This window comes from Lutra lutra, chromosome 5, assembly GCF_902655055.1.
Source record: "Lutra lutra chromosome 5, mLutLut1.2, whole genome shotgun sequence".
NCBI classification, from domain to species: domain Eukaryota; kingdom Metazoa; phylum Chordata; class Mammalia; order Carnivora; family Mustelidae; genus Lutra; species Lutra lutra.
In genome coordinates, this window is record NC_062282.1 from 91282110 (window position 1) to 91404005 (window position 121896).

General features: G+C 38.9%; 1 protein-coding gene across 1 annotated transcript; it reads right to left on the reverse strand.

Moving 5' to 3' along the window:
- Positions 1–34109: 34109 nt before the first annotated feature.
- On the reverse strand, positions 34110–121461 carry DEPDC1B (DEP domain containing 1B). Its single transcript, XM_047731184.1, has 11 exons — positions 121321–121461; positions 111815–112080; positions 84295–84430; positions 73627–73754; positions 72601–72731; positions 70633–70680; positions 66224–66364; positions 44527–44693; positions 42197–42373; positions 36573–36758; positions 34110–35107 (listed from the first exon to the last, which is right to left on the reverse strand). Exons 1-11 carry the CDS (start codon positions 121366–121368, stop codon positions 34946–34948), a joined length of 1590 nt encoding a protein of 529 aa, XP_047587140.1. The 5' UTR covers positions 121369–121461; the 3' UTR covers positions 34110–34945.
- Positions 121462–121896: the final 435 nt, after the last annotated feature.

The following is a 121896-nucleotide window of genomic DNA, read 5'->3' on the forward strand; positions in this document are numbered from 1 at the left end:
CCAACCACTATTTCATAACATGAGAGATCCTAATGGCCAGATTAAGTATTATTTAACTAACCATATGGCACCCAAAAGTCCAAAGATGTTTGCTTTCTCTAGGTTATTGTAGCCACAGGGGAGAAACTGCTAAAAATCAAACATAAAATCTAAGCACGGGTTGCTGAACTTTCAACAGGAGTTGAATTCACAATCTTGCCCAGTCTCTTATGTGAAAATGAAGGCAGTGATTTAGAAGAAATGAAGGCCTAAAATATGGAAAGACAACAACTGGTTATACTGAAATGAAAGTGAATTCTAAAAGGTCAAGTCACCCTGAGTCTTTCCTGTCCATGGGAGTAGTTTGCCCTCTTTTGTCTGAAGACATCAGCTTCTCTTGGCTTGAAAAGCCTATGATAACATCACCTGGGGAAGAGGACTTGTGTGGGGATGCTCATCCTCCTGAAGACTCACCAGAACTCCAACCACGTCTTGTAGACACTCTACTCAAAACTAGGGCTAATTCTCAGCATGCTCCAGGGAATCAGGCACACGGTCTAATATAGAAGGAAAGAGTTCACTCCCCAAAAGAATTTTAAGATTTTGTTAAATTATTGGCATACACCTGGGAAGTCTATGGGGGAGCAGATTTGAAGGGTATTAGAATAAGGAGGATGAAACACAACATTAGACTGGGCCACATTTGTTGATATGTGTGTATTTACTAGAGATTCTGAATTTAATGTGTTAGCCTAAAGAGCTACCAGTGGCTCTAACAATTTATGTGGTTGGTTGGCTGAAAGTTGGTCCCAACAGTGGTCTACATTTAATGAGGTGAAATGGCAGGGACTACAAAAGCATAGGGAGATAGGAACGTTAAAGAAGATTTATTACTTATGACCTGCACCACACCAATTATATTCTCCAAGGTTCAGAATATACTCCCTTCATTAAGCATTATAATAAATATATAATTGGGTGGGGCACCTGTATCCTTGAAAAGGGTCACGTGCAGACCAAGTATGACCATGAAGGGAGTTTCATTGATAGGAGACTCCTGATTTCAAGGGGATGACAGGATTCCAGAGGAATAGAAGTCATAAAGTGGCAATTGACCACCAACGACCATGGGGACACATTCACCATAAATGGCACAAAGGATGCAATGGTGACCTGAAAATAGGATTCAATAAGCAAAGCCCTAGGTCTAGTGGCCAAAGACTTGCTTGAGTTTCAACAAAGAAAGGGGAAAAGTATAGGCATAGACTTCTCAGAATGGGTTTAGCGTGAAGAAATTTGTGTCGCATGTCAGTTCTCATCCAAGGGCATCCACGACAGAAATTCTTTAAAATCACAGTGGATGATATCAGTCCTACTCTTTCCCCAGATATTTCAGGGTGACTCAAAGACACCATGAGCTTACTGGTTAATGTGTCAGGAATAGAGGCTCTAAAAAGGCTTAACAACACAGATCTCTCCTTGCTAAGGTTGACCCGGCTACCAATACTCCCAGTTTTCTAATCAGCCAACAGCAGAGATCAACCCCGAGCCCCTGATTTACCAGGGGAACCCATTTACCAGGGGAACCAGCCAGCCACCTGCTAGAAGTTTCCCTTGGACCTCTTCTGTTATGGAGGGGATGGAGATTTGTCTTCACTATACTAAACATATACTCTGGATATGGATTGATCTTCCTGCCCACAGCACCTCCATCAGAACCACCATTCATGAACCAACAACATGGTACTCCACACAACACTGCTTCTGATTTTATAGCAAATGAACTACACCAATGGACTTATGCCCAATTAATTATACGTATACATATATATACATATATACATATGCCATTGCCCAGAAGCAACTGGACTGACTGAAATGTTGAACAGCTTACTGACAACTCAGTTATAGCCCCAACTGGGAGACAATACTCTGAAAGAATCAAGTATATGCTCTCACTCTAAGATTTTATATGGTGCTATCTCCCCCAGAGCCATAAGACACAGATCTGGGAATTAAAGGGTGGAAATAAAAGCAGCTCTTCTCATGATATACATAACAATCCTCTTGCAAATTTTTTGCTTCCCTTCCCAGCAACTTGAGTACTGCTGATTTGGAAGTCTAAGTTCTCAAGAAGGCAAGGCTTCCCCCAAGGGACTTAAGAATTGTTCCAGTGAACTGTAGGGTGAGAAGGCCACTTTGAACTCCTTATGCCACTCAATCAAGAACAGGGGTGGTAATCCTACTGGCTAGAATGATTCTGTTTACCAAGGGAAAATTGGGGTGCTACAAACAGTGGAAGCAAGGAGGACTACATCTGGGATGCAAAGAATCCTCCAGAAGTAGCAACAGTGAAGGTTAAGGAAAAGTGCAAGAATCATTTTTTTTAAAGGCAGTATTATCAAGAATTCTGAATCATAGAAATGAAGGTTTGGTCACTCTACTGGGTAGACAACCCTGATCTTCTAAAGGCAATGAGAACATGCAACAGGCTGTAAAAGAAGGCAGCCAGAGGTATGACTGACAACCTCTTCATCAGTTACAGAAATGAGAACTGCATAGTTTCTCTTCTCTCTTTGTATGCTATGTGCGTGAATGTGTTCATGTATATTAAACATTTTTCTTTTTCTTCCCTTCACTATTTGGTATGTAAGCCATTTAATTTAGCCTTTAGGTAAGCGAACACCCAATGGGACTGTGACTGAATTTGGAAAATAAGGAATACAGTGAACTTGGGAAATAAATGACTGTTCAAATTGTGTGTCTCCTCATTTGGGGGCAGGGGTTGAGAACTTCTCCACATCTCTGAAAAACAGAGGTTTTTGGTTTTGTGATGTACAAAAGTTCCTATGTGTAGAAAAGGATGCATGTGGAAGTCATGAAGCCGAAGAGGTTGACTGCCAGTTACTGATTTATGGCCTCTCAACTCCAAATCCACACTTTGCCCTACTCTGGACTTCAGTACCACCTCTTCCTGGTCAGCGGGTGCTGTGTGATGTTTTGTTGGTAGAAAGCAGGACAGCAACAGCAAGGTTCAGCAGAAGGAACACATCTTCATTCTTTCTGGGTCTTCTGCCACCAGTTGTGTGTGGGACACTCAGTGGCACCCACCCTCCAGGGAGTTTCACCAGCAACCAGCGAGGGCTGCCAACTGAACTTCACTATCGTCCCAGTAGATGGGTTGTTTGCCAGCGGTAGGTAGGAGGCCCCGTAGAACCTACCTTCTGGCAAGTTTTGCCAAACCATAGTAGGAACTTCCCTGCTCATAGTCTTGGACCCATGGCACCCCAGAAGACAGTTCACTGCTGGTCTCTGCCACATCAAGGAACTTCACTAGCCTGTGGGCCACACATGCCTAGCCCTCTTCAACAAAGTCTGCATCTCAGCCTCAGGGGTGAGGGTAGGTGACCCACTTCCGAATCTATTCTTTCCTTGAGTACTATCTCTCAGCCCCAAATGGAATAGCTACATTTGCTATATTACGTGATAGTTAACATCTTCCTACACTTGCTATTCCTATGTTCTTTAATCTACCTGTTCTGAACTTAAATATGTTTTTCTAATTCGTAATTCCTTGTATTTAATTCTCCCTGTTCAGATGGCTGGGTGTGACTTTGGCCCCCTCTCTGGATGAGAACTAATATGGTCCCCTTTAGGAAAGAATCTCCTTTAAAAAAGTTCTAATTTTTTCCACAAATCAATCAATATCATAGACACATTACAGCACTTCAAAGAGGATGTTTCACATAGATGTTCAATATTTAATAATTTTTGACAGAATTTTAAAATTGGCCTTGTACAAGACACTAGTGCAACTTTAATGTAGTGCAATCACTTTGGAAAACAGTGTGACTGTTCCTCAAAATGGTCAACATCCAGTTACCATATAAGAACTCTACTTGTAGGTAACACACCCAAAAGATAACAAAGCATACACCATACAACTTGTTCACAAATGTTCATAGCAGCATTATCCATAATAGCTACAAAGTGAAAACCATCTAAATATCCATCAACTGATGAATGAACCAAACGTGCTCTATGCCTACAATGGAATATTATTTATTCCCATAAAAGGGAATGACATATTCACACATACTTTAATATGGATGCATCTTTAAAGTTTTATACTAACTGAAAGAAATCAGAGCCAGTCATCAGAGACCATACACTGTCACATATTGTATGATTCCATTTGTATGAAAGGTCTAGGACAGACAGACCCATATAGACAGAGAGTTAATTAGCCATTGCCTATGGCTAGGGGAAGAGGAGTGAGCAGGAATGGGGAATGACTTCTAACAGATATGGGATTTCTCTTGGGGGTACTGGAAAAGTTCTAACATTAGATTGTGATCATCTTTACACAATCCTGAAAAATATGCTAAAAACTGGGAACTGTATACTGTAAATAAATATAAATGTATGTGGGGTAGGTCTTAATGAAGTTGTTTTGAAAATTTGCCTTTTAAGAGTGGCTTTAGTTCTTCTGACAGTATAGCTCATGAAAACGTCCAAAGAAAACTAAAATAAAACCAAAAATTAAACCCAATAAATCACAAAATCTTTCATAATTTTTTTTCTTGGTTTCATTTTATTTGCTTTTAATAAAAATTGTTTTGAAAAATACCTGAGAGGAGAGTGGATGACTTTTCTCAGATGTTTTGTAATAGGCTCTTTCATCGGATTGCCTGAAGGGTGTGCTTTTAATGATTCTAAATCAATATTAAAGATCAGCAGCTCATAGGAGAGATTAAGCAGGGAAATGTGATGGAAAATGCCCAGGGTGTCCTTCTGGTTCGAGCTCTACAAGGAGAGTCTAGAGCTTTGAAGGGCACCCTCACCACCCTGACCTCTCTGCCATGCTACAAACTGAGGGTGTTGAGAGATGGTCTCTGAGGATCTCTGTGTCCCTACCATTCCGGGAGTCTGAGACTCTGTTCCGCAGACACTAATATTCTTTGATCAATGACAGGAGGCAAAGGTCAATGTGGGTGAGAAGTAAGCAAATTTTGCAAATGAAAGTGAATTCCTGTTGAATGCTGAAATATGATGGCCTCGACAAGCATCAAGTACACCTCGGGCCGTGGTCCCTCCGGGGTCACCAACGTTGCTCTTTATGGAACCAGACAGACAGTGATGAGAGGCTAGATGGGAATCAAAAAATAAATGGGCTCTTCAGAAGGAAGACCTTTGAATGAGGTCACAAAATTATTTATTACACTTACTTGCTGTATTTGTTGCCATTTTCCCTAAGTAAAGCAGCTAATTCTTTTCTTTTTTTAAATAGAAGCTTCTGTGGTTATTCCTTGTTTTAAAAAAAAAAATGGGCAATTCTGAAATAATTAAATCCTTTATATAGTTTTCTTTTATATTACTCGTCTATTCTTTTGCTCCCTGAGGATCCTGCAAAGCAATGCGCCACAGGAAAAGTACAGGAAAATACAATTCCTTTCTCTTCCTCCTATTTCTTTTCTGAGTGCAATAAAAGAGTCCCCACAAGAGCTTTTCATCTTAACTGCAAATGTACAAGCTAAATCTAATTCTAATTGCTACTTATATTAGCTAATCTCACATTTAAATCATGCTGATGACATTTTATCAGGGCCTTGAAAATTGCTTAAGCAATTTCTGTTTACTTCAATGAATTGTAAGCTCACTGTTGCTCAAGGACTTTAAATTTTAATTTTATTCCCTCAAATTTCACCTCATTTATTTTCCTAGGTATGCACAATGGTCAGATGCTCACTGAATGAAAATCTTCTACCCACAAGACAAAAAGGGAACTAGACAACCTGTATTGGATACAAAATATAAAAATGAATGAAATTATAAAATAGAGGGGTGCCTGGGTGTCTCAGTCAGTTAAGCATCCAGTTCTTGATTTCAGCTCAGGTCACGACCTCAGGATGGTGAGAGTGAGCCCTGAGTCAGGCTCTGCGCTCACAGAGGAGTCCACTTAATCCTCTCCCTCCTCTTCTCCCCCTGTTCACATGCATACTGTCTCTCTAAAATAAATAAATAAAATCTTAAAAAGAAATTATATAAATATGTATATAATATCCAGTCTTAGCATACTTTTATATGTAGAATATAGGTAGGATTTGTATGTACAATGTAAAAATATAGAGAGAATACAAGGGTATATATAGAATATTTAGTACAGTTATAGATCATTAATTCCATGAGATACAGATACACAATTAAATACAAAGTAAATACTTATTTTAAATAAGAAAATACAGCAAAGTACAAACTTATAAGAAACGATAAAGATCACAAGTGTTCTAAAATCTGGGAAAAAAATATTCTTATTAGCTGCCTGACACATTTCTAGAGTCCTTTTATTCCTGCGGTTTTAGCTGAATACTCACTGGGTGCTGTCATAGGATAACAGTTTTGTTTGTTTTACAAAATATTTCATTAAGATCCATCTTTTTTGTCCATTGTATGTTCTGTTTGGTTTTCTCTCAGTACAATGGGATCATGACTCTGGAAAAAAGTCATTAAACATTGTTGAATGAAATATTGCTTATCCTAATAAATCCTAACAAAAAAGGGCAGTATTTATCAAAATCAATGACCTGGTCATAATGCAGCTGCTGTTGACCTTCATGCCTTTTTGTTGACTATACAAAGCTAGTTTTTCTATCCTGTCATATTCATTTTCCTTCTGCTTTTTCACTTCCTGCCTGAGAAGGTCCTGGTTCTCATAAACATCTGTAGGTCTTCTCTTCATTTTCATTAACTGTAACTCTTGGTTATCTTGTTTCCTGACTCTGTCTTCATGATTTTGAGCCTCAGAGCTTTTAGTTTATATTGTGACATAGTAAGTTTTTATTTTGAAGCTTCTGCTCCCTTCTTTTGTCCAGTTTTTGGTTTTTGGTTTCCTCTAGGGATACTTCTTTCAGTCAATATTGGAATAAATTCTTTAATAACTTAAATAATACAGTATGTATCTTATATAACTTATACAACATAATTCCTCTGAAATGGAAACATAACAAGAATAGGAGTTAGCAAACTCTTTAACTAGTCAAGAGTCAGAGAGTAGGATCTGGTCCCCAGGCCAGAGTCTGCCAAAACTTCCCCAGGGGCAATTCAAATCCATTTTTATAGTGCTGCTCCATTCTCCTGACCTACACAATTACTCCCCCTACTTAATCTGCTCTCCCAATTTGTAGGTTGCATATTAGGGAATATTAGCAGCCTAGTCCCTTGAACACTTCTTTCCTCCGTTTTACCTCATGGCGGGCCATGGGTGAGCTATTTCCTGTGGAACCACTGGATTTTGGCAGCAGAGGAGACATGTGCAACACTAACATAACCCACTACATTAGGAAGCTCAAAACCTTGGAGCTCACATACACAGTATTTGTAGTATGGCCACAGGTTTCGGTCTCACTCAGAAACTCTGATAAACTCTATTTCACACATTTCCTGTCAAAGGAGAAGAAAACACGTGGTGTCCTGGAAACTAATAGGAGAGAAGCAATTGCTGGAAGGAGATAGTTTCTACTTGGACTAGAAATTAATGAAAACAATTTTACCAGTCTGGAAATTGGAATCATTTTCCAAGATTGACTTCTGGTTCTCTAACATTTTAAACTTTGCTACTGGGCATATATATTTCTTCCACTATAGTACATGTGATACATGTATCATGATAAAAACTGTATTTATATCATGATAAAAACTGTAATTTCATCCTTGCCTATCAATCTGCTGTGCGGATGGACCCAGTGGGCATCAGGGATATCACTGGAAGCCATTCCAACACCAGAGTAACTAACGATAACTTATGTTGCCATACGTATTTGTTTCATCTGCTGCTATAACAAGTAACCACATAGTTAGAAATTTAAAACAAGACATATTTATTCTCTTACACTGGGCCAAAATCAAGGTGTCAGCAGGGCCACACTCCCTCCAGAGGCTATAGGGGAGAATCTGTTTCCTGGCCTTTTCCAGCTTTCTGGGAATTGGCAGAACTTTCCTCTGTCTTCAGAGCCAGCTGTGTAGCATTTGCTTCAGGGGTCTCTTTTCCTTCCTTTGTGTATCTAATCCCCCTCTGCCTCCTGCTTATAGGAACACCTGTGATTGCACTTCTGGCCTACCCAGATAAACCAGGATTATCTTCCCATCTCAGGATGCCTGATTTAATCATATCTGCAGTCTCCTTTGCCATAAAAGGTAACATTCATAGTTTCCAGGGATGAGGACCTGGAGATCATTGGGGGATACTATACAACCTATCCCATTATCTAAGCACACTCTATCTATCTAAAACATGTCTCATAAATAACCCAAATTATATGTATGCTTCACTCAACCTTCCATCAGCTTGATTCCAAAAATGACAGTGACCACATTACTACCATAATCCAAAGGAAAATACAACTAGTAGTCAGAGTAAAAAGGTATTAAAGGACTACGTAAATTTGAGTGAAATCCTCTCACCAAAGTGTCAGTAGTTTCAAGTAAATCCTTTTCTAACCCATTATTTACCTCTTTAGGGGATTTTGGGGGGTTGTTTGCTCTTTTGGTAGTAAATTAGAGAGACTGTATTTGTCATCAAAGTCATCTCTATGGACATTTTCCAGTACTACCTTTATTTATTATTGTTTGCTTCATTTTTCTTCAGTTGAGGTCATATTCACACAACCTGAAATCAACCATTTTAATATGTACAATTCAGTCACTTTCAGTATATTCACAGCATTATGTCAACATCATCTCTACCTAGTTTCAAAACATTTTCATCCCCCTAAAGAAAATTCCATATTCATTAAGGGGGTACTCTGCATTCTCCCTCTTAGCCCCTGGCAACTACTCATCAGTTTTCAGTCTGTATGAGTTGACCTACTCTGGATATTCCTTTTAAAGGCAATCATATAGTATGTCAACTTTTATGTTTGGCTTCTTTCACTCAGTATAACGTTTTCAAAGTGCATCCATGTTGTACATCTATCTGTTACTTCATTCCTTTTCGTGGCTGAGTAATATTCCATTACATGCAAATACCACATTTTTTTTACCTAGTCATCAAACATTTGAGTTGTTTCCACCTTTTGGCTACTGTGGATAATACTGTTATTAACACTTACAAGGGTTCTGTACCCAATTCCACTGTGAACAGATTTTTTTCCCTCCATATCACCAAGCAAGACTCCAATACCAGCTGTGTCCTTCCAATTTAACTCCATTCTGACAAGATGTACCCTGCAGTATCTTCAGATTCCATAAGTTAATGGCTCAGTCCTCTGAAACGCCCCCTTCCCCCACTTTACATACCAATAGTACACATCCAGGTTAACACCTGTGCCTCAGACCAACTGCCTTCAGATTCCATGTTTCCACGACCACCCCCTTAGATTCAATGAATTTGCTAGCGAGGCTCATAGAAGTCACAGAAACATTTTACTCATTAGGATTTAACTCAACAACAGCCATATAGAAAAGATGCACAGGACAAGGCATGGAGAAAAGGCCCAGAGTTCCCATACCTTCTCCATGCATGCCACTTTCTCCAGATCGTCACATGTTCACCAACCTGGGAACTCTCTGAACCTGCTCCTTTGGGGTTTCTAACTAAGCTTCCTTACATAATGTGGTTGATTAAATCAATAGCCACTGGTGATTGATTTCTCTCCAGCCCCTTTCTCCACCCTAAAAGTCAGGAGAGTGGAACTGAAAGTTCTGATCCTCTCATCACAGGGTTGTTTTCCTGACAAGAAGCCCCTCATCCTCAGGTGCTTTCCAAAAGTCACCTCATTAACGTAACAGAAAACACCTTCATCTTTCTTTTCATCTAGGAAAATTCTGAAGATTTTAGGAGCTCTGTGCCATAAACAGAGAAGACTAAATATCATAAATCAAAATATCATATTCGTGTACAAGTTTTTGTTGGAACACCTATTTTCAATTTGTTTGGGTATATAACTAGCAAAAGAATTTCTGGTTCTTATGGTAATTTTATGTTTAACTTTTGGAGAACCCCCTAAGGGTGTTGGCAATTTAAGCCTTGTCTCTAAGTGTGGAATAAAAAGGAATTTCTCTTAACATGGTCATGCAGGATAGCTATTTTAAGTAAAGGCTGGCTAGGAAAGTCAGAGAAGGGAAAATGAAATTTCCTAGATTAACTTCACAGGGGCTCTGAACCCTGGCTACTCATTGAATCACCTGGGAAATTTTTTTTTTTTTTTTTTTCCAAAAGGCAAGTAAACATTTTTCGGAAACCTTAATTTAAAAACGAAACAGGGGCGCCTGGGTGGCTCAATGGGTTAAAGCCTCTGCCTTAGGCTCAGGTAGAGATCCCAGGGTTCTGGAATCAAGCCCCACATCGGGCTCTCTGCTCAGCAGGGAGCCTGCTTCCTCCTCTCTGTTCCTGCCTCTCTACCTACTTGTGATCTGTCAAGTAAATAAATAAATCTTAAAACACACACACACACACAAAATAAAACGGTTTATTCTACCAAACACATCTCCAAAATGTCTAAGTGAATAAAGTTGCACCGAAGTTCTCACAGTCGATGGTACAGGGACAGAGCCTTGCCCTCTGCTCTATGTAGTATCTCCTCCAGTTTTAGTACATGAGACAGTCCTGAAGAGAAGTGTTTGAAACCACTTAGAAATATGTGAATTTCTCACCATGTGAACATGCCATAAACCTTTGAATTAAAACTGTAATTACTGAATGACATCTAAGCTGGGGATCTTACAATAGTTGGGGGCACAAGCTGGAAGCAGGAGGTAGGAGAGCATTAGCAAAAGGAAAGCAGAGACCAAAGACAAGACACTTTTGCAAAATTGTGACTCTGGTGCTGGGACCCTGAAATAGACACCTAGTAACAATCTGTCTACCATCTTGGCTCACAGAACCCTACATAGTGAGCTGCCAGCCCCAGGAAATAAATTATGATATATATGTATACACACACACACACACACACATACATGCATTACGAAGTCAGCATTTTCTAAGTATAGAAACAGCAAATGTTAAAATACTAATATATCAAAGTTTTGTGAGTGAAAATTATGTGTTCATTAAATATACACAAAGAATCCAGATGCTTCAATTGTTTTAAAGTCAAAATGTAGTTTTTAGATTCTAGGATATAAAGTTCCTGAGATAAAGACTAGAATCAGAGTTTCTCATGGATGTTACTTATACAATAAAATCAGCAGGAAAGTGAGCCTTGAAAAATAGATTCATCAGTCAGAAAATCTCTATATAGCAAATCTGTCAAGTACAAATACTACGGGTGCTTCATAGATGTTATGGACAGAAATTGGGAGAAATTAAGGATTTTTTTCCAACCCAAACTATTTATAGGAAGGAAAGCCATGTAAGTTTCTACCTTAGATTGCTGGGGGCGGGCGGGGATGGGGCAGTAGCTAATACTTACTGAAAATGGACTTTGCCATTTTCAAATTGTACCAGCATTTTCATTACATTAGTGCACCGGGTCCTCCCAACAACTCCATTGTATTTTAAAGACAAAGAATTTTAGGCTCAAAGATGTTCAATAACTCCCTAGGTTTGCAAGGTAGCAAACAAACTTCTATATAACTCATAGACCCAAGAAATCACAAGAGAAATTAGAACACATTTCAAACTGACTTATGATAAAAATAAAATGTATCAAAACTCAGTGGAGGCTACTAAAGCTGTGTTTAAAGGAAAATGTATAGCCTTGCATGCATTTATTAGAAAAGACAAAATCTGCTGTATTAAGTTTATCTCACAAAGCTGAAAGCAGAGCAAATTAAACACAAAGAAACAGAGTAAAGAAAATAAAGCTAGACAAATAAATAAATAAATAAATCTTTAAAAAAAAAAAAAAAAGGGACGCCTGGGTGGCTCAGTTGGTTAAGCAGCTGCCTTCGGCTCAGGTCATGATCCCAGCGTCCTGGGATCGAGTCCCACATCGGGTTCCTTGCTCATCAGGGAGCCTGCTTCTCCCTCTGCCTCTGCCTGCCATTCTGTCTGACTGTGCTTGCTCTCTCTCCCTCTCTCTCTCTGACAAATAAATAAATAAAAAATCTTTAAGAAAATAAAGCTAGGAATACAAGGCAAAGAAATAGAAAACAAACATACAATAGGGAGGTAAGGAGCCCAAGGAATGTTACTGATAATTTACCTAAACAACCTAGCTGAGATACCAGCCCAGCCCAAAGCCAAGTTCTTGGGCCATGCTCTGAAGAGTTGCTCATAAGCTCCACAGGGTCCAAGGAGCAAGAGGTATGTAATTTTTTAAAAAGCAACTCTGACTTTTTATAGAAGATAGGACCAAAAAGGTAAGTCAAGTCTGCTTTTACAACTGGACTTCAAGAGTGAAATCACTGTTGTTTTTGGAATGCATTTGCAAAGATTTTTTGAAGCCCATACCTCTCTATGTTAAAATAACTCTCACGTTACTGTTAGGGGGGTAAAAACCCCTCAAAAGTAGTGCATTGCTGCTTATGTGAAACAATAAAATTCATTTTTATACTGAACAGGAAACTATTAGATTACTATTTTATACAAAAGAGAAAAGACTTCTGTTAACTAGCATCCTCTGTGGGATTCATACAACTATGTAGAAAACAGAAATGCCATCTTACTGTTAATTTCCGAGGTGAAAGGAATTGTATATGCTTACCTGAAGTGTTCCCCGCCCCCCACTCCTCACAGAATACTCTGCACTCCATGAAGTGTAGCAAATATTAATTCAGTAACTCAGTCACTGTACTGGCTTCTCCATTTTACTTAGGGGGGATCACAAGCCCAGAAGCCCACATGAGTCTCAGGGTGTGGTCCCCTACAGCAGCATCAGCATCACCTGGGACTTGTTAGATCTGCAAATTCTCAGGCTGCCTCCCAGACTCCAGGAGCAACCTCTCCAGAAGGAACCTGTCAGTCTGGCCTCTAACAAGCCTTCCAGGTGATTCTAATGGACACTGAAGTTTAAGAGCCACTGCTCCAAGTTAATTAAGAAAGACTTCCAGAAGCGTCTGAAAATGTCATCTGCCCTGGGAGCTCAAGGTAGCTCACAGAACTCCGCACATGCACAAGTGTTGGCAGTTTATCCAGAGTTCTTAACAGCTCTGACTAAAGCAGGAGACTAATTATCAAAGAAGGAGCTTTCACGGGTCTCACGGAAGACAGGTTCTACATTGCAAAAAAGCCCTGTAAACAGCACTTCTCAGCATCACAGAAGAAATGACAAGAATTTAATGAGCTTACAACAACATGATATACTTGCCTGAATATTTGATCATTAGCCAGGGTAGAGTTGCCCCGCCCCTAAAAAAGGACATTCGCAGGAAAATAGAAGTGAAGGAGAAAGCTGAAAAACCACCATTCCAGGGAGCCAATTAGTAAATGGTCTGATTGAAAGAAAGTAAGAGCTACCAGCATTTTATCACCAATTATCCTAAGGCGACAATGACAATATTTACTCATCTATATTTTCCCTGCCTTACTCCTGCCTCTTATTTTGAGAAGAAAATGAAGAAAAATGCTTCCCGAGGCTCACATTTTTCCAACTAACAATGGTCAGAATGGCCAGGAGAGGCCCCCTGGGAACTTAGAAACATCGCCTCTGAACAAAGTAGAGCAAAACACATGCCTTACCAGCCTTGTGTTCGTTGTTTTGTGTTGTTTGTTTTGTTTTTTTTTAAATATACTTTCTCCTGTCCAAATCAGACAAGAGAGTAAACTGAAGTTCTGAGTGGATTCCCACTGACACTTAGAAAGGGAAAAGGACCCTGTGCACATTTATCCACTATTTCTTTCCCTTCACCTGATTTCTTCCACTGTGCAAACCGCCCACTCGTTACTGGACCACTAAGCGCAATTTTCTGAAGGTCAAGGCTCTCTCTTTCCTTCAGAGAGACCTCGGAGCAATGAGCTGGGTATGTCACAGCCCTTCCTGTGTTTCCCCAGTTTCCCAGCCCAGGTACTATATCTGTGCCTTCAACCTGAAAGAAAAACATCTCTTTTTTGGCAACTATTCTGTATTCTACGTTTTTAATGGCAAAACTAATCCATGCCCACTATAACCAAAAAATAAATCCAAAGATACATCTATGATATCTCCAATATTGAAAACACATTTGTAAAGGACATTGGGGAAATATTTCACTGTGTGAAACTGGCTGGAAACAAGTTAAAGGGGGAAACAGGATTCTCTCCCCAAAGGACTCACACATTCCCACCAACTGGTGTCTGGTGCAAGACACCCTTAGCTTGCACCAACACTCCAACCTGAACTAATGCATCTAACAGACAGGAGCCAAGACTCCATGGTCAGTTGGTATCAGGAGGGATAAAAATCTCAGGGTGGCCATGCTATTTAGGGACATGCTAAACTATAGTGCTCTGTGGCGTGACCTCTATTATGTCCTCCACGCCCAGAGTCCCTGCCAAATTCCTGAGCCTAGTGTTTTAATCTTAATCTTCCAACTAGTTCGGTGACCCCATTTAGCAAATACTTTGGAATATTCTCAATAGTGGTGAATTTTTTTCCTTTAAGGGGAGATGGAGTTTTGAAACAGCCAAAAGGCATTTGGAAACAAGTGATGAGACTAATGAATACTATATATGGACACACACACTCACACAAAAACCATGAAGGAAACATAATTATTATGAAGTTAAAAGAAAATAGTGTCCAAAAAATGCCTTGAACAATGGAAACACTGTTAAAATGAATGCATTTTAACATTTTTTTAAGGTTTTATTTATTTATTTGACAGAGAGATCACAAGTAGGCAGAGAGGCGGGCAGAGAGAGAGGGGGAAGCAGGCTCCCCACTGAGCAGACAGCCCGATGCAGGGCTTGATCCCAGGACCCTGAGATCATGACCTGAGCCATTTCTTAGTGCCAATATTTCTTAATCTCACTCCTTAAAATAAGGATGGAATTAATGTGAATGTTTATTCCTGTATTTCTAAATTAAAATCAGCCTTATTATTATCTACCCTGTATGCAACTTAGATGAGCCCAGGCATAATTGGATCTCACGAAGGGCCTGGAAATTCTTTATATTTAATTTTTTAAAAAGGCTTCCAGGTCTATAATTTAATTACTTTAAACCTAGAAAATATAACTCTGTTTTGTTCTGCCTAATATTGTATTTTCTACACTTCGATAATAAAAACAAAATAGTTTTCTCCTGACAGTACACCTATATAAATAAAAGCACTATTTGGAATAGCCTTTTTATGACCTTCAACAAAGGCAAATGTTTGTATTATCTCAAGTTGCTATGCACTTTTGATACTCATATCAACCCATATGTAAGTTTCTAACACATAATGGGTACTGAAACATATTTTTATTTTTAGTTCTATTCCCTGAACTGGGGACTAAAAAGTTCTTTATTCTCTCCTGTGATTGTTTTTATACAGTTTTATTTAGATATGTTTCACATCCCATACCATTCACCCATTTAAGGGTAAAAGTCAATGATTTTTAGTATATTCACAGACTTCTTCAACCATCACAGCTGTGATTTAAGAGACATCAGCCAAAGGAAGAAGGGACAGAAAAGGAACTCTGCTTTCAAGTTACATACAAGCACAACTCAACATAAAAAAACAAACAAACAATTGGGGCACCTGGGTGGCTCAGTCATGATCTCAGTGTCCTGGGATCAAGCCCCATGTTGGGCAACCTGCTCAGCGGGAGGCTACTTTTCCTTCTTCCTCTGCTGCTCCCCTGTTTGTGCTCCCTCACTCTCTCTGTCAAATAAATAAATAAAATCTTTTTAAAAATCTGATTTAAAAATGGGCAGACCGACCCGAATAGACATTTTTCCCAAGAAGATATACAGATGGCTAACAGACATAGACACAAGCCCACATTGTGGTGATTTTGCCTGATGCATTGGATATAGCTGTGGGGCGGCAAATCCATTCACGCTATATGGAGATGGCAGGAGAGGGGAGGGAAGGGAAGGCAAATCAAAGCAATTTATTTATGGTGACTTGTTCAGTCTTTCAAACTAGACTCTATTGGGCAGTAAGAAAATCAAGATTTGCCAATTAATCAAATTTAAACATATCAGATACCTTGTTATCTGATGCGACCAAGATAATATTTGATTTAAAAGTTAAAATGAGGAATTATAAAATATTTTAAAAATACCTACCATAATCATTTCCATTTAAATCATAAATACATACATTTGATACATCCTTCTAACTTGTCAAGATGATACATGATTTTTCATAACATAGTTCTTCCACTTTTTTATTATAAGCCCATTATAAACTTTTGATTCAGGCTGGTACTTAATAAATGGTAACACTTAGGGCTTTATAGGACTATTTTAGTTCTGGATTTGATTCTCTCTTTGCTTCTCCTCTTTTCCAAATTGAGATCAATTATTTTAATTCAGATTTTATATAATTTCTGCATTGTTCATGTTATGTTCTAAGTGTTTGTGTTGCCCAATAAAATTCACATGTTGAAACCTTAATCCCAATGTGATTGTATTATGAGGTGGGACCTTTGGGAAGGCTCCACCCTCAAGACTGGGATTAACACCCTTAAAAGGAAAGACTAGAGGGCTAGCTAGGTCTTTTCTGGCCATATGAGGATATGACAAGGTGGCAGGCCTGAATGCAGGCCTACATCAGACACCAGATCTGCCAGTACTCTGATCTAGGATGTCCCAGCCTCCAGAACTATGAGAAATAATAGGTTGTTGTTTATGCCACCAGAGTCTGTGATAACTAGGCAAACCAAGCAATTCCTAATTTTATTCTCTAATAAATCATCAAATTATATAATCCATTATTTTATATCTTCCTATAATCATTAGCAACCTCAATTGCCTGAGATCAATACACTATGTTTATTATAGCCCTAAAATTCAGTATTTCCTATACTAGGAGTTGGCAACATTTTTCTGAAAAGGCTCAGTAAATATTTTAGGTCTCATGGGCCACATGATCATTGTGTCAACTACTCAGTTTGGCCTGTAATCAGGCAGTTCTGATGGAGGAACTGAAATCCTGACCTCTGTTCATGAAGGCTCTCACAATACAGTCTCTTCACTCTGATGAGGCCTGTTCTGGTCCACTGCATCATCTGAGGCTGTGAAAGTCTCCAGGCATGAGAGGACTGCATGGTCTCCTGCACAACAGGAGCACAGTCTGTCTTACTTTTCCAGCTTTCCCCACTACTTGATGCTATGCTGGTCATGGCTCAAAGCAAAGGCTTAAGTTGACCAAGAACTAGAGTCCTTGCCACCCTCACTCTCTGACAAGGAGCAGACCACTAGCTCTAATGTTCTCAGACAATTCCATGCCTTTTCTGATATTGCTAGACTCTCTCCATTTGAGGCACAGTCCTAAGAAGGAAAAAAACAAGGACCATAAGGAAAAAACCAAGAATCATTGTCCCATGCAACCAAAAGGGTCCGATGTGCCTTTATTTGATCCAAATCTTCTTCCTAGAGAATTCAAACCCTCTGGACTCTGAAAAAAATTCCACAAGTTAGGCCTACCAAATTTTTTCTCTTAATATGTTTTGGAGCTTAAAAAAATTTAGAATATCCTTCCTTCTCTTAACTAAGTCAAACTTTCCATGTTACCCATATATTAAAAAAAATGAACTACCCTCCCATCCAGCAATTGCACTGCTAGGTATTTACCCAAAGGATACAAAAATACTAATTCATGGAGTACCTGGGTGACACAGTCAGTTGAGTGTCTGACTCTTGATTTTGACTCAGGTCATGATCTCAGTGTCACAGGTTCGAACTCCGCACAGGGCCCTACACTGAGCAAAAAGTCTGCTTGAGATTCTTTCTCCTCCTCCTCCTCTTTCCCCTTTTGCTTCTTTCCGTAAATAAATAAATAAATAAAATCTTTTAAGAAATACTAATTCAAAAGGATACATGCATCTGATGTATATATCTACATAATCTATAATACCCAAATTATGGAAACAGCTCACGTGTCCACTGATTGATGAATGGATAAAAAAGAGGTGGTATATATGTATACCACGGACTACTACTCAGCCATAAAAATGAATGAAATCTTGCCATTTGCAACAACATGGATGGAGCTAGAGAATATAATGCTAAGCAAAATAAGTCAGTCCGAGAAAGACTAATACCATGTGATCTCATTCATGTGTGGAATTTAAGAAACAAAACAAATGAACAAAGGGGACAAAGAGAGAAAGGGAACAAACCAAGAAACGGACTTTTTTTTTTCCTAAAAATTTTATTTATTTATTTGTCAGTCAGAAATCACAAGTAGGCAGAGGCAGGCAGAAAAAGTGGGAGAAGCAGGCTCCCCGCTGATCAGGGAGCCTGATGTGGGGCTCAATCCCAGGACCCCGGGATCATGACCTGAGCCAAAGGCAGAGGCTTAAGCCCACTGAGCCACCCAGGCGCCCCAAGAAACAGGCTCTTAACTACAGAGAACAAACCGATGGTAACCAGTGGGTGGTGGGTGGGGGATGGATAAAATAGGTGATGGGGATTAACGAGGGCGCTTGTCACGATGAGCACTGGGTGTTGTACAGAAGTGTAGAATCACTATATGGTATACCAGAAACTAATATAACACTGTATGTTAACTAACCAGAATTTAAATTAAAATTTTTGAAAAACATTCTGTCATAATTAAAGCTGAACACTGACTCTTTCTCTTTGCATTCTTGTTATAAATTCCTTCTTTAATTTTGTTTAATTTTTATTTAATTTTTTTAATATTATAATTTTATTTTTTTCAGTGTTCCAAGATTCATTGTTTATGCACCACACCCAGTGCTCCATGCAATACGTGCCCTCCTTAATACCCACCACCAGGCTCACCCAAACCCCCAGGCCCCTCCTCTCCAAAACTCTCTGTTCGTTTCTCAGAGTCCACAGTCTCTCATGGTTTGTCTCCCTCTCTGATTTCCCCCAGCTCCCTTCTCCTCTCCTTCTCCCAATGTCCTCTGTGTTATTTCTTATGCTTCACAAGTAAGTGAGACCATATAATTGACTCTCTCTTCTTGACTTATTTCATTTAGCATAATTGTTACAAATTCCTAATCCCACTCTTAGTTCCATAATTTCTCACTCCCCAACCTTCATTGCAGAAAAATGGCTTGGCCTGACCAAGAATAGAGTCATATACACAGAAATTTGGGAGAGGAGAGTACATAGCACATTTCAGAAAAAAAAAAAAAATTACCTTCTGTTAAATACTTCTACTAATTGAAAAGAATGAATAAATACATGGACAAGTGAAGATAAACTTGCATAAGAACTATCAGAACAGGGGTGCTTGGGTGGCTCAGTGGGTTAAAGCCTCTACCTTCGGCACAGGTCATGATCTCAGGGTCCTAGGATCGAGCCCCGTGTTGGGCTCTCTGCTCTGCAGGGAGCCTGCTTCCTCCTCTCTCTCTGCCTGCCTCTCTGCTTACTTGTTATCTCTGTCAAAAAAATAAAATATTTAAAAAAAAAAAAGAACTATCAGAACAGAAAAGAATGTTTACTCCATACATAAACAAAATCACTGACAGCGTGAACCACCTCCAATTATCCAAAAGAAATTGAAAATGCAACCAAAAGAACTGAAATCAGGCTCAAAGAAATATCTGCACCCCCACATTCACTGCAGCATTATTCACAATAGCCAAGATATAGAAACAACCTCAATGTCCATTGACAGATGAATGCTTGAAGAAGATGTGGTATATACATACATTAGAATATTATCTAGCCTCAAGAAAAGAAGGAAATCCTGCCATTTGTGACAACATGGATTAACCTGGAGGACATGATGCTAAATGAAGTAAGGCAGACACGGAAGGACAAATACTACGAGAGACCATGAAATGAGAAATCTAAAGTCTCCAAACTCACAGAAGCAGGGAGTAGAATGATGGTTACCGGGATGGGAGGAGAGGTAATGGGGAGGTATTAGTCGAAGTGTATAAAGTTCAGTCATGCAAGACGAATAAGCCCTAGAGACCTACCAAACAGTATAGTGCCTGAAGGAACAATACTATTCTGCGCTTAAATAGTTGCTAAGAGGGTAGATCTTGCGTTAAGTGCTCACACACACACACACACACACAATTAAGAGGGCAGGTGACAGATGTTTATGGCATAAACAGTGGTGCTGGTTTTCATGAAAGTATACTTATCTCCAAACCCATAAAGTTGTATACAATAGAAAGGAATCTCTTTTTGTAGGGCAATCACCACGTGACAAAGTGGGTTAAAAAGAAGAGAGAGAGAAATAAAATGCCACATTTTATAAAATCTAGGACACCATCCATATTTCCACCCCTAAACATTTTTAAACACTGCCCATTCAACTGTGACACACCATCAACTGAAAGATGCTTCCTAGTTTCAGAGATGCTGAAACATGGAGGAAGAAAATATGTTTCTTGGCCAGAATATGGTAGTAGAGACAAATGAGTCCTAAAATCTTAAAAATCTACTGATCACTTCATTATATTAGAGACATACCAAAAAAGCTACAGAAGTAAAACATTGGAATGAGAACTAGAATGAACCACAATAAATAATTTCACCATTTCTAACATTCAAAATTTACTACAGAAAAATATAACAAGGTTCTAGTGTTTTGAAACAAATATTTAAGCACTCCCAAAATGCAGTTAGGAAATGAAAAGGCATCTAACAAGTGGAATCATGGAAAAGACTCTAGTATCTGAAGAACCTGCTGACCAGTCAGGATGGTTAGTGACAGGAGAGCACGGGGTCCGGTCCTCCAGCAGAATGACTGTTCCAGGAGGTTTTCAGAGGCACACGGGCATACTCTGAAAGCTGTTTTCTGAGAAAACTGCACAAGTTATAGAAGTTCCATGATCTCTAGACCCAGTTTGTTTCTGCCTAAAGAACACCAGTAAGAGCCCTGTTTATTACATCCTTTCTTACCATCTACAAACTAATGACATACATAGTGATAGAAAAAGCTTATATTATTAGTAGAAGTTTATACCTGAAGCAAATAATGAGTTTTCAAACTCTGTCATTCCTACTTTAAAAAATTTTGAGCTACCAGAAAGACATCGCATCTCAGTATGACTGATGTTAACTGCTTAAAACTCAATCCCCTACTAATATCTATGAGGGGCTATAAAAGGTTAAAAAATTGGGATTTTGCTTATGAAAATATTCAACCCTGTTAACTGGGAACACCTTGCATCTTTCCATGCACAAAAGGGCTATCAAGTCAAGAACATTTTAACGAAATGAGGAGAAACTTAGAGATGCTTATTTAATACTCTAATTTTATACTGAGTCAATTAAAAAAAAACTACATAAACTCTGGCTTTGACTTAATGATAAAATTTGAAACCAAGCATCGTGACATGAGTCATTTGATCTAACAGGACAACTTGCAGCTCTGTGCCAGTTCTAATAGCCAGCTTCCCAAGCTGCTAAAAACTGCCATGAACATTAATAATGATACAAAAAGGGAGTCTGGTTTATATAAATGCAAGTCAATACAAATAGGGAAAGGACCATTTATTGTGATGGATGTGTTCACTGAATGTAAAAAGAAAATTAGTGAAGATAGAGTGAAAGGAAGAAATCTATAAATATCCAGACTCCCTGCAGTAGAAGGGGATGAACCACATGGAAGTTAAAGAAAAGCTAAAGGAAAACACTGAGTTCACATGTGGAGAAAATATTAAAAGCATCGCACTGCAGGCAACAAGATTAAGGCAATGCATCTGTGGAGCCAGTTCTAACATTCATTAAATGTTATGAAATGGAACGGTATAGACCCGGAGGCATGGAATATATCAGGCTGTTGAGGGGAAAAATAGAAATGAGCAAATAAAAGGATCTCGCTTCTAAATAAAGCATAAGGAAGGTTGGTCGATACCGATTTTTTTCAACCCTTATAAATGCACCAGGACGAATGAACACAGGCGTGCCCTGCGAACACTTGAAAAGAGAGACCATGATGTTGCCACAACCTAAACCAGATTCATAAGCAAACTCCAAAGAGCACAGGGCCTGGGTGTACAGGGCTGGGGTAAGCAGAAGAGGAAGCCACTGGCAGATTTTTACTGGACTGAGGCCATTACAATCCTCACTTAAAATAACTTCCCTACCCTTTCCACTGCTATAGGTCATGGAATCCCCCTATCACCCACTCCCTGAAATAAAGCCATCCAAGACCCTTTATGCAAATACTAGTATTATATGGACGACAGGGAATGACAAATTACTTCTCACTGCTTCTACAGCTTTATTTCACACCAGACCCACTGAAGGAAATGTCTGGCCCCACCTTCCTTCTGGTGGACATATTCTTCAGGGCTCCTCAGTGGCATCTTCCCTGTGCCTCCCACTGCCCTGGAAAAATCATCTTCCTCTACTTTGTGCCCTGCACAGGGCTCCATGACACTGAGGTCATCGTCTGCACTGGCATATGGGAGGATGCCTCCCCACGCCCCCTACCCCTTCCACCTCTCCACCCACCAGGCTAGATGCCTTTGGAGTTTGAGCCAGGGGTCTTCCTCCATCGCTGCCCAGCCGAGGGCCTGCCATATTAAGGTTCTAAAAAAATCAAAGTAAAGCCAAACAAAGAATAACTGACAGAGCTCTAACTATTTGGATAGCTAACTAGTCTTTCTGAAGAAGCGACGTGTAGCCAGGATATGTTGAGGGCAAAGGTCAGCAACATGGAGGTGACCCTGAAGTGAGCATACAATACCAGACACTGGGCTGTTCAGCCAGCTCTTAACAGGCATCTCAGACGAAACCAATGCTCAAGAAAAAACAGGAGCACAGCCGAGGTAGGTGAGAAAAGGACCCCCGTGAGAATGAAGGGGAACTGATGGAGGATAAAGGGAACCCCCCCCGAAGCACCCTTTTGCAGAGATTGGCTTGGATCAAGCCCACACATGTCCCCTAACAGAGACAGGATTTAGTGAGGTGAAAGGGGAGACTACTGGGTCATCAAAGAGAGGAACAGAGTTGAAGTTTGGTGTTTGCCACCAAGGACCTCTCTGGACGTGGTGACCCGTCTGCACCTGGGTGCGCATGGGGATTTGAAAAGATTATGTCAGAAAATGTAGGTGCGAGCCCTGCACCAAGTGCTCCAGAAATGAAAAATATTGTTTGTTTTGTTTTCACCAACAAGACAACATAGGTAAGCCACCTGTTAGAGAAAATAAACATATGCCAGGAGACTGAAGGTGGGCTCTAGCCATTTAGGTTGGCACAAATACTCCCTGGAATTCTTGAATATTTCATCAACAACTGTGACGACAGGTGCAAACATATAACATGCAAGCATTGACACTAATGAAGAAATATGTTCTGTTCACTATTGTGGATGAAACCAACCAGCATAATATAAACAGGCAAACGGCTGTTTAAGTTAGACACATTTATAACAAGCCTAAGGATGACAATAGAATTTCTTTCGGAAAAAAGCAATTCATGATGCCTTAGCATTAACTTTAAACTTACCTTGACAGGTTTTCTTTATTTTCACATAGAACTGACTGTGCTGACACATGTTCCACTCAGAACAAAAGGAGAAGAATTCAAGACCGAGAGAGGAAAATAAGCCCAAGGCAAGAAGGGGCCAAGAGTGGGAAAAGGTTAAAAAAAAAAAAAAATCACCAAACACCAGGACCAGAAGCGACCTTACAACTCACCTAATGCAAAATTTGTCATCTCAGCACATAGCATTTTTTTTTTTAGCCAACAATGGCATTTGACATTTCATTTTTGTTTCAAATACTCTGGTGTAGGACTTGCACACTCCATCCCACCGCTGGCTCTTCCACTCCTAACAACTTCTAATATCTTCCTGTCCCCAGAAGGCACTGGAGTTTGTGACCTCTGAAATCCAGTCCCTTCACTTGACTACAGAGAGGGTGTGACTCGCCCAAGGTCACCTGCCCAATCTTTACTGGTAGTGCTATAATTTAAAAGCCAAATATTCTGATGTCTAACCAATACTGGTGCTACACACGCTAGTGGGAAGGACCTCTGGGCGCTAATTCAGTTAGAAAGAAGGGAGTGGGAGTCCTGCCCAGAGGTGGCATTTGCCCAACTAATACAGGGTTTCCTTAGTCATGTTTCTCTGGGGGCGGGAGAGGAAAGCTTCCCCATACGCTCCCCACTGTGGTTGCTAACACAGCATTCCCTTCGCGATCCTGTCCACCTCTGGGAAAGTCACTCATCTTCGCAGTGACCTCTAAGTTGTTTCCTGGGCTCTGCCTGAGGGACTGTTTATAGAACACTGGTGTCGTCAACTCCAAAAACATCGTTTGTAAACACATGTTTTGCCCCAGATGCTATTTCCGCACTTATTATAAAGGGCTTGGTCTAGAGATCAAAAAATGCATCTGAGGAATAAGAGTATAAAACACGATTTATTCTAAGGAAAGAGCAGGTGGTTCTTCCCACATTGCAGAAAAGGCAGCTGAGGCAAGGGGCTGACTGGCACAAAATTATCCTACTTCTGTGGGGTTTTTTTCTCAAAATGAATTTTGCACACAATTTTTTTCACTTTAAAATCTAACAGTCTGACATTTAACCCAAACTATCTGCTGTTGCATGTAGATAACTGTTCATTTTTACTATTTGTAGCCCACTTTTGGAGAGCACTTAACAAGCAATAGAGCCCTGTGGGGCTTTTGAGAAAAACATCCTCATTCAAGAGCCAAAATATTACCCATGGTTACTTCTGCCACAATAAAGATCAATTTTCAAACTTATTTTCACAATTAATGGCTTACTAATTATATAAAATATACAGAAATTTTATAAATAAAATCTCTAGTTTTTTCTTTATGGTTCAATCATCGCCAACACAAGACTGCCCCTCCTGGGGTCATCTGTCCTTGTTAGACGGGTCCTGACTTGGGAAGAGTTGGCCTAATCCAGACACCTCCTAGGGACTTAACAGATCACTGAATTCAATTCTCTGTGAAAAGAAGAGTGAGGAACTTCCAGAAACCAAAGCCTTCATCATCGTTAAGCAGTAATTGTGGCTAATTGTGCTTGGCATTTTGATGAGTAGAAAGTTTAAAGAAATTTACAAATGATGTCAGTGTATGTTTTAAATGTTAATTACTGCTTCAGGTAATTCTTAAGAGTTAAACACTGAAGCAGTATTATCAAATCAGATTTGACCACCTTATACATTCTATTTAGAAAAGTCTTAAATTTTTTTCTAAGTATCAGGAGGCTTTTTTAAGATTGGAATCTTTAGGACAAATTTGCATATGGGCAAAATCCTATGTTTAATAATAAAAAAAAAAGCAGAATCTGTAAGCAAGAAGTCTCATTTCTGCTGTTATTTTCCTTTATGCTTCATATTATGGTCTGTTTTAAGATCTCAAGAACATTTAACTTAAGATTTCAAGAAGAAGTATTCAGCCACATGCTTCTAATCTTCAAAACATTTTTTGCATGGTGTGTTTTGCTGAAAAACACCAATTTTTTTTTAAGATTTATTTATTTGATAGAGAGAGAGAGAGAGAGACCACAAGCAAGGGGAGTGGAAGAGGGAGAAGCAGACTCCCCGCTGAGCAGGGAGCTCAATGTGGGGCTTGATCTCAGGACCCTGGGATCATTACCTGTGCCAAAGGCAGATACTTAACCTACTGAGCCACAAAACACCCCTAAAACACAACTAATTTTTTAAGAAATATAGATAATGTATATATCAGTAAATAGAAATAAACTGGAATCATAGGCTCTCAAAAATCAGAGAATGCATTTCATCCTGGCATAACTATTTTTCACAGCAAACCATTCCACTATTTTGGTAAATTATCACTGAAATGTTTGTTGCCAAGACCCTTCCATAGGGTACAAATTCTTACTGGAAACCATGAGCAAAAGGCCTCTTCATGCCCATGTTGGGGTACCCCACACTGAGCAAAAGTACTTCAATTTTCAAATATCAATTATAGTTTACCTATTTCTTATGAAAATAAAGTGATTTTTAGTCCTCTGAGTTTTTTTTTAAATTAAGCTTTATTTGTCTTACTAGAATACTCAAGAAGACTACCTTATTACTATTAAAGAGATGTCAGCAGCAAGAAGGAAAATTTGTGGAGGTTGGAAGCAGGGAGAATAACTTCTGTTATATGCCCTAAAAAGGGTCTGGATACTGTTCTCAGTTTTGACAGAAGAGCTGCAACAGAAGTATTATACAGTGAATACACACAGCCAAATACATATATTATTTTTTGTTTTGAGACAGGGACAGTTTATGGAAAATATAATTTATTCTAGATACTCAAAGCAAACAATTCACTTAACAATTCTCCACAATGGAATTTGCAAAGACTGAACATGGTTTGTGAACTAAATCTTAGATGCACTGAATTATGAAAGTTACTGAGCAACACAGATATCCACTAAACATGTGGCATTTTTTATTTTTTAATGGGCTAGTGCCCTTTTGTGCCATTGTTTTTCCCATTTCATTTTCTCAAATTGCAAGTTAAAATACTGAGATTACATAGACACTAAAATATACACACACACAAAAAAAATCTATCAGAAGTTACTCATTATGTTCTTTTTAAAAAAGATTTTATTTATTTATATTAGAGAGAGTGAGAGCATGAGCAGGGGGAGGAGGAGGGGCAAAAGGAGAGGAAGAAGCAGACTTCCCACTGAGCAAGGAGACCAACCTCGACCATGACCTTGGGGCTCAATGCCAGGACCCCGGGATCATTACCTGAGTCAAAGGCAGATGCTTAACTGACTGAGCCACCCAGACAGCCTCATTATATTCTTAAATTAGTGAATATACCCTCAAGTTATCCCAGGGAGTATATTTGTTCTACCAAATTAAATAACAAATACATTTCCAAGTTGATACAAATAAGCAAATTCTTTGTTTATTAATGTGGTACCATATCCCAACTTTAAAATTACTTGGGTACCCAGGAGCAAATAATTTCTTTAAGTTTGAATAATCATGGTTTATATTTTATAGTAATTTGTTTGCCTGGAAGACCCACTATGTAATGATTCAAGATGTTATACTTTTTGTGAAGATTTTATTTATTTGAGAAGGAGAGAGAGAGCCCAAGGGGAGAGGCAGAGGGAGAGGGAGAAGCAGATACATTGCTAAGCCCAGTGCAGGGCTTGACCCCAGGATCCTGGGATCATGACCTGAACCAAAGGCAGCTGCCTAACCAAATGAGCCACACAGGCTCCCCAAGATGTTATACTTTTTTGCAGGTTATGTTGTCATTACCAAGAAAATGCAAATGCAAAATAATTCCAAATGTCACAAAAGTAGACCTTCTGTTGTCTCATTTTGAAGTAAACACTTCAAATTTGGGCAAATACTATGATAATGGATAGACAGACAATTGAATTACCTCTTAATGCTGATTTTAATAGATAAGAACACTTTTGCTTTACTCCAGACTTTAACATTTGTTGAGGTTTGTTCTTCAGAGTAAAGGTAAAAAATAATGAAGATTGAGGGGTGGCTGGGTGGCTCAGTTGTTAATCGTCTGACTTCGGCTCAGGTCATGATCCTAGGGTCCTGGGATCAAGCCCTGCATCGGGCTCCCTGCTTGGTGGGAAGCCTGCTTCTCCCTCTCCCACTCCCCCTGCTTGTGTTCCCTCTCTCACAGTCTCTCTTTATATCAAATAAATAAATAAGAATCTTTAAAAATAATAATAAAATGAAATAAAAATTCAGCCACACCCATATAGTAAAGAGCCATTTTAATTGATTTCTTTTTCAATCATGACAGAAGATTTTGTGACATTCTAAACATAGAAACATTCAGTTTCCTCTTCTTGACCATTAGTGGTTCACAAATACTGGCTCTTTCTAAGTTACATTTCCTGTGAAAATGTACAGAAACTCTCTTCTGGGTATGGGAATCAGAATCAAGTTCCTGGTTAATACAAAAGCTAAGTCATGACAGATACATCTACCATGTTTGTTAGAGCCCAGGTATGACTTCCCTGAAGGCAGATAGGGGAACACAAAGATGTGTGAAAAATCAGAATGAAGAATGGTTGAATTCCATTACCCTGTTCATACCTGAGATTTACTCAACCTTGAAAATGTGCTGTAAGTAGCCTCAAATTTCCTATATGTAACACTCATCTGATAAATTCTTTACCATAGTCTCTCAGATTAGTGAAAATCCCTAGGACATTTTTTACTTAGCAGACCTAAAAACAAAAGCAAATGCACTAATAATGCTTTAAAAGGCATACCTACAAAGAAAGAAATACCTGATTGCACCACAGAGTTCTAAGAAATTGGCTTCAGCACTGTTAATAGTATTTTTGAAAATATGCAGGAAATTCAGTGGAAAATCTTCAGCAGATATTCGTAGAAAGTGACCAGAGAAACAAGGGAAATAAATTTGGCAAAGCTAGGTTAGGACAATGAAAACACTACAAATCAAAAAGAAGTCTGAGCTCTTAAGTTTTAGAAAGTATAAACTGAAAAATAATGTGTGTGCTTCTACATAAACATCCACCCAGCACTCATAAACACGATAAAGCAGTGCTCAGTAGGAGCCAGTAAGACGTGGGAGTCTGGAGCCTGGGCCGTGAGGTCCAGCAGAGCTGGCTGTGGCCATCGACCAAGCCATTCACAAGCTGGGGTATCTTCAGGAAGTTCCTCAACCTGACTCTCAGACTCCTGAGTTGTAAATTGGATGTAAATTCCAAAATAATGAATACAGGAATTTAACAGGACACTAAACACACGTGAAGAGAAATGTGCTGAACAGGAAGAAAGACTAAAGAAATTTTCTAGAATGCAGCATAGGAAGACAAAAATATGGAAGGTACATGAGAGATTAAGAGACAGAGGATAGGGTGAGAAGATCTAAAATATATTTAATTAAAGAATCATAAGCAGAGAGATTATGACAAAGACATAAAAAAGAGAGGCACCTGGGTGGCTCAGTGGGTTAAGCTTCTTCTGACTCTTGATTTTGGCTCAGGTCTTGATCTCATGGTCATGATCTCAGGTCATGAGATCAAGCCACAGCTTGGGCTCCCTGCTCAGTGCGGAGTCTGCTTGAGATCCTCTCACTCTCTCACTCCCTCTGCCCCTCTCCCTGCACTCTTTCTCTCTAAAATAAATAAATAAATAACTCATTTAAAAAAATAAATGGTGAAAGACCTTGATCCTCTTATTTAAGAACCCCCACAAATACCAAGCAGAATGATCATTTAAAGAGTATATTATATAAACTAAGTATGTTACTATAAACTGCAGACCACCAAAGACAAAGACAAAATTTTAAAAAGAACTCTGCCAAAACATGACATTGTATCTACGAAGAGCAGCGATTGACTTTTCAGTAACAATGGAAGCCAGCTAACAAAGGAATAACTACAATGTACTGAAATACAACAACCCTCAACTTGGAGTTCTATAAATAGCAGAAATATCCTCAAAGAATGAGAGCATTCTTTATAATTATATACTCAAAAATGATTAAAATGCAAATTTTGTTACATATATTTAATCACAACTTAAAAAATTAAAATTATAACTTACCAAAACCCACTGAATTATACACTTTAAATAGGTTAATTGTATATCATGTGAATTACATTTCAATAAAGCTACTCAAAAAAAAGAGTAAGGGCAAAATTAAAAAGTTTTCAGACAAAAACAACATATACTGAAGATAAATTCTAAAGAATGTACTCTCAAAAGAAGGAAAAAGGTGGTAAAATAGGGTAAGTCTAAAACAAGGACTACATATAAAAACAACATAGTATGAGGTTTAAAAACAATAAAATTAAAATATATTACAGAATACTATCTGTTTTGGGAGGGTATTAGTGCTTTAAGACCCTGAACAGTCTGAGAGGAGGGTAAACAATATTAACTAACTTAAAGCTTTGATAAATTAGTATATAAGATGTAATTTTCAAGGACCCAACAAGATTAGAAAGTGTTTAGTTGCAAATTAGTAGGAGAAAGCATGAAATGATTTATAAAATTCAAAGTCAAGAAAGTGGAGACAAAGAGCTATAAAGCATCAATAAACATTGGTACCCAAATATAGAGTAATTATATTAAATACAATTTGTTTTTTTTTTTTTTTTTTTTTTTTTAAATTTTTTTTTGTTTTGTTTTTTTTTTTTTTTTTTTTTGTTTTTTTTTTTTAAAGATTTTATTTATTTATTTGTCAGAGAGAGAGGGAGAGAGAGCGAGCACAGGCAGACAGAATGGCAGGCAGAGGCAGAGGGAGAAGCAGGCTCCTTGACAAGCAAGGAGCCCGATGTGGGACTCGATCCCAGGATGCTGGGATCATGACCTGAGCCAAAGGCAGCTGCTCAACCAACTGAGCCACCCAGGCGTCCCTAAATACAATTTGTTTAAATGTTACAGTTAGAAACAAAAATTGTCACGCTGGGATCTTAAAAAAAAAAAATCCCACCATATGCTGTTTACAAGGGCTACAACTAATATATAAAAATATGAAAAGGCTGCAAACAAATGCATTACCAGAGATTGTGACATTTTATAATTTTAAAAAATGAAGGAGGGAAGGAAGAAAGGGACAAAGGGAAGGAGGAAGGAAGGAGGAAATCAGAATTAGGTGTATTGTATCTATCACATCACAACAAATTACCCCAAAATTAAGTGGTTAGAAACAACAAATATTTATTACCTCACAGTTTCTACGGGTCTGGAATCCAGGAAGAGCTTAGTAGAGTCCTTTAGCTCAGAGCCTGTCCCAGGGTGCCGTCAAGGTGTCAGCTAAGGTGGCCTTCACCTCAAGGCTTGTCTGAGAGAACGTTCTTCCAAGATCACTCACGTGGCTGTTGGCAAGCCTCAGAATATCCACTTTCAAGATCATTCATCCAGCTGTTGGTAGGCCTCATGTCCTCACTAGCTAGTGGGCAGAGACAGGAGTTCCTTGCCTGATGGGCCTCTCTGTAGGGCACCTCACACAGGGAGGCTGGCTTTCCTCAGAGCAGGCCTGGGAGAGATTAAGGGAGAGGGCAAGCAAGATGGAAACCAGAGCTTTTTTGTGATCTAATCTCAAAAGAGATATCCTATCACTTTTGCCATATTCTGTTTGTTACAAATATATCACTAGATCCAACTTACACTCAAGGAAAGATTATACATTGGGACAAATACCAAGAGGATTACAGGGGACATTTTAAATGATGTCAACCACAGTAATGAAAAACAAAAAACTGTCATTGTTTGCTTATTATGTAGTGAATGTAGTGAACATAGCAAATCCAAAAAGATCACACTAGATGCTTAGAATTAATAGAAAAGTCTATCACGGAGGTTGGATATAAAAATCAGTTTTATGCTATATATGAGCAAGAGTCTGATTCTTAATTTCAGCTCAGGCTATGATCTCAGGGTAGTGGGATCAGGCCCCACATCAGGCTCCTCACACAGCCAGGAGTCTGCTGGAGATTTTCTCTCTCCCTCTCCCTCTGTCCCTCCCCACCCCACGCTCTCTTTCTAAAATAAATAATCTTTTTTTTTTTTTTTAGTGTATCTTAAAAAAAATGGTCATATATTTCTAAAGAAATATATTCTTTAGAATATATTCATATATTCTATATATAGAATATATATAGGTCATATATTCAATAGGAGAGGAGATTCTGGAAAGCACACTCTACGTTAAAGGGCAAAGAGAGCAGTAGACTTATTCTTTCCTCTAAACATTATTCCAAAGTCTGAAAACAAATCTTGAGACACTAAACATCTCCTATTACTTTACATATTTGTAAGGAAAGGTGGCACCCATATCAATAGGAATACTTTTATCCATTTTTTTAACTTTCTTTTTTTTAAAGATTTCATTTATTTATTTGACAGAGAGAGATCACAAGTAGGCAGAGAGAGGGGGAAGCAGGCTCCCAACTGAGCAGAGAGCCCGAGGCAGGGCTCAATCCCAAAACCCTGGGATCATGACCTAAGCCGAAGGCAGAGGCTTTAACCCACTAAGCCACCCAGGTGCCCCACTTTTATCCATTTTTAAGTAAACAAAATCAGAGTCAAATATAGGAGGCATTCTGCTACAAAAGAACAGGGCCAGATCAGAAAGGCAAGGAAAATTCAGTCCAAAGGGCAGAACAAGGAGGAGCAAGATGGCAGAAGAGTAGGAGACAGAGAAACCATCAGGTCCCAGGAGTTCAGCTAGATAGTTATCAAACCATTCTGGACACCTACAAACTCAAGAGCAGAGAGAAGAAGAGGATAGCAGCAATTCTATGAACAGAAAAGCAACCACTTTCTGTAAGGTAGGACGTGCAGAGAAATGAATCAGAGGTGATATACAGGAATACAGACTGTGGGGGGAGGGGCCAGCTCCCAGCAAGCAGTAGAGAGTGGAACACAAAATTGGAACTTTTAGAAGTCTGCTCCACTGAGGGACGTCACTCCAGAGCTAAGCGTGGGTGGAGCTCTCACGGGGACAGTGTGGTCTCGGACAGTGTGGTCCCACGAGGACACAAAAAGACCAGGGGTGCCTGAGTGTGGTAGAGTTCCCAGGTATCAGAGTGGAGAGCCGGCTACAAAGATGGAGCTGAGGAGTGAGCTCTCAGCTCGGGGTTACCTTAAACTGTGATCTGAGGCACAGTTGGACCCCTGTTCTTTGAGCAGGGACCCCATAAGTGGCAGATCCAGGGAGACTCCGCTTCCTTCTCTGGAGGCAGGAATCTGCTGGGTTTGGAGACTCCAAATGGAGCCGTGTGCCAGAGACAGAAACTCTTGATCACAAGCCTGGTGAGCTGGGAGTGCAGCCAGAGACCAGGGAGATGGGAGGGATTGACTGCTTTTCTCTGAAGGTGCACTGAGGAGTGGGGCCCCAAGCTCTAGGCTCCTCCACCTGGAGATTGGGAGGCCAACATCTTCATCCCCGTCCTCCAAAGCTCTAACTTACCCTGGCCCCTGGCAAGGGCGGCACAATTCCGCCTCCGACAAAGACATTTGAGAATCAGTGCAACAGGCCCCTCCCGCAGAAGATGAGCAGGAACATCCAGCCAAGACCAAGTGTACTGATCAATGAGAACTGCAGAACTTCAGAGTGAGGGGAAAGCAACACATAGAGAACTCATGGCTTTCTTCCCATGATCCTTTAGTCTTTCAAAGTTAAATTTTTTTTTTTAAGATTTTGTTTATTTATTTGACAGAGAAAGAGAACACAAGCAAGGGGAGTGGGAGAGGGAGAAGCAGGCTTCTCACGGAGCAGGGAGCCCAATGTGGGGCTCAATCTGAGCCACCAGATGCCCCTCAAAGGTAAATATTAAAATTTTTTTTTCTTATTCTATCTTTCTAAATTTTTCCTCTTTCCTATTTTAATGATTTCTAACTGTTTTATCCTATCAATACCTTTTCAAAAATCTTTTTAAATTTTCATTGTTATAGTCATAGTCTGTCCCTTCATTATATTTAGCTTTATTTTTTATATACATATAGATTTTTCTTTCTTTAAAATTTTGGGATACAGATTCTTCTAACAGATCAAAATATACCCTAAATCTAATGCATGGCTTTGTTCTAGTCTCCAGCCTGATCACATTTTTTTCCTTTTTTTTTTTTTCTTTCTTTTTTCAACCAACTTCTTATCAATCCCTTTTTTAGAATCTTTTTAAAATGTTCACCTTTATAGTCATATTCCATCCCTTCATCGTGTTTACCCTTATTTTTGTATATATATGTTTTTCTTTACTTAAAATTTTGGGAAGCAGTTTCTTTTAACAGACCAAAATACACCCAAAATCAAGTGTGTACATATACATACACATATATACATACATATATATAATTTTTTTTCTCCTTTCTTCCCCCCTCCCCCACCCCCCATTTGGGGTCTTTTCTAATTTGGTTAAGTATATATTTTTCTGGGGTTGTTGCTACCCTTTTAGTATTTTGTTCTCTCATTCTTCTATTCTTATCTGGATACAATGACAAGGCAGAAAAACTCACCTCAAAAAAAAAAAAAAAGAAGAAGAAGAAGAGCAAGAGCCCGTAATGACAGCTAGGGACCTAATCAATATGAACATTAGTAAGATGTCAGATCTGGAGTTCAGAATGACGATTATCAAGGTGTTAGCTGGGCTTGAAAAAAGCATGGATGATACTAGAGAATCCCTTTTTGGAGAAATAAAAGAACCAAGTTGAAACAAAATACAGTATTTATTTACAGTCCATTTATTTTCAAAAGGATAAGGGAGTTGGGGGAAATATAAAGGAAGTAGTCTCACTTTACTTAGTCCATTTGTGTTTTCCATGAAATAACAGAGATCTGACTTACAATCACTGGTATAAGCAGGACCAAAAAAGTTTATTCAGTTCAATTCTCCATTTTCAGCCAAGACTGAAATTATACCACTGCAGGAAAATGAACATCTTCTCCACCTAGCGGTAAACACCAGCTAATATATATGTTATTAAAGAACCAGCTTTAGTTATATCTGCCATAACATCCAATGAATCCTCAATGAAAGACAGAGCCATCATAATACTGGACATTAAGAATCTTGGTGCAACATTGAAAATGAGATTTTACAAAAGAGAAATCAGAACTATTAAGCTATGATATCAACAGCATCACAGTAACAGTACCCCACGGTCTTTCTTACTCAAGTATGTACACTATTTTTAAGGCTTGGTTATAACAAAGACATCAGTAACTAAATGAACACATAATTATTTTATTAACACCATGAAAAACAACGAATAAAAAAATAAAAATCCTTAACTTTTGTAACAATTACAAACACATTAACATTACCACTGTATATTTGTCTAAATTTTAACTGATTTTTACACTTTAAAAATAGCACTGAGTTTTACAAAAATACTGATAATGGCTCAACATTTTTGGAAGTCCGGTCACTTTATATTTCAGTAGTCTCTATTGTCTGCTCTTCCTTCTTCCACCACCATAGTCCTTCTCTAACCACCCATTTGCTCAAGGCAACAACAGAGCTCTCTAACAGCTATGGAAGTACTACATCCGAAAACTTCTAGTTCTTTGAAATGGTTGGAAAGGGTTTTTTAGTGCCCACATTAGCAGCTGTGGTTTCGGCTTCGGTTTCTCAGGAAACAGAAGTGCTTCACTTTCTGGTGTAGGAAATCGCTCTTGGTAGACTGCGGGATAGGATTTTTGAAACTGAAAAAAAAAATTCAAGATGAGTAAAAAAACAGATAAGAACCAATAAAATTAGGTGATCTAATTTTAAAATTAAAGACTTCCTGATCTGATTCCATAAGAAGCTGTCTTTATTTTGTTTTAATGTTTATTGTTTTCCATCAGAAAGAGAATAAGACGATGACAAATCATAATCAAATTCACTCCAACACAAATCCATTTCTTTTCGTGAGATCATTTAATTCCACTTGCTACAGATCTAATTCAACTTTAATTTGATCCAACCTTCAAACAAACTTCTCATTTCAGTCCTATTTCTTAAAATTTCCTCTGCTTGCTAACTATAAATAGGCTTCACTTTAAAAATAGTCACACGTAATTCTGACTTGAAAATAACTTATGTTCTATATGGGTGAAGAAAATTTTGGCCCAACTACATTTCACGATCTCCCTGCCTCTCCAACTCAGCCCCACCTGCTTCTGCTCAAATGGAAGGGAAAACGTTCCAGTATATATAAAAGCTTAAAGAGAGGCAATAATGTTTTTCTTTGATCCCCAACACTGAACTCTTCTCCAAAATTACTGAGAAAAATATGATTGGGAGTCTAGAACTCTGGTGCTCTGTGTATAATTCCAAATGTATGGTATGATCAGGAATCAAGCTTGCAGGAATCAGTCTTGAAAAATAAAAACCATTCCCTTAATCTTGAATCACTACTCTAAGAATGGTCAAAGTATATCTATTTTTATTTTTTTTATTTTTATTTTATTTATTTTTTATTTGTTCGAGAGAGAGAGAGAGAGAGAGAGAGCGCACGTGAGCACAGGCAGACAGAGTGGTAGGCAGAGGCAGAGGGAGAAGCAGGCTCCCCGCCGAGCAAGGAGCCCCGATGTGGGACTCGATCCCAGGACGCTGGGATCATGACCTGAGCCGAAGGCAGCTGCTTAACCAACTGAGCCACCCAGGCGTCCCAAAGTATATCTATTTTTAACTAACAGCTCTTCAATGAAACCCAAAGCTGTGTAGCCTAGCAGGAACTAAACCCCAAATCCTGGCTATCTAAAACCAAAGCCTCTTCAATTTTACACATCTTATATCTGCAAATTCAGTACAACTTACTTTTCGGAAAAAATCAGAGGAATCTATCTTCATTTGGTAGCTTCTCAGAATTTAAAGTAACTGTTCCATTAACTCACATCGTGCCAAATACCCAAACAAAGGACAAATAACAGAAAGCAGCTCCATAAATGAAGAGCTCAATAATGGTAAAATATCTACACTGGAGAATAAGATGTGGGAAACTCATCACAACTGAGTACATCCTTGAGACTTCTGGAGTATATGACTTGAATAATATACTTTCAAAACTGCTACATCTCAGAAGATGAGATTCACATGAAACCCATTAAAGCAGAGAATAAAAAGAAAAAACAATATTAAGACTAGTAGGAAGAAGACATGGCTTCTGAAGAACATTCTTTTCACCTGCTTCAATTTTTTCTTCTTCTCTTTGCTGGTGAGTTTTGCATCTGTTATGACTTCCTCCAACAAAGCTGCCAGAGGTTCCTGAGAGCCATATGCTCTCTGGTATTCAAATTCCTCTGGACTGATCTGACGGCAAAATGACGGGGCAGATAAAGTGATATCCATATCGGCTCCTGGGTATTTTATCTGAGGCAAAAGGATTAATAGTGAAAGACATAAGCATATTTGCATATAAGTTCTGGTTCAGATCAAATAGAGCATATCTCCTCCTGGGAATGCCATGTCATTCTTCAATTTGTTTGGAAAAACTCTTTATTAAAAAGTAAAAGTGTTTCTATAAATTTGAAAAAAATCACTTAAAGCCACAGTTTTAAATAAGAGTTCTTACCTTTTTTAACCCAAGAACCATTTTGATAAACAGAAAACCTGTGGGCTCTTTTAAATAAAATCTTAAATTGAAACATAAACTAAACATGTTGACAAAAGTAATTCATTACAATAGTGAACCTCCTCCTCTGGAAGTTCCTTCCCACATCTGGAGGATCTGACCTCCCTTCCTTGGGAAAGGATAGAGGCACACATGTAGTATGGCTGTTATGTACGGAGAAGTACTACAACATCTCCAAATACGTCAACAGTAAAAAGCAAGAAAACAAATGTACAAACACTGTACAGGGCAAAAGGGAAAATGGAGAAAAAAGAGGAAAGATGATGCTAAGACTTATAAATAAATGAACATCCATTAAAAATATTAATTTCACACCTACATAAACAAAGCAAATATTAACAGACATAAAGAGGGAAATTGATGGTAATACAATCATAATAGGAGTCTTTAACACCCCACTTACATCAATGGAGAAGGCATCCAGACAGAAAATCAACAAGGAAATAGTGGTTTTGAACAAGACATTAGATTAGGTGGACCTAACAAATATATACAGAAATTTCCACTCAAATACAGCATAATACACACTCTTTTCAAGTGCACATGGAACATCTTCCAGGATAAATCACATGTTAAGCCACAATAAATTTAAATCTCAATAAATTTAAGAAGACTAAAATAATAACAAGCATCTTTTCTAACCAAAACAGTGTAAAAGTAGAAATCAGTTACAAACAAACCAACCAACCTAGAAAAGACACAAACGTATGCTACTAAATAACCAATAGGTCAGTGAAGAAATCAAAGAGGGAGTAAAAGAATACAAGGAGACAAATTAAATGAAAACACAATGGTCCCAATCTTCAGAACAGAGTAAAAGCAGTTCAAAGAGGGAAGTTTATAGTGATGAAGACCTATCTCAAGAAGCTAGAAAAATGACAATAAATGCCCTAACCTTACACTTAAAGGAAATTAGAAAAAAGGACAAAGACCAAAGCTAATAGAAGGAAGGTAATAATAAAAATAGAGTGGCAATAAACGAAAAAGAGAGTTAAAAAAAAAAAAATCAAAGGGCGCCTGGGTGGCTCAGTGGGTTAAGCCTCTGCCTTCGGCTCAGGTCATGATCTTGGGGTCCTGGGATCGAGCCCCACATCGAGCTCTCTGCTCAGCAGGGAGCCTGCTTCTCCCCCCTGCCCCCGCCACCGTCTCTCTGCCTACCTGTGATCTGTCAAATAAATAAATAAAATCTTTAAAAAATAAAAAAATAAAAAGAAATCAATGAAACCAAGAACAGTCTCTTTGAAAAGAAAAACAAAATTGATAAACCTTAAGCCAGACTTAACAACATAAAAAGAGAGAGGACTCAAATAAATAAAATCAGAAATAAAGGAGGAGGAATAACACCACCACAGAAATACAAAACAAGCAAAAAAACTGAACAGATTCTTAAATACAGAGAACAAACTGTTGGCTGCCAAAGAAAAGGGGGCATGGAGGTGGGGGGGCGGGAATCAGCGAATTGATGAAGGGGATTCAGAGGTACAAACTTCCAGTATAACATTGTATGTCAATGTTACATGAATAACAAAGAAAATTAAAAGTATTTAAGTTCAGACTCCAAGAGTTCTGTCTTCCCCAAAATATAACACCTATAGTTCTTCTGCAGCCAGAACCCTAGTAAGAAAAATACCAGATACCCATGATTAAAGGGCACAAAAGGAAGAAGAGGGCTGCAGTCAAGGCTAATAGAAGGTTGGTGTCAAAGACAATGACCACCTCAAAATTTACCTATCACAGGGTCAGGCCTGAAACCTCCAGAGCAATCCAACGAACACTTCCTTTTCCAAGAAGCCCTGTCCTGGATATGCCATGCTGTCAGGGCTGAGCAGGCCATGTGAGAGAGTGGATCTCTGAGTATGAAACAACTGTTCCGGGCACCTGGGTGGCTCAGTGGTTAAGCCTCTGCCTTCAGCTCAGGTCATGATCTCAGGGTTCTGGGATCAAGTCCCACATCGGGCTCTCTGCTCTGCAGGGAGCCTGCTTCCTCCTCTCTCTCTCTCTCTGCCTGCCTCTCCACCCACTTGTGATCTCTCTCTGTCAAATAAATAAAAAATCTTAAAAAAAAAAAAAAGAATATCTTTATCACTGCCATTTAAAAAAAAGAAAAAAAAAAAAAAAAGAAACAACTGTTCCACGATTCCACTGAGTACTTCCAAGAAAGCAAATGTAATTGGACAAATGAACGGTTACTGGCTTCACTTAGTGCCAGGGCAGTACCCCTCCACAAGATCATGCTAATCTGCTGTTAAATGAATCAGCAGAGCTCAGCCTTCTGATCTTCAGCAGAGAGGAAAGGGTTCACTTAGGAGGTGCTGCATGGTCTATGCTTTGGGAACCGTGAACCGAGCCAGTAGACAGGGCAACCTCGCTATTGCCATCCCTTCTCTTTGCAGATATTCAGTTTCTTTTCTTCTCTACTTTTTTTTTTTTTAAAGTGTGGGTAATAAACATATTGGGGGAGATTTAACTAAAGCAGCAGTAAGGTTACACTTTTTACTAATTAAAATGGCAAAGATATATATATATATTAATAAGAAGCATGCAAAGTTTCTTAGACTACTCATGGGAAAATGAATCAGAACAATCATTCTGAAGGGAAATTTGGCAATACGCAATCAATACTTAAAATACATCCCTGGCCTTTGACCATGTAATGCCACTCCTAAAAATTCATTCTTAGAACATAATCATGGATCATCCCCCCAAAAATCTAGCTACAAAAATGTTTACCATTTTATTATTTGCAAAATAGAGGGGAAAATGGAAACCACCTAAATATTAGCCAAAGAAAACCATTTAAATAAATTATGGTATAGATCCATGTTATGGAATACTATACTAACAATAATAACAATATTGTGGAATAATATAACACTAATGATGATAATAATCTTAACCACAGCAGCTACCAACTGAGGGACTACTATGTAATAAATATCATTCTAAGCACTTTACACATCTTAAGCCATTCAACCCCTAAAACATCCCTAGGAGATAGGTATTAACTGTTATTATCTCATTTTACAGATGAGAAAAGAGAGATACTGGGTAGAGGCTGAAGCAGAGACACATTAAAAAATGTGTCTGAAAAAAAAAAATAAAATAAAATGTGCCTGAGGTCACAGGACCAATAAATGGCACATGAGGAATACAAGCACTGCTTAGCTTCAGGGTCCAAGCTCTCAACCACCATGAGGTCAGTCAAGAATATTTAGTGATACAGGAAATATTTCTTGTATTGTCAAGAGAAAATAAGGCATAAACGAGAGATAGGGAGGGAGGCAGGAAGGAAGGAAGGAAGGAAAAGTGAAGAGAGGAGAGGAGAACGGAGGAGAGGACAAGAAGAGAAAGAAAAAGAAAAAGCAAGAAAAAAGAAAAGAAAAGAAAACAAAAGACAAAGCACAGATAAACACCTGAAATTCTGTAATACTAACTGAACATTGGATGTTATAGTTTTTGGTGTGCATTTTCTTTTCTTTCTTTTTTTTTTTTAATCAATTATTTATTTATTTATTTAAGATTTTATTTATTTATTTGACAGACAGAGATCACAAGTAGGCAGAGAGGCAGGCAGAGAGAGAGGGGGAAGCAGGCTCCCCGCTGAGCAGAGAGCCCGATACGGGGCTCGATCCCAGGACTCCGGGATCATGACCTGGGCCGAAGGCAGAGGCTTTAACCCACTGAGCCACCTAGGCGCCCCTAGATTTTATTTATTTATTTGACACGGAGAGAGAGATCACAAGTAGGCAGAGAAAGGGGGAAGCAGGCTCCCTGCTGAGCAGAGAGCCTGATTCGGGGCTCGATCTCAGGACCCTGATACCATGACCTGAGCCTAAGGCAGAGGCTTAAACCTCTGAGCCACCCAGGTGCCCTTGGTGTGCATTTTCTATATTTCCCAATTCTTTCAACATATTTAAGGTTGATAATTACCAAAACTATTTTAATTTTTTAATTTTTTTTTAAGATTTATTTAATTTAGACATACACACAGAGTATGGCAGCAGGGGGGCAGAAGGAGAAGGAGAGAAGCAGAATCCCAGCTGAGCGCAGAGCTCAAGGTAGAGGGGGGCTCAATCCCACAAGCCTGAGATTATGACCTGAGCTGAAATTAAGAGTCAGACACTCAACCAACAAAGCCACGTAGGCACACTGGAAACATGAACAGTTTAATTTTTCATTTTACTTTTTTTTTTTTTTTTAAAAGACTTCGAAGGCAGCAGCTCAACCCACTGAGCCACCCAGGCGCCCTAATTTTTCATTTTTAAAATTTTAATTTTCAATTATTAAAAATTTAAATTGCACACTGAAAACATGAACATTATCAACTTTAATAATACTTCAGGAGGTAGCATTTCACTGGTCCTTAATTGTGGAACTTCAAAAAGTACTTAAGCAGAAAGAGGGCCACTCATTCAGAAGGAGCCAAGCAGACTTCTGTCTGCCTTTATCAAGTGTCTGCACCCACAGACTTATACACACCTCACTTTGGGGCCCATATACAGTCATGTATTATATTTCTTTTGTATCACTTTAATATAACAATAACAACAAAAATAACAATAGGCTAAATTTCAAAGAGGACCTGCTGTACATCAGATATTTAAGCTAGAGGTTTTATTTTTTTTTATTTTTTTTTAAGATTTTTTTAAAATTTATTTATTTGACAGACAGAGAGCTCAAGTAGGCAGAGAGGCAGACAGAGACAGAGAGAGGGAAGCAGGCTTCCTGCTGAAGCAGAGAACCTGATGCGGGACTCAATCTCAGAACCCTGAGATCATGACCTGAGCCGAAGGCAGAGGCTTTAACCCACTGAGCCACCCAGGCGCCCCTAAGCTAGAGGTTTTATAGTAGAGCATTCTACTCTTCACAAGTTTTATAGGACAGGTAAGGCCAATTTTAACTCCTTTGGAAACGAAAATCCAAATAGGTTATCATTTAAGGAGTTTGCAATCAGAAGTATGGAGCACTGACCAACATAATAAAACTAGTAAACATTTCAAAAATTTTCCAAATTTTTAAACGCACATGGTGGCCACCATGTACCAAGCCCCATTGGAAGCAATTTGTACACATTTATTCACTTAATTCTTCATATTTAGAAATCCCAAGAGGTCTAGCAAGTTTACAGGACTTTCTGCTGGCAATTTTAAAGGACTGTTAATACCCCTTCCTTTACCTGGACCCTTCGTAGATGAGCCACACGCTCCTCTATGGAGGTCTGCAAGGCCGAAGGGACTTTCAGAATCTCTTGGTAATTGTCCATCAGAAATGTCACCAACCTAGCAGCTAATAACTCATCCAAATCTACTTCATCCTTGGAACACAAGATGCAACGGGAAAATGTCTGAACCATCTGAAAAAAGAGGGGGAGATATTTTTTAAATAAACACAGATGAGGTTTGTTGTTGTTGTTGTTGTTGTTTTTTCCTATGCTGAACTGCATTTAATAAATCTGCAAAAACCAAAGGTAACCAGTCAATGAGAAATGGCCCACAGCCCAGGGTACACATCCTATCTGGCACCTAGCCACACCTGGTCATCTCAATGGGCTGATCTTCTTATCAACCAGTGTGAACAGAAGGTGCATCTCATCTCACAGAGACTCAGCAGAGACTACCTGTCTGAGCAGCTTTTAAAGCACACCTCTTTACAGACAGTTTTAAATATATATAAACAAATTCTGAAAAATTTTGATCACCACCATCACTTGAATTATGTAGCACTTTAAAGCCATTTTGTTTACTAATATCCTTATTTCATTTTGAATTTTGGAAATATGCTAGCACAACCTATGTGCCTCAACTGTTACATTTTTTCCTACTTAACTATTAGTTTCTCTAGGATTTTGGGTGTACAACTGACAATCACATTTGAATGAAATGATGAGACTTTATAACAAGTGCATTAAGTGATGAGACTCTTTACAACAGACAGAAATATAAAAAATATTATGTAGTTGCTTCCATAGAATTCATATTAACTATGATTTGGAAGGATGTCCCTCCCCCCCTTTTCTACTAATTTTACTGTGGACAATTTTGTTTCAAAACCTATAAGCATGAAATGACATAATTTTGTTTAATAAGACTGCATGTCATCAACATACTGCAGATGATACTTTGTCTACCCTCACACTTATGTGTATAGAGACACACAGACATTTTTTACCTGGAGGTTATGGACACTGGGGAACCTTAATGCCCTAAAATTCTATGCAAAATTTTCCATGTGCATTCTTCTGGGGAATAGGTGCAAAGTTTTTTTCAGCTTTTCAGAAGGGTCCATTAGCCCCATTATCCATCTACTCAACCAAAAGGAAGGTCAAGCAAGATTCACTCTACTGGACACTGAGTGTTTCTTTACTCTTACTCAACACTTCTAAAATGGGGCCAGAGGACCCCCAGGGGTATAATGTGGTTCACCAGCATATGGGAAGTATGTATACCCCAGTGAGGAGGAGTTTTGCTCTAAGACCTCCAATTTTGAGGAAAATTAAGAAATTACATAGAAGGAGCACCTGGGTGGCTCAGTGGGTTAAAGCCTCTGCCTTTGGCTGGGGTCATGATCTCGGGGTCCTGGGATCGAGCCCCACATCGGCCTCTCTGCTCAGCAAGGAGCCTGTTTCCCCCCCCCTCTCTGCCTGGCTCTCTGACTACTTGTGATCTCTATCGAATAAATAAATAAAATCTTAAAAAAAAAAAGAAATTACATAGAAGAAATTCTAAACATGAGCCCTATTTTAAAAGACATGCTGACACAAGAAAGTAGAATTCAAAACTAGCATATATGTTTTTAAGCCAAATTGAAAATATGTTAAGAAATATCCTTACTCATAGACCCTTAGATCATACCCCAAGAGAACAAATTCTCTGTCTCCCCCCAGGCTGTCTGGCCCAACTCTATGTTTTATTTCTTTCCTCTTTACCCCATTATATGTGCTGCCCCTCTCCTACTTGTTATAATAACAAATGCTTCACAACCCTTTCTGTCTTGGAGGAAAGTATGTCTTTTTTTTTTTTTAAGATTTTATTTATTTATTTGACAGAGAGAGATCACAAGCAGGCAGAGAGGCAGGCAGAGAGAGAGGAGGAAGCAGGCTCCCCACTGAGCAGAGAGCCCGATGTGGGGCTCGATCCCAGGACCCCGAGATCACGACCCGAGCCGAAGGCAGCGGCTTAACCCACTGAGCCACCCAGGCGCCCCATGTCTTTTTCTTGAAAGGACCCTTATCCTTATTGTCCTCCCTTCCTTCCGTTTATGTTGACAGTAGGCAGGAGACCACAGATACCTCTACATTCAGATTCTATCCCTACTCACTTTGCTTTCCATTATGTTCTTTAATACACCAACACTGGAAGTGTAATCCCACCTGTGCGGTTTCCAAGCTGTGGCTCTTTGAGCAAGCCTACCTTGGCGCCTTCCTTGGGTTGCCAAGCTAGTAAACTTTATTTAGTTGAACTGTATTCCAAAAACTCAAGTCAAGTTAGATGTTAGAGATCAACCTACCAGTGTTCGGGTCCCAAAGCCATCACATAGGGGTGGCATCTCCTTATTTAGGCAGATCCTTGCCATCATCCTCATCAAGAGCTGTAACTTTCTTCTATTTTCAGGTGGCAGGAGAAGGCAGCAAACCTGAAATGCTTCAATAGCCATTTTCTCTTTCTGTAACAAACCTTTTGAGAAAAAAATTTTTAATCTTTTAAAACCAATAGCTTCCTTGACTCTATTATGTTTACATTTTTCAAAATACATATTATTAAGATTATACAAAACGTGTCCACATATTCAACTATGCTGGGCCAACTGATTACAGATCCACTGAATCAGCACAGAAAATACAAACCATCAACTAGGGATGACAAATGTATAAAACAAATACAGCCATTTCCCTCCCTCACACCCTTGCCAGATGCAAGCAGACATTCACAGCCTTCTTTTCCACTGAACCAACATCAGGTTGAGTCTAACCTAACCCTCAGCACTCATAGTTACTAGGACTGAGACAGGATGAGCAAGGACATGAATTCACCACTACTGCCCTGAATTCTCCTCCTCATATTTTGTCCCCAGGAAGAGCAGGGTCACTATTTGGCATGATTCTTACAGACTGAATAATAGGGCTGACAGGCCTACAGTCAGACCACTGACAGATGGCTGTACTTGTTTCCAAACAACACATGTCAAATAACCCTTCCTCTCATGTAAGCTGTTTTCTTCTAGCTGAGTAAACCAATTCAATCATATTATATGCCATCTCTCCTCACCCAAACTAGAGTATTCTAATACTGTGCTAAAAATTAAAGTTTTCTAATATTGCGTTCTCTTCAATCCCATTTGTCCCCAAACAAACCCTCTGATGAGACGAAACTGCTTTCATCAATTTATTTTTTCCATACCCAACCTCTTCAAGTTCCTGCTAGTCTCTGTCTTGGAGGCAAAACCATCTTTGGCTTTCAATAAGGATTTCCTGACCACCTATGCTCTGCTAGGAACTGTGCCAAGTCCTCGAAATATGAAAATATGCCAGATCCCCTACTCTGAAGAGCTTATGCGATGTGAAGAGACACCCATCAAATACAAGCAGCAAAATCTGAGAGATGCTGCAAGCGACATCTGCAAGGGGCATTGAGGGGAATTTTAAGTCACTCCTTAGGACTGCAGCATGGGCCGTGAAGGTGAGGGCTTGGCGGAGAAGTGGAGCTGGAAAGGTCAACTTAGACGAGACCTTAGAAGGCCTTGAATGCCAGACTAAGGAGCTTAGGTTTGATCCTAAAGGCAGTGGGTGTGCATGGGAGGGAAAAGGAGGCAGGAGAGGACCTCTAATATACCCAGTTCAACTAGGTGTTTATCTGAAGGATACAAATAGTAATTCAAAGGGGCACCTGCACCCCAATATTTATAGCAGCAATGTCAACAACAGCCAAACTATAGAAAGAGTGCAGATGTCCATCGACAAATGAATGGATAAAGAAGACGTGATATGTAGATAGATAGATACAGATATAGATATACACATACAAACAATGGAATAGTACATAACCATCAAAAGAATGAAATTTTGCCATTTGCAGCAACATGGTTAGAACTAGTGAGTATTATGCTAAGCAAAATAAATCAGTCAGAAGAAGACAACTATCACATGATGTCATTCATATGTGAAATTTAAGAAACAAAACAGAGAAGCATAAAACAGAACAAAATCAGAGATGGAGACAAACCATAAGAGACTCTTCACAATAGGAAACAAACTGAGATTTGCTGGAGGGAAGGGGCTGGGGGGAAAGGATAGCTGGGTGATGGGTATTAAGGAGGGCACATGATGTAATGAGCACTGGGTGTTGTATGCATACATGAATCACAATTCTACCCATGAAACTAAAATAAATAAATAAATAATAGATAAATAAATAAATAAGATACACTCTAAAAAACAAACACCCAGTGCAGTCCTAGATGTTCACTGAAAATATTGTTGCTGATCATCATCACTAGACCTTCTTTCAATTCTACATAAATCTATGGAGAGAAAAAATGTTTATGACTATATTTTAATTTATTCATTTATCCAATGAATATTCAGTAAGCCTTGCCTATATTCTGGGAACTATATTTTTTTAAAGATTTTATTTATTTATTTGACACAGAGAGAGAGATCACAAGTAGAGAGACAGGCAGAGAGAGGGGGAGAAGCAGGCTCCCCGCTGAGCAGAGAGCACGATGTGCGGCTCGATCCCAGGACCCTGAGCTCATGACCCGAGCCAAAGGCAGAGGTTTAACCCACTGAGCCACCCAGGCGCCCCTGGGAAATATTTTAAAGAGGACATACAGTGGGGAATAATACAAAATCCTTCCTGATCTCATGGAGCTTACTTTCCAGTAGCTAATTAGCAAAGTGGTACATAAATATGTCAGGTGGAAAAATGTTATGGGTAGAAATAGAGAAAAGAAGCTGGGAGTGATGGGATGTGCTCAGAAGAACACTTCTGGGTTTTTACGAAAGGTCTCTCTGTAAGGAGGTGAAGTTTGAGCAGAGATCTGAAGGTAATGAGAGTAAGCCAAGGAAATACAGAGACACATCTTCAAGGCGGAGGAAACGGTGATTATGAAGATTGTGACATGAGGGTCCGTGTGGAGTATGTGAGGAACAGCAGTGAGGCCAGTGTAAAGAGAGAGCAGTGTATAAGAACATTCAAGTCGGAAATGCCATTACAGTGGAAGGCAAGAGCCAGACCACAAAGAACCTTGTAGACTATTGTTAAGGACTTCAGGTTTTATTATGAGTAACCTGAGAAACCATGAGAGGGCTCTGGGCAGGGGAGTCGTTTAACTTGAATTACTTAGTACTTTGGCAGTTGCTGAGAAAACAGATTGCGAGGGTAGCAAGGAAGGAAGAGGATGAAGGGCCTGATGGTCTGGATGAAGTGGCAGCGCTGGAACTGGAAAGAACTCACTATATTCTAGATCTATTTTTCCACAAAGCCTTCTATGTTTTCCATGAAGCTTTCTATCACATTAGCCTGCAAATCCTTTTTCCAAATTATAAACACATTTGGACAGTCAGATTTCACCATATCTTATTATGTCTCATGTATATATATATTGTTCCCCCACCTGCTTTATTTTTTTCTAATTATACATAATCACCTCCTAATGTATTATGGAATTTACTTTTTTGTTATGTACCATGGTCTCCCCTCTGCCTTTCTGCAATATAAGCTCCACGTGGGCAGGGATTCTTGTCAGTTTTGTTTATTGATATACCTCCAATGGCTAAAAGAGCACCTTGTAGATCACAGGAGATTTATAAACATTTTCTGAACATATGAAGGAATGACAATGACCTATCCCTTGCTAGGAACAGAGCTAGAATATCTGGCTTCAGGCCCAGTTCCCACTGATTGCATATGCTTGGGCATGAATCCCCATTAACCTAGCAGTAAATTGTTGTGGACAGTTGTAAAACCAAATCATTGTACTGTTATGGGGGCCCATGGGCTATAAAGAGAAGCTTAGGTGAATTGAAAGTTTTAAGAGCATTGATGTTGGCTGTTGCAACTACTACCATTACTACTACTGAACTTCAAAGCATTAAAATACCAGGGTGGAAAATATGATGTGAATCAGATGCAACTCTGGCTAGATTCTCTTTAAAAGCCAGTTAAAATGTGTATTGCATAGTAGTACACAGATGTGAATTTGGCTCTGGGCCTCTACAATAAGAGAATAAATAAAATTTCACAGTGCCCCAGCATAGCTGTGTTACTGAGTGACAAATCATCTAAGAATGCTCTCCTCAAGCCTAACTGCCTCAAAGGTTGCATAACCATATTACATAGGCTGGGAAAAAATATAAACGTGTAAACATCATCCACATATACAAATTTACAATGCATAATTCACAAAGACTCTCACAATTATGACTCTTGGGGTCACTGGCAAAAAATCTCATGTCCACATTATTATTAGGTACAAAGAACAATGTCTGGGGGCACCTGGATGGCTCAGTGGGTTGAAGCCTCTGCCTTCGGCTCCGGTCATGATCCCAGGGTCCAGGGATCAAGCTCCACGTCGGGCTCTCTGCTCAGCAGGGAGCCTGCTTCCCTTCCTCTCTCTCTGCCTGCCTCTCTGACTGCTTGTGATCTCTCTCTCTGTCAAATAATAAATAAAATCTTAAAAAAAAAGAAGAAGAAGAACAATGTCTGGTAATGTTAGAAGGTCCTATAAAACCTTTATTAAATTTTGCTTGACTTTCACAGAGAGAATGTGGATGCCTTTGTTGCCATTAATGAGAGTCTATTACATCATTTGACAGCCATTTGATAGTTGGCTCCTTGTTTACATAAAGATTACAGAAGTCTTTGCTAGGATTGCCTCTTAATGTATAATGTACAATCCTAGTATCAAACCTAAGTGAAAATTGTTCTTTAGGCAAAAAGCTTACATTTTAATAGTACTTCATCTGCTATAGATATAACCGATACAGCATCTGTGTGGCTGAACACAAGATTTCAAGGATGAACTACAACAGCTGACTTGCCTTCATTTCTTACTCCAATCAAATAATTCAAATAAAAAGTTCATTTAAGGGGCACCTGGGTGGCTCAGTGGGTTAAGCCTTGGCCTTCGGCTCAGTTCATGATCTCAGGATCCTGGGATCAAGCCCCGCATCAGGCTCTCTGCTCAGCAGGAAGCCTGCTTCCCCCACCCAACTTCTGCCAGCCTCTCTGCCTACTTGTGATCTCTCACTCCATCAAATAAATAAATAAAATCTTAAAAAAAAAAAAAAGTTCATTTAAGTAGGTAGAAAGTTCTTACTCTAATCAAATAATTCAAATAGATAAAAAGATAAACGAAGTTATCCAATGTCCATAAAATGCAAGAATTAGGAGTAGAGATTCACCTGACATGAAAGCAAGATTTGTTACAAAGCTGTAGTTCGATGCTACCCTAGGAATACATGAAAGACCAATAGGACAACGCTAAAAGTCTAGAAAGGGGCATAAGTACACATGGGAACATAATATATCATAGAAATGTCATCACAAATCAGTGAGGAAAGAATGGTCTGTTCCAAAGTGGTATTTGGAATAATCTGATAACTGTATGGAAAGAAAAAAAATGAAATGACAGTGTCTTGCTTTATTAAAAATACAGGAAATTCTGACTCCAAGCAAAATGGAATAGCAAGGACCAGACTAACTCTCCCTCCACAAACAACTAGAAAACTAGGCAAATTTTATGCAATAACCGTTTCTATCCATGGGGCAATAAGACAGGACAACAATCCCTGAGAAAAGGATACAAAACAAATAAGCTATACAATTTCCTCACATTCTGCTTAGTGGCACATTCCAAACAAAGAACAGAGATGAGATCTCTCATAGTAGAGGGAAGAGAAACACTGGAGTTCCTGGAGCCCAGATCAGCTGGACCTTGTAGAGCAGAGTTCCATCTGCAGGGAGCTAAACAGGAAAAGGGTTCCATAAAGCTGCAGCAAAATCCCCTGAGACTCTGATGAATACCGAAAAGCACATACATGATTAAAGCAAAGCTGAGGTCATACAAAAAACAACCCATGAGCTTTGAACTGAATGGTTCCCAGAGCTCACAGAGTAGACAGCCCTGCTCATGACAGAAGGCATTATGTAGAAAGCTATCAGTTTATGCTTCAACAGTAGGACCAGACTCCCCTTCAGAAAAGGTTAGTCTAGTTGGGTCTGAAAAATAGCTTTAAAAATAAGATGCAGATGAATCTAATTCAGTTACATTAACTACCTAACAGAACAAAGCTCACCATCTTCAAAGGAAGACAATAAAATTGAGACACTCAACAATGACAAAAATTTTGTTCAAACAAAATAACTAGATAAGCCAAGGAGCAGAAAGGTGTGACCTCCCGTATATCAGTAGAAAATCATAAAAATAGCACCAGAAATGACAGAGATGAAGGATTTAGAGAAAAGTGTGTTACAAAAGGTATTCTAGTTCTTGTATTTAAAAAAAAAAAATATATATATATATATATATACATATATATATATATATATATATATATCTCAATACAGGAAGGAGACAAATGGAAGATGTAAGAGAGAACCAAATGGTACTTCTAGAGATGAAAAAAAATTAATCCTCTAAAAAAAAAACAACAACAAAAAACCACTCACTGGAAGGGAACCATAGCAGACTAACATTTCAAAAGAAAACAAAGAAGACTTAGACAATAGAATGAATTAGCCAAAACAGAAGCAAAGAAGACAAAAAGTAAGGGAAAGAAATGAAGAGAGCTGCAGCAACTGGAGGGAAAATACCAAGTGACCTAAAATGAGTCATTAGAAAAGTGGAAGGAGTCACAGAAAAAATAATTGAAGAAATAATGCCTAAAAACTTTCCAAATTTGGTGTGAAATCTATTAATCAACATAGGGAAAAAAATCAGTTAATCAAAGGGCAATAAAAACAGAAACCTCTTAGAAGTGTATTATAATTAAATTCCTAAAAAATCAGTGATAAAGAAATTGTCAAAAGCAAAAGGAAAAAAAAGATACATTATAAACAGAGGAACAAAAATAAGTAATGATCACAGACTTTTCAACAGAAATGATTCAAGCCAGAAGACATCTTTAAATATCCAAGCCAGAAGACATCATCAAAGTGCTGATAAAAGAAAACCGTTAACTTAGAATTCTATATCCGCTGAAAATACTTTTCAGAACTAAGTCTGAACAAAGACTTTTCAGAATTCCCTACCCCCCAAAAAAGCTGAGAAAATCTGCTGCCAAGACACCTCTACCATAAAAAAAATGTTAAAGGACATTTTTCAAACAGAAGGAAAGTGATACCTGATGGAAACCTAAATCTGCATAAAGGAATGAAGATTACCAGAAAAGGTTAACATATGAATAAATAAGACTTCTTTTTATTCCTTAATTTCTTTAAAAGAAAATTACCTGTCTAAAGAAAAAATAACATACAATATGGTTTATAACAGATGCTATAAAATACATGTCAGACAAAAATGTATGACAACAATATCACAAAGGGCAGGAGAAAATATAAAAAGATATTATGGTAAGGTGGTAACATTATATGTGAAGCAATACAATATTTAAACTTAGGCAAAGATTTCTTGAGACCAAAAAGCACAAATCATAAAAGAAAATGACAAAATGGACTTCATCAAAATGAAAAGCTTCTGCTTTTCCAGACATTATTAAGAAAAGGAAAAAGAAAAGCACAGTCTGGGTTACACACTGAATATGGAAATAACTCTTACAACTCAATAATAAGAGAACAAACAAGCCAATAAAAACCAGAATATTTTAAGACACTTTGCAAAAGAAAATACAGAACAGCCACTGGGCAAACAAAAACATGCTTAACATTACTAGTCATCAGAAAAATACAGCTAAAAACCATGAAAATATACTACCACATACCCACTAGGTGAGGTAAAACAAAAGACTGACAGTGCCAAATGTTAATAAGGATTTAGAGCTACTAAAACTCTCATGCATCACTGATGGGAATGTAAAATGACACAACTGTTTTGGAAAAGAGCTTGTCAGTTTCATAATGAAAGTCAACATACATTTATCACATGACTCAATAATTCCACTCCTATTTATACAAAAGAAGTTAAGACATATGTTCATAGAGCCTTATTCATAGTAGTCCAAGACTGAATACAATCCACATGTTCCTCAACAAGTGAGAAGATAATTGTGGTTTGTACTATATCCATGCAATAGAATACTCAGCAAAACAGTGTAACAACTACTGGTACCTGTAACATGAATGAAATCTCAAAAATACTGTGTTGAGCAAAAGAAGCCAGATAGAAAGTACATACTGCATACTTTCACTTGTATGCAACTCTTACAAAGAAAACCCGACCTATAGCATAGAAAACTTCTATTTCCGGTTGTCTGGTGCCAGTATGGGGTTGGGTACTGCTGAAGAAAGAGCACAAGTGAAACTTCAGAAGTGGAAAAAAAGGCAAGATGGTGGAGGAGTAGGGAAACTCATTGCCACTGCCGGTCCCCTGAATTGAGCTGGATATCTACCAAACCATCCTGAACACCCACAAAATCAGCATGAGATTGGTGGCTTCCGACACTCCAGATTTTCCTTAGGTTCATCTTGCCTGTGTCGTGGTTGATATTTTGGACTCTGTACATTCCCTCAGCCATCCCTCAAGATAATGACTAGGAGGAGGAGCTCCCAACGAAGGAAAGAACCAGAGACAATGGCCTCTGCCACAGACTTAATGGATATGGATCTAAGGAAGATGTCAGAAAAAGATTTCAGTGTAACATTTATAAAGTTACTATTTAGGCTTGAGAAAACTATTAGTGACAGTATAGAATCTTTAAGGGCAGAATGTAGAGTTACTGTCAATGAAATTAAAAATGCTATGAAGGAGATGTTGTCTAAACTGGATACTCTGAATGCCAAGGTAAATGAGAAAGAATGAATTAGTGATCTAGAAGATAAGCTGATAGAAAGGAAAGAAGTCAGAAATGATAGAGTTAAACAACTATAAGCTCATGAGATCAGAAGTAGAGAGATCAATGACACCATGAAACATTCCAAGGTCAGAATTATCGGGATCCCTGAGGGGGTAGAGAGAGAGAGAAAGTTCTCAGCAAACCATAGCTGAGAACTTACCTAATCTGGGGACGAAAAGGAGGATCCCTGTCCAAGAGGCAGAGAGGACCCCTCCCAAGATCAATAAAAATAGACCAATGCTCCGGTATATAATAGTAAAACTTGGTAATTTTAGAGCCAAGGCAGCTATCCTGAGAGCAGCTAGGGGAAAGAGATGTCTTACCTATGGAGGGAGGAATATCAGAATAACATTAGACCTGTCCATAGAGACCTGGCAAGACATAATAGGGTACTAAATGAGATGAACATGCAACCAAGAATACTTTATTGAGCAAGGCTGTCATTCAGAATGGATGGAGAGACAAAGAGCTTCCAGGACAGGCAGAAAGTGAAAGGATATGTGACCACCAAGGCAGCCAGAGAGGGGAGGGTTCTATAAAAGAAAAAAGACCCCAAGAGTAATATAGACCAGAAAGTAACAGAGATAATCTACAGAAACAGGGACTTCACAGGCAATACGATGGCACTAAATTGATATCTTTCAATAGTTACTCTCAACGTGAACAGCCTGAAAAATGAAATGGCACAGGTTTCAGATTGGATAAAAAGACAGGACCCATCCATATTCTGCCTACAAAAGACTCATTCTGAACCTAAAGACACCTCTGGATTGAAAGTAAGGGGATGGAGAACCATTTATCATGTAAATGGACCTCAAAAGAAAGCTGGGGTAGCAATTCTCATATTAGACAAGTTGGATTTTTAAACCAAAGACTGTAGTAAAAGATGTAAAGGAACACTATTATCATACTTAAAACTATCCCACAGAAACAATTTTAAGTATCTCTGCCCCCAACATGAGAGCAGCCAACTACATAAGCCAACTGTTAACCAAAATAAAGAATCATATTGATAATAATACATTAATACTATTAGACCTCTCAGCAATGGACAGGTCATCTAAGCAGAAGATTAACAAAGAAACAAGAGCTTTGAATGACCCAGTGGACCAGATGGACTTTGCAGATACATATAGAACAATCCACCCTAAAACAAAATAATACTCATTCTTCTTGAATGCACAAGGAACTTCCTCCAGAATAGGTAACATACATGGTCACAAATCAGGTCTCAACCAATACTAAAAGACTGAGATTATTCCCTGCATGTTATCTGACCACAGTGCCTTGAAACTGAAACTCAATCACAAGAAAAAATTTGGAAGGAATTGAAACATGTGGAAGTTAAAGAACATCCTACTAAAGAATGACTGGGTCAACCAGGAAATTAAGGAAGAACTTAAACAAGTCATGAAAACTAATGAGAATGAAAACACATTGGTCCAGAACCTATGGGATACTGCAAAGGCTGTCCTTTCAACAATGTGGCAGGATACAAGTCAAAACCACAATGTGATATCATCTTACACCAGTTAAAATGGCAAAAATTAACAAGATAGGAGACAAGTGTTGGCAAGGATGTGGAGAAAGGGGAGCCCTGTTACACTGTTGGTGGGAACGCAAGCTGGTATGCCACTCTGGAAACAGGATGGAGTTTCCTCAAGACATTAAAAAGAGAGCTACCCTATGACCCAGCAATTGCACTGCTAGGTATTTACCCCAAAGATACAGGTGTAATGAGAAGGGGCACATGCACTCCAGTGTTCATAGCAGAAATGTACACAATAGCCAAGCCGTGGAAGGAGCTGAGAGGCCCTTCAACAGATGAATGGATAAAAAAATATGTGATTCATATATGGATCACAATGGAATATTACTCAGCCATCAGAAAGAATGAATACCTACCATTTGCATCGACATGGATGGAACTGGAGGGGATTATGCTAAGTCAAATAAGTCAGGCAGAGAAACAATTCTATGGTTTCGCTCATATGTGGAATATAAGGAATAGTGCAGAGAACCATAGGGGAAGGGATGGAAAACTGAAGGGGGAGAAACTGGGGAGGGAGATGAACCATGAGAGACTATGGACTCTGGGAAACAAACTGAAGGTTTCGGTTGCGGGGGGGTGGGATGGAGTCACCAGGCGATGGGCAATAAGGAGGGCACATTTTGTGATGAACACTGGGTGTTTTATGCAGCTAGTGAATCACTGAACACTACATCAAAAACTAATGATGTACTATACAATGGCTAACTGAACATAATAAAAAAAAAGTGGAAAAAAAAAAAAGAATCTTCAGGAGTAATGGAAAGGGTTTGTTACCTTAATTGCAATAGTAATTACACTAGTATACATTCATCAAAACTCACTGAACTGTACTTAAAATTGGTACATTATTGGGTTATTAGGGTGGCTCATCTTGAGGAACCGCCATACTGTTTTCCAGAGTGGCTGCACCCACTTGCATTCCCACCAACACGGTAAGAGGGTACCCCTTTCTCCACATCCTCGCCAACACTTGTTTCCTGTCCTATTATTTTTTGCCATTCCAACTGATATAAGTTAATATCTCAATGTGGTTTTGATTAATACAGTCAATTTAAGAAATAAATTAAATGAATCGAGAAATTACCCAAACACAAAAAAACAAAACTTAAAAATCTTAGAATTACAGAATCTCTTTGTGTCTGAAAGATTTCTTAAAGATACACAAGTAAATAAATTTGACCAAAATAAAAGTTTTTTACCTTTTGATTAAAACCTAAAGAGAAGCCACAAACTAGGAAATGGTATATGTAAGACACAATGTATAACGAAATAGTATCTAAAATATATTTTTAGAATGCAAAAAAAAAAAAAAAGAAAAGAAAAAATTAATAAAGGACAGAAAAAGTATTTCACCCAAGAAGAAACCCACATGACCAATAAACAGCAACAAAATTGCTTTTCACACACCTCAGACTGCAAAAATTAAAAAGCTCCAGCTGTGTTTTGACCTTGTGACATGAAGCAAAAGGGCCAATTCAGGGTCTTAAGCCATGTTTGGAGGGCTCTGAGGGGGAGTAGCTGGAGCTGCTGACGCTGTTACCGTGTTTGATCATTTGCAGTGTCAGACTCAGATCACATAAACATGGATGAACATGTCACAGCATCGATGAACAATCACAGCAGTCCCATAATTATCAAGGAAGTGGGGATTCTATAGCAAACAGGAGAATTCTATCTACAAACAATACTTCCAATAACAATGAACACATCAAGCACTAAATCTTGGCTTCTATATCTCATTCTCTACTCAAAGGAACGATGAATTCTTAAGGAAATGCCTGATTCCAGGTCTAGGGAAAGAACAAGAAGATCTTTTCCTGCCAGAAATAAGAAAGTGCTCTAAGAATGATGGGGACGGGGTTAAAAAGAAAAATTCATGAGCTAGTTTTTAGGGGCTTCCACCAGGATTCCAATTACATGTTTATCAGACTACTTGATATTGTCCTACATGTCACTGGGGCTGTGTTTGATGCCTGTTGTTTTATTGTGTTTTTTTTTTTTTTTCCTGGACTTTGCTCTCTCTGTGTTTTCTTTAGGCTAGCTTTTATTGCTATACATGGAAGTTCATTGATCTTTTTCTTCTGCAGTGTCTACTCTGTTCCTAATCCCACTCGGTGAAATTTTTTTTTATTATAAGATTATCTTTTTTTGAGTGTACAATTCAGCAATTTTTAGTGTATTCATTAAGTTAGGCCCATCACCACTATCTAATTCCAGAATATTTCTGTCATTCCAAAAAGAAATCTCCATACCAGTTAGCAGTTACTCCCCATTCTCTCCTCCCCTCAGCCCCTGGAAAACACTATCACTGTCATAGATTTGCCTGTTCTGAACATTTCATATAAATGGAATCATACAAAACATTTTGTATCTGGCTTCTTTCACTTAGAATACTGTTTTCAAGTTTCAACCATGTTATAGAATGTAACAGCCTTTCATTCCTTTTGATAAATGCAAAGCATTCTATTGTATGGATATGCTACCTTTTTTTCATTTTTCATCCGATGGACATTTCTGTTATTTCCACTTTCTGGTTATTATGATTAATGTTGCTATGAATATTTAGTTGCTGGGTGACATATGTTGTCAACTGTTTTGTATACACCTAAGAGTGGACATACTAACTCACATGGCAACTGAAGTTTAACTTTTTAAAAAATGGTCAAACTATTTAATGTCTGTGCCAAAGTAGTTAAGACTTGCCCCAGAAATACAGCTGGGATTCACAACTATATTCTCATCTTCCTTTACATGCATAAATATCAAAACATAATTACAACCCCCCTTTCAACAAACTCTTCTTCATTTTAATTTAGTGTTAAAATTGAATGGTCAGCAATTATCAATTGTTCTTTAAAACATTACACTCTTGAATTAATACCATAGTCCATATCCTTTATTAACATGCACAGATGTATTTTTCTTGGTTACTATATAAATCCTAAATAAAAAAGTTTTAATTTTGGATTATGTTTAAGAAAGTTTATCTGGCAGCCATCTAGTGTGCTTGTGTTATATCATAAGTAATCTAACCGGCAAAATTTCCTGGAGCCTGGGGAAAAAGCCTTAAAGCCCTAGGTAGTCATTAAGTAAACCTATATTTTAAAAAAACGTTGAACCTATGGAATAAAGCAGACATAAACTAACAGCATTTCTCAACCATATCAAAGTTACAACTTGTACTCACAAAAATATTAATCAGTAGAATATTGGGAAATTGGCAGGGGACTACTTTATTATTCTTTTTAATATTTTTAAATTATTCTTTTTAAATATTTTTGAATGTTTAAAGAGGCAATAGCATAAAAAGTTGTACACCTAGAATTCCCTTAGTATTAGAAACATAGATACTATAGACAAGGGGAAGAATCTAGTCCCAAAGACATTAAACTGTGCCCCTGTTTATCACATCATTATAGGTGCCAAATAAAAATGATTAAAAATAAAATAAAATCTTTGTTTGTAGAATGTAGTGATATGCAGCACTTCCATGCCATTAATCTTGATGACAGCGAATAGTTCTACTACACACGTAAAAACATACGAATTTCACAAAATACTGTAACACTTGAGGACAAGATCTTCCACTACAGAAAAGAATTTTATTTGATAGTGGTTTTTGGAGTTTATCTTTCCACCATTAAAAATTAGAACGAATAAGAAAATTAGCATAATAGCAGCTAACATTTATAATAAGAAAACTAATTTCTATGATGAAGAAAATAGTTAACATTTATTAAGCATTTTATTATGCACTGAACAGTGTTCTAAACCCCAAATACTGTCTCATTTAATCCTCCTAACAACTGTGTAAGGGAGATAATAATCATTATTCCCACTTACAGAAAAAGAAAGTTAGGCTTAAAGAGATGAGGTCACTTGCCCAAGTCACACAGCTATTTAGTGGCAGGATGTGATGTGAGCCCACACACACCAGGGGCATGCACACCTAAATACCATGCTATATGACTCGCTTTGTCCATGTGCCAATTATTTCCTCAGGATAAATTCCTACAAGAAGAAAGGTTGACTCAAAGAATATGCACAAATATTGAACAGGTAGATAGTGGAATAGAATACCACTCTGCATTTTTCAACTGGGGGGCAAGGATTAGACAGTAAAAAGAATAGAGAATTTCGCAACATAGTGAAATCTGAAACTAGCTCCTTTATATCAAAGAGGGCCCATAAAACCATTTCCTTGAGAGTTCAAAATGAAAGCCAGGTGATAGCCATTCCTCATTTCTCTCTTATTAAGTAAAAATACAATGTAGTGTATCCCTGAAGAAACTTCTAAACCACTTGAAAATGCTAATTCCACCACACAAAGGAATGAAAAACTGAATATAACTCTAAAAAATACGATCCATAGGTAAAAAAGGTTTTATCTAAGTGTAAAGTACAAACCATTGGTAGTATAAGCATCTTTGACAATGAACTAAAATTAATAGTAATATTTGAGCAGTATTATACTTTCTGAGAGATCTTCTCAGTTATTAAACCCTCATAATCACCATGTTATATAGTTAGAGATGAAATTTAGAGCAGTGTTTTTTCAAAAATTTTCTTACTACAACTAAAATTAAAAAACATGTTACATCACAATATATGTGCAAATACATAGTTATTTAACTAAAACAAAAAAGTGTATAAAATTACCTACTCTTACTATATACAATGTACTCCAATATTTGTACACTATTCTGTCTTTTTCTTTGTTTAATACTGTCCTGCTACAGAGAATTCACATCTAAAATACAATTTCTGAAATAGTGGCTTACGAACTACTGAGTTTAAACCAAGGCTTTTATAGAACGAACATCCAGGAATACAGAGCCAGAACCAGACAGAAATCCTGGGTCTGAGCGCAGGAGACAGACCCATGACGAAGGAGTAAAAGATTCTTAGCACACTGGTGCTCCATGAAGCGGTATGAATATGATCAAAGGGAAGGTGTATGGGGAAAAGGTTGAGGTTTGATGTGCTTGTAATACTTCAGTCCTTGGCATCCAGTCCCAAGGAAGTTATTTTTCAATCTGTTGAAATGTCAAAGCAGGACTCACTTCTAGATCTGCTTTTGAATCTTGGAATGCTACATAATGCTTTCCTCAGTTCAAACACATATAGGAATACTTAGATTCTCAAAAATAGTTTAATCTGACTTCTCTGTTTGTTTCCTAACTTCTTTCTCATTGCTGACCATTACCTAATCTTTTCTTTTTCTTTTGGTAAAAGTTTACTGATGAAAGCATGTTGTAGAACTCGGGAAAAATGACTGCAAGAGAACTTAGCTTTAAATTACAAATAATAACAAAGAAGGCTTCCTTGGGCACCTCGGTAGCTCGGTTAAGCCGCTGGCTGCCTTCATGTCAGATCATGATCCCAGGGTCTTGGGATCCAGCCTGCCTCAGGCGCCCTGCTCAGCGGGGAGCCTGCTTCTCCCTCTCCCACTCTCCTTACTTGTCCTTTCCCTCTCTCTCTGTCAAATAAATAAATAAAATCTTCTTAAAAAATAAAAAATAAATTAACACATGCCAGTCTACTGTTGAACTCAAACACATCTTCAACAAGTACCTTTGGATTCTTCAAGATCAAAAACTATGGCTTATTTTAAAGAGCTTTTAAGATTCATGGGGGGGGGGGTTTAGGTTTTAAGAACTTCTGAAGGACATTAACATTCTCTCTCATTTTATAACCAAAGAGTTTCAATGTGGTTAATATTTTATTCTTTGGATTAATTTAATTTTGCTCAATAAAAGCTAATAGAATAACTTTTTGTCTCTCATTATTTCTATAATCTCAACATCATAAAAATACTGAGTCTTGGGGCGCCTGGGTGGCTCAGTGGGTTAAGCCGCTGCCTTCGGCTCAGGTCATGATCTCGGAGTCCTGGGATCGAGCCCCGCATCGGGTTCTCTGCTCTCTCGGGGAGCCTGCTTCCTCCTCTCTCTCTGCCTGCCTCTCTGCCTGCTTGTGATCTCTCTGTCAAATTAAAAAAAAAAAAAAAAAAAAAAAAATTTAAGTGTGTGTTGTAGTTCACATATATTGCTAAAAAAAAAAGAATACTGAGCCTTCCTTTTCAAGAAAATGACAAGGACATTCTGTAATGAAGTAACTTGTTTCTTGCATTTCAGAATGATATACGAGTCCTTACCCCAATTACAGATTATAAAGATCTATCACAAGTAGTTTCACATAAAAAAATATCTTGCTATCATCTGAGAGAAGACATGGCCAGATAGCAACATATGATTGCCCTATCTTAATTTATACATTGGTTCAATTTTCTATATTTTTTTGAAACAAAAGAATGAAACTTAGTAGGTAAATAAGTATAACCCATTGCATTAGGTTTCATATTTTGAAATCTAGAAGCATAACAGGCATTACTGCCATTTATCAATGAGAAAACCAGGGTCTCAAAAGGCGGAGTGACTCATTGAAGCGGGTACACTTAGGTCAACAAACCAAGTTACTGGAGTTTCGTGATGTTCCCATTGGTGAAATAAGAATAAAATAATGAAAAAATAGTAAACAATCAACCAAAGAACTTACATAATTCACTTGTAAGACTTTTTTCCATCAGGGAAACACTCCATTATTAGCTAGATTGATGGAGGATAAGTGAGTAAATAATCAAATACTCAAAGAAACCCAACTATTCCTTATGATAAAAATAAACACAACTAAAATAATGTTCTGTATTATTAGATATTAAGTGACACCTCAGCCATGAAGACCACATGACAGGTTGAGAGTTCTCAGTGCTTTGTGGGACCCCTACCTTTGTCACTGTCCTTCCCATTCTCCAATGATTACATCAGATTTCCACTCTGAAATCACCCCAAACACAAATTCTTATTTTTTGCAAAGTAGACCTGCCTGATGTTTCCACTAAGACATGTAATGTTATCAAAAAGCTATCCCTTGTGGGTGCTTCAAATAAGAAGTGAAATGTAAGACTTTTAAGAGGGCCCAGATTTTCTTGAAAGGCCAATGAGACCATGTCTGTTCAGCCAGTGAATAAGAGACTCAAGGACTCGAGAAGGTTCATTGGTAGTTTTCGAACAATCAAAGTTGGGGGGGGTCCTGTTTCATTTTCACTGAGAAGAGGTATAAAAAGGAAAGGTTTATACTAAGGCAAAAGAATTCAGACTACAGAGCAGTTGGCAAGGACTCCCAGCCTAAAGAAAGACATAGCAAGAGAGACTACTTCTCCAGAGGCTTTGAAGAAAAGGCAAACAAGTAGCCTTTGTGAATTGCTTAAAAGTAGGCACAGATTCACCCACGTACAAGATGATGCCCTTTCCTACATTAAGAGTTCCAAACTGCTATAGCATTTTTATGACTTCTTTGCTTTTATGCTGAGAAAATGTTTCACCCACCCAACAGCAGATAAATATCAACTGTATTTTAGTTTTGCATTTTTTACATTTAATTCTCTAATTCAGCTGGAATTTATCTTGATGAATGGTATGAGAATGGTCTTCATATTTTTCCCCAAAAGTTTTTTCAGTTATTCTAGTGATTACTAGTATATTTATAACTAGCTTAGGTATTTTGTTATGGCCAAGGAATATCTAGAATTTCCCTAAATTTCCATCATTAAGGAGTATCTAACCCCACTTTAATCTGACAACCTTGATATAACAGCAGTCATTTTATTTGGAGGTGATTCAACATCCTTAACTTGGCTATCTATATCTTCAAAAGCTCCAGCCATAAACCCTGGGCTCTGAGAGCAGAGAGTACCACCAGCAAGAACGTTGCACTAACATGGGCAAGAGCCCTCTGTCTGGTCAAGCACACCAACTAGGAACTCTTTGGAGAAAAAAAAAAAAATTTGTTTTCCCTTAAGAATTACAGTGGGATGAGGACCTTGAGATAATCTGAAGAACATAAGAGCAAGAGGTAATAAGGCAAAGATGGCACGAGTCTCCAGAAGATCTCCGAGAAGTCATTAGACAAAAGAACCAAAGAATGGAAAATCTACCCTTATAAGATGTTTCCAAATTAAAAAACCCAGAAGATCTCAACTATTCAGTTGGATATTCCAGTGTACAATCAACCTGGTGAATTTCAATGGCATTTTCTAAACTTCATATTTAGGAAGTAGGGAACAGCAAAGAACTACTCCATTTTGCAGCCACCTCGCAAATAAACCAGGAGCCAGAAGCCCAACTGCCTGCAGGAGCAGACAAAAGGAATAAATGAGCAAAGGGAGTCACTGGGAACTGGGCTTGAGAGTCTGAGAAGCAGTGGCAAGCATCGGAGAGGTTGCAAATCGGAGTTCACGTCTCTGGAACACTTGCTCCTTCTAGTGGTGGCTCTAGCTACAGAGACGCAGCTGTCTGTGCCCAGGAAAATTCAAAACCAGAACTGCCAGATATGCCAGTTTTTCTCTTCAAAGAGTCATAAATTCTTTAGGTAAGTTTCCTGTTTTTCAAGTTTGCAAATCAATTAAGTTTTCTTTTTAAAACACAAAGGTCAAACCATATGTATCTATCAGTCAGAGACAGATACTTCTTTGGCTCAGATCACTAATGCAGGAGTTCAGATTTTAACATTAATCAATCCACAAGTCACCCAACTGTCCTAACACCATCTCCCACCCTTCTGTGCTTCCTTTGTCTCCCTTTTTCCTCGATATGGCAAATTATGGCAGGCTACACAGCTCACTGGGTTCCAGGGTATATGTGGAGTGTGAGTGAAGAATACTAGACCACCTCATTCACCCCATTTAAGAGTCAGCCAAATTCTGGTCTTAATAAGAAACTGCCATTTTGGAAATGAAGATGAATTACTATACAGTCATGTTGTTAGGTCAGACTGTTGACCCAAATGAAATCATTTTAGTTCAAAAATATTGTTTTTTTCTTTAAGAACTCTCAGATGTTTTACTTCACTATCAGTGACTAACGGCTCTCAAGGTCACAGGTTTTGCATCAGGCTGGTTTATCTCATTCTAGAAGTAAAGGAATAAACCTTAAAAAATCCATTAATTAAACTAAAAGTCATTTCCACTGAAAGTGCTGTAGAATTTTTAGCTTCTATACAAAGGAGACTGATTATCTAATTTATTACTTACTTATCTAGTAGCATCCTACTGTAATCCAAGTAAGTCAAGAGGTTTGAAGAAATGAGTCAACCCCACTAAGATTCAACCTATGTATCTGGCTTATACATACCCATATATAGATTACCTTTTACCAAAGACTTTAACAGGATTGCTAAACCAGATGATTTTTGTTAATCATATAGTGATCAAGTTGTGATAATCTAGAAGAGAAATAGAACATTTCTGCTTCTTCTTTGACTAAATAGGATTTAAAATAAATGGTTTTCAAGAGACTATCTTATACATGTTCACTTGAGAAGGACTGCATCAGAGAAGGTAATACATTTTGACAATCCACACACATTATTCTTACTGATACCAAACTGCCATAAATTCTCCATTCTGTCCATCTTTCTCTAAACCCTGTATAAGTAATATTTTAGAGGGTGGCCGATTCTGATATCAACTTGGAAATAATCAGCTTTAATTCCTAGGTGAGATCAAAATGGACAACAGTGGCATAACGGACCAGTAATGTCATGAACACAACTGATTCAAATAGTAATTTATTTTCTAAAAAAAGTTCCAAGTACTTGGGTTTCCAAACCAGATCATTTTTACCATAGAACATTATGAAAATGGAAAATGAGACGAAAACCTAAGAAGTAACTTTTAATCCAGTCTTTAGGGTCACTTGGGTCATTCAGTTGGTTAAGTGTCCAACTCTTGGTTTCAGCTTAGGTCATGATCTCAGGATTGTGTGATCAAGCCCCACATCAGGCTCTGAGCTCAGTGCAGAGTCTTCTTAAGACACACTCTCCTCTCCTTCTGAACCTCCTCCCCTACTCGCACTCTCTCTCTCACTCTGTCTCCAAAATAAATAAATAAATTTTAAAAATACAATTCTTAGAATTCTTATTTTACCAGTGGCAGGATGGTAGTAAGTGGCTAAAATGAGAATTGGTTCAATGAGTCCATTTGCATATTAAAGAGCAGCAAGTATTTGTCATTAGACATGATGTTCAAAAGGACAGAAGCCCTCGATCCTCTTTGGTTGAACACAAAATACCAAGACGACCAGTGGTCTCAAACTCTACTAACAGGTCTAATCGTTTCATATGTTCCCAATATTAATCTCTCTTAAAAAACACTCATTCTTATGCACATGATTTACAATTTGTTGTGTTTTGTTCCTTATCAGAAAACCTACAGAATCTTAAAATTTAAAGTACTGTAAGATCAGGTACATTATTCAAATATTGCTGATACTTTATTTTATGAGGATACTATGGCCGCAACCATACTTTCTAAGAAGAAAATAAGATGGGAAGAGGAGAAAGGGAAGAGAAGGGAAGGGAAAGATGGCTAAACCCCACAGTACTCAGGAAAAAGAGTATGCAACCGCCCACAAATTTACATAACAGAGCATGATACTGACACAATGATATGGTCATTAAAATATTTTGACAATAATACAATAATATTTATTGAACAATCACAATAGCAACAGGAAAATCTGATATCCAACAAGAAAGGAATAATATAAAAAAGACCTATAGCAATAATGTGGATTGTTTTTCCTTTCTACCCTGCTTTTTTGATAATGTAAATTCTGAAGTATAGATCTATGTGAAGAATAGGAACAAGTTTCAGAGAATGATAAAGTTACTATATTCATTTGTCATGTCACAAATAACAAATAGTCCTACAAAAACCTGTTCCTTCTATGAAAGGAAATTAGCTTTCTAAATGAAAATACATCTCCCATGACTTGACTGTTCATGAAGGCATATCCAGAGTAGTAGATTTACTCTGAACAGTAAATGTCAAATTTACATTCTTCTCTACCACAGAAGTTGTACTTTTTGGTATAAAAATGACAACAGTATATTACTCTTTCTTAAGAAGTAAAAACTATTGGCCCTCGCTTTGAGTTTCCTGACAGAGCTCAACCATTTTCTTTTCCTCCTTCATAGAGTAGGACAGCAACCAGGCAAACACCTCATCAGTTTTTATCTCAAAAATACTATGGAGGGGCTCCTGGGTGGCTTAGTCAGTTAAGCATCTGTGTTCAGCTCAGGTCATGATCCCAGGGTCCAGGGATGGAGCTCCACGTCTATCCATCCTTCCTTGTCATCATCGTCCGTTGTTGTCATCAGGCTCCCACCTCAGCAAAGAGCCTGCTTCTCCCCCTAACCCTCACCCCACTCATGATTGCTCTCTCTCTCGCACTTTCTGTCTCTGTCTCTCTCTCTCAAATAAATGAATAAAATATTTTTTTTTAAGATTTTTTATTTACTTATTTGACAGGCAGAGAGGTGGGTGGAGGGGGGGGGCCAAGAAGGCAGGCTCCCTGCTGAGTAGAGAGCCTAATGAGGCTCGATCCCAGGACCCTGAGATCATGACCTGAGCCGAAGGCAAAGACTTAACCCACTGAGCCACCCAGGCACCCCAAGGAATAAAATCTTTAAAACAAAAACAAATATGCTATGGAGGTTTGACTAATGGACGTCTCAAGACAGAAAAAAATGAAAATGATTCAATGTCAATAACACAGACACATGTTCATTATATTCCAACTTACCTAATACACTGACAAAGGCATCAAAAAGATGAAATGTAAGTAGAGGCTCTTTCAAGTAACCATAGTAATCTGCTATGGTTTTAAAGACATCTTTTTCAAATCCTAAATACATAGGCTGCTTCAAATCTGAACAATTAGGCCCTGTTAGAAAAAGAGAGAGAGAGAGAGAAAGAAACATTAACGGGATGACCACGTCAAAGGATTAGTCTCTATGCATATGTATGATGTGTACAGATAATAAGATCAGATAAGTTGGGAGAAATTAGTATTATCTAAGTTGACATTATATATTTGCTTACACAAATATTCTTTATGTCTAAATGATAATTATAAAACAGTGAGGAAAATCATGGCTTACTTGCATTTTAAAAGAAACCCACTCTTTCTTTTACAACCATCTGAAAGACATTTTTGTTCAATGTAGATGATGATATTCATTTTCCTAGTCTTGACATAGTTGATCAAGATGATAATTAGCTCACATATGTAATAGCAAGTTATATAGCAATTTGAAAATTTTTTCATTATTCTATCATTGCTGTATTATGAAATCCTAGAGTCAGAGCTGAGTTAATCAAATTCTACCTTGAACTAAACTACTTCAGACTAATAAAAACTTACTCTTTTTCTTAAAGATATTCAAAAAAGACGATTTTAACATTGTGTCCTATAATTCATTCTAACTATAAAACTCACTATCTGATCTCCAACCAACCTTCAAAAGTTAGTGTATCAAGCAGGGCATATTCCAAAGTTGCAGTAACTCTAAGAAGCCTGGAACAACAATGTGGTCCCAGCCATACCCTAAGCAGAAGCAAGGCAAAGATTCTGTTGTATCTGGGACCAAAGAAGAACAAGAAGAAATGCATAGCTCTCTACAGAAATGGCAGCAAACGCCCCCAAGAAACCATGCACAGACCACAGATTTACATTACCAAGTGGAGAGACAAACCGGAGCTGCCCATGCCTTGAGGGAAATGGCAAGCAGCTTCATGAGGAACAATTTGGCCAGTCCTCTCAATTTCCATGACAGCATGGAAGGAATGCAAGTGCACTGGTCAGTTCTGGGCCTGCAGAACACAAGACTAAACAACTAGACGCAAACAGATCTCTGTTCTCAGGGAAACAAAAGATAAACCAATAAAGTTGAAAGAAACCCTTCCTTCAGAATCACTCCAACTAAAGAGAAAGGATCAAACAAAAAAAAACCAGTAAAACATTCTGGGCCTTTACATTTCAAGGCCAATGGGACCACATGAAAATGGCTTTTTATTGGTCTCCTTAAAAACCCTCTTACCTTTCAATATTCTGTATACTTCTTATGAAATAACTCAATTTGATTGACTAAAATGAAAATAACAAAAGACCTATCTGTGGTACCATGTTAACTTAGCAGCCAACAGAGCCACCATTCTTGCTTGCTTCCTCCTCTGAAATACCCCAAGCTTAGTCAATTAAAATCATTAGGTTGGTATGACTCAGCAAGCAATCCACATTGTCTTGAATTACTCCCTTCCAGATAAGTAAGCAATTCATGGTAAGCGGTTGTGAGCAATGTGTAAGCAGTGTTCCTTTATGAACATTTCATCATTCTTGTTAAAAACATGCACAAACAAAACAAAGTTTCCATAAAAATACAAGTGCACAGTGGGCCCTATGAGAGGAGGTCATATTTCTAAGACTTTTTGCTTCTTAATCATCTTCTGAAGCAAAAAGTCTTCAGAATATCTTTTATATCGGGCGCCTGGGTGGCTCAGTGGGTTAAGCCGCTGCCTTCGGCTCAGGTCATGATCTCAGGGTCCTGGGATCGAGGCCCGCATCGGGCTCTCTGCTCAGCAGGGAGCCTGCTTCCCTCTCTCTCTCTCTCTCTCTCTCTCTGCCTGCCTCTCTGTCTACTTGTGATCTCTCTCTGTCAAATAAATAAATAAAATCTTAAAAAAATATATCTTTTATATCATCTTCAGAATATCTTTTATAAATGTTTTTACTGACTGATCTTGGAGAAGTGTTGCCTGTATCTGGTTTTTTTTTTTCTTTTCTTTATTGAATCCTTATAATCTACATGCACAAATAAGAAAAACACAGTTAACCTGTTTTTATATTTACTATCAGTCCATCATTCTGTGGCCAACCATGAGGCTGGCCAACAATGAAAGTACCCAGACCTACGTGTATATTGGTCTACCAATGGGCCTGCGAGAAAAAGGGGAGTTAGCAAATTTGCAGAAAAGGAGGCAGAGGCCTTCAAAATATCCTGTAAATCAGCCAGCCTATCCTTTCTGTTGTCCCCTATTAGATGACTTTAATGGGAAACTTGCCTCAATAAGGATAAGAAGGAAAAGGAACAGGTCATGACTTTGAAAGACTCAAGTAAATTTGGGAGGCCAATGAGAGTTTGGAAAACTTAATAATGTCACAAAACTATTCAAAAAGACATGCTTGCCCTTTGGTCATCTTTTTTTTCCTTTGACACACAAACAAGCATTCTTACGGATATGCCAACCACCTGCAAAGCACTGCACTCAATTCACGTGAGCCATGTCCCTGTTCCTGAGAACTTCCACCTAACACAAGACACCTCACACATGCAGAGAACATTGTGAAGTTGCTCTTTACATCTTTCCCCTCCATTGTTGAGTAATTCCAGTTAGTCTACTCTTCTTTCAGAAGTTTTTGTGGCTTTATGTTTACTACTCCCTTGAGGGAAAAATTGTACTCTTCACTACATTTTGATCATCACTGAAAAATCTATATCACAACCACATCTTCATATGCATTACAGAACATATTGTAGCCTAGATTTGTTACCAGTTTCCTCTATTCTTTCCCAGCTGATCAACTTCCAAATCCTTGGTTTGCCAGGAATTCAGAAATGGGTAATTTAACTTTGCATTTATACCTTCTATTTCATCATTGCCAACTCTGGCCAAAGATATAATTTAAATTTAATTTACTTCAAATAGTTGAGCAGGAAGAATAAAAAGCACTCTCCCAAGCTGAACCACTCTACATCTTAGAGTTTCCAAAATATTAAGCAAAAACCAATGAAAATTTAATAGTTAAACACAGAAAACTTTAGACTTCACACAAGCTAATAATTGGTATTCATATTTAAAATGGTAGTATATAATCATTTTCCATATACTATGACTGAGATTACCTAAAATAAACTGCATAGTTACCTTAATTTCATTCTATAATCAGACAAAACTAACACCAGATAAATAAATCATTCAGAGTCTACCAATTCAAAATTTTATTACACTTACATATGTACATGCTAACCCAAAAGGTTCCTTTCTGAGGCCATCTGTGAGGCTTAAAGACTCCATAGACCAAATATCATCATTATTAGTCAGCAGCCAAAATAACTGGAATTCTTATTAAAATCCCTTGCTTTTGTTAAGCCATTTACCATTAGAATCCCTTCTTTGGGTTAAACCTTTTAAAAAATACCCAGAAAAATGGTAGTGTTAGTGAAATACTATAATACACATTCTTTACAGTGCCTATGATATCCAGTGAAGTGAATATCTATGCCCATGAAAGGGACTGTGGAAGCCTATGCAAATCCTCAGAAGGACCACCACGATTCAGGCCCCATCATCTTACATCCAATAACTGAAATATCCCTTGTTTCTCCACATGAAAGTTCTCCTCTTTCCAAATCATCCTGCTTATCAATCAGCCTATTCTTCTGAAACACCTCTTTATGTCAATAGTAGATTGTGTCAATAGTAGATAGTAGATAGGATCTGCTGAGCACACTGAGATGTAAATACACGGTATAATTTGAGAATATGTGTTTTAGAAATTAAAAAAAAAAGAGTTTTGTTTTTTTTTTAAAGATTTTATTTGTTTATTTGTCAGAGAGAGAGAGGGAGAGAAAGCAAGCACAGGCAGACAGAATGGCAGGCAGAGGCAGAGGGAGAAGCAGGCTCCCCGAGGAGCAAGGAGCCCGATGTGGGACTCGATCCCAGGACGCTGGGATCATGACCTGAGCCGAAGGCAGCTGCTTAACCAACTGAGCCACCCAGGCGTCCCAAAAAAAGAGGTTTTAAAATTAAAAATGTATAAACTGTCAACAGGCAGCTATCTGTACAACATTATATTCAATATAACTAATTTTTCTTCACTGTGATGAAACAGTCAGAAGACATACTACGGATTTTATCTGTCATAGGATTATAGTCACCAGAAAAGAGAAGAACAACATTCCTTCAAAAATGTTCTGTAACTCAGCCCTTTCACCAAGTCACAAATTTACTAAAAGCACACTGGTCGCAAAATAATTAACTGTCAGTCTCACAGGTGCCAAATCAATGTTCAGGCCATTGAACAAAACTATTTTCTAATTCAGGACACTAATTTCTGTTAATCTTATAAAACAGGGGATAATTAGTACTTACAATTTGCCAAACACTTCATAGCTGACAGTACCCAATGAGGAAGCTCTTCTGCAGAGAAATGAAAATAAAAAGATTATCTGATTCACTGCATATAACTCAAGGAATTATATACGTACGCAGAATCATAAGAATGTATAACCTGCCCAAATAATATGAACATATGCCAATCATAAATCGCACATCACCTATTAATAGAACGGCATGTTTAAGCACTGGAAAGTTTTCCTAGGAGCAGTGTCATAACATGGACTTGTACAGATCATGCTTGTAAATTTTGCAAAGGACAAGATGCACCTTTTAAGCTTTGGTGAAAAGCAGGAATTTGATAGTTTATTCTGAAGAAACAAACAAACTAACCAGATACCCTAAGAATTAAAGAAGGAAAAGACAAGAAGTAAAAAATATAAGTTAACAACCATATTTGTGAATTCAGTTCACCAACCCCCCCCCCGAAAAGGGGTAAATTCTCTATGTCCATTGTTCAATATAAGTATCGTTTTGCATGTTTCAATTTTCAAAATGTTTTAGGCAAGGAATTTTCACGGACAGACTAATACAGGCTATTAGTTTTGGGGCAGCCTTAAAATAATAACTTTTAACATTGCTACAAAAAATCCCAGCTGAGCCTTTTTCCTGAGTTCCTTCCCTCCTGGTCCTGACACAGACATCTGATGAGATGGCCCTGCATTCATGCTTCTACTTCTCCATTTCCTTCACTCTGTGAAAAACTGAAAAGACACTGGTCGAACTGTATTAACTCTAATGAACCTGAGGCTTGTGGAAGTGCTCTTCTTTCTAAGAACTTGGTAAGACAAAAGATGACCGATCATCTAATTAGTAGGTAAAAGTATTAATGTTTGCTCTACTCAAAGAATGTGGAAGGATTTTAGATGTATTTCAAAGGCAATATCCCCATCATTCTATGTAATTTAATTGTATAGGTTGATATTAACCTGACAACTCACAAAGTCATAAATTTATTTCTGTTTGCTTGGGTCCTCCATTCCCAATATAGAGGCTACATAAAAGAGGAGGTGTTTCAAGTTTCAAAGACACATTCTGTTCCTGTCAGGAATCAGGACCTAGAAAAACCCCTTTCCCTTTCACAGCTGCTCAGGCTCCTTCAGGTAGAGTTCTGTCTTGCTGGCCAGGAGCCTCCAGCCCTAAATTTAATAATAATTTATAGAAACCTAAAAGTACTGTACCATCTTCTCACATCCAAATGTCATTCTAGTTCCAGCTATTCCCAGAATCAAGGGTTGGAAGTAAAAAGAACCATTCCAAAAAATCCATCCAATTCTGACCCATCCCCAATTCAAGAGAAGAAAGCTTTAAAATCAGTTTGGGGATTCTGGCCCACTACAGGTGCTGTATCCTTATTTTTCCAAATTAAAAAAACAGGATAGGCAGCTGCTAAATGTCTTTTTTTCCTGACTTGTAAACTGGCTTGGAAGAAAAGGTATTAAAAAATTAAAGCACCTTCAGCATTTAAAGGGCTACCTTTATTAACAAGAAAAAAAAGATGACATAAGACTGTTCCAGAAAATCTACCACAGAGACACCATAATGAAAAGGTTGTGAGAACCAAAAATCAATCAGATCCACTTGAAACCTAAAATCACTTTCCAAGATCCAGTCAGTCACAAACTGACTCAAGCACTCAGGTCTTAAACTTACTTTTCAGGGATTTTTCTGTGAATACAGAATTAATTAATGCTCAGCGTGGCTAACATTGAACTAGCCTCCAGATGGATTGTGCTGAGGCTTTGACTCCTGGATGTTCATCTTTCCTCAACACTTCCTTAATCCACACAATTATTTAAAAGGCATGAGATAGTGAGACAAGGCTATACATAACGAGGGGGTACATTTATTGAGGGTTTAGGGAAGGGTCAATAAAGAAGCAGATGGACCTGTGCAGCCAACATAGTGGGTCAAATGGGACCAGAATGGTTTTTATGTACTTACTTGACTTGTCATCAAGGATGACAACTCCCTGCTTGCTCACACTATACACATTATGGATGATGAACTTGGAGTTAACCAGTTTAATGTCTAAGACTTCTTCCAAAGAATCCAGGCCAAGGACTTTCTGTAAACTGGAAAGATATATATTTAAATTAATTACTTTTTAAAAAAAAATTAATATTACCCAGGAGTGCCTGGGTGGCTCAGGGGGTGTAAGCCTCTGCCTTCGGCTCAGGTCATGATCTCAGGGTCCTGGATTGAGCCCCATGTCAGGCTCTCTGCTCGGCCAGGAGCCTACTTCCCCCTCTCTCTCTGCCTGCCTCTCTACCTGCTTAATAAATAAATAAAATCTTTAAAAGAATTAATTAAAAAATAATAATAATATTACCCAAAAACCTGGCATGTAAAAGATCAATCTTTAAAATGTGTCATTTTCATGCATTTTATCCAATCTTTGGCAAAGAGGCTAGAAATTTAATATGATGAAAAAAATTTTTAACTTTGTTACCTGTAGTATAACAAATATCTAGAAGACCAAATTTACCATTGTGTTCCATTAAACATCAAATTTCAGGGTTACTAGAAAGCTCAAGAACTTTTAAATTTCTATTCTTAACTATTATATATAAATGACAATAGAAAATTTCCGGAATTCAATTAAATTATGTTGGCTAAACAGCATAGCTACAAATAATACAAAGATTTTATTTTTTATTTATTTATGTTTTTAAAAGATTTTATTTATTCATTTAACAGAGAGAGACACAGCAAGAGAGGGAACACAAGCAGGGGGAGTGGAAGAGGGAGAAGCAGGCTTTCCGACAAGCAGGAAGTCCCATGCGGGGATCGACCCCAAGACCTTGGATCATGACCTGAGCTGAAGGCAGACGCTAAATGACTGAGCCACCCAGACGACCCTAATACAAAGATTTTAAAATATAATTTCAGAAAATTAAATATGCAGAGAGTAATAGAGAAGCAAAACAGACAATACTGAAAATTCTCATTAACATCAAATGCACATACTATGCTAATGTCATAGACTTCCATATCTCTTCTACGTTGGCCTCTGTCAGCTGTCTGCGGTAGACGAGACGGCAAGCTGGCACCTCTCCAATGGCAATACTGTGACGCTTGAACCACATTTCAGAGTTCTAATTGGGGGGGGGGGTAGAAATAAAGAAAGAGGGCAAATATTTCAATAGATAGTGGTATGATTTTATCAGAAATTTCTTTGACTTGGTTTTTATAATTTGATTTAAGATAATAACTAGACATATAAACAAACTTTCTTTGCATGGACTACAGAGAAGTGAAATATAACTCCTAAGGATCAGGTCACATTATAAATGAGTATTCATAAATTACAAAAGAACGATGGCAATAAGCATGACATTGACTATTTTTTCCCTATGGGAATTCCAACTAATCAATGATGTAACCATGAAATAAAATTCAGAATTAAGTAAAATACCTATCCATATTTACACATTGTCCAAATGTAGTGATTGTTTAAAACAAACTTAAAGTCTATTACTTTCAGAAAAAGACTTTTATTATTTTTTTTGCTTTATACAAGTAAAAAAATAAAATAATAAAAAAATAAAAAAGCAAGAGCAAAGACAGGATAAAACAAAAACAAAAACCAATAAGCAAAGAGGAGGCAAAAATAGAAACAGGGAAAGTAAAATAGAAGAAACAAATGGCAAGCTGAAGTTCTTTAAGAAAGATGAACTGTTCCTTTATTGACTATGAACCTCACCATTCTAAAACCCACATCAAGGCACAAGTAGGTAAACAGATCCTGCCCTGTCCAGTCTTCCTTTGGACACTGCTCAAGAAGCAGCAGCCAAAATTTTGCTGGTTATTACAATAAGCAGAGAGTGCAAACCTCTCCTACTTCATTTTGTTTTATACAAGCATCAAAACAAACATAGGTACAGACAACGAGGGAAATTATAAGCTTTAGGAGAAAACGGCTGATGAATCTAGGACACTGGTATACCCACTTCAGGGCTCCTGGAAAATTAGAAAATGAAAACAGTAGATACAAGTCATTGTCATTGGAGCATTAAAATGTGCTAATGAGTACTTGGTTCTATAGATGATAGCAGGAATATTACAATTTCATAGAGCCAGGTGGAATACAAAAGGGAAGTACTATACTTATGACATAAATACATGTTATTTTAATATAGGATTTAATTTATCTCTTGTACAAACAACACTAGATGACCTTATAAAGAAAAAAGGTCTGTTGAATAAAAACAAATGTTCAGCCTGACGATTCACAGACCTACCCCTGGGGCAAATAATACATTATATGTTAATAAAAATAATTAATTAAAAAATAAATTAAATAAATGCAAATGTTTAAAAAAAAAGTACCTGATCTCATGGAGCTTACATTTTAACTTTCTCTGGGACAGGAACTATCAACAAGACCTTAAGTATTCCTCATTAGGAATGAATTAAAAGTCTTTAAATACCTGAAGTAGTTCCACTTTGTTTTCTCATTCTCTATTTTTGTTTTGTATGTTTTACTAGACTATGAGCCTTTTTAGTGTTAAAACTGTATCTGTGGGGGGCGCCTGGGTGGCTCAGTGGGTTGAGCCGCTGCCTTCAGCTCAGGTCATGATCCCAAGTCCTGGGTTCGAGCCCCGCATCGGGCTTTCTGCTCAGCGGGGAGCCTGCTTCTTCCTCTCTCTCTGCCTGCCTCTCTGCCTGCTTGTGATTTCTCTCTGTCAAATAAATAAATAAAATCTTTGGGGAAAAAAAAAAAAACTGTATCTGTGGGAGGACAAGATGGGGGGGAAGTAGGAGGAGGCGCCTTTTCTACCTGTATCCTAAAGTGAGCTGATTACCTACCAAAGAACTCCGATCACCCATGAAATCAGCCTGAGATCAGAATTATACACGTCTGGATCTCTACGGGGCAGAAGATGCCAGTGGGCAGGTAAAGCGGAGTGGGAAAGGCGGACTAATATCTGAAGATAAACAAAAGGGGGAGGGAGCCACCAGAGGTGACTGGTTGGAAAGTAATACCCCTAATACCGAGCGAGAGTGCCCCGCATCTGGGGACCAGCATTAACTTGGAGACTGGTTGAAAGCACTCCAAAAGAGCAAAAGATCACGCAGGGGAAATTGTGGGAATCGGAGCGGCTAGGGACAGGGGCTTAAGTCCCCGGTCCCAGGACAGCCTCCCCTGGCGCTGAGCCAGAGAGAGTGTGGCGGAGAAACCAGGTCTTGGTCCCTGAGCCGCAAGCGCGCCGGAGATTGCGTGGGTTCTGGCCCCTGTGAGGGGATGGGAGCCACGCCGGACGGCAGAAGGCGCGAGCCCTGCTACAGAGCCTGAGATGCGTGCGCCCCTCATCCTCCCCTGAGAGAGGTACAAAGGCCCAGCCGGCGCTCTTTGACATGCGCCATTGTTTCACAGCCTAAGACGGACGCCCCAAACTCTCCCCTGAGAGAGGTGCGCAAAGGCCCAGCCTGGTGCTTTTGGACCTGTGCCCCGTTCTCAGAGCCTGAGACGCGCTCGCAACCCACAGCCTCCCTGAAAGAGGTGCGCGCAAGCCGGGAGCTCTTAGACCCAGAAAGACCAGGCACTCCCAGCCCGGGCCAGCAGGAAAATCTCAGTGTGCAATCGCTGCTTGGAACCTCTCTGGCGGTCTGGAGCTGCCCAAACAGCTACAGCAGAAGATCCTGCGTCCCCAGAGACCGCGACTGGGAACCTGCTCTGACAGTGGCCAAGGGGGGATTTATATGGGCTCTGCAACACCCACAGAAGAACAGACTGAGGCTTCTCTCTGAGAGGGAGGTCAGGGTGCAGTTTGCTTTCCTCTAAACCTACAAAAACCATCAAAAGCGGTCAAGGCGAGAGGAAAAAAAAAAAAAAAGGTGAACAAACATAAAAACCTCCAGAGAACAAAAGCCTGAAAAAACCGGTTTCCTCAGAGCCCACCCCCTTGAGGGGGACTGGAGGACTTAACTCAGGGAACATCATTGACTGAAAACCCACATGGCAGGCCCCTCCCCCAGAAAACCAACCAGGAAAGAAAAAAAAAAAACAAAAAACAAGAGAACCACCACCACTACTTCATAGGACAATTTTTATTTTTAATTTTTCCCACTATTCTGGCTCATTTTTTTTAATATAGATAATTTTTTAACCTATTTACCATCACAGCGAGCTGTCCAGAACATCAAATTCCATAATAACCTTCTAACCTGAACTTTTTTTTTTTAAAGATTTTATTTATTTATTTGACAGAGAGAGATAACAAGTAGGCAGAGAGGCAGGCAGAGAGAGAAAGGGGAGGAAGCAGGCTCCCTGCTGAGCAGAGAGCCCGATGCAGGGCTCTATCCCAGGACCCTGGGACCATGACCTGAGCTGAAGGCAGAGGCTTTAACCCACTGAGCCACCCAGGCGCCCTAACCTGAACTTTTTGATACATACACCTGTGTTTTTCTTTTGCATTTCTATTTTTTTATTTTTTTTAAATTTTATCTTAGTTTAGTCTAGTTTATTCCTTTTTTATTTTTATTTTCTAATATTCATATAGAGTTAAACTTCAAAGTAATCCCCTTTCCCCAATCAATACTACCCCTATAGGTAAACCAATTTTTAATCCCCGTTTAGCCTAGGAAAGTTGAGTCCCTTAACAAAGATATCAAGATACATCCAGGAAGAATGAAAACAACCTTCCTCGCCCACACTGAGAATTTATAACCACTCTTTTTCTTTTTCTTTTTCTTCCACCAGTGTTTCTGTGTTTTTGTGTTTGTCCTGATAGTATATAAATCTTACACTTGGGGTTCTTTTCGACAAGGTTCTTCCTTTATTTGCATATATATATTTTTTTCTTTTATTATATACTTTTATCAGTGTTTTTGTTTGTATACCCATAAATCTTACCTTGGAGCCCATTTGGGCTGAACCTTCTCTTTTTTCTTCCTTTTCTTTCCTGTCTCTCTCTCTCTCTTTTTTTCTTTTTCTTTTCTTTTTTCTCTCATTTGGGTGGGGAATCCTAATTGCTCAGAAGCGTTCCAGGGTGCACCTTGACTGCACCATGGTCAATACATCCAGCTACATCCATTCAGCCATCTCTCACCAAAATGACTAGGAGAAGGAATGCCCAACAGAAGAAAAATACAGAGGATGGGCCTTCTGCAACAGAGCTAATGGCTATCAACATAGACAATATGTCGGAAAGAGAATTCAGGCTAACAATTATTCAGGCAATAGCTAGGTTGGAGAAAGCCATGGATGACCAAACGGAATTGATTAGGGCCGAGCTGAAAGCGACCAGACAGGACGTTCACAATGTTAGGGCAGAGCTAAAAGCTACCAGGGCTGAGGTTCACAATGCTCTCAATGAGTTCCAATCTAATCTAAATTCTCTCAAAGCTAGGGTAACTGAGACAGAAGATAGAATTAGTGATCTGGAGGACAAACAGAGAGAAAGGATCAAGAGGAAGCCTGGAACAAACAGCTTAGAAACCATGAAAACAGAATCAGGGAAATAAATGATGCCATGAAATGTTCCAACGTCAGAATTATTGGAATCCCTGAAGGAGAGGAGAAAGAAAGAAGTCTAGAAGATATAGTGGAACAAGTTCTTCATGAAAATTTTCTCAATCTCGCAAATGGAACCAGTGTTCATGTACTAGAGGCCGAATGGTCACCACCCAAGATTATAGATTCCAGAAAAACATCAAGGCATCTGATAGTCAAATTGAGGAATCATAATTGTAGGTATAATCTCTTGAAAGCCGCTAGGACAAAGAGGCTCCTTACTTACAGAGGAAAGCCCATCAGAATAACGTCAGACCTGTCCACAGAGACCTGGCAAGCCAGAAAGGGCTGGCAAGATATATTCAGGGCACTAAATGAGAAGAACATGCAGCCAAGAATACTTTATCCAGCAAGACTAACATTCAAAATGGATGGAGAGATAAAGAGTTTCCAAGACCGGCAAGGCTTAAAAGACTATGCAACCACCAAGCCGACACTGCAGGAAATATTAAGGGGGGGGGGGGTTCTATAAAAGAGGAAGAATCCTAAGAATAGCATTGAACAGAAATATAGAGACAATCTACAGAAAGAAAGACTTCAAAAGTAACACGATGTCAATAAAAACGTATCTATCAATAATCACTCTCAATGTGAATGGCCTAAATGCGCCCATAAAATGGCACAGGGTTGCAGACTGGATAAAACGACAGGACCCATCCATATGTTGTCTACAAGAGACCCATTTTGAACCTAAAGATACACCCAGACTGAAAGTGAAGGGATGGAGAAACATCTTTCATGCCAATGGGCCTCAAAAGAAGGCTGGGGTAGCGATTCTCATATCAGATAAATTAGATTTTAAACTAAAGACTGTAGTCAGAGATACAGAAGGACACTACATAATTCTTAAAGGGACTATCCACCAGGATGATCTAACAATTGTAAATATCTATGCCCCCAATATGGGAGCAGCCAATTACATAAGAAAACTGTTAATCAAGATAAAGAGTCATATTGATATGAATACATTAATAGTAGGAGATCTTAACACGCCTCTCTCAGAAATAGATCATCGAAGCAGAAAATCAATAAAGAAACAAGAGCATTGAATGACACATTGGACCAGATGGACCTCATAGATATATACAGAATATTCCACCCTAAAACAACAGAATACTCATTCTTCTCAAGTGCACATGGAAGCTTCTCAAGAATAGACCACGTACTGGGTCACAAATCAGGACTCAACTGATACCAAAAGACTGAGATTATTCCCTGCATATTCTCAGATCACAATGCTTTGAAACTGGAGCTCAATCACAAGGAAAAGTTCAGAAGGAACTCAAACACCTGGAAGCTAAAGACCACCTTGCTTAAGAATGCTTGGATCAACCAGGAGATCAAAGAAGAACTGAAACAATTCATGGAAACCAATGAGAATGAAGACACTTCGGTCCAAAACCTAATACAGCAAAGGCGGTCCTAAGGGGGAAATACATAGCCATCCAAACCTCACTCAAAAAAATGGAAAAATCCAGAACACAGCAGCTGTCTCTACACCTTAAAGAACTGGAGAATCATCAACAAATCAAACCAACTCCACACATAAGAAGGGAAATAATCAAGATTAGAGCTGAGATCAATGAGGTAGAAACCAGAGATACAGTAGAACGTATCAATGAAACTAGAAGCTGGTTTTTTGAAAGAATCAATAAGATCGATAAACCATTGGCCACACTAATCCAAAAGAAAAGAGAGAAAGCCCAAATTCATAAAATTATGAATGAAAAAGGAGAGATCACAACTAACACCAAGGCAGTAGAAACTATCATCAGAAGTTATTATCAACAGTTATATGCCAATAAGCTAAGCAACCTAGATGAAATGGATGCATTCCTGGAAAACTATAAACTCCCAAAATTGAACCAGGAAGAAATCAACAACCTAAATAGACCGATATCTAGTAACGAGATTGAAGCCAGTGATCAAAAACCTCCCAAAAAACAAGAGCCCAGGACCTGATGGATTCCCTGGGGAATTCTACCAAACTTTCAAAGAAGAAATAACACCTATTCTCCTGAAGCTGTTTCAAAAAATTGAAGCAGAAGGGAAACTTCCAGACTCTTTCTATGAAGCGATCTTACCCTGATCGCCAAACCAGGCAAAGACTCTACCAAAAAGGAGAATTTCAGACCAATATCACTGATGAATATGGATGCTAAGATTCTCAACAAGATCCTAGCAAACAGGATCCAACAGCACATTAAAAAGATTATCCACCATGACCAGGTGGGATTCATTCCTGGGCTACAAGGATGGTTCAACATTCGCAAATCAATCAATGTGATAGAACAAATTAATAAGAAAAGAGAGAAGAACCACATGGTCCTCTCAATTGATGCAGAAAAAGCATTTGACAAAATCCAGCATCCGTTCTTGATTAAAACGCTTCAAAGTATAGGGATAGAGGGAACATTCCTGAACTTCATCAAATCTATCTATGAAAAACCCACAGCAAATATCATCCTCAATGGGAAAAAGCTTGCAGCCTTCCCGTTGAGATCAGGAACATGACAAGGATGCCCACTCTCACCATTCTTGATCAACATAGTATTAGAAGTCCTAGCAACAGCAATCAGACAACAAAGAGAAATAAAAGGTATCCAAATTGTCAAGGAAGAAGTCAAACTCTCTCTCTTCGCAGATGACATGATTCTTTATATGGAAAACCCAAAAGACTCCACCCCCAAACTACTAGAACTCATACAGCAATTCAGTAACGTGGCAGGATACAAAGTCAATGTACAGAAATCAGTGGCTTTCTTATACACTAACAATGAAAATACAGAAAGGGAAATTAGAGAATCGATTCCATTTACTACAGCACCAAGAACCATAAGATACCTGGGAATAAACCTAACCAAAGAGGTAAAGGATCTGTACTCGAGGAACTACAGAACACTCATGAAAGAAATTGAAGAAGACACAAAAAGATGGAAGACCATTCCATGCTCTTGGATCAGAAGAATAAACATTGTTAAGTGTATATACTGCCTAGAGCAATCTATACTTTTAATGCCATTCCAATCAAAATTCCACAGGTATTCTTCAAAGAGCTGGAGCAAATAATCCAAAAATTTGTATGGAACCAGAAGAAACCCCAAATCGCTAAGGAAATGTTGAAAAACAAAAATAAAACTGGGGGCATCATGTTACCTGATTTCAAGCTTTACTACAAAGCTGTGATCACCAAGACAGCATGGTACTGGCATAAAAACAGACACATAGACCACTGGAACAGAGTAGAGAGCCCACATATGGACCCTCAACTCTATGGTCAGTTAATCTTCGACAAAACAGGAAAAAATATACAGTGGAAAAAAGTCTCTTCAACAAATGGTGCTGGGAAAACTGGGCAGCTATATGAAGAAGAATGAAACTCGACCATTCTCTTACACTGTACACAAAGATAAACTCAAAATGGATAAAAGACCTCAACGTGAGACAGGAATCCATCAGAATCCTAGAGGAGAACATAGGCAGTAATCTCTTCGATATCAGCCACAGCAACTTCTTTCAAGATATGTCTCCAAAGGCAAAGGAAACAAAAGCAAAAATAAACTTTTGGGACTTAATCAAAATCAAAAGCTTCTGCACAACAAAGGAAACAGTCAACAAAACAAAGAGGCAACCCACGGAATGGGAGAAGATATTTGCAAATGCAGTACAGACAAAAGATTTATATCCAAGATCTATAAAGAACTCCTCAAACTCAACACACACAAAACAGATAATCATATCAAAAAATGGGCAGAAGATATGAACAGACACTTCTCCAATGAAGACATACAAATGGCTATCAGACACATGAAAAAATGTTCATCATCACTAGCCATCAGGGAGATTCAAATTAAAACCACTTTGAGATATCACCTTACACCACTAAGAATGGCCAAAATTAGCAAGACAGGAAACAACGTGTGTTGGAGGGGATGTGGAGAAAGGGGAACCCTCTTACACTGTTGGTGGGAATGCAAGTTGGTGCAGCCTCTTTGGAGAACAGTGTGGAGATTCCTCAAGAAATTAAAAATAGAACTTCCCTATGACCCTGCAATTGCACTACTGGGTATTTACCCCAAAGATACAGATGTAGTGAAAAGAAGGGCCATCTGTACCCCAATGTTTATAGCAGCAATGGCCACGGTTGCCAAACTGTGGAAAGAACCGAGATGCCCTTCAAAGGACGAATGGATAAGGAAGATGTGGTCCATATACACTATGGAGTATTATGCCTCCATCAGAAAGGATGAATACCCAACTTTTGTAGCAACATGGACAGGACTGGAAGAGATTATGCTGAGTGAAATAAGTCAAGGAGAGAGAGTCAATTATCATATGGTTTCACTTATTTGTGGAACATAACAAATAGCATGGAGGAGATGGGGAGTTAAGAGAAGGGAGTTGGGGGAAATTGGAAGGGGAGGTGAACAATGAGAGACTATGGACTCTGAAAAACGATCTGAAGGGTTGAAGAGGTGGAGAGGTGGGAGGTTGGGGGAACGAGGTGGTGGGTATTAGAGAGGGCACGGACTGCATGGAGCACTGGGTGTTGTACAAAAACAATGAATACTGTTATGTTGAAAATAAATTTTTAAAAAATGATTAAAAAAAAAACCTGTATCTGTGGAGCTAACACAATGCATGGTACACAGCAGACACTTAATATTTGTTAATGAATAAATTAATGACTTCCAAATATGATCTCACCTTTACGTTCCAGGATTGTATCACCATCTGCCTATGAGACAACTCCATTTAATACAGGCCATATTTATCACCAAACCAAATTCATTGCCGTCATTGCCATCCTGCAAACCTGCAAGCCTTTATGGAGTCCCTATTTCTGTCACTGGTGCCACTCTTTTCCTTGAATTATCTTTGAAAAAGCCTAAAATTCTTTTTTTTTTTTTAAAGCTTTTATTTATTTGAGAGAGAGAGAGAGAGTAAGCACGAACTAGGCAGGGAAGGGCAGAGGGAGAGGGAGAAGCAGACCCTCCACTAAGCAGGGAGCCCAATGCAGGGTTTGATCCCAGGGCCCTGAGATCATGACCTGAGCTGAAGGCAGACGCTTAACCAACTGAGCCACCAGGTGTCCCAAAGCCTAAGGCTGCTGCTTCTTCTTCTTTTTTTTTTTTTTAAGATTTTATTTATTTATTTGACAGACAGAGATCACAAGTAGGCAGAGAGGAAGGCAGAGAGAGAGAGAGGCAAAAGCAGGGTCCACGCCAAGCAGAGAGCCCAATGCGGGGCTCAATCCCAGGACCCTGGTATCATGACCTGAGCTGAAGGCAGAGGCTTTAACCCACTGAGCCACCCAGGTGCCCCAAGCCTAAGCTTCTTAACTATTATTTTCTTCAAACTGAGAATACAATCTCTTTAGGAAAAAAAAAATTGCTTTTTCTTTTAATTAAATTGCCTAAAAATGTTTACATCACATCTTTGCAAAGTATGAATTGGACATCTATCAAACTAAATTAATTTAAAATATTCGTGTGGGTACAATTCTTAAAAAACTGCCATATGAAAGTTTCTCTCTGTATTTTATTTTCTAGCATTGTCTCAATCATGGTAGTCTGCTACTGGTACTATTTTAAGGAAAAAGTACCCCAAAATTACTTTATTCTACAATAAGCTTAGGTTTCCCCAAACTAGCAGAATCTATCTTTGTTCATTATTAGGGGTCATTCCAAAATACTTCACACCCTAACATTCCCACTCTCAACTAGTAATAGAACAAAATTCAGGAAGATACAAAGAGGGAGAAGAGTAACTTCTAGAACACAGGAGAAAAGGAGATCATAAGGGAGTTGCCACAGAAACATGCTTGTCTGAACCTACAAAAAATACCTACCATGTATTCAGTCAAAATGTTAGCAGGAAAGAGAAAAAGTCTAACAGATAATCTTTCCTTCTTACTGTTCTCTCAGCTATTGAAACGTAAGATACTGTTTTAAAGCACGTTGGGACCATTGTTCACAGAAAGAAGTAGACTAAGGCTGATGGTTCACAGACCATTTCCCACATCTGGAGGCTGCTAGCCCTGCCCTCAGCCACCACCACCACCATCACCACCCTGTTCCACCCCCACCTCCCTGCCCAGCTTTTAGTAACACACTTACCATCACAACTGGCCTCACTGGGATGTTCTCTTGTGAAGTGCTTGGTGGGGGGTCATTCCACTCTGGAAATTTAATAACATCCTTTTGGCATGTAGGCTTCTTTGGATATGGTTTCAGGGGTGAGGAAGGAGGAAATCTAAAAACCAAGAAAGAAATCTCTATTACTGTAGTCAATGGGAGATACCTATATTTTAACAATAGTTCCCGTTTCTTGTCTCCTTGGGAATTTATATAATAATTCCAAACCTCAGATAATAAATGAGGTCATGCTCAATCAAATTATCACATGTGGCTCACTGTACCCAACATATGAGTTTTTCTAATGTCCATTCATTATCCCTATCAGATAAACATTTATGAAGTAAAACAGGAACCAAACATGTGACACGTTATGAAATAAAGAAATAGAAATATATTCTCTTATCAAATGATTTTCATGATTAAAGATGTTCTTAATAGCTGCTAGGGCAAGCCATTTCTTTCACCCAGCTCAAAATACTTAACCATCTCACAATTCTCCAAAATTTATAAATGTTATATATGCAAAGAGAAATTATGGACAGACTAATCCTCAGTGACACTTGCTGAGAAAGAGTATATTGGCACAAAAATCTTTTAGCCTATTATTCATTTTTACATCTATTTCAAATACAATCTTCTTATCCTTGAATACGGAACACTTCACTATGAGATGGAAGCCTTGATCTTGAAGGAGGTGAGAAGGTGCCCAATGTCCTTCTTCTGCCTTTTGTACCCTTCTCTGCCCTACCTCTCCAAGACATAGGCACCACCACTCCTTGGACTAACACAGAAGCCTAAATACAATCTAATCTTTAAACTATTCTAGACTATACCTGGTAAAGAACAACAGAAGGTAGTTAAATAAACATTTTCCTCAGAGGATCTTTTTCTGTTAGAAAAAGATAGATTGCACTGCCTTGAAAAAGTAACACAAGAACTCTCCTTCTTAATGTTAACATGGAAGCCAATAGGTAGTTTACTTTTTTATTTATTTAAGCCAAAATAAAGGTTTAAAATATTATCCATGATACCCAGAGAAAAAATAATCCAAATAAATGATAATATCTTATTTTTAAAGATTTTTTTTTAATTTTTATTTATTTATTTATTTGACAGAGAGAGATCACAAGCAGGCAGAGAGGCAGGCAGAGAGAGAGGAGGAAGCAGGTTCTCCGCTGAGAAGAAAGCCCGATGCAGGGCTCGATCCCAGGACCCTGAGATCATGACCTGAGCCGAAGGCAGCGGCTTAACCCGCTGAGCCACCCAGGCGCCCCAATAATATCTTATTTTTAAATACATACAGAAATAAAGAATTTTTTAAATGTCTACAGTTTACCAAAAAAGTCTGTATTGAGGTGAATCAGGAGAATCACATATAATAAGGACTATGGAGGAACATTTCAAAAATAGTCACAATAGACTTGAAAAAGGATGGCTAATGAAAAAACGTCCAGTTTCATCTTCTCTAAAAGAATATCCAGTAATTCCACTTTATTTGAAAAGTCAGTGAGAAAAAAAAGAAATCATTAAGTCGAGTTAAAGACAAATAAAATGAAAGACAGATGAAATTTAAGATTTTATTTATTTATTTGACAGAGAGAGATCACAAGTAGGCAGAGAGGCAGGCAGAGAGAGAGAGAGAGAGAGGGAAGCAGGCTCCCTGCTGAGCAGAGAGCCCGATGCGGGACTCGATCCCAGGACTCTGAGATCATGACCTGAGCCGAAGGCAGCGGCTTAACCCACTGAGCCACCCAGGTGCCCAACAGATGAAATTTTTTAATCAGGTTGCCAAGGCAGGTATTTCCAAACAATTCCAAAATACAAATTAAATAAATCACTAAAGCCAGTCAAAGTTACTCTACCTCTTAAGCAAAAGCTGGCTTACAGAAGTCCAATCCTATCTCTGAGAAGCCAATAATTAACAATGGAAGTCCTACTGTCAACCAAAGTACAGCACGCATGCACACACTCGGGTACACACACACACTCTCACATTCACATACGCATATAATGCGTCCAGGGAAATCACAGGTCACCCATCTGTCAGTTCTTTAAAAATTCAACACCATCCCTAACCCAGCCCACCACTGATACCACAGTTAACCCTCCCAACCCCTTCAACTAAAATGTGAAAATCTGACCTGAATTCCAGCCCTAATTCTCTCATGAATAGTCTGCAACAGTGTCTCTAAGTCAAAGTTGGTTCATTTGTCAAATAAAGGGATTACATTGGATGACCTATAAACAGTCTCCTGGGTTCAAAATGTGTTTCTGTATCCCCAACATCCAGAAACAAGTAATTCTTTCCCAAAACCAAAACAGAAGTTCTTATGTGGAGAACTGTGACTGAAGAGATACCAGGGAGCCACGTTCTTCCATCGCCCTAGGAAGAGGAGGTCTCTGTCATAACATGTGCAGTTATCGCTGGCCAGGGTGGGAGCTTTACAGCCGCCCAGCCAGAGATGAAACGTAGAAGAGCTCCCCCTAATGGACTACTTTTACTATGTGCACTAAAAGTTTTCCTGTCATTTTAACACTTTCATCATGTGATCTCAGGCTTCAAAGCCTGTCAGAGCTGATCGCATCCAAACGTCACAATTTTTACTTAGGAAAATGAGGTCCCAAAAGAGGAAAGCAACTTACTAAAAGCCTCACAACTAACTGGCCAAGAGAACAAACCATCTTGCACAAAAGATATGCCAGCCCTTTAATAAGGACATTATAAAAATTTATTGAAAGAAATTAATGAAGCAAATCGATAGAGAGATACATCATGTTGGTAAATAATAAGATTCAATATCCATATTCAATGGTAAAATGTCAACATCACTATTCCTCATGAAGATATATACTTACAAAGAAATTCTAATCAAAATATAAAATTTTCTATGAAATATGATAAACTGATTATAAAATTTACATGGAAATGCAAGAGGCCAAAAACAATCGAGACATTCTTAAAGAAGGAAAATGAAATGAGAACCTTGCCCTACCAGCCATCAAATCTCAGTCAGATAATACAGCAGGGCAGCACTGATGGCACTGACTGCAAATGCTCAGCCTCAGCATTACTGACAATTGGGGCTGGATAATTCTTGTTATGGAGAGCTGTCCTGTGCAGTGCCTCCCTGTTGGCAGCCTCCCTGGCATCCAACCACTGGATGCTAACAGCACATCCTCTCAAGGGTGACCACCAAAAATATTCCCAGATATTGTCCCCTGCAAAATGGCTCCCAGGTGAAAATGATGGACCTAGACAGACAATCTAGAACAAACACACCCATTTCTTCAGAACCCTGATTTATGATAGAAAAGACATTACAGATCAATGAGAAGGTGTGGATTGTTCAATAAGGAGTTCTGGTCCAACTGGTTATCCCTTGGGGAACCGTGAAATTGCATCCCTCCTACAGAGCACACTTCCCCTCCACATACTCCTCTGGAAGGGATCGTGCCACTACCCTTCAATAGCTAGAGTGTGTTTCTCTATTCTTGTGGGTCTGGGTGGGCCTTTTCCAACTGCTTTGGTAACTGGAAGATGGAAGATAGGAGTGAGACTGTGCCAGTTCTAAGTACTAGCCCTTAACCAGCCTGGAACACCCTCTCTGCCTCTGAGAACTCCCACTCTTCCTGCCAAGCTCCCTCTTAGAAACCAGCCACCATGTACAGAAGGCCACACCCCCATGAGCAGCATGCTAAGATGCCTAAGCCACAAAAAGAGGCTGTGGAAGATGATACACTGCATGGAAGGAAACTGAGGTCAAGGAGCACCTCAGCTGCAGACTTGGGCGTGCAGAAGTCATCCTGGATGTGGACGTTCCAGGCTCAGCAGCCCCCGACAATATCCAATTATAGAGTTATATACTCAAATTCCTGACCCACAAAAGTATGTGAAAATAACAAGGACTGTTTGAAGCCACTATGCTTGTGCCTAGTTTTGTTACACAACCACAGAGAGGCTGAACAGAAATTTGGGGCATTTCTATCAGGACAGGCAGTGAAGCCAGAGAGCTCAGAGAGACTTGTTAGGCGAAGGTTGGCAGCTCTGTGAGGAAGTTGTGGTTGAAGGCTTTAGGAAAGACCTCTGTTGCATAGTGGTACCAATTTCAGTCAAAACTGTCCCCCGTCGAGACATGAAAAACACAAAAGATGGATCTGGAAAAGGGGTTTTCCAGTATGAATGCTTAAAGTGCCAACTGGTTTCTTTTAGCCTCGGTAACAAGGTACAAATAGATAGAGATAAAGGAAAAGAGGACCACTTGAGTTTTTAACCAAAATTTAGAGGAAATACAAAGGAGCCATGACTTGATTAAAAAACAAAGCTATTTCTCATTCCCAAATCTCAACCCTAACAAAAGGTTCTCAAAGTAAAAATAGCCTTAAGACCAGTATCAAATTCAAGATGTCTCTAGTAAAATATGGTCTGAGGGCAGTTACATAAAAGACTTTTATTGAGGCCTCTGGGTGGCTCATTTGGTTAAACAGCCAATTTTTGACTTTAGCTCAGGTCATGATCTCAGGGTTGTGAGATCAAGCCCTACATGAGGCTCTGTACTCAGAAGGGAGCCTGCATGAGGATTCTCTCTCCCTCCACCTCTGCTCCTTCTACCACTCATGTGTCTGCTCGCTCTCTCTCCCTCTCTCTCTGTCTAAAATAAATAAATATATCTTTAAAAAAAAAGACTTTTACTATAACTTCAAAAAAATTGAAGGCAGTACTTTATAGACCATCTTGGATAAACTAAGAGTTTAAGAATCTTTAAGGTAATGGGCCACAGCAGACTTTTAAGCACCACTGGCAAAAAAAGAACCTGTTTCAAAGACATATGTGTGACTTTTGCCGAATGGAATAAGCCACAGTAAAATTCATAGAAAACCCACAGAATTTTTAAGACAGTAATACTAGGAGAATCACCATCCACTTGGACTAAAAAGCAAACAGTTCGAATGCAAAAAACAGTCAAGAATCTCAAAGCTAACCAGGAAGTAATATGAAAAAGCTATTCCCCTGCAAAACATGGGCCATCTCTAATGGAAAAGGAAAAATGACTTAACATGTAGAGTCAAGACTCCAGCGGGAGGAGCCAGGACCCATGCAGAATCACTCACAGGAAGTAGAATTATGCCCTAATCAAGGAATGGCAGACACATGTTCAACTGTATTTTAGAAGTGCTATGGGCCGGTGATTGCTTTATGAGACGCCATAATGGGATATATTTGGGGAGTCATGATGCAGGGGATGAATATAGTTTGCAAATGAATGTCCTTGTAGCCAGAATGCATTCTGCAAGGATGGCCATGAAAGTATTTGCCCAACCTTCCCTAATGTGACTCTACCCCAATGTGACTTTGATGAGGTCAAAAATTCAACAAGATGAGGTTATTTCTCTACCTCCATCCTTAAATGTGAGCAATCCTTGTGACTGCTCTGATAAATATGGCAGAAGTCACATATTACCAACTCTAGGCATAGTTCTTCGCTATCTAGCAATTTTCTCTTCTTGCCTATAGGAAATACTTCCTTTTGGGATGCTCATTCTTGGGACATGACCAAGGTTGATTGAAAGGCAGCCACCATGTAAGGATAGTGACCACCCTAAGACCATCATGTTGCAAAAAGCATAACCCATGTGAAGATGCACTAGAGGTCCAAACCCCATATAAAGATAGCGACCAAGAAGCACAAAGGCACCAACCACATCTCTGAGCAGAGAAAGAAATCATCTTGAAAGTGAATTTAATAGTCCAACTAGTGCCTTATGGGTAATGGGCAAACTGCCAGATGAGCTCTTTCTAAATTCTTGACACAAAAACCACGAGCAGAATAAAATGCTTTAAGCCATTTATGTTTAATGTAGGTTGATTTTCAAAAACATAAAACCAGAACAATCTCAAAATTCACAGTATGAATAAAAATCATAGGTTTAGACTATGATATAAGAAAATATCTCTCCAGGGGCGCCTGGGTGGCTCAGTGGGTTAAGCCTCTGCCTTCGGCTCAGGTCATGATCTCAGGGTCTTGGGATGGAGCCCGTGTCAGGCTCTCTGCTCAACATGGAGCCTGCTACACCCTCTCCCTCTGCCAGCCTCTCTACCTATTTGTAATCTCTCTGTCAAATAAATAAATAAAATCTTAAAAAAGAAAAAAAGAAAATATCTCTCTGACTTTCAGTAATGAAGGAACTCCAGCTAAGCAAGATACAAAAACCACAAAGTATAAAAAAGGATTTGACACATTAATTTTACATTAAAATAAAAAAACTTGGGACGCCTGGGTGGCTCAGTTGGTTGGACGACTGCTTTCGGCTCAGGTCATGATCCTGGAGTCCCGGGATCGAGTCCCGCATCGGGCTCCCAGCTCCACGGGGAGTCTGCTTCTCTCTCTGACCTTCTCCTAGCTCATGCTCTCTCTCACTGTCTCTCTCTCAAATAAATAAATAAAATCTAAAAAAAAAAAAATAAATAAAAAAAAAAATAAAAAACTTTTCTGCTTGCAAGACATCATAAATAAAATGAAAAAAAAAAAAAAAGGAGATCTTTGCATCCAAATAACTGACAAAAAGGATTAATATCCAGAATATACATACATTTTTTATTTTTTTAAAGATTTTATTTATTTATTTATTTGACAGAGATCACAAGTAGGCAGAGAGGCAGGCAGAGAGAGAGGAAGGGAAGCAGGCTCCCTGATGAGCAGAGAGCCCAACGAGAGGCTTGATCCCAGGACCCCGGGAACATGACCTGAGTGGAAGGCAGAGGCTTCAACCCACTGAGCCACCCAGGCACCCCCAGAATATATACATTTTTTTAACTCCTAAAAATTTATAAGGAAAAAAAAATCTTGAAGAAGACCAAAGACATGAACCAGGCATCTCCAGATATGGAATCAAAATGATGAATAAACATACAAAAGACACTTGACCCATGAGTAATGAAATAACATCACAAGCATTTCACACTTACCGGAGTGGCAAAAAATTAAATCAGTCAATATTAAACGTTTTCTACTACTGAGATAAAACTTAGTGTAGCCACTATGGAAAACAGTTTAGTTGTAGTAGTAGTAAAATTGAACGTGCAATATCCTCTGAACTAATTCTACTCTATGTAACTCTGGGTGGCCTAAAGAAACTCTTACATGTGTACAAAAGGAGACATGCCCATAAATGCTCATGGCAGCATTGTTTATAAAAGCAAAGAAATGAGGAAAAAAAAAAAAAAAAGGACACCTGGGTGGCTCAGTTCATTAAGCCGCTGCCTTCAGCTCAGGTCATGATCCCAGGGTCCTGAGATGGAGTCCCACATTGGACTCCTTGCTCAGCAGGGAGACTGCTTCTCTCTCTGTTCTGCCTGCCACTCTGCCTGCTTGTGTGCTCTCTCTCTCTCTCTCTGACAAATAAATAAATAAATAAATAAAATCTTAAAAAAAAAAAAAAGCAAAGAAACGAGAGCAACACAAATCTCCAGTGGAAGGGGAACAGATAAATGGGACTGTGGTATATTGATAGAATATAAAGTAGCTGAGAAAATTCCATAACTATATATACATCAATATGGATGAACCTCAAACATCATGAGAAATAAAAGAACAAGTCAGAGAAGAACACATATTCTATGATATCTGCTACATAAAGATCAAACAGAGAAAAATATTCAAAAGCCAAAAAAACACACTGCTAAAGGATACAAGTGTAAGTGTTAAAACGGTAAAGAGAAGCAAGGAAATGATAAATGCAGAACGTGGGATACTGATGACCTCTTGGAGAAGATGATGCAAATTGGCAGTAAACAGGTATTCACTTTGTTATTCTTATAACATATTCTTATAATGTATAACATATATTTATTCTTATAAATTATTCAGATAAACTTTATACATTCTTGTACAAGATATATTTTTAAATGCAAATGAGAACTTTAAAAAAGAGCAGAGCTCCCTCTAATGGACGATATTTGTATTTGCTTTTAGTATTATAAATTAAATCCCAACAATATGATCATGGATTCCGAATCTACTTGCACACTGAACAAAATGAGTCCAGAAACGGAATCAGCCACGGCTAATCATCCAACCCAACAATCCAGATCTCCTACTGTCACCTCTTGCCAAATTTGGGTTGGAAAAAGCAATTAAAAATAAACCATTCCTGGGTCCCTGGCAGGCTCAGTTGATGGAGCATGCGACTCTTGATCTCAGGGTTGCAAATCTGAGCCCTATGCTGGGTGTGGAGATTACTAAAAATAAAATCCTTAAAAAAATAAAATAAACCATTTCAAAATTACTAGCCTCTGATGAATTTACTTGAAACAAAAGAGAATTTATTACCTAATCAATTAATAAAAAATACTGTAGGGAATCTAAATTGCAAGGAAAACAGTTTATAAATCTTAATAAATTTGAGTCATAAATGACATAACACAAAGACAAAGTTCTTCCCACAATATATGCCAAAATTATTTCTTTAGCATCAACAGAAATGGGCAGCGTCTACAGGTTTTGCCAGCCTGCCTCCTTGCCTCAGTAAACCTAAACCTCCGTAGAAGAAAAGCCAGGCTGAGAGTACTTGTTATAGGAGCTGACCTCTCTGAGACTGGTGCCCACGAAACCCCTGGGTCAGGGCAAACCCGCAGCAACTGGCTGGGTTCCACCGGGCTCTGTACCTACCAGACCTATTGTTCAAGACCAGTGGTGGTATCACATAAATGCTGAAAAACTGTAAATGATTACATTTCACCATACTGCTTGCAGATACATCAGGAACATAAAGTGTCTGAGGGAAAGAGAATAAAAGATAAAGCTGGAAAAAGAGTTGTCAACTGAAGGAAGACTTGACCTCTCTGAGCTCAGAAATCATTGCTTACTCCACATGAATAAAGATTCCATTAGCGAAGGAAGAGCTGAGATGGTGGAGTAGCAGGGGAACCGAGCAGACCTCAACCCTTGAACACAGCTGATCAACAACAAATCACTGTGAACAACTAGGAAATTTATCTGAGGATTAAGAAACAATCAGCACAACTGAAGAGAATGTAGCAGATGAGGGGTTCAGAAAGATGCACTGGGGGGAGAAAAGTCACAGCACCAGGGAGGGGAGGGAACCAAGTCAGGGTTCACACAGGAGGCCGTGGTGCGGGGATCCCCTGGGTCGCACGAGGAGATATTGCTCCCCTTCCTGGAGGCCTTTTGGAAGAGGGTATCCTGCTTCTCCAAGCAAAGAAGGCCAATGAGGAGGCACTGAGTGCTCTTCACCAGCAGAGGGGCAGAAAACCTGATCACAGCTTCTCGCTGTGCTCACCAGACTTCAGCCACCACACTGCTTTTCTAGGACAGGTCCGTGCCTGGTGCAACGTGTGAGACTCTCCTCCAGGGGAGGTCCTTTAAGATGTGGCATTTTGAATTCCAGGCCCCAGCCAAAGATAAAACACAGGGAAGGGACTCCTGGGTGGCTCAGTCGGTTAAGATCTACCTTCAGCTCAGGTCATGATCCCAGGGTGTTCGGATCAAGTCCTGTATCGGGCTCCTTGCTCAGCAGGGAGCCTGCTTCTCCATCTGCCTGCTGTTCTCCCTGCTTGTGCTCACACTCTCATTCTCTCTCTGACAAATAAATAAAATCTTTAAAACACACACACACATACACGGAAAACTGTGACGCTGGCCACAGAGAGGTTGAGGGCAGGAATCTGACAGAAATCTGGGACACAGGAGGGGAGACTGTTTGCTTTTCTGGGGCGGCCTCCTGAACAGTGGCTGTCACGAGTTCCCATCCCTCCCTCCCCGGGGAGCTGAGCACAGGGTGACACCCCCACTCCCCACCCCCTGCACCGTGGGACTTTAGAGAAAACACAGCGGCTTCCGGTGGAGGCTAGAGTCACTCACACCAAACCTTGTCCCTCTGCGCCCAGCAGGGGCATCTTTACTAGGGCAGGTCTGACAGTGAGCCAGGTTGCTGGGCCTCTGCTTCAGAAGCCCAACACAGCTCCGCCCCTCTCCCTCTGCGGTGCCCCTGTATACACCAAGTCTACTGATGATAAAGGGCTCCAAAGCGTCAGCTTTAGTTCTGGAAGAAATAGAACCAGGATTTCTTCCTTTCCTTTTTTCGTGTATTTTGTATTTTGAATTTTTGGTGGTTTGGTTTTTTTTTTTTTCTTTTTTTTCTTTGGAATCAGGCATATAGTGTTCTGTTCATTTGTTGTTTGTTTCCTTTTTTCGTTTTTTGGATCAGGGTTTTTTTTATTTTCTTTTTTTTTCCTTCATAATCAGGTTTATATATTTGTTTCCTTTTTTGTTACTTTTCTTTTTTTCTCAGATCAGGTTTTTTTTTGTTGTTTTTTGTTTTTTTAATCAAACTATCTTAACAAACAAATCAAAGCACACCTAGTTAAAGGTCCAAATACTCCCCATGGCAAGCAAGCAAGCAAGAAGTCTGCAAAGGATTGACCTCTGGGAAAGAGCAGACAAAACATAATGGCAGAGTGCACACAACATGCACTAGAAACGCTTCCTGAATCACCAGGCCCTGGACAGTCTATGACCCCTTCTTACTACAGTATTACTTTCAGAAGCAGGAAACATAGCTTTCATAATATGCAAAAGACAGAAACCCAGATATAATGACAAGATAGAGGATGTCTCCCCAAAAGAAAGTTCAAGAAGAAATTACAGCCTGGGATTTGATCAAAACAGATAGAAGCAATATATCTGAACAAGGCTTTAGAACAATAGTCTTAAGAATACTACTGTGGCTTGAAAGAAGCATAGAAGACACCAGAGAAACCCTGGCTGCAGAGAAAAAAGACCTAAAACCTTGTCAGGCCAAAATAAAAAATCCTGTAACTGAGATGCAAAACTGACTGGATGTAATCACAGTGAGGATGGAAGAAGCAGAGGAATGAATAGGTGATACAGAAGATAAAATTATGGGAAAAAAGCTGAAGAGGGAAAGAAAACTATTAGATCACAAATATACTTAAAGAACTCAGCAACTGTACAAAGCACAATAATATCCATATAATAGAAGTCCCAGAAAAAAAAAAGCAGGAAAAAGGAGTGGAAGATTTATTGAACCAATCATAGCTGAGAACTTCCCTAATGTGGGGAAGGAAACAAACATTCAAATCCAAGAGGCACAGAAAATGCCCCTCAAAAATCAACAAAAACAGATAAACACCAAGACATATCATAATCAAACTTGCAAAATACCAAGATAAAGAGATAATTCTGAAAGCAGCTAGGGACAAATAGTCCTTCACCTACAAGAGCAGACATAGAAGGTTAGCAGCGGACTTGTCCATAGAAACCTGGCAGACCACAAAAGAATAACATATATTCAATGTGCTAAGTGAGAAAAATATGTAACCAAGAATACTATTCCCATCAAGGCTGTCATTCAGAATAGAAGAAAAGAAAGTTTTAAGACAAGCAAAAATTAAAGGAGTTCATGAACACTAAATCAACCCTGCAAGAAACACTAAAAGGGATTCTGAGGGGGGAAAGATATACCAGAAGCAGCAAGGACTGGAAAGGAACAAAGATAATCTACAGGAACAGCGATTTTACAGGTAACACAATGGCACTAAATTCATATCTATCAATAATTACTCTGAATGTAAATGGATTCAATCCATTTGTAAATGCTCCAATCAAATAACGTAGGGTATCAGAATGGATTAAAAAAAAAGATGCATCAATATGCTGCTTATAAGAGACTCATCTGAGACTCAAAGATACCTCCAGAATGAAAGTGAGGAGGTAGTGAAACATTTATCATGATAATGGACATCAGAAGAAAACTGGGGGCGCCTGGGTGGTTCAGTGGGTTAAGCCTCTGCCTTTGGCTCAGGTCGTGATCTCAGGATTCTGGGATTGAGCCCTGAATCGGGCTCTCTGCTCGGCGAGGAGCGTGCTTCCCCCTCTCTGCCTGCCTCCCTGCCTGCTTGTGATCTCTCTCTCTATCAAATAAATAAAATCTTTAAAAAAAAAAAAAAAAAAGAAGGAAGCTGGAGGAGCACTCCTTATATCAGACAAACTAGATTTTTTTTAAGATTTTATTTATTTATTTGACAGAAAGAGATTAAAAGTAGGCAGAGAGGCAGGCGGAGAGAGAGGAGGAAGCAGGCTCCCTGCTGAGCAGAGAGCCAGATGCGGGGCTCGATCCCAGGACCCTGAGATCATGACCTGAGCCGACGGCAGAGGCTTTAACCCACTGAGCCATCCAGGTGCCCCATCACCATTGTCTTTTTACAGAAAATTTTCATCATCCCAAACAGAAACTGTATTCCCATTAAAAGATTTTATTTATTTATTTGACAGAGAGAGATCACAAAGTAGGCAGAGAGAGAGAGAGGAGGAAGCAGGCTCCCTGCTTAGCAGAGAGCCCGATGTGGGGCTCTATCCCAGGACCCTGAGATCATGACCTGAGCCAAAGGCAGAGGCTTTAACCCACTGAGCCACCCAGGTACCCCATCAGAAAAACTAGATTTTAAACCAAGGAATAACAAGAGACAAAGAAGGGCACTGTATCATAATAAAGGGATCTACCCAAAAAGATGAACTAACAACTGCAAATATTTAGGCCCCCAATTTGGGAGCAGCCAAATATATAAATCAATTAGTAACAAACTTAAAGGAACTCAATGATAATAATACAATTATAGTAGGGGACTTTAACACCCCACTCACAGCAATGGACAGATCATCTAGGCAGAAGTTCAACAAGGAAACAGTGGCTTCGAATGACACACTTGACCAGTTGGACTTAACAGACATACTCAGAGCATTTCATCTTAAAGCAGCAGAATAGTTCACATGGACATTCTCAGAATCGATCACATATTGGGTCACAAAACAGGCCTCAACCAATACAAAAAGGCTGAGATCACACCAGGCATATTTTTCAACCACAGCACTATAAAACCTGAAGTCAACCACAAGAAAAAATTTGGAAAGATCAAAAATACATAAAGGTTAAAGATCATCTTACTAAAGAATAAATGGGTTAACCAGGAAATTAAAGAAGAAATAAAAATACACAGAAGCAAATGAAAATGAAAACATGACAGTTGAAATCCTTTGAGACACATAAAAGGTGGTCATAAGTGGGAAGTGTATAGCAATACAGGCCTTCTTCAAGAAGCAAGAAAAGTCTCAAATACACAACCTAACCTCATACCTTAAGGAGTTGAAGAAAGAACAATAAAGCCTAAAACCAGCAGGAAAAGGAAAATAATATTAAGATTAGAACAGAAACAAATGATATAATGAACAGTAGAACAAATCAATGAAACTAAGAGCTGACTCTTTGAAAGAATTAACAAAATTAATAAACCCCTAGTGAGACTTATCAAAAAGAAAACAGAAAGGATCCAAATAAATAAAATCACAAATGAAAGAGGGAGAGATCACAACTAACACTGGAGAAATACAATTATAATTATATATGATTATATGTAAAATATATATGTATATATGTCTATGTATATATATGTATAATATATAATAATAATATAATCATATGTAGGCATATTTGTATATGCCTACAAACTGGGCAATCTGAAAGGGATGGATAAATTCTTAGAAACATATAAACTACCAAAACTGAAACAAGAAGAAATAGAAAAAACTTGAGAAGCTCAGACCCATAATCAGCAAAGAAATTAAATCCATAATCAAAAATCTCCCAACAAACAAGCATCCAGAGCTGGCTGGTTTCCCAGGGGAATTCTACCAAACATTTAATGAAAAAGTAATACTTATTCTTCTGAAGCTTTTCCAAAATATAAAAATAGGAGGAAAACTTCCAAACTCATTCCATGAGGCCAGCACTACCCTGATTCCAAAACCCAACAATGACCCCACTAAAAGGAAAATTACAGACCAATATCCCTGATGAACATGGATACAAAAATTCTCAACAAGATACTAGCTAATCAAACCTAACAGTACCTTAAAAGGATTATGCACCACGATCAAGTGGAATTTATAACTGGTCTACAGGGGTGGTTCAATATCCGCAAATCAATCAACATGGTACACTATAATAAAAGAAAAGACAAGAACCATATGATCCTCTCAATAGATGCAGAAAAAAGCTTTTGACAAAATACAACATCCATTCTTGATAAAAAAAATCTCAAGAGAGTAGGGATAGAAGGAACATACCTCAACATTATAAAGGCCATATATGAAAGACCCACAGCTAATTTATCCTGCTCAAAGGGGAAAAACTGAAAGCTTTTTCTCTACAGTCAGGAACAAGACAGGGATGTCCACTCTCACCATTGTGTTAACATAGTAATGGAAGTCCTAACCTCAGCAATCAGACAACCAAAGAAATAAAAGCCATCCAAATCAGCAAGGAATAAGTCAAATTTTCACTCTTCACAGCTATGATAGAAAACCCAAAAGACTCCCGCCAAAAAATTGTTAGAAATGATACATAAATTCAGCAAATTGCAGGATATAAAATCAATGTACAGAAATCTGTTGCATTTCTATACACCAATAATGAAGTAACAGAAAATAAATCAAGGAATCGGTATCATTTATAATTGCACCAAAAACCATAGGATATCAGGGTGCCTAGGTGGCTCAGTCGGTTAAGCGGCTGCCTTCAGCTCAGGTCATGATCCCAGAGTACTAGAATCAAGCCCCATGTCGGGCTTTCTACTCGGTGGGAGCCTGCTTCTCCCTCTCCCTGCACGACCCGTGCTTGTACTCTCTCTGTCAAATAAATAAAATCTTAAAAAAAAAAAAAAAAAAGGATACCTAGGAATAAACTTAATCAAAGAAGTAAAAGTCTGTATGCTGAAAACTATACGCTTATGAAAGAAATTGAAGAAGACACAAAAAAATGGAATAAATTCCATGCACATGAATTGAAAGAGCAAATACTGTTAAAATGTTTATACTACCCAAAGCACTCACACATTCAGTGCAATCCCCATCAAAATAACACCAGCATTTTTCACAGAGCTAGAACAAACTGTTCTAAAATTTGTATGCAACCAGAAAAGACCCCAAATAGCCAAAGGAGTGTTGACAAGGAAAAACAAAGTGGAAGGCATCACAATTCCAGACTTCAAACTGTATTACAAAGCTGCAATCATCAAAACAGTATGGTATTGACACAAAAAGAGGCACATAGACCAATGGAACAGAACAGAGAATCCAGAAACAAACCCACAACTCTGTGGTCAACTAACCTTCAACAAAGCAAGCAGGAAAGAATATCCAATGAAAAAAATTCATTGGGAAACCTAGACAGCCACATGCAGAGGAATGAAACTGGACCACTTTCTTACACCATACATGAAACTTAACTCAAAATGGATGAAAGACCTAAATGTGAGAGACGAAACCAACAAAATCTTAGAGAACACAGCAACCTCTTTGAACTTGGCCACACCAACTTCTTACTCGACACATCTCCAGAGGCAAGGGAAAAAAAGGAAAATGAAGTATTAGGACCCCATCAAGATAAAAAGTTTCTGCATAGCAAAGGAAACAACCAATAAAATTAAATAGATAATTTTCCAAAGAAAATTTGTCTGGTTAACAGAACAGACACATGAAAAAATGCTCAACATCACTCATAATCAAGGAAATATAACTCAAAACCTCAAAACCACAATGAGATACTGCCTCACACCAGTCAGAATGACTAAAATTAATAACTCAGGAAACAACAGATGTTGGCAAGGATGCAAAGAAAGGGGAAACCTATTACACTGTTGGTAGGAATGCAAATTGGAGCAGCCACTCCACAGTATGGAGGTTCCTCAAGAAGTTAAAAATAGAACTACCCAATAACCCAGCAATTGTACGACAACTACTTATCCAAAGAATACAAAAATGCTGATTTGAAGGGGTACACGCACACCAAAATTTATATTTAACTATTAACCATACCCAAATTATGGAAAGAGCCTAAATATCCATTGACAGAATGGATAGAGGTGTAGTGTGTGTGTGTGTGTGTGTGTGTGTGTGTGTGTGTGTAATGGAATATTACTCATCCATCAAAAAGAATAAAATCTTGCCATTTGCAACAATGTAGATGGAACTAGAGGGTATTATGCTAAGTGAAATAAGTCAGAGAAAGACAAATAACATATGATTTTACTCATATGTGGAATTTAAGTAACAAAACAGATGAACAGAGGAGAAAGGAAGGAAAAATAAGATAAAAACAGAAAAGGAGGGAAAACATAAGAGACTCCTAACTATAGAGAACAAACTGAGGGTTGCTGGAGGGAAGGTGGGCAGGGGATGGGCTAAATGGGTGATGGGGCATTAAGGAGGGCACTTGTTGGGATCAGAAGGGGGTGTTATATGTAACTGACAAATCACTAAAGGCTACTCTTGAAACCAATGCTACACGATATGTTAACTAACTCAAATTCAAATAAAACAACAAACAAAAAACAACAACCAAGATTCCATTATGATGAAAGAAATCAGTATTTTTAAGGAGAGGAGAGATGTGATCTGGTCTCAAAGACACTCCTACTCTATCAACAATAACTACTTGGAAAATAAATTCCATTTACAACAGAGGAAAATGTATAAAATATCCAGAGCTTAGATAAAGAAAAGTGCGAATTTACAAAAACAACTACCACCATTTACAGTAGCACCAAAAAAACATGAATGACTTAGATCTAAATCTCACAAAATTTGTGCACCGTCTGTACATCCACAGCTACATAGCACAGCTGGGAAGTTAAAGACCTAAATGAAATGAGAACTGTACCATGTTCCTGATTTTTCTGGAGGACTCAATTTTGTTAATTTGTCAAATCTCCCCCAAACTGATCTATAGACTCCACACAATTTCACTGAAATTACGACAGAAATTTTTATAGAAATAGACGAATTGATTCTAAAATTTATGCGGACAAGCAAAAGAACTAGAATAGCCAAAATAACTCTGAAAAATAACAAAGTTGGAGGACTCACACTAACTGATTTCAAGAGTTATATCTGCAGTAATCAAAACAGTGTTGTACTGGAGACAAGCTGGACATATAGGACAATAGAACAGTAAAAGAATTAAGTCAGAAGACTCTATACAGTGCTGTGTCCTATATCCACAAGAATACAAGGCCCAGGATCAAGGAGTGGAGGTTAAGAACAGCCCTACTTACCATCCCTCCCAGTGAACGATCCCCACAACTCTTGACTCCATAGTTAGAGGTCCTGCACCCAAAAAAGACACACAAGTTCTCTTGCCAGGAGACATAGCAAGGGCACTTTAGGCTCCTTGTGACAGGGAGGAGCACACAAGAAGAGGAATGACTGTCATGGCAGTAGGGCCTCATCCTGACCAGCCGGAGGGTGGGCTGCTCTTACTGCAATAAGGACAGGAAAACCTGTGCTCCCTCTTGATACTTCTTAGTCCCACTGTTAACTGTGCATGGGCATGTACAGAAACATCAGGCTGGCAAGTGTATGGTTATCAAGGGTTCAGACGCTCTCAGTAATGAACTTTGGGATCTCACTACTAGGTAAACCACCCAAAGCTGTCCAAGGTGATAACTTTGTAAGGGAGTAAGGGAATTTACAATGGCAAGTCGAGAAGAAAAAGGATGAGGACCAGCTGTACCCATTAGACTGGCTTCAGCAAGAGGAGATGTATTCTTCCCAGTAATTTCCATCTCCTGGGTTTTGCCTCGGGAAGAAAGCCCATAAACATGTGTGGAGAAGCAGATGTGTTCAGCACAAGTGATGGACTATGCCAAGCAGGGCGTTCACAGTTCACATCTCCTTTCAAGGGACCAGCAGCCTCCAGGACAGCCTGCAGCCTCTAGCCACTGTATCTTTCACACTTCACCATGATGCTTACAGCACACTGGTGAGCACAGGGTGGTTACTGGAGCCAAGCCAGTTCTACCAGAAGAGTGGGATTCCTCTAGCAAGCAACCATTGTCCAAGGACTTGCCAATAGCCTCATTAAGACGTTCTCAGAACTGCACCCTAAGGTCTTTCCCAGAGGTCAGACCTGCATCAGAGTCTGAAGGCACACCCAACCCCTTGCTCCCTTCTCCTGTATCCATTCCAGGTGCACCCCAAACCCTAACACTAATTTCCTTTCATATCCAGCCCCACACACCCAGGCCTGCCTCACTCCAAATCTTGTAAGTTTGTTACAATCCTTCCATTACTGACTTCATATTACACTTAACTACAGCTCACTCCATGAGGGAAAAGAAAGAGCCACTCTGAGGAACAGGTGGAGTGATTATTGCTTAACTCCAGCCCTGTAAAAAGTGAACGCCTCACTTACTAACCTTTGAACTTCTTTCTCAATGAATACTAGGCATTGTGCTGGGTATGGGGGACACAGATAAAAGCAAATTCTTTCCCAGCCTTATCTTCCACCACTCCCTGTGCAACCACACCAAACAAGTTTTTACATCCTCCAAGCTTACTTATGATGACTGCTCTTAGATACAATTCCCTCCACCTAGACTTCCTTGCCTGGCCAACACCCACTGATGCATCAAGACTAAACCCAAGTGTCACCTCTGGAGCAAAGTATTCTCTGACTTAGACAGCAGAGCTGATTCCTGAGTCCTCCTACAGCACACCGTAATCATAACATCCGTGACAATGAATTTGGATTTATCTGTCTTCCTAACTAAACTGGAAGTCTTTGAAGCATGGACCAGGCATCCAAAGAGTTTAGCACTATGCTTGGCAAAATAGGAGGGGCTCTTTGATACCTGAGAAGGGAAAAGGAGACAAAAAGAGGAGGACAGCCAGAAGCAGCATACCTGAGAATCTAATTAGCAGGAATCTTAACAGCACTAAGAAGAAGCCAGAATGTATTAATCAAGTGAAAAGCTGACCAGGCACAGGGTACTTAAAAATGCTGAGACAGACTTTGCTTTCTGACACTCCCAAATAACACCTGTCCGGCTTCTTCCACTCCTAAATTATAAGCTTATCAAATCCAGAGAGTAGTACGCCCCCACCTTTCCACAGCTTTCACAAGGCTACTCTCACAGCCTGCATCTCCAGCCAAGTTCCCACTCTTCTCAGGACTTGTGGCATAGGGTTAATTGAGAAAATCTGTTTGACACCTAGGTGATCTTTATCATTTTGTTTCCAAATCAACAGTATTTAAGAACCATTCTGGTTCAATCTACCTTCTCTGGCCAAAAAAGCTTTCCCTTCTTCTCAGGGGAGCATTCAATGAACAATGTTCCCTGAATTTTCTGGATTCCCAACTGATGATCCTCCATTCCCTATTAAGGATAGTCACGAGGCATCATGAATTCAAAGGAATGAAAGTTGGTTAAGGATTAAAGTAAAAAAAAAACTTATAAAAGAAAACATAGGCAGCAATCTCTTGGATATCAGCCACAGCAACGTATTTATGGATATGTCTCCTCAGGCAAGGGAAACAAAAGCAAAAAATAAACTATTGAGACTACATCAGACTAAAAAGCTTTTGCACAATGAAGAAAACCATCAAGAGAACCATCATCAATACTTTCAGTGAGTGGCCTTTTTCATATATATCAAATGATACACCTGATAAGGGCTTAATATCCAAAATAGATAAAGAACTCCTACAAATCAAAAGGAAAACAAATAATACAATTAAAAATGGGCAGAGGACCTGAATAGACATTTTCCCAAAGAAGACATACTGGTGGCCAAAAGATATAGCAAGATGCTCAACATCCCTCATTATCAGGGAAATGCAGATCAAAACTATGATACCACTCCAACAAATCAGAATGGCTAGAATCAAACAGACAAGAAATAACAAGTGTTGGGAAGAATGTAGAGAAAAGGGAACCCTCATGCAGTGTTGCTAGGAATGCAAGCTGATGCAGCCACTGTGGAAATCAGTATGAAGGTATCTTAAATTAAAAATAGAATTACCATGCGACCCAGTAATTTCACTTCAGGATATTCACCTGAAGAAAACAAAAACACTAATTTGAAAAGCCATATGCACCCCTATGTTTATAGCAGCATTATTTATAATAGCCAAGATACGGAAGCAATGTGAGTCTCCATCAATTGACGAATGAATGTAGAAGATGTGAGGTAGCTAGCTAGCTAGCTAGACAGACAGAATGGAATACTACCAGCCATTAAAAAAAATGCAATCTTGTCATTTGCAAAAAAAATATAGATGGATCTAGAGGATACTAATGCTAAGTAAAATAAATCAGACAAAGAAAGACAAATACCATATGATTTCATGTATATATGGAATCATCTAAAAACAAAACAAATGAACAACAACAAAAATAGACTCATAAATACAAAGAACAAACCAGTGCTTGCTAGAGGGGAGAGATATGGATGAAATACATAAAAGAAATTAAGAGGCACACAATTCTAGTTATAAAATAAATAAATCATGATGTTAAAAAGTACAGCATGTGGAATTTAATGAATAAAATTGTAATAACTTTGTATGGCGACAGATGGTAACTATACTAATTGTGGTAAGGATTTTGTAATATATATAACTGTTGAATCACTGTGCAATTCACCTGAAACTTCGTAACAATACATCATAATATTATGTAACATTATATCACTTCGATTAAAAATAAATTAACAAAATTAAAGTCTATCCACACCCCAATATTTAAAAAATTGCACCAAATTTATCCCCATGACTTTCTGACCTAAAACTTCTGCAGCCAGGCCAGTCTCCTCTCTGTTCCCAGCACAGTCCACTTACACATTTCTGATGGAGAGCCTCTGTCTTGGTATTCTTGTTATCTGAAATATCCTCTCCCTTCCCGTCCCCTCACTTTATCCAGATCCTACCACATTCTCAGGACCTAGGTTGAAATCTTCTACCTCCTACGCCATTAGGTCTCAAAACATTCCAGTCTACACCAAGTGGGTCACCAACACATTTCCTGCACCAGTCAGGCAGACAAATAATCATGGTATGGTCTGGAATAATGGAGGGGAAAGGTGGAAGGTGTGGCAACTGCAGTCAATTTGCTCGATCTGAAGACCTTCGTGTTCACAATTTTTTTTTAAGATTTTATTTATTTATTTGAGAGAGAGAGAGAGAATGAGAGAGAGAGAGCATGAGTGGAGAAAGGTCAGCGGGAGAAGCAGACTCCCTGTCGAGCAGGGAGTCCAATGTGGGACTCGATCCCGGGACTCCAGGATCATGACCTGAGCGGAAGGCAGTCACTCAACCAACTGAGCCACCCAGGCGCCCCGGGGTTCACAATTTTTTAAGACACTGTGTTAGAGCTATTAATATTAGGCGCCTCTGAGGAAAGGAAAGCTGGAGGAGAGAGGGGGAAAGGGAGATTTTCATTGCATATACTCTTCTATATTTTGTAAATTTTAAAATATAATTTTCACAAAATACCCAAAAGTGAAAAATAAAAATGAGATGGGAAAAAACTTTAGTGACTAAAAACACTACGCCATTCAAACAAAACGGATGCATCAAGCAAAGGACTTTCAGTTTAGCACCTTAGTTTATTATTTGTTCCAGTTCGTTTGGGTTACTTAATTAAAAAACACCTTGGTCCTGCTACTTGTCTTTTCATGTATGTATACTCTACCTCTCAAGAGAATCCCAAATTAGGGAAGAAAAGAATTACATTATATTTCTTTTTTATCTCCTTCACTGCCTTAGATCGACAAACACATGCGATAAGTACTCAGTATTCGGAATCATAAATGTTTAGAATTTTAAAAGTCCTTAAAGATCTAGGCCACCCTTTCACTTTATAAATGAAAAACTGATGCCTATGAACACTAAGAAACATATCCAATTATCACAGGACAAGCTCCCAGGATGTGATGAAAAGAATAAAAACAAAAGAAAAACAAAATATCTCTGACACTCTCTCTCTCTCTCTCTCTCTCTCTCTCTCTCTGAGTTTACTATAAAAATAAGGATGCCCACTAGAGGGAGCCAATAGTCCATGAACTTGAAAGTGAGGGTCCTAAAACTGTTCCTTCAAAAGGTTAATGAAAAACTTTTCCCAGGGCCACAGAATGTGACTTAAGAGCCACATACCCAAACAATGTAAATTCAGATTTCTTTTGCCAGAGGTACAGAGACTTTCAAATCTCCAGCACTTAAAAAAAAAAAAAAAATGTTTTTAGCATATAGTAATATTGATCTTTTTTTTTTTTTTTTGGTACAGAAGTCTATCAGTTTTAACACACATATTCATCTGTATAACCACCACAATCAGGAAACAGAACAGTTCCATTATTACCCAAACCTCCTCCTCTGACTTTATAGTCACCCCAACCTACCCACCCACCACCCACACCTGCGCACACTGTGGCATTCTATTGTATTGATATAAAAATGTTTAGGGGCGCCTGGGTGGCTCAGTGGGTTAAGGCCTCTGCCTTCGGCTCGGGTCATGATCCCGGGGTCCTGGGATCGAGCCCCGCATCGGGCTCTCTGCTCAGCGGGGAACCTGCTTCCCTTCCTCTCTCTGCCTGCTTCTCTGCCTACTTGTGATCTCTGTCTGTCAAATAAATAAAATCTTTAAAAAAAAAAAAAAATGTTTATCCGTTCACCCATGGAAGGACATCTAGTTTGTCTTCAGTGGCTGGCAATCCATATTAATACGGCTGCTATCAGTATTCATGTACAAGCTTTTTGAGTCAAAACAGATTTTCATTTTTCCAGGGTAAATGCTGAGGGGGAGCACTGAGTCATATGTAAGTATATTCTCAACTCTAAAAGAAAATTATAAACTTGCTACCAAAATGACAACCAATCCAAGCTTCCTGCCTGCAACAGATGAAATTTCCGGTTGCTCTATATCCTCTCTAGCTCTTGATATTGTCAGTATTTTTATTTTAGCCATTCCAATAGACACAAGCCAGCATGTTATCATGGTTTTAATTTGCATTCCCCTACTGCTAATCTTATTAAACGTCTTTTCAAGTGAGTATTCTATTCATTTTTTAATTGGGCTGTTTGTATTCTTACTGTTGTTTTGTGAGTTCTTTACACATTCTTGAGAGCAGTCCACTGTCTTATATGTGGTTTGCAAATATTCTCTCCCTATCTGTACCTTTTCTTCTCATCCTCTTAATAATGTCTTTCACATAGCGAAAGCTTTTAATTTTGATGAAGTTCAATTTATCATGTTTTTTCTTTTATGAATCATGCTTTTGGTGTTATGCTAAGAACTCTTTGCCTAACTCTTGAGCATAAAGATTTTTTGCTGTCTTAAAATTTTTACATTCTTGGGGCACCTGGGTGGCTCAGTGGGTTAAAGCCTCTGCCTTTGGATCAGGTCGTGATCTCAGAGTCCTTGGATCAAGCCCCACATCAGGCTCTCTGCTCAGCCGGGAGCCTGCTTCCCCCTCTCTTTCTGCCTGCCTCTCTGCCTACTTGTGATCTCTGTCTGTCAAATAAATGAATAAAATCTTTAAAAAAAAATTTTTTTTACAGTCTTACACTTAAATCTACAATTCACTTTGAATCAACTTTTGCATAAAGTATTGCAGTTTACATTTGAGGTTCACTTTTTTGCACATAGCAGATATATATCCAGTTGTTCTAATACCATCTTTTTCACTTAAATCGCTTTTACACCTTTGTCAAAAACCAAATGGCCATATTTGTGTGGATTTCTGAACTGGCAATTCTGTGCCTCCAGTCTAGGTATCTAGCCCTTCACCAACACCACAGTCTCTATTATTTTGGCTTTACGTAGAAGTCTTAAAACTGGGCAGCATGATTCTTGCTTTTTAAATGAAGAACGTGAAAGTAATGTTATTCAATAGAGCTGACAATATCCACATAACAACTTCTAGTTTCAAATTAAAATCAGTATTTTGGAAATAGGACAGAAAAAAAAGTAAATATGAGGGAAAGGGAAAGAAAAAGTGAAATGAGGAGAAAAAAGTAAGTAGGAACATGACAGAGATACACATAAAGAGGTAGAAACACAGAAAGAAAAAGAAGGAAATAGGAAAAGGGAACAGGAAGAGGTGGGAAAATAAAAAGAAAATGGTTCTCTACATTTTCTACAGGGTAGAAATATCTACCCTGTCCACCTCCCAGGGTTGCCATGAAGATCAAATGAGATGATGGAAGGGAAACTGCTTTATAAACTGAAACTTCTTATACAAATATACATAACTACCTCTCCTCATCAGAGGTACAGGACTAGGAAACTGTTAGACACAGACGACAGAGTATGGCTCAACTATGTAGACCCTTGAGTGAAATCTGTAACATCTTCAGCGGCAGCAAATTCAGAAGTCTTTCCAGACAGTGGCATTAGAAACAGGAACGACAAGGTTTAGTAACTAGCTCTGGGTACCTCTCTGTAACACTCTGACTTAACGGATATTTAGATATTGGGATCTTTAACAAGAAAATTCACTATTTCCTTCTTTTTTCTATACTTATCTCATTGATTCTTGAGAAAAAAATCACGGTTAACAAATATAAATGTAATCACAGAAGAAACATGACACACATTCTTTTAAAACTAGAAATAGGATTGGACATATTCCAAAATAAAAGCTTAGCTCATAATTTCTGTTATAAAATTCTTCAACAGATACTACAACATATACAACATACATGTGTGTATGCGTGCGTGTGCATTTTCTGTCCTTAAAAAATGCTGTAATGGCCTTCGGTATTTCGTGTAGCTTTCTTTAACTTATAGACCCAAGAACCCATCCACCCCCAGCTATATTTATAAGCGCTTAGGCTAATGATGTTTACCTTACTTCCCCTATTTGACAACCACGGCTAATCATTTAATGTATTACCCAGTACTTAAAACATCACTGGAATTCTATAAATATATAAACACATGGTGGCCACACCAAATACTTCTTGTTTATTATTGTGTGTTTACTCATTCAGTCACTAATTTATTTACTAGGTTAAGTCCACCTCGTACTGTGGAAATGGAGGCAATATAGCATACCATAAGACAGGCTTCAGACACAGACATCTCAGTTCAAATCCTGACGAAGAAGAGCTTTTTTTTAATCCAGCCGAGGGACTCTAGAGAAGTTAATAATTTGGCCTTATTAACTTCCTAATCTTTAAAATTAGGAAAATACCCTGTATCAACAGATGTCATGTTAAATAACGATAATGTGGACATGTCAGCACATCATAGGTCCTTGAATACCTTAGTTCCTCATGTGCTAGCAAGAGCGCTCAGCTGGCCATTCCAGCCTCTTTGACACTGCTTAGAAGGGACCCCCATCCATTAGGCTTGATATAAAAGCCCGTTCTGGAATTTCTCCACCTTACTGGCTCTCCATCTATTTTTAAATCTAACCTGCCTCTAGTCCTAATCTCACTCATCTATTTCCATTATAATGTGGCAGCAGTCCTATTCTACTAGGACAGCAGCTGGAAGGAAAGCAGGTAGGGCAGCCTACCCCAGATCTTGCCTGGAGCCCTAGCACGCGGGTGTGAGGATCCTGAGCACCAGTCCCGGAAGCCGCATGCGTCCAACAGCTGCCTCCATGCTCATTAGCTCATTCTCAATCCAAGGCGCATGCTCCTAACAAATGATTTACATATGTACATAGATTTCATCCCAGATTAACCTGAGAAATTGGCAAACATCAGTAGTTAGAATATAAAACTTTCACCCAGGAAACTGGAAAGCTATCAGTTTCCAGGTGGTAAATAATGGAAGAAAATCCTGCTTCCTTTATGATTCACAGTATTACAGAAAGTAAAGGGAAAATCATTAATAGACAAATATAATCTGTCTGTGCACTTGAGGTTTTAAAGGGGGCTTCCTAGTGACATGAAGCATGCCCTGACACTGCTGGAATTCCTAGAGCATGCTCCAATTTCCCTCCCCTGAGGATCCTGAAAACCTGCTGGCACACAATGGATGTTACCCCCATTTAAGGTCACAATAGAACAGACTGGAAGTTACTCATCCAGAAATTTTTTTTGGAAGTGTTCTCGCTAAGTTGTGATGGGGTATAAGCAATTAGTTTCCCAAGAGGAATAATCACTTACAAATTCCCAGTGAAGTAAGGCATGCAGAACGAGGGCTAGCATCTCCACTGCCTACGGCTAACAAACACTGTGGTCTCAGAATAAGCTAAAATCACCCAAGATCCTAACTAAAAGTTGGATGAGCAAGCCAGAAATAACTGCCAAATGGAGAGACAACTAATTGCCCTGATGACAATCTTGATATCTGGAAGCTGAAGATTGCCAACAAAATTCTATAAAGAAGTTCAATGTTAGGGGCGCCTGGGTGGCTCAGTGGGTTAAGCCTCTGATTTTGGCTCAGGTCATGATCTCAGGGTCCTGGGATCGAGCCCCACATCGGGCTCTCTGCTCAGCAGGGAGCCTGTTTACCCCTCTCTCTGCCTGCTCTCTGCCTGCTCTCTGCCTACTTGTGATTTCTCTCTCTGTCAAATAAATAAATAAAATCTTTTAAAAAAGAAGAAGAAGGAGAAGGAGAAGAAGAAGAAGAAGAAGAAGAAGAAGAAGAAGAAGAAGAAGAAGAAGAAGAAGAAGAAAATATAATTCAATGTTAAACATGCAGCAATGTTTAGGGTTAGCCTTGGTGCTGGAGGCCACCCTCACAGTGCTCTGCAACCTCTCCTAGCAGCCAGCCCACAAGGAGCCAAAGAAATGGTTCAGGTAGGAATAGACAGGTTTTCTCTGCTCACCAAGGGTCTCAGTGGTTCTAAACTGCCTCACTAAACGTGTTGTAAGGCATTCTTCATTTTTCTTTTGGAGTAAAAGAAAGCAAATGTTAAGGGTCCATATTCTCCATTTCTTCTTTTAACCCCCACTCAGGTTCTCAGCCCTCTAGGTGGCCTCTGTCAATAACTCAACACTTCCTCTTCTCAGGACATGTGCAGTTTCATTTCTCTTTAATATTCTCCCTGTTCCTGAAACTTAGATAGGTCCCTTCTACCTCCAGCAATAAAACCACCTAGCATGTAGTGAAAAGGAAAGTCCGAGCAGAGACATGCATATTTTCCTTGGATTATCATATCATCACAAAATAGCACTAAAACATGAGCAAAAACATTTGGAGAACAGCAGACATACATTGCCAGGGTTCAACTGAGACAAAGGGAATTCTAGCACAATTCTTCATACATGCCCAAGATCTGCTTAAAGATCAGACCCACGCTGCCACTAACTCCGGGAATACACCCCTTATCACTGCTAGAAAGGTCCATCCCAGAGCTGCTCTTTCATCCTTTCAGATTCTTAAGAAGTGCTGTAACCCTCCTCCCAGATGTGCAGAAGGCACGAACAGATGTCCTTTCTGAAAAGTCACTGCAACTAACCACGCTAGGGGGTACTCTACAGGCCCTGGAACGTTGCAATAGGTTTTATTTTAACAACACACATGGTTCTTCACTCAACAAATCACAAGTGGGAGCAACATTCCACTGGAAAAGAGAGATTATTCCACATGAGGAAGTTTCAAGAGACTGACCAAGTCCAGTCATCCTCCCCGTAGTCCTCCTCTTCAGGGTTTACTTGTCACCCTTACCTGTACAAGTGACGATTGTCTTCAAAATCTTCCTGACCCCATTTTCCCTTGATGTCTTCAATAACATGATTCTTGAGAAATTTTTTCAGCAGCTGAACCGTTTGTTTGCGGGTTACTTCTGGGCCAAAGTTCTGACTGCACCTCAACAGCTCGTGCAGCCAATCCACAGCTTCGGCCGCCGTGAAACAACGTTCATAACTTTTGAAACGACAGCGATGTTTCCGTAAGGGCATCCTAGCACGAAAAAGCTCAACTGTTTCATTCCACTGGGGAAGAAAAGGAGAAAAGCATTTAGTAACCAACTGATTTTTTTTAAAGGTTATTATGTCCCAAATACTTAAGACCGTGAATGCAGTTCTTCCATTCAAGAGACTGCCTTGATGACAGAGACTTGAATTTTTTTTTTTAAAGTAGGCTGAATGGAGGAACAAGGTGGAACTAGAGTCGGACACTTAACCAACTGAGCTACCCAGGCACCCCATGGAATCATATAGATTTTACTTTTCTTCTGGACATCTTATATCAAGATTACATTTTATTTATGTTATTCATCTGTTAATACGTATGATAGTAGTTCATTTTTATTGCTATGCAGTATTCCATTGCATGAATAACCAGCTGAGCCACCCAGGCACCCCACTATTTATCTTTTCTTAAGTTGATGGACATTTGGGTTGTTTTCTTCTTCTAAGAATAGTGCTCCTATGAACATTGTGTTTTTTGACCAACATATATATATGTTCTGTTGGATATATAATTAATGGAAATTGCTGGAGTATGAGGTGTGCATACATTTAACTTTTACAAAGTTTGCCAAACTGTTTTCCATAGTGGTTGTACTGATTTATATTCCCATCAGCAACATATGAGGTTTCCAGTTGTTCTACATTCTCAGCAGCACTTAGTGTTGCCTATCTTTTCATTTTAGCCATTTTGTAGGCATGCAGTAGTTTTGCATTGTGGACTACTTTTGCATTTCATTTCTAATTAATAAAGTTGAACATCTTTGCGTATATTATGGCAAGTTTAAAGATCTTTTCATGTGAAATGCCTGTTTAAGTTATTTTCCTTTTTTTTCCCTGTTGGAGTGTCTGTCTTTTCATTCATGTTTTGAGGGTTTTTTTTTGTTTGTTTGTTTTAGAAATTCTAGTTAAATGTTATCCTACAGTGGCTTGTCTTGTTTCTTGTGTGTTTTTAAGATGTTAAAAAATTATTTAAATCTGGACCAACTTAATTTGGAGGATGGCATATAACAGTGTCAAATGAAGTAGAAAGATTAATACAGGGACGCCTGGGTGGCTCAGTTGGTTAAGCCGCTGCCTTCGGCTCAGGTCATGATCCCAGGGTCCTGGGATCGAGTCCCGCATCGGGCTCCTTGCTCAGCAGGGAGCCTGCTTCTCTCTCTGCCTCTGCCTGCTGCTCCCCCTGCTTGTGTTCTCTCTCTCTCTCTCTGACAAATAAATAAATAAATAAATAAAATCTTAAAAAAAAAAAAAGAAAGATTAATATATATCTAAGGCAAAATGATGTCTGAATTTGGTTACAAGGAAGACAAGATTTAGAATCAGAGTAGAATTCAATTGCATCAAGTTAGAAGGTAGTTAAAGAAAGTAGAAAAAGTGAATGACCAGTTAAGCGTTTGCTTGCTGAATCCTTACTATGTGTTGGGTGCTATGCTCTATGTCTAGGGTGCATGCTTGCACAGACCCAGACTTGGTCCTCTATGCCCCTGGTGTTGTGTGGAAGAATAGTGGACCATTGTTGCAGAGGGGGTTGGGCAGGAGGAGGAATAAAGAGAAACCTGGAAAAAAAGGCCTCATCAGAAGGGAAAAGGAGCCAGAAGGGGGAAAAATAAAAAGAATATGCCAAGATCAGAACTGTAGTTGTTAGAAAAAAGATTTTCTGATTTCAGTGGGAAGGGAGGAGAGAAGTAAAGGGAGGAGAGAAGTTTGTGCAGTGATACACCTGAAAGAGAAGGCTGGGAGGAGGGAGAATGGTTATGAGAGTACGACTGTGAGTTTCCAGGACTTTAAGGAGGGCTGGCAGGAAGCCTAGGGTCTGAAAAAGCTGTTGGTGTAACTATGTAGGAAGGATACCATATGTGAACATTTCATTTAATCTAGGGAAGGCTGATGAAGGGGTGGATGTCTAAGGTTTGTTGTGTTGTTTTTTTTTTTTTAAATAGGAAAATATTTTGCAGAATTTTTAAACATGTTTTGACATCAGGCACTATGTCTCGTACATCTCTCATTTTTTCTCTCCCTATAATGCTTTTCATGTAATAAACAGTACTTAATTGTTGAATGAAGGAAAGTCATATTAAACACAGGACTCCAATAAGTGAATTACACATATTTGGCTCAGTTTTACCCATAGTTTTGATCATTTGTTTCTCATTAAGGTAAGAATCCATTAAGTTCACGTGACGGGACAACTTGGTGGTAATATCTCTAGTACATACTTATTGAATGAATAAAATACATTTTTATAAGTTTTTCTTTTTTTCTTTTGAGTGGGAAGTTTGCAAATAAAAGATTGTCAAGGCTGGGGGCACATGGGTGGCTAATTCAGTTGATCATCCCACTCTCCATTTCAGCTCAGGTCTTTATCTCAGGGTCATGAGTTCAAGCCCTGAGTTAGGCTCCACACTGGTCATGGAGCCTACTTTAAAAAAAAAAAGGAACAAAAAACTATATGGTTCCATTTACATAAAGTCAAAAAGCAGGCAAAACTAATCCATGGTATTAGAAATCATAACAGTGGTTAATTTGTAAGTAGGTCAAAACAAAGAAAGGCAAGGGGTACCTATGGAGTGCTAGGAATGTTACATCTCTTGATCTACGTATCAGTTACACAGGGTGCTCACATGAAAACTTACTGAGTATACTCATTTCATTATACCACCTATACCTATAAACACAAACATAAGTTTTAAACAATCTCCACATATTTTTAATCACTGTCATTTTAATTCTCTGCTGACACCTAGCCTTCCTGTTAGTCTTGATCAAACATGTTGGGAGTGGGGAAGGAAGAGGAGTTAATAAAAAAGATTTTCATTTATTTTATGTTGATTCAATTATCATAATCATTATCAATTAAACTTAATGCATAGTACTTTATTTTTTTAAAAGACTTTATTTATTTATTTGACAGAGAGAGAGATCACAAGTAGGCAGAGAGGCAGGCAGAGAGAGAGGGGGAATCAGGCTCCCTGCTGAGCAGGGAGCCTGATTCGGGGCTCGATTCCAGGACCCTGCGATCATGACCTGAGCTGAAGGCAGAGGCTTTAACCCACTGAGCCACCCAGGCACCCTGCATAGTACTTTATACATTACTTAATAAATGTAATGAAGACCTATATTTCAAACCTATATTTCAAATCGAATCCTATATTTCAAACCAGAAGTAAATATGCCTATTAATTGACTCAAGCTGGCGAGTAGTTCCTCTACTTATTTTAATTACACTATAATGCACATTGTAACAAATTAAATGCAGAAGCATATATAAAAGAGATTGTTCAGTCCATCTCGGATCCTACATACATTAAAAATCCTTTTTAATGTATATTATTTATTACTAGGATTGTTGTTTGCTTTCCTTTTTAAGAAATGTGATCAACTGGGGCACCTGTGTGGCTCAGTGGATTAGGCCTCTGCCTTCGGTTCAGGTCTTTGTCTCAGGGTCCTGGGATAGAGCCCCACATCAGGCTCTCTGCTTAGCAGGGAGCCTGCTTTCCCACCCACCCACCCCCTGCCTGCCTCTCCGCCTACTAATGATTTCTCTCTGTCAAATAAATAAATAAAACCTTTAAAAAAAATGTGATCAATCCTACTGTATACACTCCCCAGTTTGTTTTTGCACTGAACACAAGCATAGATGTCTTTTTGTGTCAATACCTATAGGTCCAGGCCACTCTTATGAATGAATGAATGCCATAATTTACTTAACCATTTTCTAACTGATGGGCATGGATCTGTTTCCACGTTGTTGTTTTAAAATATTACTTTAAAACCCCTGGGGCACCTGGGTGACTCACTGCTTAAGCATCTGACTCTTGATTTCACCTCTGGTCATGAGGGCCCTGAGAGAGAGCCCCACCTCAGATGGGGTGGGCTCTGTGCTCTGCATGGGGTTGGCTTGACCTTGTCCCTCTCTCTCCCCCGCACTTACCCGTCTGTCTCTCTCTCATTCTTTCAAATAAATAAATAACCGAAAGAACCAATGTTTTTATCTGTGAAAGAATGGATTTATAAATTTTATCAGCATATTTAAATCAGATGTAACAATTCACAGTCCTACCAGCAATATAAGAGCATGCTGCCTTATCTGCGGCCATCACTAGATGTTACCATTTTCGTTTCTGCCAATCCATGATCAAGAAATGACGTCTCTATACTTTGTTCGTTCCTATCTTCATCTTAAGTAATTTTCGTTTATTTATCTGAGACCTGACCTTTTTCTATTGGGTTGTCTTCCTCTTTTTCTTAATCAATTTTTTTAAATGTTTAAATCTAGCATTTAAGTCAAAGTGCATAGAAGTCAGGAAAGTTAGTCTATTTTGCTCAGTTCAGTATCTTCACAACTGAAGACAGTCCCTGTCTTATGGTACATGTGTTTAATAAAGGTGCTCTGAATGAATATGTAATATTAATCTTTTTTAAAAATATGAGAATTGTTTTCTCCTGGCTAATCAATTTATACGGTCTCTAGCTATATGAAGGTTTTGTTGTTGATGGTGATGTTAATCAAACAAATATATCTTTATTTTCTTTATAGCTTCAGGATTTCCTGAATCCTGAATCCCCTTCGTTTAGAGGAAGGAAATTAGAGATATCCCCATCCAGTGGTATTAAAAATATTTATCAAAGTTTTCTTTTAATATTTTAAAGGGATTTTTTTTAAATATTTGAATCTCCAACTAGAATTTTTTTATGGCAGGAGGAGAATATCTCTAACTTTATTTTTTTCCAAATGGACAGTCAATTATGTCGCCCTTTTTTCAATGAATTGCAATATTAAGTTACTTTACATAGTATCTTTCTTGATTCTATTCTGAACTCTCCTTTCTTTCCCACTGAGCTATTTATGTCTTTCTATGCAATACTACACCATTGTGATTACAGTCAATTAATACTAAGTTCAAATGTCTGGTAGATCAAAGTTACCTATAGTCTCCTTAATTCTCATACATTTACTCTTCTGAATGACCTTTTCATTCAGTGCATTCTACACACAAGAAAAAAAATTATGTCTGGATTTTTACTGATTCTGTTGATAGCTGGTTTTTATTTCACACTAGAAATTTTTCTAATAAGACATCTTTATCAGGGGCGCCTGGGTGGCTCAGTGGGTTAAAGCCTCTGCCTTCGGCTCAGGTCATGATCCCAGGGTCCTGGGATTGAGCCCCGCATCAGGCTCTCTGCTTGGCAGGGAGCCTGCTTCCCCCTCTCTCTCTGCCTGCTTCTCTGCCTACTTGTGATCTCTGTCTGTGAAATAAATAAATAAAATCTTAAAAAAAAAAAAGACATCTTTATCAAAGCTTGCATCTCTTAAAAAAGTAACTTATAAAATGAGTTTTTAATTTATGTTGACTTTTAATGGCATTTATCATTATGGATTATATTTACTCAATACATGAAACATTTCAGAATTCTAAAACCTAGTGAGACCATGATCTTTAAAAAAATAAAAATAAATTTTAAAAACTAAAAAACCATAATCTCTTTTCCTACTTACTTCTAAAAATAATTATCTTGTTACTCGGCTACTCCATCAAAAAAGAAGAATTATGTTTTCTGTAAAATAACTCAAAATTCTCAGATACACTTGGAAGGAAAATATCCTATATGTCAACAAAGAACAAGACAGAGCTTAAAAATGTGATTTTTTTTCCCATGACATATTACTTGGAGAGAAAATCTTTATAGCAAAGGGAACAAAAGAGATTTGTTCGTGATTTTAAAAACTTCGTATTACTTATTTATCCCTTAAACTAGGGATCTGAAATAAGGACTCATACAACTGTTTTTACTTCACATCATGAGCCAAACTACAAAATACAGCAGTGAGTGTTGAAACATATTTCCTGTTCTTTTCTCCAGGATATTGATTCCATTTCCTTCCTTCTTAGTACCAAAAATATTGTGATAATGGTGCTATCATGCACCTGGCCTCGGAGCGCAGAGACAACCAAACTCTACATCTAGCTGAATTTGCCAAGACTAGCAGGGAGAACCTGATCAAGTCAGTTCACCCCTTTAGGACTCAAGAGGAGGAGGAAACCGGACTAGACAATTGTTCATGTCCATTCTAGTTCTCAGATTCAGTGACAGCTAAAGGTGTTTTAAAGTTTACCACTTGCATCAGATGGTAGTGGTAACTCAGCATTAAGTTCAAAGACTCAGTAGATTAAAGCAGTTTTTATAAAAGCAATTTTCTTTCTCCTCATTATTTCTATTAAAATGATGAACTATAGTTGACCCTTGAACAAGAGAGGTTTGAACTACCTAGGTCCACTTTATATAAAGATCTTTATCAACAAATACAGTACAGTACTGTCAATGTATTTTCTCTTCCTTAGGATTTTCTCTTTTTAAAAGATTTTATTTATTTATTTGAGAGAGAGAGAAAGGAAGAGAGCACAAGCAGAGGGGAGGCACTGGAGGAGAAGCAGACTCCTTTACTGAGCAGGGAGCCCAAGACCCAGGACTCAGTCCCAGCACTCTGGGATCATGACCTAAGCCAAAGGCGGAGACAATCAACTGAGCCAACCAGGCACACTTCCTTATGATTTTCTTAGTAACATTTTCTTTTCTCTAGCTTACTTTATTATAAGAATACAGGATGTAATATATACAACATGCAAAATGTGTTAATTGACTCTTTATGTTATCAGTAAGACTTCCAGGGAACAGCAAGCCATTAGTAGTTAAGTTCTGGGAAGTTATACATGGACTTTCAACTGTGCATGGGTGGGTACTCCTATTAGCCCCACATTGTTCAAGGGTCAACTGTATTTGTATGTGAGTTACAAAAGTGAAAGCTATTTCAATGAAGATGAATAAGTTGCTAATTTAACTTCCATATTCACCATGTAATGAGTTAGAATCAGTCATTTGATTTTTGGCATAAAAATTTACCTCGTCCATAAAATGTTATTTTCAGATAAGACTTTGGTGCTTTAGAAAATGGAGGTGTACATGGTTTGAAAAACTAAAGGGAGTCATGAAAAGAAGAAGTAAAGTCCTGCTCCTTCTATGCCAATGATTTTCCCAAGCCTTTCCTGAAGACTGGGTTGAGGGTGATCTTGGGAGAGGGGGGAAACGATAAGTGGGGAGAGCGAGATGGACTAGAGAGGACTAGTCACAAACTTCGTGATTTATCTGGTAAAAGTTGTAAGGCACAACTGAATTATGCTCCAAGAAACATTTATACATATAATGAGGTTAAATCATCTACAATGATGACAGAGATCACAGATATAAAGCAGGAAAACTCACTTTAAAAACAAAAAAAAATTTGCTACAGTTTTCTGTGCTTCCAAAATCTTGGTTTAAGATCAAAGGTCTCAAATAGAATAAATTTTTTTTTTTTTAATTTTACCTTCTCTAATTTTGGTGTGTGTCCAGGTTCTTCTTTTTTTTTTTTTAATTTTATTTATTTATTTGACAGAGAGAGAGGGAGAGATCACAAGTAGGCAGAGAGGCAGGCAGAGGGAGGAGGAAGCAGGCTCACTGCTGAGTAGAGAGCCCGATGTGGCGCTCGATCCCAGGACCCTGAGATCATGACCTGAGCCGAAGGCAGAGGCTTAACCCACTGAGCCACCCAGGTGCCCCTCAAATAGAATAAATTTGACAAGTGAATGGACTACCTGGGAAGTTCTGGTAAAATTGAAGTGCTTTCATTAATTAGTCACATGATTAAATTTCCTGCTTAATTTGATCAGTCTTAGCTAAACTTGACTTGAATATCACTTCTTAGGAGCTGACAGCTTCTGGAGAACAAAGAACATGTTTCTTTATAAATTCCTTTGATATTATGTTAATATGACTCAGAATGAAGCAGTGCCTTATTACATAGGTACTATACGTCCACGAAAAGTAGTAATTCACACAATTCAGTGAATGAGATTTAAAACAGTTCCAATCATGATGTAACTTTTTTTAGTCTAAAGTAGGAAAGATGAGAACTACCTTCCCCAAGATTCTAAGCTTCTGTTTCCCTTGCATAAGTGCTGTGAATAAATTTGGGGGAGAGGGATGTTCCCCACCCCCCAACAAAGGAGAGTAAAGTTTTTGAAAGTCCCTGATGAAGCACAATCTTTAACTCATCCCTAAACATGGACCTACCAATAGCCCAAATTCCATATGGTTCCAAACCGTAGAAGCAATTGTGAAGCCTAAGTAAATATGAAAACATTAAAAACAAAACAATTGTCCCCTGTCAGCACCATCCACATCTCCTAGAGGCTAGCCCAAAGGAAAATCTAAATTTATATTTGCTGATTTTTTTTAATGAATGAATCATTATATGCATGACTATAGCAGATTGTTGGCAAAGATGAGTGCGGTAACTCCTCCCACCTTGCGCCTATCTTTTCCTGGATATCCGTTAGGTTACACAGAACAATGAAACTAATTCCCAAATTACATGTGGCCATAAGTGTTTTACCACGTATGGTACCACAAGGAGGGTCCCCTCCTCCCAATTACCAGCAGGCTTCCATAGAAAGTCTCCAAACACCTGCAATTGACATTACCAAATTGTCACCACTTATTCCATTATAGTGACCCTTTAAAACGCAAATCACTAAAATCACTTGTTCCAGGTCACAAAGAAATCAACTAAGCATCAGAACCCTGAATACCAAAGTTCTTCTCCCAGGAGAAAAAGCAGCACCCTGGACCTTCAATGTCTGTAAAGGCTCTTTCAGAACATCCGTTTGGGCCACCCGCTGATTTAGGTCGATGCTGACAGAACCAGAAACGCTCCCTGGGAGCCAGAAAAGCGGCCAAGACCCACGTCCGTTCCGGTCACCGTTAGAAAGAACCTCAGGTGTCACCACAAGTGACACTCAGGACGGAGACACGCCCTGCCCGTTCTGTGGCGATGGGTCAGTGTTACAAGGGGTGGAGGGTCCTGAGGTTACCAACTCAGACTTCCTCTCCCCGCCACAGGCGTTCGATTCCAGAGGACAAAGGGGGTGGGGGGTGGGGTCACCCTGGTCTTTCGGGCGCTTTAAATCCGAAGGCGTCACTTACTACCGAAAACCAGGCCAATGTCTCGGGAACAAAGCTGCTCCCACCCATTCCTGTCGAGCTCCTGACCCGGTAGGCCTTTCTTTGAGAATCGTTCAGAAAACGGCCGCCCTGGAGAAAACCGGTCCCGCCTCGGGCCGCGCCAACCTTGCAGAGGCGAGGACTGACAAGCACGCGGCCCACTGCCAGGCCCGGGGACCCTGGGGCCGGTGGCTTCTCCCAGGCCCCGGCACCTCCACTCACCAGCTTGGTGGCTCGGTACGGGCCGGGCCCCACGATGCGGTGTTCCATGGCGGGTACGCAGCAGCTGCGGCGGCGGCGGCGGAGGCCGCGGAGGCCGCCCCAGCGCGGATCCCCGCGAGCTGGCGGCGCCGCAGTTTGAATTGTGAGCCTTTGCGCTGCGGACGCTGATTGGGTGGCGCGGAGGCACGTGACGGGAACTGAGGGGCGGAGACACCCAGACCTTGGGATTCCCGGCACACCCCCTCCCAACCTGGTAGGCGCGGTGACAGAGTTGGCGTCTGCACCCAAACTGCTGCGGCCCTGGGAGCTCTGCTCGCAGAGCGGCCAGGGACAGAGTCGCCTGTCCACCTTTGTCCCGCGCGCGTACACCAGCGTGTGCGCAGACGGTGAGGGGTGCCCCCGCTTCGCCCTGGGGCGAACCTGGCCCGCCGGACTTCCCCAAGGCCCACCCCCAACGCTGTCTCTGCTAGAAGGTCAATGAAAGTGTGTAATTCGTTGATCGGAAACCGTGGACTGGATGAACAAATCCCTGTCCGCCTTTCGTAGGTAGAGTAAACGTGCAGGTGCTGCTAATAG

Bases quoted from the DNA above. Each gene is read 5' to 3' on its own strand.
- DEPDC1B (XM_047731184.1), bottom strand. From the start codon at position 121,368: ATGGAACACCGCATCGTGGGGCCCGGCCCGTACCGAGCCACCAAGCTG. The intron at 112,081-121,320 runs GTGAGTGGAGGT...TTTCTTCCCCAG, and splicing joins CGTACCGAGCCACCAAGCTG to TGGAATGAAACAGTTGAGCT. The intron at 44,694-66,223 runs GTAAGTTGGAAT...TTTTCTCAAAAG, and splicing joins TGCCTTTGTCAGTGTATTAG to GTTTGTTACAGAAAGAGAAA.